We start from the raw sequence: 144,179 nt of genomic DNA on the forward strand, positions 1-144,179 counted from the left end.
GCTTTTCATATCATTCAGTTCTGATGTTGGGCTGCTGTAGGTTAAAATCGGTCCTTTTGTTTTTGTAACCCTGGCGTGTCCCTCGGAGCTGTATAGCTGCAGCGGAGAGCTATAGCTATTGTTTCAAGGAGAATATGTTTAGGAGCTGACTCATGATCCTTGTCTGGCAGCAAGTAGACTGAAGTATTAAGGAGAGGTGGGGGTGGAAGTGCCAGCTGCAAGTTGATCTTTAGTCTCCTCACAATTGCCTCTAGAGGCAGCTGCCCATTTGTCTTCCAGTCTCCAAGTGCGATACTGGTGGCCTGCGGTAGGTGGGGGAGGGGGAAGAAATGGCAGCGGGAAAGGAGATTTCTATTATGACTGATGTACCAACCTGAAGCTTGGTGAAACCTGGTACTGCATAGAGTCTAAAAAAAAAAAAAAAAAGGCATCCCACAGACCTTCACACTGCTGAAAGACATAAATCTCCCATCTGAAATTCAGAAATTCGGCCTTTTGAGGTGAATGCTGCTTGCCTTAAAAATGTAGCATTGCTTTTTGTCTCCTAGCTTAAGCCCGCTTCTTTTTTGTTGATTGTGAGATGGACAGACAGGTTTCTCTATCTCTCTCCTCCGGTCGTGTACAGACAGCTTTGTTCTTATGCAGAGGGTTTTGTCTAGCAGATCCAGCTGCGCTGGGGTTGTCCTGTGCTGTTGCCGTTGACACGGCATGCCTTATCTAGTTTAATCTTGCCAGTAGGCTTATGGGCAGGATGGTAATTGATACTTTCTGCACATACGTGTTGCTGTGCATTGTCATCAGACATGTCAACGTGCATCACGTTCACTTGAGAACTAGTGTCATTTAATAACGAGGCGCTCCTGTGCTCCTCCAACAGAAGCGGCAGAGGACACCCGGTTCAGATGGAATTGCCAGAGTTGGAACGTGGCCATGAAGCCAAGTCCAAAACTCCCACTGTGAAGCGAGCTGCAGGCCCCTGCATGACGGCTCATAAGAGCTGGAATCTGCTTGTATTGTCCAAAAGGCTGCACACTGGCACTCAGTGGTTCAGCACTGACTTATCGGGAGCATTACCACCTGCTGCAGGTGTTGGCAGTGCTGTACTTCCCACGGCACTTGAAACGTTAAGACCTTCTCAGAATATCATTAGCTTGACAGATTCATTTTGAGATGCCAAAAATAAAGCTTACACATAGTGTGTGTAGATGCCCTCAAATGCAATTAGCATGTACTGAAGTTAACCCTTCATCACATTGGATTGTTGCACAGAATTTTACGTGGTAATCAAATCGGCATGTGCAAAGTTTTGTTGTAGGACTGCAGCATTTGGACTGAATATCTAGTAGTCTTTATAGGATGCAAGGGAGACTTAGCTCAGTGCATGTAAGATGGATCAGCCTTGGCCCAACTCCTTACTTCTAGTTGCAACTCTTTTGTGCCAGTTCTGTACCTCTGCATAATTATCTTTTGCATTTCAGAGCAGTCTGAAAATACAGGATAGTTGAAAAATACACTTGAGTGTAATTTATAAAAGCATATGGCATCTAATAATTGCATAGCATCTGCTAGGAGTGTCTGCTACAAAAGCAGAGAAACTTTCATAATTTGGCCTCTGTGCTGAAGAGTGCAACCACTAAAGGCAGAGGCAGCCTAGTGAACCAAGAGCATCAAGGGAGATGGGGAGAAACAACACATTGCAATTCAGAGGGCTAAAAACAGAGTGAAGAGGAGCTGGAAGAAAATATAGAGCAAGAGCTCAGAAGCAGCTCCGAGCAGGGGAAATAAGAAGGTGAAGCAGGACTCAGAGTGCAGGCAGCTGGGATAGCTATAGGAAGAGCAGGTGGTGGAGAAAGTGGGATACAAGCATGAGGAGCAGGGGCATTTGGAGAGGAGAAAAAGCCTGGGATGGATTACAGGCGCTCACACTGTGCCCACTGGCTGCTTTTCTCCAAAATCTGGACCTGAGCCTCAGTGACCCATGTCTCTGTGTTACTATACCACAGAGAAAATGTTTCAAACCCATGGGGTGAGTGTAAGTTGCATGCGTGGCAACAGCCTGCTATTGCTATCCATTATTTTTGGTAGAGAGCTGGACTGCAGACATAAGGGGTTTAAATGCAGATGCTGGTGCATGTTTTAGCACTGATACAAATCCAGATGTTAGAAGACCTTTTTTTCAAAATATTTTGAAATAAGGGGGTACATTGTGAATCCAGACCGTAGGTATAAAATCAGGTCCTCAAAAGCGAAGCTCCAGTGCTGTGATTTGGAACTGCAGATTTAGTCCCGTCATGCATCTGCAATGTGACAGTCGTTACTTACATATCATCCTGTCTTCACTCGATCCTTGCCTTGTGCCCTGTGCAGATTTCTTCTCTGAATCAGTGTAGTGCAGTGAAACTCTTCTCCGTAGGGCTCCTGCTTCGTATAGCTGAGGAGAAAAGATGGCCTTATGTGGAAACTCCGGACAAGGCAGAGTGGAGCGCGGTACTCTCCCGGCTTGAAGCAGCTGGCCATGCCGGCTTTTTTGCAGGAGGTCACTTGTGCATTTCTGTCACTTGGTGCCCAGCATGAGTTGCCTGATTGGGATGTGCAGAAATGTTAATTGCTCTGGGACGTAGCTTAAGCAGTTAGGAGCTTTGCTTGTCTGATATACAATCAGGGCTCTGTGACACCAGGGGTCAGGTGCATGTGCTAAGCACCCAAAACTGCTGGAGCTCTTGTTTTCACCTTGTCAACCTGTTCTTAAACCTGTGATATATGTTGTTATCCCTGCATTACAGCAGGGTTGCAAAGATCAACTCTTTGAAATGCTGTGCTCATCTTTGTAGTTTGTCAGCAGCATCTCAGAAGCACTCAGCTGACAGAGGTATCACACATCTCAAAGGCATAGGGAAGTGCTCACTGTATTATGTCCAAGTTCACTATATGGTCACCAAAAAGAAGTACGATCCTAGGTTAGGGGCTTTGAATCTTTCTCTGCAGATCCACTGATTTTTTTTTTTTTTTTTTTTTTTGGTCAAGACTGTACTCACTTAACATTAGGGCACATACCTGCAGAGCTGCTTAATACTATTCTCCATATAAAAATTAGATTATGTGCCTTAAATAAGGCTTGGGACTACATGTAGAACGTGAAGGGGCAAAAAAATACTTCTGGTTGAACTGAAAGACACCGTGGTCCTGTGCAAAACAAAATAATGAGACTGTAACTAAAGACTGATTCAAAGGAGAGTCAAATTAAGGTATCATCGATATTTCTGAATGCTTGGCTAAGCAGACTTCATTATCCTTCTGGCATGGTTTTCCATGTGCTTAATGATCTTTTTGGCTTAGCTTTGTATGTTTAGAATATGTACTCACATGTGCATGCATGCAGTAAACTAAACTGAGGCATCAAAATGAAGCTGACCCTCTGAGGCTGTATGCCCTAAGGTGTGTTCTGCTGGGCTTCCACCTGTGTCCTCACTGTTTGTGTCACCAGGGTGGCATTTGCTGCTGCCCTGCTGCACCTGTGCTAATGCTGGCGGTTCAGCTGTTGTGGCTGATCCTTTCTCGTTAGGGCTGGACCGTGGGGGTTTATTAGTACATGTGCATGCTGCAAGTGTCACATGTTTGGCGGTAGGTCTAGCAAGAAAATCCCCTCAGAATACAAGGTTTCTTACCAGGATTGTTAGCATTGTGTGAGCTTTGCCTCCTGTATTTAAAGCAATGAAGGTATTAAATGGGGAGGGAGGGAGCGTCAGAGGGGCAGTTTCATCTCAGCAGCCTTGTCTGTGCCTTTGTCCCTGCTTTTCCAATGAAATGTGCTTCAACTGTTTTTAAATCTTTAAGCGATAAAACACTTGGTGCTTGTTTCCCTCAGACAGCAAAGAACCGCAGTGAGGGCAGCTTACTGAAGCCAGGTGTGGTTTTCAAGACAGCCTTAATCTTCCAAATGGCAGGAAGTGTTGTCTTGCCTGAGCTGCTCTTCAGAAGGCATTACAAGGGGCAAAAAGCAAGTTCTTTGGAGCAGACTTAAATCTGTCGACTGGCCTCCAGCTGCTCGGGAGGATGACTTCTAGGAAGAGCTCAGGTAGTTGTGACCTCCTGCCATAGTGCAGAGACCACTGCAAACTCGGTTGTGGTACAAGCCCTGAAGACCACCGTGGTGTTCAGCTCCATCCTAAGGAGCCGTGCTGTGTTGGAGCAGGCCTGGCACTGCAGAGGGATAAGGCTTCTGGATTCATATGTTGCGTCTCTAGGAGAAAAAGCCCTCCCATCCCACACCAGCCACTTTAGGTGTCATTATTACAGCACCTCGCACATCTTCGCGGAATTTATAACAGAGTCCAGCTCTAGTAGAAAAAGAAACAGACAAATTGGCTTCTCCAGGGCTAGTCCCGGTGATATTTCTGATTAACTGCAGCCTGTTTGTGTAAATATCCAAAAGAACATGCTAGTCAGGATCTGCCCTGTTGCTTGGGATAGCAACAAGTCTTGGCCACAGTGACACAGGGAAAGGGAGGGCAGTCCTGCCGTTCCTGCCCCACAACTTCATCTCGGTGTGCTTTTCCGAAGTCAATGGACAGCCGTGTGGTCAGAGGAGCAGGTTGATGCGTGATGGGATGTGCAGAAGATGTGCGTGGCCGTGGCAGATCTGGCTCTGCCTAGCGTTCGTGCTGGTGTCCCGTCAGGCTGCCACTTGGGTCTGCAGAGCTGTGATATTGGCTGAATTGTAATTTTTGCTGTGGTTGGAGCTGGTTTTTCAGGTCTTTTTCAGCTGAGGAAAAGAAGGGTGTGAGGAGACTGTCTGGAAAGAACAAGTGAACGCTGTCAGTTGTGTTCAGACACGGAGTAGTTGGACTGCTGATTTTCTTCCTCTCTTATGCTCAGCAGTCCAAGGAGTTTACGGAAGATGAGGCAACAAATTCTGCTCTATCTCTTCCTAAAGGCACCCCAGCTCCCCACAGCAACCTTGGAGAAGAGTCTGGGAGCAGCTTCCACAGGAGTGCAGAGCAGAAAGTATCTAACAGGCTCCTTCAAAAAAAGCAAAGATTGGCTCTTAAATTGCAGGAGTCTTAGCACAAATACAAAAGTGTGGCTGTTTTGGAAACAAATCAAAAGCAGACGTGAAGTGTCACACACACACCTTCAAACCATCCCTTTTCCTTTCCCTCTCCAAGCCCCAAATCTCATCAAATGTTTTGTCCAAATCTCAGCAACTTGGACGTGAAACCTGTTTGCACGTGAATTCTACTACCAAAAAGGTTTTTTTCATTGCTGTGTTATTTTACTGAGCGGAAGGACTGTGTTTTCATTAGGAGCACTAAAGCCTCTTGTCACGTAGTTAATGCTGAAGTGTGTTAAGAATCAACATGCGGCTGGTGACGGGCGTTTGCAGCTGTTAGGACCGTACAGGTTACTCCGCTTTCTCTTGGACTGAGCTGCCTCTCTCTAACAATGGCAAAATGAACAGTGCTATGGCTGCTTTGTGCTCTTAAGGGTAAAATTTTCCCTCCTTTTCCATTTTGAGGGGGTGTCCTCTCCCTTTCTTGCTATCCTTTATCCACCTAGATGAAGCCTGTTCTGGCAACTTTCCTCCTCGTGTGGCCAGGAAGGAGGAAGCAGGGTGGAAAGGGAGAAACAAACAGCTGTCCTTTAGGTTTCCAATCGATGCAGCTCCTTAGCAGGCTGGCGGTGTGAGCTCAGTCATTAGGAAAGCTGCTCTTTCGTTCGGGAGGCAGCCTGAGCCAAATCTCCCCTGGCCCAGGGCCAAAGAGGTAGGGAGTTTGGTCCTTTCCAGCTTGTAGGACCGTTGCAGCTGGCACAGGCTCCTGTTCCCGGTGTCTCATTCATGTAGTGCACTGGAGGACTACATCAGTGCTTTGGAGCTTAGCCTGTCTCAGAAAACTAGTGAAATATTGTGCTGTGCATGCTTAAATTCCCTCCCCTTCATGAAACCCACCTTCCTTGAGATTGGGAGTGGATGCAAGAAGGAGATCTGGATTTTCCAATGGAACCCTGCTTGGGTTAGACCTCTTGAGTTGAGCAGATTTTAATAAAATGAGATGGATGGGGTCAGCCCCTTGGGTGCTATTAGTCCTGTAGTCCCCCATGGCCTGCATGGGCCAGGGGTCCTGCATTCAGGGATAGGGATAGTTAATACCTGAAGCTCCAGGTGATTCCTGCAGGACTTGGAGGCCTTACCACAGTCCTGGCAAGAAAGACGGCATTTGCCTTTGCATTCCAAAATGTGTGCCGATCCTTTTGCAGGTTTTTTTGTGAACTGCATGTGGACCGTGGCTCTGCTGAACTGGTATGCTACGTGTTGGGTTGTCTAGTGTCGTTTATATGTGCTGGAAAATATACTGAACCCCCAGGAAAAAATAGACCAGAGTTGGACTGATGCACACGTAGACTAGACCCTAACTAGCACTGGTGAGATTTAGTGCTGCCCAGGCCAGCCTAATGGCACAGCAGCATTAGGGGGGGATAGTTCAGGACTTGCTCTCAAGCTGTTCCTGAGTGTTCTGATCTGTGAGGTGTGTTCTGATCTTGAGGAAGTGAGTGGGGAGGATCGCAGGTGAAATCTCTTTAGCAAATAGTAGGCCTTGTGTGCTGAAATCAGCCTTGCTGACATCTTGATCTTATTCTGCCAGTTCTGTCAGCACAGTTGAAAATTGATTCTTGTTTTGCAAGTGTGAACACAATGTCACTGCCCGTGTTTACAAGTGATGGTGGAAACAGCTGTGTGCAGCAGCAAAGTGGATTTTAGCGTGTTTGCAGGAGGAATTTTACGGATCTCCCAGTGTTGCTGCTATAGAAGTTCATTTTTTGAGTGAGACAGAAAGTGCTGTCTACAACTGTAGGTTTGGAAAAATAAACATGCCTGTAGTAAGGCATCAGATCTCATTTAACTGCAGAAAGGTTGGTTAGTGAAAAAACAACTTCTTTCTTAGGTGCTCTGTTGTTTTCCCCATGAATTTGGGTGTCTAATACCCTTTTGCCACCTGGCATATTGCTAAGTGGTCCCTAAATCAGAGTTCATGAAGTGATGGCATCGCTACTGGCAACAGACGAAAAACGAAGTAATGCTATGCTCTGCTCCCCCAAATTAAATATTTGTATCTTCAGAAGAATAGCCCTACTCTCTCAAAGAAAGCTTTCAAGATGCTTTTTGTGCTGCAAACAGGGACATATTTGCGGTGTGTTTGAACAGCACGATGCATGTGAGGAACTCTAGACCATACCTTAGCACATGCGTCCCCAAGGTAAAGCGGCAGGAGCAGCTGTACAGCTGTGGGATTGCATCACATTATATACGTGCATGTGATTTTTCTGGCCCTGCAAGCTTCCTGGTCTTCTGTGCTTGGGAAAGTTACATTGCGAGAAGATAAATATCAATAGTGCCATTAGCTCCAGGTATGCTTTCCTTGAATTTGCAGGGTTGTAAGTGAAGGTGAATTCTGCAGATGCTGAGGTTAGCAGGGTGGTTCTGATTGCAAGGAAGTCGTCTCAGCAGCTCTCCAGAAGTATGGGGTGGTTTTTTTAACAAAAAAAGAAAGAGAAAAAAGTGGGGGGGAAAAAAAGCCTATGCATTGCTCTGTGTGGGCTGCATTGGTTCTGCAGTGACAATGGTGTGACAGACAGAATACAGCAAAGATGCGGTAAGGGTTTCTCTCAGCCTACTTCCCTGCAGGAGCCTAGCGCTGACTTTCTTGAAACAGAATTATTAGGGTAAAGCTAAAGCATTGGGAGGCGGGGGAAGACTTTGATTTATGCACTAGTAGGGTCTGTTCGATCTTTGGTCTGCCTTGTTCTCTCATTTTCTGTCTGCGTTGCGTATTTTTGTCTCCCTGGGTACTTCTCCCAAGACTTCTTAGCTCATTTGTGTTTAATCTTCCCGATTTGTCTACAGCCTGGGTTGCTCTAATCTCTGCAGGTCACTGTGCAGTTTGCATGTTTGTTACTCTTTGGCTGTTTGCTGCGATCAGCACATTTGATCATGGTTGAATTTACATCAAAGAAACACCTGACAAAGAGGAAAGCCTGATAATGGGCTCTAGTTTCTTCTCAGCAACCCAAACAGGTAAAGGCAGATGAGGGAACGCTGGCAGGATCACAAGGGAGTTCATGCTCTACTTTCAACGCGGTTTGCTTTGCTCTCCTGCCTGGCAGAGCACTGCAGACCCCACTGCTGCTGTACGTTCCCCAAAAATAGAGCTGGAAAAGAGGAAAACAAGACAGCGGTAGGCCTTGCTCTTCTCCTGCAGAACAAACCCACACCTGGGAAATTCTAATTAACTAGACATGGGGAGGAAAAGGCTCTCCTGAAGTTGCCCTTGTGGCTGCAGAAGTGCAGCTTGTGAATTGCAGGTGCCCTTTCCCTGCAAGGAGAGTTGGGTCAAATGCCAGGGCCAAGAGAGATGCTGCAGTCACAGTGTGATTGTCACCTGCTTCTTCGAAGCTGGTCAAAGAGGCGGCTGATAAAATCAAGACTGGCTTCTCTAGCAAAACACTTCAACTTAAGTGTCGTAATAGGGATTTTGCATTTACTTTTGTTTGTGTAATTTATGCTGCCCAGACCGTTTACCATTTTCTGTTAGGAGCTGATTTTATATAATGATCATATATAGTTACATATGGTTATACACACACACCAATAGATACATAGATACGTGTGACATTTGGTGCAGTTGGGATTATTCTATGAGGTACTGGATGCAATTTAGGTTGGTGCCAGGGTCCGGAACAGAGATATCTCATGAGTGCCCTGCTCAGGGTTTTGCAGCACGTGGGAGAGGCTCATTTTCAGTGTCACAGCGGTGTTCGGGGTGCTTACAGAACCTCAGCCTCTCGTCCTCTGCTGACCTCAGCCTCTGGCCCCGCTGTGCCCTGTGCTCATAGCCAGCTGTCCGGGGATTAAAAGTGCTAGTTCAAAAATAATAATAATAACTCAAACCTGCCTGCAGTGTTACGAAGGGACTCCAGTATTCAGATGAACTCATGATAAATGGAGGTACTGGCTCATTAAATATTGCTTTGGAGTTTGTCCTTGCAAGGCTACAGTTTCATAGTGTAGTTGTGATTTGAGAGGCTCCAAGTTCTGTTTTGTTTTGTAGTGGTGTTTTTTTTTTTTTTTTTCCTTCCAAGGATTTCTCTGGGTTCAAAGCCGCTTTCAGCTGTGAGCTGTTAAAACAATTTCCAGCAAACCATCGCTGCCCATCCTTCTGTGTTTATGAAATGGAAAAAACACTTTTATTTTATTTTCTACTGTTTTAAAACCAGGCTTGGGTGTGACATTTGGAATATCCGCTCTTTGCTTTCTACCATTTCCAGTGAGGAGCATGGTGGGATGTCTGGAAGCTGTGAATTACGAAGGCAGGCAGTGCTGAAGCCCGGCTTAATTTAAAAATACAGCAGGTAGAAAAATGCATCGCCTCACTCCCACTCTTTCCCTGGCACGTGAAGCAATTGCATTCTGAATGAAAATGTGGAGAAATCTGGATAAACCCCATCTATTGCTTTGGTCCAATGTGAAGGGCACCACTCTTGTCCCAGCCAGCCAGCCTGTGTCCCCACCCGAGGCATCAGAGCCATCCAGCAACCTGGATTAAACTCCCAGAAAAAGACAAAACAGGAGGGAGTGAGGCCATCCTGCTTTCTGGGAGTGTGCATGGATGGATAGACGGACAGATGCTAGATGCCTTCTCCACCTCTGTATCCCAAGGGTTTAACTCCTGCCTGCCCTGGGTCCTGCTGCAGAGGTAGATGCCACTCCAGAGCAGAAATAAAGCAGAGGCTTCAAGTAAAACAAATCAGGGAAACGAAATTAGAATCTCACTGCAGCATGGCGTTAAATCTTTGAATTGTGTTAGTCTGAGTGGAAAGTCAGAAACCTGCATCCCAGCAATTAAAAATAACACCACCTTAATGAGAGCAGCAAGAATGCCTGTGATTTGTTGGTCTGCAGAAGAAAAGCAGAAACATGCTGAAAAATTGGCTCACAATAGCAGTTGCTGTATCATAATCTCCTGGTTCTGTTCTTGCCTTGCTAATAAGAAGTAAGACTAATTTAATTTTTACAACATCCCAAATCTGTGGCTATACGATTCAGAGACTTAATAAGATTCTCCTGCCGAGCCAAGAAAAGCTTAGTGGTTTTTAGCTTACTTTCTTCTTCTGGGTTTCAGTTTTGGGACATTTGTACAGTGGCTGAGGCCTTTTTTTTTTTTTTCTTTTAAACCTGTATTTCATCAGGATTACTAATGTCTCTGTTTAAGTTATTATAGGTGTAAATTGGTTTTGTGGGAGCTAGGTAAAATCTTGAGCAAAAAAGGCAAATTTTGACAAAATGAAAATATTTTATGAGTTGTTTTGATTTGCCAAACTTTTTTTCTGTAGAAAAGGGGGGAAAGAAACTATTTTGTTTCAGCGTTTTCCAAATGAAAGGCTTTGAGATTTTTCTCTTTGAAGCAACTTTTCATTTTGAATGATCTTCGGAGCTAACTTTTGTAAAAGGCTGAAGAGTCAAAATGAAACATTTGTTTCAGTCGACCCCAAATGATTTTTTTTTTTAACCTTTTTTTCAGGATTGCCAGCGAACCGAAAAATCAGTTATTCACCCAGCTTTATATACCATATACTGATAGAAACTTCAGAGCACCCCAGTGACTGTTTATGTAGTGCAGCTGCCGCTAAGCCCTCCATTTATACGTTGGTAAATTATTATGCTTCTCAGGGTTGCGTGAGATAGTAAACCATGAGTAAGCGCCTGTTCTTTCTCCCCAGGGTTAACAAGGAGGCGATGTTTTACAAAATACATTTCTAAATTTATTCCCATTGTGTGGCAGGTATTAACTTTGGCTGATGTACAGTTGCAGGACCTGTTTTATGCAGAAGACACAAGTTAACCTCTTTGGAGACTTGGCTGTGTTAGGAGAAGGCGTCACGTTAGGAACTGTTTTAAAGCAGCAGGAGTTGAGCTGGGCTTTGGGGATAGCTGTACTTCAAAAAGATGAGTATAATAACAAAAAAAAAAAAAATAATGTCCCTAATTTCAGGGTTAACCACAGTTAAAAACCACATTTAAAATGTGCTTGTCCTATGGTTACTCTGGGCAATAGATTATATATCAGATGAAGCTATTTATTTAAAACTGGTTGTTTTAACCGTTTTCAGCAGGATGCGTTCTCCCTGTATAAAGATTTATCTGCAGATGGCAGAGGGCATTCTGGAACAGCAGGGCCAAATTGCCAGTCTTACTGAAGCTGAAGGCAAAAAATTTTAGATTAATTCCTGCAGAACAGACACCGTAACCAGAAATCGTTGGTTCTTCTCCTCTGGTACGGATTGCAAGTCTGCTGGAGAGAGAGTCACAATGAATAGGTTTGTTCCTGCTGTTCCTCTTAAATCTTAATTTAAGCTTAAATCTTGATATTTCTCAGTTGAAGGCCTTTAGGATTTAGAGCGGTGCAAGGAAGCAGGCTCCGTGTGTTAACTGCTCCTGAGGCTGCAGGTTTTCCTTCGTGCCACTGTCCCACCGAGGACTTACCAGCCAGCCGGGGTGCATTCCAGCGCCCAGCCGTAAGGCATAAAGCCAGGCTTACCTAGGCGCAGGTGCTGGGCAGGCTGGAGCCGCCATGTACACTCTGAACCTGGCAAGTAGGGGCGGGAAGGCACCAGCTAGGCTGGGGTTAACTTGAGAGGGGCACTCTTTATTTTTAAATTTTTTTTTTTTTTTTAATCCCTGCCTTTGGAGAGCACTGATCCTGGCTCAAGGTCAAAGCATAAATGAAGTTAGTGGGAGCCGAGCAGATTCACTACCCCCCAGGACTAGCCCGTGGACTGCGGAAAGGTCAGTTCTTCTCCTTCTCTGGTCTCATTCACTTCATCCCCAGCGCCTCCACTCCTCCTGGAGACCTGGTTTTTGGGCTCCCGTTTGCTCTCCGGGTGCCAGCTCCTGCCTGGAGGCAGCGGCTGCGGCCGCCGTGCCGGGAGGAAGGTCGCGGCAGGAGCACGGAGCGTGGGAGGAGAGGCGGGAATAGGAGTTTCTGGCAGGAGGGAGCAAGCTGGGACTTGCTGAGCTCACCCTCAGGGCCAGGTCGGAGAGCCGTCCCTCCTGCCCGGCACGTTTCTCTCCCCATCTCTCCCACTCCTTTGCTGGGGATTACACAGTCCCGGGCTGTCTTTGCTTTTGGGTGTGGGACTTAGAACTGGTTGAACCGATTCGTAGTGGATGATTCACGGGATCCGTTTCAGCCCTCGCTTGGTTCCCGCAGTGTCTGTCAGCAGCTTGCAATTTTTGCAGACGTGCTGGATGTTGTTCTGTATCGCTGCTGGCCCGGGAGCCCCCGCCATGCACCAGGCGCTGCCCCATCACACAGCGGGGATGAGCAACTTGTAATCGTACTCCTTTCTGCAAGTAATTCTGTGTGTCCTGGTGAACCCTGACACATTAACTCAAGGCTTTTCGATAACAGAATTTGAGTGGCAGAGGTGATTAGGTGATTTTTTTCTTTTTTTTTTCCTTTTTGGTTGCATTAGGTTTATTCACTTAAACTGGACAAACGTAACTATCCAGAACTCAGTTTATAGTACTCCAGGGAGACTGGCAAGGCCACGCTGTGTTTGGGGAGTGATCTGTAGCACTGGAGGGATGGAGGTGGTATTTTGAACTCTGCTTAGAGCTGCTTCTGCTCTCTATATTTGAGCCTGTTGCCAAATGGTGGAGAGGGTCATCTAAACAGGGGTGGCCTCTCTGCAAGCATCGCTTCTGCCAGAGCTGTCGCCTGCATCTGAGACGTCAAAAAGAGCAAACTGCAAGCTCAGCTCTTCCCCAAGTCCCCTGCGCTGTTGCTTCCCTGAATCCTTTTTTTTTTCCACGGCGGGAGCAACCGGCTCCCAGAGCAGCAAAATCCAGTTTTCCCTCCCTGGCTAAGGCAGCTGTGAGTCAGTGCGCTCGCGAGGTTCGTCAGCAGGAGGAACTGGTCTGGAGGGACTGTGACCGTGACGCTGTTGGAGCACGGCCAGCTCGGGCCTGTGCCGATGGTGTACCCTGGGCTTTGCTTTCTCACAGCGTCAGAGAGCAGGAGGCAGAGCAGCTGCTGCTTGCGGAGGCCACTGGGATCCACAGGTAACCCCCAAAGGCTTTAGAGATCCTGGAGTTGAGTTTCTCCCATCCTGACCTCCAAGCCCCTCCTTGGACAAAAGCTCCACAGCTGGCATCAGGCCTTGCTGCTGGAGCTGGATTATCCCTGGGCTGGGCTGGCCAAGCTCCTCTGTGGTTTTTGGGTATTGCTGCTGCTTCCATTTGAATGTATTTCCTCCTGGGGAGATGATCTGGGTCCAGAGCCCACTCTTGCTTTCATCCAGTACAAGCTGAGGAGTTACATACAGGGCAGATGTTCCCCAAATTGAGAACAGGTGCTCCTCAGCCCTGGAATTAGATCATTAACTTGTCTGTCTTCTCTAGCTGGGTGCAGCCATCAGTGGCAGAATTGACCCTCAGTCCCGTTCAGGGTGGCAGAAGCACCTTCTTTACGTTTGCTGGAGGCGGGAGGTGTGAAAGCAGAGCGCTGTACTGAAAAATGGCTTCTTGAAATCAGTAGCCACTTGTGTCCATGTTCTGAGCCAGCTGCCTGGCCTCGCTTGGAAATGCTGCTGTCTACTAAAGCAGGCAGGGCTCCAAGCCCCCATCATCCACGGTCCCTGGATTTGTGGGCCCTAATGCTGAATTTCTCTGGCTTTTTCTCAGTGGAGTCTCCTGCTTCCCCACACCCATCCCTTAATTTAAGGTGATATTAGGCAGATCTCTTCAGCAAGCTTTCCCACCGAGCAGGGCAGGCAGCGGAAGAGATGCAGACCACTAAGAGGGACAGCGCTGAAGGATTTAGGACAGGGGTGTCAAACTCTTTTTCACCGGGGGCTACATCAGCCTCGCAGTTGCTTTCAAAGAGCCGAATGTAATTTTAGGACTGTATAATTTATATACGGTTTAGGAGGAAACCCTTGATTGAAGGAAGGTGCCCCCTTGGCTGCAATGGTATTAACCCCTGGCAGGCCTGAGGCAGGAAAAAGGCAGCGGTAAGCGATGACATTAGGGCAGAGGGAAGGGGGCTTCATCCCTCTGTGCCTCCCACCTCAGTGCAGACCCCCCAGCAGGCAGGAGCTGGCTGCCCACGTCAGCTCTGCCGAGGAATTGCAAGTGATGCAATAAACGCTGGTGGGAGCAGCCTGAAAATCCCTTCCCCACACAAGGCAGCATGCAAAGAAAGTGGGAGTGATGTTTCAGTATTGTCGTGTAGCAAACTCAGGGTTTTGTGGCTTTCCCCCCGCCACCCCCAGTAAGTGCAGAGCTTGGCTCAAGCGTAAAATCCATGTCGTTCCCACTCACACCAGGAAGGGAGAAGCAAAGGCAGCAAGTAACAAAGGCTGTAGGACAAACTGCACAAGGGAGAGAAAGCAAGGGGAGGAACAGGAGGAGGGGGAGGAAGCCCAGTGAATAGGGGGAAAAGGAGAGGAAACATGAGAGGAAATAGTCTGGGGAGAGTAGCATGAGGTGGGTAAGGCAGGACCAGAAGAATGGAAGGAAATCCTTGCAGAAACGAGCAATTTAAAACCTGTTCCTTCTTTGCCCCATGATGTGCCTTCCCTGGCAGATGCTCTAGATCGGGAGATGTTTGGGGAGGAACTGGCTGGGTTTGGGGTACATGTCAGTTGGAAATGGGAAATGGGAATCCCGAGAGGACTAGAAACTTCCCTGCCCACGAACCCAGAGCACCTGGTGTACCTGGAGCGTTGTCCCTTCCCGCTGCTGTGGTCTGTAGGGACGCTGGCTCCTGGTCTCACAGATTTTCCCCCCCGGCCATCTCGTTATTTGGAGGAGAGGGGGAGTGGGAGGAAAAACCCATGATCTTGCTGGCCTGCTGCCAGCTCCAGGGCAGTTTCTTCAAAAGGGAGAGGGGCTGCGGAAGGAGGGAGCTGCCTGGAGAGGTGGCAGATGATGCACACAGGGACCAGTCGCAGAGAGGAACCTGCAGCCACCAGTGATGGCGGCAGTTGGGACTGTGGGCTCAGCTGGAGTGCAGGTGGAGGAGCCCAGAGGAAAGGGGTGAAGTGGAAAGGGGCACGAGGGGTGATGAGAAACAGCTCTGCCGTGGAGCCAACATCCCTACGGACCTGTCTCAGCTGATCAATTAGCTGTGGTTCAGAACAGCTCCACAAAGCATTGCCTGTGGCTGGAGGCATTTTGTTGTTTTTTTCCCAATGGCTTTACCCCTCTGTGGTTTCTCTGGCGAGTATGAGATGGTCCAGGGAAGCCAGCTCTGCTGTGCAGGCTGGGCTGGGCTGGCAGGTCACTGCCGTTGCCAACAAGGGGAGGAACGCATGTCCCTTCTGCCTGGGTTCGACACCAGGTTGGAGGCAGGGAGTGTTGTCCCTCCCAGGCGAGGGCACCGGGAGCAAGTGCCTTTTGCTGTCCCCTCCTCGCCTCAGTGCTGCGTTCCAGTGTGTTTTTGTCCACGTGGCACGTGCTTGAGCAAGGTTTATGAAAGCTGGTGACTCTGCCTGGCTGCAACGCTCCAGTCTTAGTGGCCGTCATCAGCTGTGGAGTTGCTGCACTGGCTCGACGTGATACGGAGCAGCAGCAGAGCTGAATGCAGAGCTGGGGCAGCTCCAGGCCATCGCTCCCAGCAAGGAGCCGCTGCTCTGTGCTGGGGTGGCTCCTCTGCCTGGAGACCCGACTCCTGGGACACATCAGCAGACGCATCTTGGAGAGGGAGGGACTGTCCCTCAGTCCTGAGGGCACCCCAGACTTCTGTCACCCCAAGGAACAAGGTAAGCGTCGTTCTCCTCCGGTGTGGTGTCTGTGAGATACCTCAGGCCTGAACCTTGTCCACTGCAAGCCAGTGCTTGTGCTGAACCCCAAACCTGCTTTCTCCTGCCCCCGCGTAGGCGAGCTCAGAGCAGGGGCTGGTTGTGGAGAAGTGCCTGGCAGCAGCTGGGGAGCGTCCGGCACAGAGCAGGTACGAGAGGGAGGTGCGGCTCACCGGCTCCATGCACAGGTACCCCATTTAAAAAGCCCAGAGCAAGGGCTTGCCCTTGCTGAACTGGAAAGCTAGAAGGTCAGAGCAGGTGGGAAGTCACTCACTCAAGAAAGGGGTAAGCGGGGCTCTGCCTGCAGCCTTGGCCTTTGGGGCTGGAGGTGTTTCTTACTAACGAGTCCCAAGTGACAAAATGAGTTCTTAAAAGGTAGCAGCAAAACTGGAGCACCTTTAGGAACCCAACAGTGGCATCTCCACATGTCCTGTGTCAGGTTGATGCAGAGACAATTGGAAATGTCTGTCGGTTGGTGCAGGGTGAGCACCATTGTAGCCTCGGAAGGCACGGAGCTGCTGGGGAAAGTGTTCGCACCACAGTCCCGGTTGTGTTTCACCCCTTTCGGTTTGCTGAGCAGACAGAAATTCAATCCCTGGGCTGGCTTTAATTCTTGCACTTCTCCTTTCTTTGCGTTTCTTGTGCCTCACATCCCCGCAGCCATTTGTCCCCGAGCGGCAGCTGGTGCGCAGGGCCCTGTGCCGCGCCGGTAACATGAGCCAGTTCGCTGCAGCCGAGATGCTATGTGCGGCATGTCGGGACAGGGAAAACTTGCCGCTTTTCTGTCTGGTTTTTGGTTCGCCGTAAAGGCAAAATGGAGCAGTCGTGTTTCTATGGGTGTAGGAGGCTGGGTGAAGCGTGCACTGGGGGGGTGGGAGGGGGGTGACTCATTCACCGTGCACCACAGCTGGGGCCAGCCCAAACCGGGGCCAGCCCGAGCGGCTCTCCCTGGCTACGCTACGCTCGCTCGCTGCTCTATTGACACAAAAGGCTTGAGCCAAAGGCAGCGGTGAGATCTCCCTCCTGGCTGGCCCTGGAAGCAAACACCAGTCACCTGAGGTGGGAGGGAAGAGGGCAATGGTCAGTGCAGCAGCGGATTGAGGTATCAGGTGTTTCCTGCTGCGATTTAATGCCCTGAAGGACAGCGCGTTGTATCTATTAAAAGCGGAGGGATCCCGCTCCCGGCTGGCCCAGCGGCACCTGCTGAGCTGCGCACACAGCCCAGTGCAGTGTCCGCAGCATCCTCGCAGCCCAACAACAGCCACAGAAGGACGCGGCCACCGAGGGCATGTGTCAGTGTCAGGGACAAGAGCCTCACACCAAGAACAGGTCTCACGCAAGGTGACTTTTGTCTCGTTCTGTCCCCAGCTTGTCCCCTGTCACCTCCCTCACGTGCTGCTGACTCGTGGGGTCCATCTCTCCCTTACTGTCCTTTTGTGGAGGGAAAGAACAAGGCCACGTTTTATTTTTAATTGTTTATTGTATAATATAAAACTACAAAAGTAAGACTGCTCATTTCCATGTACATTTGTCCAATTGGTTTTTGATTACAGCCCATACCTACAAGTGAATACAGTAATCTGGTTTCAGATGTATATGTCTGTAATATTGCATAGAAAAGGCACAGCTCTAAGGTCTGTGGGAAGGGAGGGGAAATACAGCCTTTTTTCTTTTTTTTTTCTTTTTCTTCTTTTTTTTTCTTTTTTTTTTTTTTTTTTTAACAATAACAAGCCCTGTTCAAACAACCATGCACTGAACATGTCACACTATTTACACCTTTTCCAGAATTTGACCTTTACAGGCGCTAGTATGGATTACGCTCAGAACTAGATAGGAGTTGAGGTTGGGATTTTTATCTGCAACTTGTGTTTTCAAAGAGGTTCCAGAACTTACATTAGGCTTATTTTCAGGAAAATAAAAAGTGCTTATAAAAATAAGTAATTTATTCAAAAATGTTCAGTCTCATTAATTAATAGAAGCACTGAAAGCAACTTGCACAGAAGCAGGATACCGAAACCTGATGGAGGGAAAAAAAAACCAAACCAAACAACAAACCCTAAAACAAAACCAGAAGAAACCCTGTAACAAGAACAAAAAGTTCACAATATGCCAGACTGAATTAAACCGTTTGTCAGACAGGGTCCATTACGATTTACTCAATTTAATGGTGCTAAGAGTGTAAACTTTGGATTCAAAACATTGGTTTTAAACAACCCAGGTTATTACCACACAGCGTTGAGGAAAAACCAAATTACCTTACACAAGGTCCAAATTTATTCTTCCAGTGATTGCTTCAGAGGGTGGCTTTACTGCCTTGCTGCTCTAGCTGGCTCAAGGAAGGTGCCAGATGGATGCATCAGAACATGACGCTGCTCGAGGAGGTTCTCTTGAAGTTCCCTTTCCTTCGCACACAGGGCTGTGGGGTCCCATTGGGCTCTGGAAGGGACCTGTGGTGGCCAAGGACCAGGTGGAGGGACGCAGAGACCAAGGCAGGGAGTTGGAACCTGGGCAAGGAAACCCTCCGCAAAGTGTGGTCCTGACTTCTTGCCTGGCCTTACCTTCTGGTGATGAAGTCGTGTCAGCTCTGTCGTCGCAACTTCAGGGGCTGGAGGTAACATCCTGCAACCTTATTCAGCCCTCCAGCCCCAGGCTGGGCTTCCCGTGTGTGTTTAAAAAAAAAAAAAATTTTTTTAAAAAATCACCTTTTTCAAACATTTACCAGGCCGGCAGGATGGAGGCGGTTGGATTTGCTCCTGGCTCTGGTCACGGATTCCAGCAGAGTGCCAGGGGAGGCCCGTCTTGAGAAGCTGACAGGGTTAGGAGCCGGACTAGGACTAATTTTGAACATAAAACTGCCCCTTATCCATACCTTTTTTTGCATATTTCAAACAACCAGACCCATATTAGAAAAAGGGAGGGAGAGGAGGGAAGGTCATGTGAACCATGCATATCCTAACTGGAACTCAATTCATTTTTCTCTGAATCTGGCTCCCACACCCTTTTTCATACAGATTTACATTCCTACAAGAGAATACATTCCTACCATACATTCTGTACATGTTACAATCCAGATGTTGTTAGCTTCACAATAAAATAAATATATTTACAGAAGAAAAAAAAAAAAAAAGAATAAATAATTTATGAAAAACAGAACAAAAAAAATCACTTCAAATCCAAAGCTCTTATTCTGCTCCCATCTTGTCACTTCATTGCACATTTAATGTCAATCTCTACCCCTGGCGCAGGTCTCGGAGAAATGCCACGCGTGGCTGCTATTGGGACCATGGTGAAGGCCACGCTGGTGACAGCGCGGGGACAAAGCCACAGCTGAGCCCTTCTGCCGTGGTTCCAGACCAGCACCACTTGCTGTCATTTGTGTCCCGTGGGATTCCCATACGGACGCTGCCCCAGGACACCCGCCGCAGCACCGAGGACACACAGACATCATCTTCCCAGGGGTAAAGGGGATTTAGAGCTCGTCTCCTGTTCTGCAGATACAAAAACTTTGACTAATCCCACTTAATAGCGTAGCTCTCCAAAAATGGCATTGATGTGAACTTTTGCTTAGCGTATAGTATTTATTTAAATGCATAAGTAATTCCCTCCCCCCTCCCCCAAAAAAGGCAGAAATTAGTCTGCAAATTAGTTTTTAACCATGGTAAGGTGAGTGTTTACCAAGTTACCATGTGAAACCGATGTTACCGTGTGCCTGCAGGTTTGTGCGGACACACAACCATCTTCCCAGTTACAAGAGGTGCAGGACGCGGCGGGGCTGCTGGTTTTCCTACGAGGGCCGAGAGCTGCGGCTGAGCAATGTCCGGTCGCTGCCGGGGTGAGACGGAGCAGCCCCCCCCTGCTCCACACCCCCTTGCTTCTGATGGTCCCTAAAGCTACACTTGGTCAATGGTTTTCTGTTTGAAGCAATAACTTTTTTCTTTTTTTTATATATATTTTTTTTTAGTCTGTTTAAGGAAACAACTGCAAATCCATCAGCATCCTGCTGCTTCACTGAGTTCAGCTTGGAAAAAAAAAAGAAAAAATAAGCAAACCAACCCACTCCCTCAGCCAGTTCCCCCCTCCCTTCCCCAGCACCACGTCTCACCCTGGCAGATGAATTAGGAGCCAGAAGCACCTTTCGTAATCGTACACGATGCATTTCATTTCGATGAGGAGTTCCTTCATTGCAAAAGACATCTTTGCTTTTACACTGTGTCTGTGTGCATATCTATGTTACATCTCTCTATCTACATACTAATAAATATATATATATGGCCTGTTTTAAAGTGCCAATTTATAAAAAGCCGCCTCCTGAAAAGGCAGACAAGACCCAATTTCATCCATGACAAGAAGGGAGCAGAATTGACTGAATATTGCCAAATGACGTAAAACATAATTTAAAATTTCTTAAATAAATATAAAAGTTATTCCTAAAGAAGCCATAGGCATGTCAACAATACAGGTTGTAACCGGCGCTCAACAGCTAAAGTACCATTGAAAAAACTAAAATGCCACAGCGACTTCAGCAATAGGCATGATACATTGCAAACATTTTTTTTTTTTAAATTAAATGTACACCACAATGAACTTAAAAAATGCTATTGGTGCAGTAATGAGAAGACTTCTCAGGTGTTACGGGGAACGGGACCATGCATAGAAAGCTGTGTCTGTATATTCGTTGTAAAACAGGTCTATAAAGTGTAAAGCAGGTAACACAGTTGATACAAGAAACCAACCCTATACGAGATGCCAAGTGACGTAACACGACTAGCTCCAGTTTCCACAGCAATGGATATTAAAGCAAGTCCATCCAGTGCAGGTAAGAGATGAGCTTCACTGCAGTAATACTGAAGTTGCCATTTTTTCAGCACTTAGCACAGTGAGGTGGGGTGACGGCAGGAGAAATGCTCCAAGAAAGGGCGCGTGGACGCTGTCACGGTTTCTGCCCGCTCCACACACGCACCCACCGGGAGGGAAGGTTGACACGAGAGGTTGGTTCTGGGTGAGCGATGGGCACATCCCCTCTCAAAGCCCTTCCCAGGAGCTGGGGGTGAGAGGCGCTGATCCCCACCGCTCCACGTCACGCGGGATGGACGGGCCTGGGGACACCTGCCCGGCGCTGGGAGGCTGCAGCCGCGGTGGCACTTGGGACCTCTTGGGGTGAAGTTCCACAACTGTTTCCTGCCAACTGCTTCATGTAGGTGTTGGAAAAGGACATGGCTCTAAGTTTCAGGAATCACAGTAGTGTGCAGTGGGTACAGCAGGGAGCAAACACTTGTGAAACTCCTACAGAAGCAGCTCCCAGCCCTTTCTTAAAGCACTTTTTTTTTTGTTTTGTTTGTTTGCACTCAGGGAAACCGACTGCAGGCTTATTTGATCCAATTTTCTCTTTGCACCATACACATATAAAACATTACAACTCTGTATAAAAGTACAAGTGGTTCTTGTACATCTGAATTATGCAGGAACTATGTGAGCAAATCCTATCAAAATAGCTATTTTTTTGTGTGTATAAACAGCATTTGTTTTTTAGAAAAAACAATATCATAAACTGCAGAATCTGTACAAAAATATAAAATAAATTTGGGCAGCAGTTTCTAAACAGCCATGTAAATGCAACACTTAAAGAGGAGCAGGTTAATGCCTCCAAAAGGCTGAATTGCTAAGTCAACCTATACAGGGCTAAAATGGTATTGAGATTATCTAAATAATAAAATTTTTTACCTCTTGCAATAAAACTTATAGAAAAAATAGACAAATATGCACATGCAATTTACAGCTTTCCCCAACATAATCCTTGTGCTTAGCTTTTACATTGTTTTCTTTTTTTTTTCTTTTTTTGTAATAACATAACATTGTCTACAATACATATTCTTTCCTATACCAGGATATTCAGTCTTCCTTGAGGAACCACTTTAAAAAAAATACATTAGAAGTGGTCATACATGGATGAAGGCACTCCAACTCTGCTTGAAGCAAAAACTAGTGTGATCCTTTTCTTTTCAAAAAAGGCAAGCAAGGACGCATGCACAGTGCTGTGAATTGAGGGTGGGAGGGACTACGGAAATACTACCAAGTGTATACTACCAAGTACTGGTATTTAAAATTTAAAAAAAAAAAAAAAAGGTTGCTATATTTCTATATTTTAAGACCCAACAAGCACCTCCATGATGTGATCCAGTTCTGTAAGGTCCATTTTGAAAGGCTGATTTGGAGTTACTGGTTGACTGCTGTACGGAGCGAGAGTTTTTAGGAGCTCATCTGCTGAGACAGGAGCCATTTTTGAGGCAGCCCCCGTGGCAGACGTGCAGGGGTCAAAATCATACATGGACGTATCAATGTCAGCAAATAGGATATCATCCAGGGTCAAGTCTGTGAGGAAACCTGTGGAAGTTGTTATCTCAAAGTTGCCGGGTAGCGAGTCCATGAGTTTCGAGTCGGCCGTTCTGCTATCGGGGAGGCCCTCCGGCTTCTGAACACCGGACTCGCTGGGGTGGTCTTTAGAGTCGTCGGCTGCTGTTTCGGCTGCTACTGCCTCTGCGGAGGTAGGTGCTGGACAAAGCTCCTCGATTTCATCCAAGGCTGAGGAGAAGCTGTCCTTTACTGGTTGGAGAGCAGGAGGTGGTGGTTTCGTCGGACCATCGTGCTGGACAGTCGGGGAAGTGCAAAAAGTGTCGTCCTCGAGCAAAGAGGCCGGGGTGAGGCAGGACTCCAGGGGCGTAGTGCTTATGAAGTCGGCGGGGAGAAGGGGCTGGGGGGCGAGATGGCTGAACGCCGGCTGGGCCTCACGGAAGTTGTCGCTGAGAGGGTCGGCGGGCTGCGAAGCAGTCACGAACACGGGCCTCAAGCTGCCTTCTTGTTTGAGTTCTTCCTGGATTCGCCTCAGCATGTTGTTGATTAGAACTGTCTTTTGCAAGCTCGGCTCGGTTAATGGCCTGTGGTTATAGAGTTTCATAAGGGAAATGTTGAAGATAGTCTGACGCTGTAAGGTGTAAGACACCTTAGAGGGACCATCAGTGGGAGACACCACTTTGCCTTCCAACCCATCTTCATGCTCGTCAAACTTCCGCTTTCCTCCTTTCCCCAACATATATCTGAAAGGAAAGAGAAGAGGCCGATGAAGCCGGCAAAGCCTGGAACCTGTTCTTCCCACCTGCGTCAACACCCCCCGTCCACCATCTCCCGTGCACAGGCGCTGTGGACAGATTGGCCACTCTGTCCCCTCCTTGCTCACCCCAAACAGTCACGAGTGGAAATCTGTCCACGTAAGTAACTCACTCCAGGCCCACAGCAGCACGATGACGAGGCAGAAGCCGCCTTAACGCAGTGTTCTGGTCCATTGTGCTTAAGCACAGCTACACTGGTAAATCTCAAGCAGGAATTCATGTAAAACTCAAGCCCTTGCACCCTTGGTGGCAAATTTCACTGTTGCATATGTTAAGCGTATGGTTCCCAAATATCTGTGCATTAAGTGGACAAGCTACAGATACTATTTAAACGTTCCTTTAAATTTCCTGACTCACACAGTACTATGTCTGGCAATACAGATGTAATACACCAAAAGTTCTTACAACTAATCACCCTTTTTATTTGAAAGTGTGTTCACAGGGAGAAGGAGAGCAAGGCTCAAGCAACTGTATATGGAAAGAAAGCTGCATGAAGTCAGGAGATTCAACCCTTTGGCACACCAGCACATATGCATATCTGACCTCGTGGGTTTATTTAACTGATCACATAAGGACTAAACTACTAGAGCAGGAAATTCAATTATTACACTCAGAATTAGATAAATTACAGATGAAGAAGATCCGTCAGGTCTTTTAGTCTAATCTCCAAGACCATTCTCTGCACTGCGCTCTGCTGCTGCAGCCAGGGCCTTCGATCCTGACAGTGCTTGGCTCCGTGTCTGAGGACGGGGACATCTGCCTAGGAAAGCTCCAAAGGAGTTTGCTGTCTCCTGAAGCATTCAGCACACCCTGCTCCAGGAACCTGGCCCCCAGCAACATCCCCAGACCCACACCCTGAATCCACATGGGAGCAGGGGCCCTGCCTGTCGCTTGCACGGGGGGAGGATGTGCTGCATCTCCCCTGTGCTGCATCCCCCCTGCGCTGCATTTCCCTTGTGCTGCATCTCCCCTGTGCTGCATCCCCCCTGCGCTGCATTTCCCTTGTGCTGCATCTCCCCCTGCTCTTCTGGGTATGGGAAGTATTTCCACAAGGCAGTGTTTGAAATCCTCCACTTCTGCCTGGCTAAGGCAATGCCAGCAGCCTTTGCCGCCTCTGGTAACAGTTTCAGGAGCCTGCCAGCCACAGCAGAAAAGCTTTTGCACCAGAGCAAGGACGCATCACTCCAGATGCGCCGTTTGTATTCGCTTCTCCCCCATCAGAAATGTGTTCCTCACTCAGGACTACATCTATGTCAGGTTTCATTTGAGAATAAAAGAATGCCGTAGGGCTTTCTAAAGAACAAAAGTCGGCATAAATGCACGTGATTTTCTCCTGGTCAGATGGCAGATTTTGAAGAAAGAAACAAAGGGAATTTTATCAAACTTGCCCCATGTCATAAATCATTTTTGAGCTAAGAGTAAGTAGGGCAGTTCAATCCCTGGTGCTGTCTCTTCCAGGATGTTTGAGAGCATCTGGATATACTCCTCTACACAGCACAGTCCCAGCCTCATTTTGTCACCATTATTTCTGTAACATGAAGATCCCTCTAAACGCAAAGGAATGAAGGAATTGCTGTGCTGTGACAGAGGTGCAACCCAGCATTACGGGGAGGGCATTAAGGTCAGAAACCCTCTGCCCCACACTACCACCCGTCTTCGGTGAACAGGCAGGGTTTGGTTTGTTGAAATATCTGTGATTACTTGGGTGAGACAGCACGATCCCTGTGACAGGCACTTCTTCTGGTGCCTGTGAGATGGCAGGTCCCCTCTGACTCTCTCCCCTGCTACCTGCATGGACTGAGTTCACCAGACAGGGTGTTTCACCACATCTACATCTAAACCAAAAAAGAGCAGAGGCCGTCACTACACTTCACTTGCCTTTCCAATGGGCTGCATCAAATCAGATGAGGTAAAATCCTGCGGAGACGGAGGTAGGATTGCAGAGCAGCACCCCATGTGTCTTCCATGTCTTAGCGCTGCTTGGGTTTCCTCTCACATTTTCCCAGGTAGAGTGGTGAGGTGCTGGAGCACTAGTCCAGTCACTCTTTTAATAGGATCACAGGCAGCTCCCTGTTCATCCCTGCATCCCTCCCTCCTTTTAAGAAAACACTAATGAAATGGCATGAAGGAAAAAAAAAAAAAAAGTAGTAGATGCTTTCCAGCCCCATCTACCCAGAGAGAAGCTGCAACGGGCATATAGATTTTTAACCCCAAAGCTGACTCCTCTCATACAAGCTTTATCATGCAGCTATGGCCTACCTATTGCCTAGAAGACAAAACTCGCCTTTCTTATTTGAGTACAGTTCCCAGTTCTCTCAATGGGATCTGACCCTGCGAAATGACTGCACCAGGCAGGTCTAACACCAATTTGATCATCATACGCCAGTCTCCCAGTGGCTAAGAACTTGCAAACATGCCAAAGAATGCCTGACAAACATTTAAAAGCAAAGAGCCCTTGAGAAGCGGGAGAGGGGGCAAAAGAAGTCAAGATGTCAATGCAAAAGGAGCTTCAGAAAGCATTTGCTGGATGTTAAATCCAAAATCAGATTGGGTGAAGTGAGCCTCTTCTGGTTAAAAATAAGTCCCAAATCCAGATCATTTTCTAGCATATTATGCAATTAAAAAAAGAAAGGCGGTAGGGAGGGAGCAAGCTGAGCAGAGCTGAGGAACGGGTAGGCTGCCATCCAAGCTCCTTGGCCAGCTACCAGCAATCTCCGAGCCTGGAATCTCGGGCGAACAAAACCTCTGAAATTTAGCACTACTGCTGAAGTCTGGTTTTTCTCTGCTCCCTGGTGTCACTTCCACGGACCACTCCAGAGCTGTGCACGTGTGTTTGGGGTGCGAGGAGGGGGTTTGCTGTTTAAGTGTTCACGATGGACACGCTTCCTTCCACTTCGGACAGACAGAGCAAAAAAGGGAGGACCGAGCTGGCAAGAATCAAAACCCCTGCCCAAGTCCAGCAGGTTTTCACAGCAGCGACGGGTTAGGAGGAGAACTAGCAGCTTTCTGTCCCTTCCTACTATCTCCTACCCCTGAAAAAGGACAGACTCTGTCCTAAAGACATACCAATGCTCCTTCCGCAACGCTCTATTTAAAGAAGAAATTTTTAAATGGCTTGGGGACTAGGACAGTTTTGAAGTTTGTCAGGCTCCGCGAGGAATGTATAAAAATATTCACTGCACACAGAAAACCTCCTTCCCCGTGATAAAGAAAACAGCCCATTCGGGTGGCCACGCTCTGCTCCCTGCACTTGATTATTAATTGTCAGGGGACACCAGCAGGCATTTCGAATTAACCCAATTGAGCCCATTTGCATCCAAGATTGAGGTGCTGGTAGTTAAAACATTTTTTTAAGCTGATCGGTAAAAGCTACAGGATCATCATTAGTAAACACAACTCACTACGTCATTTTCCAGGAAGCTCAGAAATGATTCAAGGTTTCCTGTATGTATGACTGTCGAGCTTTCACATCTCACTTGATCTTCACGTAGTGTGGTTCAGAGCTTGTTCTTTTAAAAGATAAAATAGATCAGGCAACTTCCAATTTCACCTACTAGCTTTTCAGCGCAGCTTTCGGTTTCCTTTTCCCCAGAAATTCTCTCTGAAGCAAGTTTAACCATTAAAGTGGCAAACAAGGATGCTAGCCTAAGCAAGGGGATTTTCTTCCCCAATACAGGGGCTCAAGTGAGCACCTCTAGATTCTCAGCTTTACAGAGTTTTATTTTATTCCCTGCTCCCCTGGCACGCTAATTGGAATTGTAAAAACATTTTCCTCCAGTTTCCATAAATCACTTTGTTCATTTTAAGCAAAGCAGAGAGGCAGTATCTTTTTAGGCCAACTGATAGAGTTGGTAAAAACAAGATGGTCTTTCAAGCTTGCAAGCCTTTCTCTGGATCTTCATAAAGGTATTTTATAGTTTCTGACTGCCACAGCTTCAGACAACATTGCCTGATTGTTCTTTACAGCTCAAACCAAATCAACAGTTTCATGCCTACATTAAAGAGATCGATTTTGTACATCTTAAGATACTGAACAATATTTAAAAAAAAAAAAAAGGCGCTAGCTGTACAATGCCAACATTTGATCTGGTTCAGTTCTGTTCATCTCAAAAACTTTACCTCTAGCTTTTCCAGCCAAAGCTTCTGCTGGGAGAAGCTTAGAGATCGGGTTGGCCTAAGATCAGTACGAGATGAGATACGCTCATACCCTCCCAAGCATCAGAGGACAGAGCTGGCCAACCAAGTCATACGATACAGCCGTACCAGGGACAGCCAGACAACAGCAACCCACCAAAACACCAGACTGGACAGGACACGCCAAAGGATCACATCCATGGAGGGTCTTTTGTGCATCTATTTTGGTTGAGCAACAATCCCAGCCAGATGTATTTCTGCTGCAATTCTATCCGTCTGCCAGCAAACATCATTTTGGGGCCAAGTGCTAAGAGCTGAGATGGGATGTCACTTCGCTTTTGTTGTTGTTTCAATAAAGGGTGTTGCAGGGTTTTGATATGCAAGTGAGTTTTCAATGTTACTTAGGTACGTGGAACCAGAAAGCTGAAGAAAGGCAATGGAAAAACTGCATTTATCCAGGGACTGGGGTGGGGGGAGTTACTTGGAGATGTTCCCCAATTTTATCCACCAGTTGGCTCCAGCTCTGGAAGACCCAGACCCAAAAGCTGAACCATTGTTGCTCAGAAAGATTCTACTTGCTTTTTTGCCCATTTAGGGTGATTGCACGTGCCTCAGAGCCAGAGAAACCCCAGCATTGTCTGGGAGTTGGCTTCTCTTAATTGAAAAACAAAAGTAATATATATTTTTTTCATTTGCATGCCATTTAGCTTCCTTTTATTGGCTCTGCATGCTCTTCAGACAGAGCTGGAACGAAATGCAGTTGGGGCTCAGCAGAAGACATAATCAGCCTGGAGCGGGTGGTTCTCTGGAGTCAACCATCATCGATTAAACACAGAAAAGCTTGTGCAATGCCTGACTATGTCTCTGAGCCCACTCAGTGACGAATCCTTTGCTCTCCAGAGGACAGAGGTATGCACACATCGTGAGAGAAGTATTTATCGATTGTACTTAGGACGTTATACCTTGTCACTGCTGGACTGTTTCTGATGTCTTTAATAATTGGGAGTCTGGCATAGGGAAGCACCGGGTTTATAATAATAGAGGAAAATAAGTGATTTGTTATCTCACTAATAATAAAAATAACCCTTAATGTTAATTCTCAAAGGCTTTTAACAGTTTAGTTTAAAACATCTCTCAAGACTAAGGGCTCTTCTTGGAAATCAATTCCACAACCCACTAGTCCCTCCCCACTCATCAAGGCAGACAGGAGAGAAAAAAAAAAAGAGGAACCAAACACCAAGAGGGACAGCGGAAAGGGATCTTTAAGAAGTTAATTTTCACTCATGTATTTACGCCGCCATTTCAGTTGGTCATGGGATGAACAGCTTAATACAGTGAGGTTCACTTTTAGAACAAACACCACATTGCTCAAAAAGGTAAAAGCGTCAAACCCCAGAGTCCACAGGCAACAATTCCTCTCCACGCAGCCGAAAGCCAAAGGACACATGTGAGCTGTAGGGGCTTGTGCAAAAAGCGGAGTTTAAAGCAAGACCGGTCACTTTCTGATTTCTTGGGTAATTAAAACCACAGGGGGAAAAAAAGGAGAGAGAAAAAAAAGGCAACTTGGGGGAATTAAAATAAAACACTACTTCACACACATGTACAGAAAACAAAACAAAACAAACAAAAAACACCACATAAGCCCCCCAAAATAAGAGAGTACTCAATTCACACATTTCATGCCCAAAATAAAGTTTCCAAACCTCAGGTGTAAATGAACCTCACCAAGGCTTCTTGGAGACTCTATCCAGTACATTACGCAAGCGCTCTGTGTCACTTCTGGCACATGAAATATTATTTTCCTCTCCTCCATCCCTCGCTCCTCATCCGTGAGGGTTGCATTGGTTGTATCCCGGCCCAACGGTAGTCAATGAGTGTTTTGTTACTGACTTCAGCAGGATCAGGATTTGGCATAGATAGCTGCAGGACCAAAATAAAAAGGCCTTTTGTGCCAACTGGGTTCAAGTGGCAAGACAAGGGCTAGATCCTCTGAGCTAGGAGAGGCAGCTCGGGCTGCCGCGAGGCATTTCGGTGCTGTTGAGTCCAGCCTGAGGGACAACCTGAACTTGTAGCCAGGCCCCATGACTTCAAAGCATCCATCCCCTAGAGCTAGGGAGGCAAACAGGTAAGCAAGCGTCTCTCTCCCCATCTCTGTTTCCACATCCCTAAGGTCACAGCAGAGAGAATAGCGGTAGCATCTTAAGAAGACCCCTCGGGGCAGGACCATGGGCTCATGTGCCACAGAACATTGCTCCTTGTCCTGCAGGATCCCAGCAAAGCGAAGCAAACCTGCCCTGTTAACTGGGAGTCAGTCTGCCCTCAGAGCACAGGCAACCTCCTCTCATTCAAAGCTGGAAAGGAAGGGAAACAGATGAGGGGAACGCCAGTATAAATCTGGCACCCTCTCCCAGCCTCGCGATAAACAAGGAAGAAAGTCGAAGAGCCCAGGTGTCGAGGTTTAAACTCCAGGACTGGAACAAATAAGTAATGTGGACTTTCAGAGCCAACAGCCACCGTATGATGAAAATCATCCCTCTTTGAAGAGTTCACCCACTGACACTGGGGTTTTTAAATCCTGGCACGGCAGCATCCCTGGGAGCTAGTACAGCATGTACCACGCAGTAACACACAGCTACGTTCAATATGCTGCAGCTGGCTTGCAATTTATACGCTGACGGGTGGCATGGGGTGGTTTGTTTTGGTTTGCTTTTTTTCCTCTTGCAAGGCTGCTTCTTGGGCTCTGATGCAGATTTTACTTGTTCAAGGGTAATGCGCCCATGTCGCCCCACTAGAGAGGGCTCCTGACAACTGCTGCCTGCTAAGAGCTGGGTCTCACATCACACGAGTTAGAAAACAAAACCCCCAACCCTAGACAAGAGATACAGGGAACAGAGCAGTGTTGGGGTTTCTGTCCTCTCCAGACCCAGTGCTCAGACATTACCTATTTACGAGGTTTATTTTCCCTGACACTTACATTTTATACTAATTCTGGCTGCCTTTTTTTTTTTTTTTGAGTGAGGTTTAATAAGCACTTACAAAACTCTCCTTTAGAGCTGTATCAAAAAATTGGCCTCCTGGGTAGCTCTGTGCTTCCAGAGAGTACAGAGAATTGTTTTAATGTTTGCAAGCCTTCGCTGCAAGGCTGTTGGTGCCAGCAGTAACTCTGGCAGGTATTTTTCACATATACTTTAAAGGGCTCTACCTCTTCCCATTCTCCTGTGGTGGATGGGTGAACCTCGGCTCTTCCAGAAGAAGCAGAGAGGCAAGCAAAGCCACTCGGCACCCTGTTGGGAAGCACCCCACTCCCACATTTAACAAGAAAGGTGCCTCCCCTCACCCCAAAACGCAGCTTTAGGCACCCACAAGTGAAGATTGGGGGAGAGCAATTAGCAAGCTGAGTGACAGTGATCTTTTCTAGCCTCCAGTTAAAACTGAAATAAGAGGGGAAAGCATAGTGGGTGACTTTCAAAGGCTAATCTAAGCAACGAGGTAGCTACTGCATAAGGAAACCTCCCGACAAACAGGAGACAAGAAATCCAAGGAAACTCGCTCTCATTCGAGCAGCATCTGAAGTCACGCAGTTCTTGTGGGGTTTGACTTTGGTACTCAGAGCCTGGAGTCCCCAGGTCCCTGAAGAAGTGTCCATGTTAATCAGAAAGTAAGGTGAAGCCGTCCCTAGCAAATAAGCAATGCAATTATAAAGTCAGTCAATAGTGTAACGCCAGCCAACGTGTTCCAGCGATATTTTGAAACTGTAATCTGATCCTACTGTTTCCATCCTCGTGCCTTGCCTGCTCTCCCTTGTTGCATACTGTACTATTTGAGGCCCAGAGGGCAAAGCAAGCTCTTGCTGTTTGTTAATGATCAGAAACTGTGTTTCGAGCGAGAGCTCTACGTGCACCGCCCACGCTACTTTCTTGATAGTTTCTTAAAACTTGCAGCCCATTGAAGCCCTGCTAGAAGGCTCTCTGAAAAACAAAAGCAAGCAAAACAACCAAAAACACAGCTACAAACTCCACTTCTGCCTTCAGTTTCCAGCTCCTTTTTATCATGCTAAAAAAAGGCAAAGCCACAGTGCAAGGCAATCTCCGACTCTGTAGTGTGTTAAGTCTTGCAGGAAACATATGCTTCTATTAAATTGGAAACAGTTTCTAATGCTGTCAGTTTGCTAAATGTAACATGTTCTCTTGGAAGAAGTGGAACAGTTTTAATGTTTTTGACTAACTGCACACACCAAACAGGGTATGTCTGATAAAGCTGGAATGGACTCCTATAAATATAGCTTATGATAAATTACTGCCTCATTAACTAATTGTTTGGAAAAAAGAGAGCAGGTTTTCTAGATTATAGGTGTGTTATTAAGGGTGTTTATAATATTAGGAATTCTATCACGGTAGCAGAACATAATGCAAGTTTAAATCAGACGAGCACTTATTAGCTCGTTAAACCATTAAAGACTACCCTGGCAGAATTAGAAGGTGAACAAGACAAGACCGCACAGGTTCTGTGCGTGGAAACCTGGTTAGGCGGATTTCAAACTGCCTGCGAGACTGAAGTCAAGAGCAAAAGCTCTGAGCACCTCTGACTACTTCTTTTCAGTACAAAGCAAAGGAGGCAATATAGCTTTGTAACACACAGAGGCTAGAAAACATTTATTCAAAATAGGTTTTATTCATGTACAGGAAAGCAGTCATCTTTACTGGAAGAAAAAACAAACAAACCAACCAACCCAACAGGTTTGGATTGCCCAGCAGAAGTCATTTCTACCTCAAAAGGTCTCACACAGCCAAAATGTCAATTCTCACATGTTCTGCTTCAGACACAACTTCCCATCAGCATCCTTGCAACAGCACCCAGCAGATGCAAACAAGACCCCAGCCTGCTCCTTTCTGGCCTTGTTCTTAACTGGAAGCTTTACGAAACAAGCTTTCTACAATTGCCAATGTCACCTCAGCTCTTCGCAGGCCTGGTGCAGAAGTGGCCCTGCTGACCACCAACCCCAGCAGCAGCTGCTTTGAGCCAGACTAGGGTGTAGGATTCCCCTCTTCCCACTACCAGGAGCTGTCTTGAAGGGTTTAGCCACTGGGGGAGAGAGATTTTCAGCAAGATGGCAAAGCTGCCCTCTCCTCAGGTCACCTCTGTGCCGAATCCTCTTTCCAACCTTCCCCAGGATGGCCACACACCATCTACTCCCAACAGCGCCCGTGCCACTGCACAGGAGCCTCCTCGCTCGGGATCAGCTTGCCTGAGACTCTGGGCTTCAAAGAGCCACCCAGAAGAGCTGGGGCGAGGTTATTCCAAAATTTGGGTCTCCACGTGGCAGCACTAAGGAAGCAGCCAGGCCTGCCAAGCGTGAATCAAATTACACTGTGCTGTGTACACACAGGCTGAGCAACTCTGCTGCCAATCTCAAAAGCTCAAGGACCGGGAGCTGCGTTACACACCTGGGCATCTGTAGTAGGAAATCAGAGCTGCAGTAAATAAAACCAGGCACAGCACTAGGCCAGCTCCTTAGACTTTACTACGTGATTAGCTGATTATTCAGCAGACTCTGCTTGTTGTCACCTGAAAAATATGTGAGGGCTTCTACGCACAAGCTTCCCCAGGATCAGCCAAGAAGCTCCTCCTGCTCCACACCATGGTTTCGCTTCACAAGTCCAGCACTCCAGGCCTCCCTGGAGAGACGCAAGAGATGCCAGTGCTGCAAGCAGGACCACGGCATGATGAAATCTCCGCACCGGTGGGCAAGGAGCCCACTGCACACAGCTCCGCGCTAGGAGAACGAGGGATATCATCGCTTCAAGCCGGGGAGCAGCAGCAATTAAGACAGCTGTGTACCGCTCCAGGGCCCAGCTCAGCCAAGGGCTGACTGCTTCCATTTTTTCCCCGCTGCAGAGCCAGCAGACATCAGCACAGCAGAAGCAGTGGCTAAAACAGAGGCAACTTACTTGTAAATCTCAATTCAAAACAATCTGAAAAAGCTAGCGCGGCCACCAGAAAGTGATACAGGCTAGTGACCACAGTCTCCCTTTTCACTGCTAAAATGACACGCCTGCAATGACAAGATGCTGCTGGTCAGACTCTTAAGAGAGAATGATGAAATGGCAAGAGCGACTATACATCCCTCCTCCCCTCCAATGTCGCTCTGAACAATGGATTACAGCAACGTTGTGTTAGATTGTACAAGACATCTCTATTTGCACACACATGTCATGGTCTAGCTGATATTTTTAGCATACTTAGGGACTGACTACTGTAGACTCATCTTCACTGGATGTGTATAATTCCTACAAAGGTTAATGAGAATTGTGCACGCATCCAAGGGAGACGAGACCCCTTTGTGCATAATGAGAGAGTTTTTCTTGTGTATGTATAATTACTTGGATTGAATATTGGCTTTCAAGCGTATCATGGCATCTTTTCCCCAAAGATAACTTGTTTTTCCCCCTTGTCATCGACCCTTAATAAACACATAGGGAAAAATATACCCGTGCTACTGTGGAAAGAACTGAATGGTTTGCCAAAAAGTAGGTTATTGCTCTGAAAACAGTGTTGAATAAATTATCACAGTCAAACTGAAAAGCAGTAAATGGCAGCGGGAAGAAGAGAAGAGGGGAAAAAAAACCCCACAAACCAACATCTCTAAAGAAATGTATACTGCAAAATGTAACATACATCCCAGCAATAACAAGTCATTTTAGTTTCTGGCCTGCAGGTTTTATTTGCTAACCAGTTTAAAAAGGTGTTTCCCTGGCATTTATTCAAGCAGCTATACAGCATGAATAGTTTTCAGCTTTTTTGCTCAAATGAACTAAACACAGCCCTGTAAACATATCTATTCTGTGAAAAGCATCCACTCACCCCCAAGTTTCTCTTAAAGAGGTGAAAAAGCTGCTGGACATTTCTCCTCCAGCAGTAAAAACAAACAAAAGTAGTTAAAGTTTGACATGAAAAGTTTGCTAAGATGGTGTTAAGTGATGTTAGACGAGATGATAACTGTTGGCCTTTCCGTCCAGTGTACTAAAGCTCTTGCTTTGAAATACAGCATGTGTTTTCATGACAGAGCCTTCCGAAAACTGATAAAGGAACTTTGGCCAGCCTTGAACTATTCTCAACCTGTAACAGCTCTGAGTTCAAGACGAAAGAGATACCATTTTTCAGGGCACCTGCTTTATTTCACAATAAAAACTACTACACCAAAGTGATACCCTTTAAAACAGACACCATGGGATCCACATAACTTTTATATGTAGTAATTTAAGCATTCTCAAATAAATCATTTTAACTTATATGGAGATGCCCTTGTAATAGCGTATTTTAAGAACATGTGTATTAAGCCTGTATTTTGAAGCAGGCTTAGTACAGGGTCAATTAACATGGAACAAACACACTTAACCACAGACTAAGCCTTTGGAAATTGGGAGTGGAAAATACAGGAGAAGAGATCAGGAAACTGAAACTCAGTGTGTTAAACTTCATTTCATATTCAGTCAGACACAACCCACTCAGCTCACCCAAGATAGTATTACAATGATTTTCCCCACAATGTTAAAAAAAAAAAAGGCATTAGAGCACATATATATCACGTACATTCCACTGCCAGCCAGGGGAGGCACAGCAGCAACAGGAAGCTTTACACTGTATGTGACACACACAAAAAATATTCTCTCTCCTCTATTCATTCGCAAGTTGTTTCTGGAATACTTTAGTTAGGGGAGGAAAGGGTTGTTTAGAAAAGCCAATTTTGCCAAACAGATGGAGTAGGAGGGCAAAGGAGACTGTGAGCTCGATCACAGGAGGGTAACCTAAGCAGGTTACTGCACCCCTGGGACAGCCAGAAGGAAAGCAGTCCTGATCAAAATCCCCTTGTCTGCAGCACAGACTAATAAAGTGTACACCCCTCCTCCTATACAGGGACAGGCAAAGGCACAAGAACCAAGCGGCAACAAATCATGCTATACCAAAAAATGCTTAAATAGAGCAGCGTCTTACATGCACACACATACACACAGAGCAATAAGGAAAATGTTACCGCTGTTTAAAAAAAAAAAACAACACACTGTGGTTTGTGCATGAATGCCAGCCTCCTATCTTGATTAAATGTATACTTGAAAAATATGCAAATGATATGCATGCACGTGTACGTGTATCTATTAAACGCTTCTTCCAAGACTGAAGGACTGCCTGTGAAAACACGTGAAAAGTAAAGAGTTTGTACAGGCACCAGAAGATGATGATGTATTTCTGAATTAGGTTTTAAAACTTCACTTTGCAGCTACTTGAAGTTAAGACAAAGCTGCCTTTAGGCATCTCAAACTAGTCAGACCTGCTGTAGCAGTTGCACAGTCTGCTTCAAATATGCCCTCCACGCTTCTTTCAACCTCCACCCCAACATATATCCGCATAGTTTACCTCCAGTCACGGGTGGTTCTTTCTATAGCACAGTTCACTCAATCTTATTGCCTGCCTGGCACAACAGGAGTTTTTAACAGAATAAATGTTACAGGCTACTGTAAGAACCTGTAAGAAAACAGTCGATAATTGTCACATTTCCATTAAAGGTGAGCGTGGCTCAAACACCACAAGGGTTTCCTGCAGGGGATTGAAAATCTGGGATCAAGAACACACTTTTATTCACTAGAGATAATCAGAGTAAGTTTTAGGGTGGATTCAGATCTTTCCACCAACTCAGGCTTCCTTTGAAAAGGGAACTTCTTTCTTCTGCTAGTTCCATATAGCGCCCAGTTTTAAAAATAACATTAAACAACTCACGTTTGCACTTTTCTCTTTGTATTCTACTATATCAGTAATACAATTTTTATTCTAACTTCATGGAAACACAAGCTATCAAATGAAATTCAATACATCTTACTGGTGTGAAAGGAAAGTAAACAGGCTTTGGCTCCTAATAATTACACAGACTGAGACCCATGTCATTCAACACCACTTAAAACTCAATTCCAGAGCAATATTAATGAGAAATTCCTCTTTAAGCCCACTGCTCCTCAAGACACTGATCATGTTATATAGGTTGGGAACTTCAGATGTTGTATGGCAACAGCTACGGTTTTATGTACCAAGCAGAGTACTGAACCCAGCCCCTTATTTGGAAGAATAATGGTTTGAACTCACCTAACGCAGGACTCGAGTGTGGTTTTAGTATCACTGCAGCAGCCTGAATCCACAGTCACTCTGATGTGGTGGTGGCTGCTGTCTCACTTGAGCCAGCTGAGCCGTCACCCTCAAAGAAGGGACATATGAAAACCAAAAATTTGCTCTCCGGTGACTTGACAGGTTCTTTGGTCCTGTCAAGCCATCTTGCTCCTCACCGTGAGTTAAAGCCACCTCTGGAGACCCGTGAGGCTGTACTGCCAGCTGCCCCATGCCCCTGGAGATGGGTCCTACTCTCCCTTGGAAATGCCCCTCAAAGCAGCTCTTCCCCACCCAGGAATTCCCCTTTGCGTCGAAGGAATCTCGCAGCTGCAGGTCTCGTGCATCTTCACAGCTCCTGGCCACTTTGCAATGACACCGAACATCTGAGACATTCGCCTGGAGCCAGCAGCGAAGCAAACATCACCATGCACTTTCTATTCTACACAACAACACACCATTTAATACCCAAAACACCATTTAATACCCGTGCAGCCATGAGACAGAGGGCGGGGACCTGCTGTGATGGGTGCTGTACAGACTCAGAACATACAGGCCTCTTTCTTCCACAATATTTGTGCTGTCTTCCCAAAACCACATTTGCTTTGGACTCTGTTTTGCCCAAACCAAGAGCAAAGTGAGCACTGCATTTACAGGGCTTTACTTCCCTACTTGTGTTGAATAGTCAGCATTGCTATTTTTTGTTATCTAGTGTTTGCACTGGTAATGCCGAACAAACCTGAAGCCTCCACTACAGCAAACACAAAAATCGAGTTTGTTTATAAAAATGAAAGAACTAACACACGTTAAGGGTCCTTCTCCATTTACAGAGAACATGCACTTCTTCACGACAGCACAGTTTCTCTGATTGATCGAAGTTTAGAAATAAAACAAGTGGCAGAAAACATGTAATTATATCCCCATGAAGAAAAGGAGAGCTGTTCTCAGACTGACAAACTCCATCTTCTACTAACTATTAATTAGCAAGAGATTCATCTACACTAAAGATCTGTGCTTACTGCCAACCTGCTTACATTTAAGCTGGACCTTGCTCTCTCCTTTGGAACACTCCTGATCTTTGGACTTGTTAACTGAAAGCTGCCGCTTCTGGCACAGATTTGTGTGCGTGTAAAGGAACCATTGCAACTGGAGCTGTCTCATTATGAACGGGTTACACATACAAACCTGAGTTAAAAGAAGGTGTCTCTCTTGCTACTCAGCGCTTATAGAAAGTAGATCACCAGAAGACTACTTACACTTTCAAAGTACTGCATTCTCCTTGCTTGACAGATTACACTTTAAGATGTTACATAAAAGCAAAAATAGTCACAAGTATTTTGGATCACCTGTCTAGTGTTAGCACTGCTGGAGATGAACTGTGCCAGGAGTGTTTTACATCAGTGTGAAAAAAGTCAGAGTTCCTAAAAAAAGATCTTTTTCCCTATGAATTATTTATTGGAAAAATAAAAGCAGCTTGTTTAAATGATGGCAAAACCCTTCAAACTAGATATTGCATAAGATCTGTTGTACTTCATGGAAGCTAAAAAAAAAAAAAAAGGATTAAATGTGAGGTTTTCCTTGATATTAGGACATTCTCTCAAACTCCTTGATGCCACTCAGGTAGACAACTGGAGTGCTTGGAATATTTATATTATTATTTCTACCAAAACACTGAGAAACTGTCATTATTTCATCTTCCCCATTAAAAAGAGCAGGTGTATAAAGGAATACAATTACAATTCTTAACAACCAGCACCTACAGATGTATTTAATGCCTTTAAGACTGCTTCATCTACAGACAAAACCTGAAGTACCTATGGCTAGCAAGTTTGTTTGTTTTTAACCACCCTCAGAGAGAAAGAAATCAGCTTGACATGAAAATCAAAGCGGTGTTTTAATATGCACAAAGTTTGGCTTCCTTCGTTAGCAGTCCAATCCAGTTCCTGCAGAAAAGGAGTGGGTGGTTTTTGCTACCAACTTAAATGGAAGTAGGATCGGTCACAAAAGGAGGAAGAGCTAGAGCTGTTTCGTTAGATGCTGCAGTACTTGCCTGGACAATGGGAGTATTCCCTAGAACACGCTCTCAGATACCTGTCTGGCAGCACAAACTGCTAATCCTCCTCCTATCTCTACCACCACCACTAGCTCATTATGTTAAATCAGATTTCAAAGATACCGTCTTATGATGTAAAAATGTATGCATTTTAACTTCAGGCAGAAAGGGATACTCTCAATTTCTCCTGCTTAATCAACTGCTTAAGTTCTACAGCAATTTAAGTACATGAAGCAGCAATTTTTAGGAAAACACAATTCATTTCTACAGTTTGTTTTACCATATGAAAGCTTCCCGTCCACTTAGATAGAAACTGATGTGCCTGTGTCAATTTTGTACCCTGCGAGAAGCCTGTAAGACACAACCACCTTAATTTGGATTGAGTATTTATGCAGGTGAATCCCTAAAAATCAGAATAAAAAGGAAGCGTCATTTCAACTCTCACAAATAGAAACAGTTTACTCCATTTGAGAGGACAACAAGCAAAAAAGCGATGTTAGGGGGCAGCCAAGCCCTCTACCACCGTTTGAGCAATATCTACAGTGGCCAAATCCAGCACCCACTGACGGCAGCAAGAGTCACCCTGCTGACTTCACCGGGCACCAGCTGAAAAAGCCTGGACTTTCCTGATCCCGAGACTTGTCTGGACAGAGACTGCCACACGGAACAGCTCTGGCGTGTTGCGCTGAAGTTCGGCTAAAGGGGCTGACAGTCCCCCCAGATGGAGATGAAATGGGCACATTCGCTTTATTTTACACTAGCAGCTGACCCGTAGCTGTAAATCAACCACCAAGAATCCCAAGGGGACAGGACACAAATCCCTCTATAGATTTTCAACAAAAGTGGCCCTGGGTTTTCCAGCTGTGCTTCACCAAATGCAAGAAGTGACAGCGGGTAACTGCACTCCTATTTTTAAGCTTAAGGAGAACTTATCTTTCCAAGATCCTGACACACCAACATGACTGAAGTAGCAAACGCTCTAAGTGAAGCTAGCATCGCAAAATGAGTTTTTTCAAGCCTTCCCTCACCCTGAAGGAAATCCCAATAAACAGGGTTTTTTTGCCATGGCTTCCGAAAGATGAACCACCCTGCTCACAAAAGCCCCCCAAACGTCTGTTCCTGTGTGCTGGCGGTGCTCCCAAGGAAGACGCAAGTGTGCTACTGCTCAGGGAAAAGACCAGCTAATCCCCTGCCCTGCTGCCGCCCTAACACCAACCCCTGGAAAGGTCCAGCAGCGGGGCCAGCCGGGTCCTGCCCAGCCATATGTCAGCTTCGCTCCACCGGAGTGAAAGTCTCCCCCGGTCCCTTTGAGCTCTCCCGGCACCACCGCACGCACTTCTGGGGGTACCTTGAAGTCACCGCTCTGGCTGAGAAAACGGAGCAAGGCTGTAGCCTCCCGGTTTAAGGGCCCCCCCGGCGCACACGCTGACTTACGGAGGTGAAGCCGGTTTGAGTCGGATGGAGCGTGGCTCTTGAGAGCACAACCGCCCGCACCATCGGCACAGCAGCCCCGATAAAAAGTATTCCAACTACACGCACGCACCTGCTCCAGCCCGAGATCCCCGCGCATCGGCGTTGGGGTGGGGGAGGTATTTTAAGAGCAACTCCGCCGCTCTCCCTCCTCTGCTCATCTCAAGCACGATCTGCCCCCGGAGAGGGGGGAAGACACCCGCCCAGAGCTCCTCTGCCCAGGCACAAATTTAAAGGTAGAGATAAACCAAGCCCCGGCGACTCGCGAAGCCGAGGCGGGGAGAGTGGGTGCCGCGGCCCCCCCGCCCCCCCGGAGCGCCCGCCGCTGCCCCCCAGCCCCACTCACCACATGCAGCTCCACCTGAGAACTAACGCATGGAGGGGGGGGAGGTCGCAAACTCTCGCCCTAAAGCAGCTCCATATGTCGCTCTCTCGCCGCGCCGCTCCGGGGAGGGGCCGGGTAGGATGCGGAGGAGGAGGAGGAAGAGGTGGAGGAGGCAGGCGCAAGCGGCGTGAGGATTTAAGCCTCTACTGTGCCCCGGCAGCTGTGACCACGCAGCATTATACAATGGAGGAGGAGAGGGAGGAGGCACCAGCCCCGGCTCCCAGCACTTGCCGCCAGCACTGACGACAGGGGCGGCTCCGGCGAGCTCCTCGCCCTCCGGCCCGCGTCAAAGCTCCGCCTCACCCCGGCCTGCCTTCCTCCCCCGCCCCTCACCCCCGCTGCTCCTCCTCCTCCTCCTCTTCCTCCCCCAGCTCCGCAGCCGCCGGCTCGGCTCCCCTGGCTGCCCACGCCAGCCCGTGCCCCGGGCGGGCGGCGCGGCCCCCGCAGCGCGGCCGCCGCCGGGGGTTCCCTGGGGAGCGCCGGGCCCCGCGCCGGGACAAAGGCGGGTGCCAGCGCGCCCCGACCGCAAATATGACAAGTATCCCTGCTATCCGGCGGCGAGGACCCGGCCGGGGGACGAGGCTCGGCTGCCCCCCGCGGGCATGGCCCCCGGGTCACCCCGAACCCCCCACCCCGTCCCGGGTCAGCCCCCGGCTTGGCCAAGCAGAGCGGGTGTTGGGGGGCTGGAGAAAACCCGGGGCGCTGCCGGCCGCCCCCCGCCCCGGGAGCTCACCTGGGAGCCGAGGCAGGCGGCAGATCCCCCTCCGTGGGATCCTCGCTGCTAATTTGGGATGTGCAGATACCACCGAAGCACAAAAATGAGGCCAAACGGAGATGTTGGAGCACACGAAGACTCGGGGGAAGGGAGGGGAGAGCTGGGCACCAGGCGCTATCTAGAAAGAAGAGAATTATTTAAAATTACCTCAAATCCCTGTGTTTCGAAAGGGTCTGTAATCCCGGCCAGCGCTGTAAAAGGCGATTCAAACACCTTACAGTTTTGGCTGCAGCCCCAGGAGCATCTCGAATCATTCCAGCCTTTCATGTTCCACTAAACCGGTTGTACTTCGGGACAATAAAGCTTTAAGACCTAACATAAAGGCGATTATTAGTCATTAATACCGTGACTCGTTTAGGTATTATGCTCAAAATGGTCCGTAATGATTTGCGATCAATCAAGCCGATGGTCTTGTTAGAAATTAAGTTCCATTTTCAGCTAGAAAACAGAAAAGCAGGATACTTTTAGAGGGAAGATTTCTTTAACCTGGATATTGTATGTCCCCTCCAGAAAGGAGGGGAAAAAAAATAGGGGGGGAGGGGGGGAAGGTGAATCTGCCAAAACAGGAGATTAAAGTGATCATTTTTTTTTTATTCTTATACTTGAAAAGACCCCACCTAACTGGGGTTTAACACCAAGACTGGTATTTCAGGTGATACTCTGCTGAAGCCACTAAAACAGGAGGAATGAGCGTCAGACCTAAAAACTGGTGTTTGACTTGGCCAGTTCTGGAGGCCCCAGCACACCTTCCCCTGCCACCCACGCTACCAGAGCGAGTGTTGGATCTCCGAGGAGATCTCTGACGAGATCCAAACTCCTTCATCCTCTGTCTGCGGTATAGAGGTAGCCCCAAACCCGACCTGCAAAGCATTTCACAGCCGTTGACTGAATTTTGATGAGTGGCTTGTGAATTGCTCAGGAGCTGGCAAAAATTAAAACCAGAATTTCCCCTGGCTAGATACTTTCCAGCAGCCAGGCACTGAAATTTGGTCCTTCTACTCAGGAAAACAAGCCTCCTCTTGAAATTACAAGACTCTTTTTTTTTTTTTTTTTTTGCATGGCAGATCCACCAAATTTCAGGACCACATTCTGCCTTGCTTGACACCAGATTTCTAACGCAGCAGGATCTGGCCTTGCGTAATTGCGCTGTGGATGCACCCAGCTGAGCAGCGCCTGCCTTCCGGAGCTCAAAGTCCGCAGCAGGTTTACAGTCCCTGTGCCTGGGTGTGTGCACGCTATCGCCGGCACCATAGGCATAACCACAAACATTTGCTAAATAAGCAGCTGGGCTCCAGTCCGATATCCATGGCCCCAGTCTTGCCATGTTATACTCAGCAGTAAAAGGCTTGAGCCTATATCATCTGAGTTTTAAATGCTTCTGACTTTGTTAGGTTGCTCCAATTTTACACTAGCACAAGAGAAAACTCACTGCCACTCTGCTTCCTACTGTAACTCCCCTGGGCCTTTCTTGGCAGGAGTTTATAGTCACACTGTAACTCAGATTGTTCCTCTGAACACAACTAGTACAACCCGCATCCACACTCAGAAGCACTCTCAACTGAGCACAGGTCATGATACAAATTGATAAAAGTAGAGCTCCTTCCTATGCTTTGCGCACAGCAGAGGCTCCATCGTGGTGGGACGATGTTAGGCTGTGCAACACGAATAATCTGACTGCTTCTCACATTGCCTCGCACCTGATTTAACGAGACCTTTCTGGCCATAGAAACTCTGCTCTGCGGCCTCAGAGTAATCTGACCAGAAGATGTCTGCAAGGCCCAAATGCAGTTTGCCCAAACATGTTGGTAAGTGCAGAGAAACAGCCTGCAACTGAGCCACAAAACGCTGTACGAGGAAGTGGGTCGGCAGAGGCTTCCAGAGCCTGCAGGAGTGGGGGAGAAGTCCGTGTGTCTGCGAGAAGGAGCCACCCAAAGTGCATCCCATTTTGGAACAGTGCACACAAGGACTTCCTGAGGAGCAGTAGTGCACATGTAATTGTGCAGTCAGAGCCTGGACAGAGGCCCTCAAACTGCTCACACATCACAACAACGTGCTAAAAATGAAGGAACCGAACTGCATTTTTCTACAGTGGTACTGACCTGACGTGGGCCACAGGCATAGCCTGAGTGCAGCCTTCTCTTTGAGCAAGGATGGTCAAAGCTTGCCTGATTAAGGCCAGGTCTCCCATAGATCATTCAAAAACCCTCCTGTATTAAAGATGAATAAATGAACAAACAAAAATCAAAGACTGGGACAGGGGAAACAGACACCAGACTTCATAGGGCAATTGCCTGTCAACACGTGTGCTAATTAGAAAAGAGATGCAACATTTAGTGTGCTAGAACATTGGCATCCCTCATGTTTTTCAAAAAAAGAGGCAGTGAACTGCTTCCTATGTTTCTAATTGCATCCTTAGCCTTTTTCTTTCTAATTGCAGTACAGGTTAATACTGTGAGATTTCATCAGGTAATTGTACAACACATCTCCATTTTCTCCCTGAATGTTTTTGCTTCAGTGCATGCAGGAGCTTGTAGGCAAATATCTAATACTGCCCCCAGAGCAGACACATTTTTCCAAAGAAAGACTCCATCAGCATCAATAACTTGGCAAAAAGCTAAAGGAAGGGCCAAAGGTGCTAATTCTGCTAGAGCAGCACCCCCCACCAAGCAACCTGGGTCTCATGGGTAGGAAGTAAGCATGCTACAAGCAAAGGCATGATTAAACACTGCTAAGACCTCGTGCCATCTCCATTCACGCCACCTCAGGGACCAATACTGACCTTCCAGTGCGAGGCCCTTCTCACGTGAGGCTCAGCTGCAAATAAAAGCAAGCCCTTCAAAAAAAAAAACTGGAGTGCTGCGTTACCGTAGTCTGCACCTGTACCTTAGCAGGGAGGGAGCTGCACCTGTGAGCTGGGCTCCTTTCCTTGAGATTTCAATTGCTTTTTCCCTTCTTTTGCTGGTGCAACTCTTCACTGTAACGAGGCTGCCACACACATCCCAAGGCACAGAGGAATTGGTGAAAACCGAAGGAAGGAATGCTCCCTCCCTTCTCGCTCCAATTTTAGCTTTTTTTTTTTTCTTCCTTCATTTTCTGCTTTAGTTCATGTTTTTCTCCTTTAATGTTTTTGTGGCAGTAGGAGAAACACTGTTCCCTAGAATGCATAATATGCTTAATTATCATTCTCTGTTAGTTCTCTAGGAAAAAAAAAAACCTACAGGAGAAATCAGTTTAATTAATGAGTATGACCAAATGCAGCCTTAGTTCTAATGCAGTATCATATATTATATGTCCAGTAGGGCAGTTGTTCTTACTTGGGTAAAATGAACAGAGAGGCAAAAAACCATGGAGCTCATGAATCAATATTCTGAGTGCAACTATCCCCTTTTGTATAGTTATTCTAAGCCTTCCTACAGATTTCGATGCCAACGTCTGTTCCCAAATAACTGCTTTTGGCTTCAGTAATGCAGGATCAGGCCCATACAGTCTAGTAATAGAAAGCTGTTGCTTGGCAGTACCAAGGGTTGTGCCACATGGTAAATTCATTAAGTAATTAAGAAAAAAAAAAACAACCTTAACACCAAGATTGTACTCAAACAGTCGTGCCCGTTAAAAATCCCCAGCGTGTGTCAAGGACAAGGGTGGCAAGATTTCATCTGAAAGTCAGACTTGGTGATTTAGATGCTACTCTTCACATACTAAATTATTAAGGAAATATTATGGAACAGGATTATCAGGAAAGAAAAAAAACACAGCGTGCATTAGCTGGCTTAGTCAGAGGAGGTTTTGCTGCATTCCTCCCTCATGCACGGAGATGATTCCCTCCCTCTGTAATTCCCTGTGCACTCCCAGTCCTCTGGAGACTGCTGGTGTGCATCATCCTCGCTCCAGCTGAAACACTCTGTCCTAAAGCAGACGTTTGGGCTGCCTACCATTGTTGAAGATCTTCTCAGATCTTTTTTGCCTTTTTGTAAACATCCATGTTCTTTCCCAAATCCCATTCAGGCTGTATCACCTCCAAGATGTGCTTCATTTTTGACCCAGGCCAGGCTGTTCACACTGACAGTCTGTACAGCACTCAGGCTCCTAAAACAGTCTCTCCTCTCCACTCTTGCTTGAGACGCAGTGGATTGTACCTTGCATTGAGCCGAGTTTTAAACAATTTTATGCTGCTTTTCTTTCCCTTTCAGTGCTCCCTCTGCAGTCTCTATCAAAAGCACAAGTGATTCTTTTCTGGAACATTTGGTTACTTTTTTGAAGAGAGGCTATGCTGGTGTCCTGATATTCATCTCATCCTGGGGCCAGTGGATTACGAAAGAAAAAAATCTGCAGATAAAACCAAAGGCTCTGTTTTACAACCAAGGAGGGAATACTTTTCTTAAAGAAAAAAGCACAGGAACAGTGGGGAAAAACACAGAGAGATGGTCAGTCTTCAGGCCTAATTAACCACTGGTGTAAACAGATGTCACCACAATCAAGCCAGAAGACTTCGGCCACCCACTAGTCTTGCGCACAAACCCAACATGAGCCTGAAAATTGTAACAACATGGGGCAGTCAAACATACCAGCCACACAGGCGCTTCAGTACAAAGGTCGTCACCATCTCCCTTACGCGGACGGACTACCTGCTCATGGTTCTCCAGGGGAGAGCGGCTCTGCTGATGTGGCTTACCATGTGCACTGCACGTATTACAGCCCTTTTCTGAAGCAAAGCTGCTCTAACAGAGCTCTCCGTGAAGCCATACGCTTCTGGAGCGCAGATGCCCCCACCACACTCTTCTTAAACACTCTTGAAACCTGGAAGAGGCCTGGCTGCATAGGCAAGTTGGAGTATGTTCAGCACTGCTCAACCCTGCTGAGATGCCAAAGGGCTTGATAGACCAAACGGGGCCACCAGCAGGGTTTTCTAGAAGTGGATGTTCCTCCTCAGATTTGTTGCATTAAAACATTGTACAGCAGTAGCAATGTGTTCGAAGCTGTGAGGGCAAAACCAAAATGGTGTTGTGGCTATCGTGTTGATACAGGGAGTTATGTAGCACTGCAATATGTTATATAGCACTTAAAACCATGTAACTAGAGTTTAATGCGCTCATGCGCAGATCCATTAAAGGGGGGCGGTGGGGAACACAACAACCCCCCCACACACACACCACTATTTCAATCCTTGTTTACACAAAAACATGAGTTAATACGTTGACATCCAAATGAATGCACCCACCTCTAGCACTTCTGCTGGCTGGAATACAACCTGTAGAGCGTATTAATGCTTCTACTCCTTTTGGGGGGCTTGGGTATTTTGTTTAAAACTAGTTTCTGCAGCTGCTTAGAACCACTAGATTCAAGCAATGTTTACCAAGTAAGATAGAGACTTTTTCAAGGTAATTCAAAGTTGCAGTGATAAATGCTTCCTCTGACTGTCCCAGGTGCAAAATTCCTTACAGACAAGGTTTATCTGTACTTCTTTCAGAGAGAGAGAGGTTTCTGAGGATCTAATTTTAAGTAAACAGTGAGTGACCTACACAACTTCTTTTCAAAAAAAAAAAAAAAACAACACAACACCAAAACCCACACAATAAAGCAGAAGTTGAATCTGCAGGGCCAAATTTAGAAGAAGGGGAAAAAAATTGAGCTGGCAAAAAACCTCACACAAGAACATCAAATGTAACATAAACTCCCACTGCCATTCTGTTCCACTACAAATAAATGAAGATCATCTAGAACTGAACTCATTGAGTCGATGCAGTGAATGCACAAGTCTTTCTGTTTTAACCCTTCAGAAAATGTGTGATTTCTTAGATTATGTGCCGAGATTAAAAAAAAAAAAAAAAAAATTGAATGAGTACATCAGATGCTTTTCCTGACTGCGCCTGTGGTGATGATTCATTTTGCCTCTCTACGTTCCCTCGTGCTAGCACAGCTAAGAGTCAGCAAATGCTCATACTGTACATGCAGGTAAACAGACTGTGGGTGAAGTCTGTATTTGTTAACTTTACCTGAAACCACCCCTGTAACGGTCAGAAATGCATTTTAGCTTTCTGAAGAAAAAGGGAACTGTACAAGTTAATTTAAGTTCCCTCCTCATCTTTTTTATGCTCTTGTACTTTAAAGGAAGCTGTTCTTTCATACTAACCATTAACCAAAGGCTAAAAGAGGTTTACACCTAATTAGTGTTCCCAAGCAAAAATGAAACACTAAGGCACTGCAAACCCACCCGGTATTTAGGATCTACCATCAGGACAAAGAAAAAGCTGAGAATCCACCACTCATCATCACAGTCCATATCTTTGCCTTCCTTTCACACCTCTTATGCTCTCTTTCTTCCTCCACGGTGGCTTTGGGGTGCTAATGTCCTTGAAATCTGGGAGGGGTTCTCCTTGTACCACAGCATGTGTGGAGGGGGAAAAGAAAAGACATGTTGTGAGCACAAGCAGGACAGCACTGAGCTAGGGAAGCAGATCCCACATGTGGGCATACTGCTCCCTAAAGCCAGCAGTGGCTTTCTGAGATAGCCATAAGTACCTCAAACAGTAATAATCCTCCCTTTTAAAAATTTTAGCCTTGGTGAGAGAGCAAAACAGAGATATGATAGAAGTACAGAGGGGAAAGGGTGGAGGGAAATGAGTAGACCCAAGAAACATGGGGGAAGAGCTGCATCCCCATTGATGGTGCTGCTACCGAGTCCGAGGCATCCTCTGGTTTCATCTCTGGACAGCAGCAGAAGAAAACACCAGGAGGAATATCACTGAGGCTCCCCCTGCTTCTTCTCCTAGCCACGGACTTTCCCAGCGCAGAGGGATGGGCAGAGGTCTCCCAAATTCCTCTTTCTTTTACAAAGAGTGCCTTTTTTTCCTGCAGAGATCCAGCTTTACAAAGCAGCTTCTATCAGTTTGATTTGTGGAAGGAAAGATGTGAGTGGCTGTCCTGACCCATAACTCTTGTCCCACAACCTTCCCAGGTGCTCACAGAAAGGCAGCAGCCTGTTTGGTATAGCTGGGCAGGAACAGGCACCCTCTGCAAGAGGCTCACACCCAGCCAGGGGCCAGCCCAATCAAGGAGGGATGATTGTCCATCTGCTGTACCTCATGCCCCAGGGCATTTTCTAATACTCCACATGCAGAGGACATTCCTAGTGTGATTCCTGCTAAGCAAAAAAGGCATAATAAACCCCGGTTACTTTGTTTGCTTACCTACGCCTATAGTCCAGTATATTTCCTTTTTTTTTTTCCTACACAACCTGGTCTTCTGCTAACTTTCATTAACTCTTAACAGGATGTTCAGCCCCTGTCATGAGAGCAAAAGTTGTTAAGCAGATGTTAAAGTGCTGATAATTTGACTATACACACACACAAACACTATTCCCATGCAGGTCAGCAGACAGAACCCCCTTTTTGCTGGTTGTGCTCTTCAAAGGAAATTCTCTCTCATCTGAACAGCTGGGAAAGTGCAAGTGCCCACTCCTACTCTAGTAGTGGGGTTCTTAGAAAGAGCTGCCCCCCAAGAACACCGGTGCGTTACTCTTACCAGCAAGAAGGGAGGCTTGGCATTTGATGGGTTTGTTTTGGTTTCAAAACCAGACCCACCTAAAACAAACCACCTCTGCTAAAGAAACATTGTCTTCCATGAGTTGTTCAGGTGAAAGACCGCAGACTCCCAACATATTTTTGCTACCTGTCACAGCTGATGTGGGTGAAATCATGAGAAGGAAATGCATTTGTTGTTTTGAACTTTTTTCTTTCATTTAGCAAAGATTACCCTTAAATAAATGGAAGCAGGGAGATCTTGAAATAAGCCTTAGCAAGTTTTAATCACACTTTTTCTTCTTGCAAGCGAGCCGTCATTCAGTAGCTAAGGTGGTTCTAAATAAAGAACTCTCGTCAACAACAGGAAATAACTCCCACAGAAAAAAAAGGGCAGAATACAAACTCTCAGCAACTCTCATACATAGCTCACAACGGCCTTTTGTTCCATGCACATTAAGTCTAAAATCTTTACTTTTCTGAACATGTTCTTGGTCTAAGTAATTAAAACTTTTTGTTTGTCACAAATACGGATACCTTCCTCGCCTTTCTCCCAAAACAGTCACATGTAAGAACTGGAAAATCACAAGCTATTCCCATTTCATTTAATAAATAAGGACATTCTAGGAACACCGCATGACCAGGATATTCAAAAGTTATTGATTGGTTTGGGCTATTTTCTTTTTACCTTTTTTTTTGGGGGGGGGGGCAGGGGGGAGGTGCACCATTGTGTCCTCAGCTGCGAACCGCTTACATCCTTCTTAACGTTCAGAAACCACTTCGTGTTCAGAAAGTAAAGAGCACCTGGTCTGTGGGGAGGGGGATAAAGGAGAAACCACGTTATCTCTAGCCACTTTTTTTAAAAAAAGGAAGCTAGTGTCTATAATCATCAGCTTTGAAATGATACAAGCCTCACAGGCAAACATTACCAGCAAAGACCACCTGTCTTCTCCTGCATAGTCTTCCCAAATTCAGCAGAACAGTTGGGCACCAGGATCTGACCCAGCCGTAAGACGAGTGCCACACATGGGAAGCACCAGCTGTATCACAGAATCACAGAATCACAGAATGTTAGGGATTGGAAGGGACCTTTGGTACTTTGTGGTACTTTGTGGAGGAAACATTTTCAACCACAACCTCAGGATTTCTGGAGTTTTGACAGTTCAGATTAACTCTGCTGGGCTGACAGGCCACTTTTGCCTTCACTGTATGGGGTAGGCAGATAGGACCACAGCATCCCCACTGATCCCACTCCTCAATTCTCTCCCTCCTCCCAGCCTGCGGTTCATCCTCTCAGTAGGAACAGTCCTAGTGCCCAGCTATGTGAGAGAGCTGAGGTGTTAGCAAAGCTGCTTGGAGCTGAATGTCTTCAGCCTCTTCAGGCAGGAGAGTGTGAGAAGATGCACCTTGTTCTGCTCAAGAGAAGGTGCTCTGACATGGTCCAGGAGGAAATCCTGTCTAGTGTGGATTCAGGCAGAAGGGTGAGCAGGGTAAAAGCCTATTCAGGGGACAAAGCAGCACAGACCACCCTGGAACAGTATATAAACCTCTAGTTAAAAGAAAGTTAGCTATACCAGTACTGGATGGATGAGAAACTAAGGGAATATAAAACAGGAGGAAAAACAAACAAACAAACAAAACCCAGACACAACAAAACACAAGAGTTTGGTCTGGTTAAACCTCAGGCTGTGAAATAGCATCTAAAGCTGCTTTCACAGGAGCCCATGGTGCCCACAATAGCTACACAAACAGCTCTGTATTCTTGTAATGGGGCTTTGAGGAAAACCAGCATGAACAATCTGTTGGTTTTGTCGTTGTTTTGCTTTCTAATTTCTTAAAGTTTTCACTTGTAGTCTGGTGGTGTCAACAAGCAAGCTCTCCCTTAAGTGTCATTTGGGAACACACTTCAGTCTTATCATAGCTTGCAGTTTATGCTGAACAAAGATGATCCCAGGCTTCAAGAAAGGGTAAATCCCCCTTTTTCACCCTCAAAGAAACGTAAATGCAATCCCTTTAAGAGAGGTAAGATTGCCCTCTCGCTGGAGAAGTACAACTCCAAAACATGCATATTGCAGACTCAGGCCAGATTCTCTCATCTGTCAGGACGCAAACACACCTTCGTTTATAAGAAATGGGAGGAGACTATCACTATACAAAACTGTCAGTATTGGATCAGAAGACAGAAGCACCAGGCAGTGTGATTGATATTCCACAAATGGGCCTCTTTGCTTTACTGGAGAAGTAGCAGAGTTAGGGCTTGTGAAAGAAAACGCAGATTGCAGGACTGAGCAAAACATACAAAAACACACAACCAAAATTCTCAAAGAATACACCAGTTGAGTCCATCTGGCTTTGAAAAAGTGTGGGTCTGGTGTGCTAGGGTAGGGATTTTTCAGGTAGGTGCTGCTTGTTAGCTGCCACGGTTAGGTCTCTGCAGAAGGAGGGAGAGCTTCTTTAGGAATGTTGCAATCATTTGTGGTGTCTTCTGGAGTACAAACATGTATACAGCAGATTTTAGTGGTCAGCTGTTTCCAGCATCTCTCCATCAAATCACCTGATACAGCTCTGCCACATTACAACCTGTGAAACCAATTTCCATTTTAGAAATAAGCCATGTTTCAATAATACAGCTGCAAGAATCAAGGTTACAGATCCAGACTAGATTTTTGTGGCTCCAATATGTTAACTAGCTTGATGTGCACGTGGGTATGCCTGTGCGTTCCTGTGCGTGTGCACCTTCAAAAGTTTACAGGAAGAGTAAATCAAGTTTGCTTCCCAATGCAAAATGAACACGCAGGCTGAAGCAAGTCCACATTCAAATCTAGCCCAGAATAAGTCTTGGTGGTTGTATTATAAAGTCCTTGAAAGTGGGTTCAAACCTGAACTTGCCATTATAGCCTTTTCTGGTTTAGAAAATAGATGTCAATGCTGAGAGGTCCAGACTCGGCTTGAACTTTCAGAAAGGAAGAAAAATCAACATAGCAAAGTATTCTACAGCAGCTGTCTCACCATTTCCCAGCTCTCACCTATTAGGTTAAATACTACAATTTCAGTGGGACCAGCACACTTTAAAAGATATAGTCGCTCTGTCTTTTTCTCTCTCTCACTGAATGATATTTCTGCCCACATGCACTGACACATACAGTGTCTAACAAGGCTGTGATTCATTTTCAGTTCTAGTCATGCTCACAAGTGATGTAGCACACTCGCTGTGCCTTCAGGATCTGCGTAATTTAGCTTCATTTTCTCTGCCCCCACCCTGCATTAAGTGAAGTTCCAACAAAGCCAAGTCATCTCCCACCAACTCACCCTCCCACCTGCTTGGGGGATGTGTACAGCGGGAGTCTGAATAATAATAATAATGAAATTAAATTAATTTTTTTTTTAAAGAGAGAGAAGGGGATGAGAGCTTAAGGGATACTGCGAATTGTTAGAAAGCTTTCTAACATCTACAGGGAGTGAATAATAATAATAATGAGATGTATACTACCAGATCACTGAAGAAGCTGTTTCAATCCTGAATCATCTCCCCTAATGTGTTAAAAGCAGCAATGTGTCTTGCATGGTGAATATCATGCATGTTCATGCTAAAAAATGATTGGCATTAAGTCTGAATCCCTGATTTGTAAAGGCAAACACCTCCTCAGCCTCTCCCACAGTAACCTTGTAGTGACCATTCACTTCTCCTCTATCTTGTGGCAGCAACTTGGACCAAGCACAAATGTCAGTGAATGCCATTAGCACGTCCTAACTGCAAACCTCTCATATCCACTGGCTACCATCCATCATGAGTTACACACGGTGGTTTTGTGATACAAATTACAAACAGCTTCTGAGCTAAACTGCATGTATTTGAGGCATGAGACCAAGCTTGAACAAAGTGAAAGACAGGCTTTTTATTTGATAAATCTCATTATCTCGCTGGCATTCAAAATTCATCTCAGACACAGAAATGTATCACGAAGTAGTTCTCTAGTTACTTGGAAGAGCCAAGATGCTTTAACATGCAAGTTGAAAGGTGTTTACACCCCCATCACACTAACATTTCTAGCTCTCCCCCACCTTCAACCTGGAACTATGTCTTGATGGAACTGAAATCTTGATTTGAAAAGAAAGACAAGTCAACTGCATTTCTTCAGCAAACGTCCCCAGACAAAAGTAAGTCACTGCAGACTCCTTCAAGCAGATCTTAGTGATCTGCAATATTTCCTTAATCCCTAACCAACAACATGGGGAAAGAAGAATTAGCCCCGAAAGCTAGAAGGTACTTCGACATTACGGATAAAATACTAAGAGGGTTGCTGTCACCACAGAGCTACAGCAAACTCAGAGGACACATACAGTCTTTCTCCTTTTACATGAAACATGTGTACAAGGCTCCCCACCACGTAAGACACACACACCCCGCCCAGCTAAGCAGCCTATCCTGTTGTTGACTTCCATTCATGACCAACATAAGCAAGTCGGAGCAGAGATTAGATTCCCTACCTGCTGAAGGGATCCATTGCTTCCTCCTCACTAAATGCTTACTCAGTCTGGCTGCACTGTTGGTCACCCCACTTACTTACATGTCCCCAGTTGGGCACACTTAACCATCCTGCAAAGGCAGAGGCAAGAGGACATCAGAGGTTTGGGCCACCCCACATCTGTTCAAACCTAACGGCTGGTGAAGCTGGAGTTCCTCTCTCTGCCTTCCCACCAACCTCCTCTTTTCCACCAGGACAAGCCTAGGCTAATCAGGAGTTGAAGAATTACACTGAATTTTCTTCACAGTCCTTCACAGTTCCTGATCTCTTCTCCCCCTCAGAAGCTCTCAACTCTATCAAAGAAATGGAGGAGTGACCACAGCCAGGAAGGGGTTGAGGTACATTTCTAATGTATACCACATATGACTGGGAAGGAACTGGATCATCCCACTGGGCTGATGTTACGAAGGGCTCTGGGAGCTCTGAAACATTTGGAAGAGGGTATTTCCTGGGGCTGGATACTCGTTGGGAGTAACGGGTCAGGCAAAGAAATCAGCGGACTGTCATTTCAGACGACGGACTACTGCCTCATTTTGCAAATTGAAGAAATGAAGCACAGGGAAACTACGGGATGGCCTATTGTAGAAATGAAAGACAAGCCCATGCGTTTTGATTTCCAGAGCACTCAAGACAAGTCCAGCCTTCCTGATCTGCAAAGTCACATTATAAATATCCTCAGGGCAGGGCCTGCACCTCTCATTTGCTTCATGTCTGTGGCTTCCAGTCCTTCCTCATTTGCAGATCCCTTCACGCTTTCCAACAGAGCTGTGCGTTTAAACCTGCTGACAACGGGCTTGCTTTCCCTGGCTTTCCTGCACATCTTACACGTAGCCTGTGGATCTCCAGGAGCCTAAAACCACAATCCATTCTCCGTGTGTGCCACAGTCAGATTCCTGTGTGCCTCTCTCTGCCCGCTGATCCCCGTACACTGCAAGAGTCAGCAGCAGGCATTTGCAAAGTAGCCCTAACTCGGTCCAGTTGCCCTAATTCAAGACGAAAGCGCAGAGCTTCCCTGTCATTTCAGTGTTTCCCATCTCAAGGTATGGGAGCTGTTGATCTCCCACATGAAAATGCATTATGCTGTCAGCCCAGCCTAAGGGCTGTTATTTAATTTACTTGAGGAGGTAAGTGAAAGCCCCTTCATGCAAATGCTTACAATGCGATCTGGAAAACAGCAGGCGTAATTAGATAAAATGGCAGCAAAGCCCACCAGGGAAATAATGTTAATTCATGAGGATTTTCCTCTCCACCTCCCTCTCAGCAAGATTTGAAGCCAAGGGGGCGGGGGGGGGGGGTGGGGCAGAAATCAGAATGCTCCTCAATGATCTATCTCTTGGTGAAGCAGAAAAACAGGACAGCAATGAGTGGGGTCTGGCAGGATTGGTAGCCCATGCTCCTGAGTGATGAAGCACTGAAAGCAAAAATTGCTCTGTCACTGTCATAAGTTAATCCAAGTAGAGACACAACGAGCCAACATCCTTAAACTTCACACCATCTCCTGACCAAGGCGATGGAGATTTGTCACATGATAGTGTCCTGCAAACCCCTACCCCCAGTGATAATAAAAGCATTGCCCTTTCGCAAGTCTTGAGAGCAGATCTGGCAGTTCCAACCCACTCACAAATTCTTTCCCTTTTCCAGGAAAGGGTTTTGACCAAACCCTCTCACAGCATCATCAGCAAAGGAAAGGGCAGCGATGCTCTCGCGGTAGCCTTGGGAAGCCGTAGCTCTTTGGTTCAGTTTCTGCTGGCTTCTCCCTCCTGCCTAGAAGCCAGCCAGGAAAGCCACCTCCTGATTGCTGACCTGCCACCACCAAAATGGATTCAAATTAGCCAACTCACTCACAGCTATTAGGAAAGAGAAACATTTTTTGTTGTTGAGTAATTACTCCTCATGAAATGGCTTACATCCCTAGTTGATTAGGTCACAATGCACTGTGAACAAACTGATGTAACAGAGATATCTTTAACCTGCTAAATTAAGGCATAGTTTCTTGATATAGAAAGCTTAATTGAAGCTGCATGGGGTACTTACCAAAGGCATCTAGATACAGAATTGAAACATTCACAAACAAACAACAGTTGAGACTGAAAGACAACATCCAACTTGCATATTAATTAGAAAAAAAAAAAAAGCTGGTTTGTTTGCTTACTGTGCAAATGACTCAAAGTGAACAGAGTAGTTTGGCATCAGCAGTTAAGTAAGTAAGGGCAATATTCAGGTGGCATATATGGAAGAAAAGAGACTTTTTTGTTTGTTTCCCTATGTACTTTTCCTCGACTAACAGAGAAAACGTCTTCCTCTAATCAGGGATTCACTTGTTAAAACAATCAGAAATACACAAAGTTATTTTTAATACGAAGCCCAAATAACCACATAGTAAGTGTGCCACTGCGAGTGTTCCAAAAATAGAGTCCACAAAGCACCCCAGAAGAATCTTTAACTACAGTCAGCCTGGGCTGTATTGCAAATAAGTTTTATTACATTTTTTTCTCCCTCCACAAAATCCAAACCTTTAGTGTCCCTTCACAAGGGACAGAACAAGAACAGCAGCTTCACCGCCATTTCTATTAAGTCATCCACTGTAGTACACTGGTTTACTTAAAACCAAACCCAATGCCCCAAGCCTGTAAATATCAATGACTTCCTTATTTTGGGGACTTGCCTATCCATTAAAAAGGAAGCTGTTCGCTTTACAGACTGTGGCTCTAATCTTTCAAACAGGCCTGTGCTTAGCAGAAGCACATGAGCACTTCAGTCCAATATAAGCATTTGTCAAAGCAAGGCCAATATTTCCTGTTGCAGTTAAAAACACATTATACCGTTAGGATGGAAAAATATGACTGCGACAAAAAAATCAACCCTTCTCTTCCCATTTCAGGGTGGGGGGGGTTCAAGGAAGCACTCACAATGTAAATGTATGTGACAAGGGCCTGGATAGAGTGAGTGCCATGAACAGCTTTATACCCTGTTGGCTTCCTAAGTAGGGAAACCGACTGGGTGTCATTTAATCTCCTAGATTAAAATCACTTAGCGAATATTGTATTGTTTCACTGTTCTCGCTGTCGTTTCAGCGTTTGGGGCCTCGCCGGAGCTCTGCTGCTGGCTAACTCGCCGCTAATGAAACTTCACGCAGGAGCAGCTGCCGGAATCTGTGTCAAACTGCATCTGGCACCCATCTATCTTCCAGCCATCTAAATTCACCTCTGAAATCATACAAAAGCAGCCGCAGAGCTCCCTGCAGCCACTCCAACACACCAGTCTTTGTCTCATCAAGCCTGTTAAGCAATTTAAAGCAATTTATTTTTCTAATTCGCCTTGTATTTTACAGTGGCAGCTTTTTCAAAAGAAGCAACGAAGTTAAGAAAAAACAGGGGGTGGAGGGGAGAAGGGAAAAAAAGTGCCTTTTTTTTTTCTCTTTTTCTTTTTTTTTTTTAAGCCTGTCAAGCTCTCAGTAGACTATCATTAAACCAGTTTTGGCTGAAACTGTATGTTTAGGGGTTTTCCAATGGAGACACTCTGGTGCCTGCAACACTCAGACAGGGAGGGGAGGCTGCTATACAATTGTTGAATTGTTGTCATGGCTATTAAATATGCTGTAGCACAAATACCCAACAGGGCTGAAGGTTTGCAGTGTATTGGCTCTGGAGAGGTATCAAAAATACTGGTATTAACTAGCAGATAATCTTTTATTCAGTGTTTGTATAACTCAGTTAAGTCAAAAGTTGTAAAAGGTTTATTAACTTCACTCCAATCCCTTCCCCCCTTCCTCCTCTTGCCACCCACTTGGGGCTTAAAGTACCCTGTAAATTAAAAATATTTGACATTTACTGTACAATTAATTTGACTGAGCCTCCTCTAACGTTTGGGGTAAAACTGCTTCTTCGCTCTTTGCATTTTCTGCAGAGGACAGGAGTTTTGCTCCACCATCTCGTTTGGCTTACAAGCAGCAGTTTGAGGGTGGCACAGTAAAGCCATGACTTGCTGACTAAAACAGGTTAATGAAAAACAGGCTACTGACTGAAATTGAAACTTCTCATTTCTCTCAAGAAAAGGGTGTATTGTCAAGATAGAGTCTAGCATGTCTATTAAGTAGAGAAGTACTGCTCAAAGCGCCAGAGGAGGGGACATAGCCCCAACCCCAGCGCCCGGCCAGGCCCCATCGGCAGAGACGCCATCCCCTCTGTGCCAAACCAGCCAGCGCCGGGAAGCAGCGTTAAAGAACACGACGTGTGGAGGGCATGGGACGTGCTGGGCTGCTCTCCCAGAGTGAATTTGTCCATCCAGCCAAACAGGCCACCCGCTGGGTCTTGGTGACAGCCAGCCGTGCGGCACGGAGGACCACGGGTGCATGTGCCAGGCCTTCTGTAAGGGCACCGGTGGGCAAATTCAGGAGGTGTTTCCTAGACCAAACACTGCTAACTGTGGAAGGAGCAGGAGAAACGGTATCTGTCAACCCATATAATTAAGGGGCATTTTCCCCATGCAGACTCACACACGTCTCTCCAGGTTATAGGGCCCTCATTTCTTGCCTCAACTCAAAACAGACTGAACGTATTTTGCATTTCTATGACAATTTGTTCTCAGCACTTCTCAGGAAGGAGAAGCACAGTGTATATGTCTTAGGACATATTTCTTAGGAAAATGTTTGCACACTCGCAGACACCTCCATCTCTGCTGCCAGTTGTGTTGCATCCATCCCCTTTGCAACTAATTTGTTCCAGCAACTGGCCCTGTCACTCCACGTGAACCCCACTTGAAAAGACCTGAAAGCGTGCTCCTCTCCTGCGAGCTTCCCACAGTAACCACGCAGACGAGAAATTGCATTCTTGCACAAAGGCTGCAAGTCCAAGCTGTGGGCGTTGCTGCTCTTCTACCTGCTAAGTAAAAAGATTTGTTTATGTCCTCCATAGGGTCACATTGTAAAGATGCCTGAAATGAAATCACCAGTATGGAGAGGCTGAGTGGTTGTCCTGGGTGGCCCCCTCCAGCCCCGAGTTGAGCTCTGCAGTAGGACTGACGACAGCCCCAGTACCGTGGCCGCTCGGGAAAGCAACATAGATCAACAACTCATTTTTTACAGGCCAACGGGCCGACCTCTGGGCAGCATTGGAACGAGTCAGCATAAAGGTGACAAAGCTCTGTATACCACTATAAATCATCCAAACCAGCCAGCAGAAAATCTGTGTGCTGATGGAGTTAGCTTACACATTTTTCTTCTTTTTTTTTCCTTTCCCTTTAGTAAAGGGAGTTCTCTCCCGTCATCAACGCCCATATGGCAAGTATCACGAGGGGCGTTCTCTCCGAGAAGGCTGGTCCTGCAAACGGAGTGCTCGCACAGCACGCTCTGCGTCTCGGCGGACGTCACACCAACAGATGACGCAAGCAACGTCTCTTGTCCAGGTGCTGGTGTGTGACCTATTTCTGGGCTACAGAAGTTTGGTTTGAGAGGAATGTGGGATGTCTAGTGACACGAAGGAGGGGAACAGGAGTGAATCATTGTTAAGAAAGTCAGGAATGAATCCTAAATCCTGTGTGCTGGCTCTGTGTTGTCAGGGGGAAGGTAGGAGGTCAAACCGAAGGCACAGTGTCACTGCCTTGGGATCTCACTGTCAATCTGGAGTGGAAGTAAGGAGGAGAAAGCATCCCCACTGTGGGAAGCAGAAGCTTTTGCTGCCTACAGCACTCATGTCCCCAAATAGCTGATTTCCTTAACAGCACGTGGCATCACAAAGGCAAAATATAACACTTTAAAGACATTGGAAATTCCCTTCTCCCCAGCCTTCCAGTGAGCCAGTTCATTAAAAAACTATCTGCTTCTCCACCTGACCATAAACAGACAGTACCTGCCCAGCACCACTACCAGATGTCCCAGGTTTTATGCATGTATAAGCTGTCCTGTAACTGGGGCAGATGTATTCTCTGTTCATTTACCAGGTGGAGTATTTCTTCCATCACTCCTCTCTGATGTGATATGCACAACTAGATGAGCTCTGTAGCAACAGGGTAAATTTTCACAGCTAACTCCCCCTTTTGCAGGATTTTCTTTTTTTTGGCATGGGCTGAAGCATGGTTGGTTTTCTTGTCACTTGACAATTTTGCCGTATTTTAGAGCAGCTCCTCCAACCCAAAAGGACACCAGCACTGTCCTACACATACAAACAATATTTACAGATTTACTCTCTTGACCTCAAGTTGCAATCCAGAGGGCATCCCACAGAGGTTGTGAAGAAAAGGGGAGCAAAAGATGTTGATTTGCACAGGGCATAGCGCTCCTTTAAATAAAGGAGACTGTTGCTTGGTCTGCGTGTACTTTCTTGAAATCTTTGGGGCCTTCCAGCCCTCTCAACCTGCTGTTATCTTCAGCCACAGGGAAGTCTCTGCAGATCCCTGTAGATAAGCTGTCCTGGCGCTTCGGTCTGTGCACACAACCCCTACAGAGCTGTCGTTGGTTTGTACTATGTCGCACATGCACGCTGCCTATCCAGAAAAACATAATACAACAAACAAAAAAGCTGGCTCCAAAATACCCTATTCCTTCTATTGATTATGGAAATCTCCCCATTTCTAGTTTCCAGGAACTCCTGGAAAAGCAGACAAGCCTTTGTCCCTACATCTCTTGCAGTATAATTTGAGGGAGACTATTGTTTAAATAATAAATGGAAGCTTCTTTTGATGGGGAAAACTAGAAAACTGAATAGGCCTGGTTTTGTATCAGGTGCTGTATTCATTTCATGAGTTTTTCTGCAGTGTAATCATTGTCAGAATGGGGCAGCCAAGAATTCCCTTCTTCAGTTATCTATAAATCAGGGCTGGAGAGAGAAGAAACAGTCCCAGAGTGTGGTATGCATCAGTCTGAGCAATCACTCTAGCAAGTCACGCAGGTAAACAGCTACATAGCCCCAATTAGCAAAGAAAGGGTTATCTACAAATCGAGCACAGAAAAAAAAGCTTACAACTCTGCCAACCATCCACGCTTATCTGTTTAAACAGGGGGAAAAGGCAGCTACCCTCCAGTAGACGCTGCTCAAGACAAGCAGAGAGGCCAGGTTCGACCGTATGAGTTTCAATCACAGAAGGAGCCCCAGACACAGGGACAAAAAACATTTAGCAAGGCAGTCGTCATGTCCTGACCGCGCTCTTCCATGAGCTGTGTGAATGCTCTGGCCTAGAGGCAGAGGGGCAGTCGCAGGGCCAGTACCTTCATGGTATGCTTGAGCCATACCTCAAGTGGTAGGGGTCACCAGAAGAAGGCACAAAGATCAGAGCACAGAGCAGTATGGATAGAGCAAGGGAGGAAAGTACCTGAATAGAAGTAAGACCTAAAAGCTGGGGAGGGGGCTTGCAGGCAAATATCCAATCAAATAAAAATACATATACACAGCTGCAAACTGACTCAGGAAGAGCTCCAAAGCAAGGAGGTGAGGAGGGAAAGGCAAAGGGAAGTGCAGGATCTAGACCTAACTATGAAAGAATGAAGCAGGTTTGGTGCTTCCCCCCCCACATTCATTTGGATAAAAATAATGACTGACGTGTGAGTCCAAGAGGCCAAGGGTGGGAAAATTTTCTAAATTAGAAGCAAAAAATGACCCAGTTTGGACGAGAGGTTTAAGCAGAGGGAAATCAAGAGGAGAGAAGGAAGTTTGAAAACTTGTGTAGAGAAGATAACAGCAGGATTTAGCAGCCATCAGGAATGGGAGGGGGGATGGGTAAGGAGAAGGGAGTTAAAAACAACAGAGTTGCAAGCTAGGTTTCATGGCACTAATTCAGCAACGAAAGAGCCTCAAATTGATGTAAACAATGGACTATTCATTAGGGGTTTCATTCCCTGCAACCCAGCAAACTATTGTCTACAAGTTTTAAATACTCCCTTCACACACACACATTAAATTACAGAAAATGTGAAACATCAGATAATCTCAACAACTTGCCTCACAATCACTGCCCTCAAGCATGCACCATGCTCGGCAGGCTCTTCTTCCGACCATCTGCCAACACGTGTAGGAAAATAAATGATTCGGACTCCAACGCAGCAGTTCTGTAGGGGTCCGAAAGCAAAAACCACTCAGCAAACATCTGAACAATGCACATAATGTTTGCGAAGCTTAAAACGCAATCCTGTTATTGCCCGCTCACGACCATCTCTCCTTCATTTTTAAAGTAGGTGGCTGTTCCATGTATCCTGTCCCATGGCCACACCACCACCAGAAATCTTTGCAGGGCCAGAGCTTGTTGGCCTCCCGCAGCTGTGCCCTACCTGCCCTCACACCATCTCCAGCCCAGCTAACTGCTTTCCTAAGTGCCCTATTTTGCATTCACACTACCTGACACACTGGTGGCAATGGGGAGCAAAACCTGGCCTGCAAAGCCTGCAAGCCAGGCTCAGGCCTAGGGAAAGACACTGCTGTGCTTAGGTTGCTTATAGCCACTGATACTTCACAAAAGTAGTTAGGATCAGGATTTTAGTTGGTAAGCCAAGTACTGTTGGTGCAGAAATCATCAAGAGGTAGCACAGAGGAAATCTGATGGTGTTATTTCCACTTGGCCGTTAGAACGGTAAACTTTGTGAATCTGGGGTCAGGGTGTGAGCTACAGCAGCCAGCCTGAAACTCATGCACAGCTTCGCATGAATAAAGGACGGGCAGTGACTAACAGCACAGGTAAATGAGCTCTGCAGAGCCTTCTTAAACTGTCTCACCTCAAGCGTCCTTTCCACGTCGCAACAGGAACCTCCCACGCTGACAGAAGACAACACGTGCTTGTATCTCTCACTATCCATCTGACACAAGGGCTAAACCAGCAATTTGAAGTTTGGGGCTACGTTTTCAGTTACAGAAGGTACAGATGCACATTTCCTTCTGATACCTCTGTTATGGTAAGGGGCAGCATGGATAACTAGAGAATATGTTTGACATCTCTATTTGCTCATCTGAGCTTTGTCTGTTACAGGTTTCTAGTAACATCCCTTCTTGAGCACCACGGTGCATGATGGGGCATGCCAGTATCAGCTGCATATCCTCCTCTCGTTCTCAAAGGTGACTTGGCTCTTCGGGCTGTCCTAGTGCAAGCACTCACTGCCCCCAGTCTACAGCCCCCTGAAGGGATGGGTCTTGTGCTTCCCGGTAACGGGCTAGCAACTGTGGGAGGCATTTGTAGGGCAAGACAGAAGAAGGGGCAGGTTATTTAGGCTTCCTTTTTCCTCACCCATATCAAGGCACCTGCATAACGGACGTTTCACAGTGCGTCCTTCCTGTATTCACGGGCAAAGGCTCAAAGGACCTATCTAGTCTGCAGGCCTGCAGAGCATAGGCTGTACGGCCTCACTCTGTGTCTTTCATGTCTGGCAGGATATGACCTGTCTATCAGGAATACAGCCAGCCTGCCCAGAGGACTGCAGGGAAAAGCTCCTGACAAGAGGTTGTCTCACAGCATTTCTTCCTCTTGCCCAGGTCCAAAGTTAGGCAAGCACAGTGCCTCTGCTCAGTCTTACATCGCATCACTCCCACCGTGACTTACACAGACATAAGAAGAACTCAGACTCCCTTGAGTCAACTTCTTCAAACTCTGGCTCCTTGTGCTGAAGGTCTGTGGAGAGGAGGAAGGGAAGAGACAACAAGTCTTTTCTTATCCTTAGTCTTGGGCGCATGCGTAACAACAAAGCACCTAATTCTGTTTTGTCTGTTATCCAGAAGCACTGCATGTTTCATTGAGCTCTGGAAGCACGCAAGCAACAACACATAGCCCACACAGGAAAAAAAAATGGTTTGGAAAAGTGGCAAGAGAAGGAGAAGAGCTGGACAGTTTTAATTTCTGTCTTTAATATTGCATGGACACTCTTTGTTCATGTTATGCAGCACACAAACAGCACACACACAACAAATCACTGTCCGCTACACTGGGAAAAATAAAGACAGATAAGATGAAAATATGCAGATTCATTTACGTTTCTCCTCTCATCTCAGCATGCTTTTACATATTTAGTTCACATTTAGGGTTCACGTAGTTCACAAAGTATCTCAATACAGCAATCACACACTGACAACTGCTATGGTTTAGGGGCACCTTCATGACTGCCAACATAAGCAGCAGGAAGCAAAATGCTTGTGTACAACACTGAAAGTCTCCTTTTCGGCTCTCTGAAGAGCCCCTGAGTTGAGTATAAGGTGGCCTTTGGGGTTGTAGATGTGTCCCAGGACTCCTGCAGCTCTGTACGTGTTTTAATTTTAACCTAAGCTTGAAGTGTGACAGAGAACATAATTACTACCTCTTTTCATGGTGAAGATAGCCACCAAAATGCGAACTGAAGGTTAGGCAGAAAAACTGAAGAAACACAGAGTGGGCATCGTAAGTCACATGTGGTCTCCAGCATATGGGTAACAGTCACATTTAAACAAGGAAATCAAATGTCAGTCCACTACTACCCTTTCCAAAATGAATCCCAACTGACTCCCAAGAACATCCAGCTTCAAAGGCTGAGTGCCTGCTCACAGGAACAGGCAGACAGTAGAAAACAGAGAGAAATAACTTGAGCTTGCTCTGCTCCTCTCTTAGCCAAAGTCCTTTTTGTTAAGCATTTTTTCACTTAGCTCTGCAAGAAAGAGAAGCAGGAGAGGAAGGCAGCAGTGGGAGGAGGGAAGGGGGAAATATGGCATTTCCCATCAGCTCTACTGGAGGAAAGGTACAGTAGGGAAACGGTACAGGAGTTGGCTGCAGATCTCTTCCAGCCAGACAAGTGCAACTGAGGAACGAAAAGGAGTAACACATGGAGATCAGGGAAAGGAAAACCAGCACTCAGAGGAAAGACCAAGAAAATATATAGGAAAGGAAAAGAAGGCAAGGAGGCTCTGTCTTTTGGTGGGATCCACTACTAAGGAAACAGCCAAATACATATACCAGTTTAAGAATCAAAGAGAAGCAGCTGAAGGTTTGAAGAAAGCATCCAAACACAGAAGAAAATAGGCTCTGTCTGAGGAAAGACCATGGTCTGGAAAGCACCAATGAGGAAACAAATGCTAGCAAGGAGGTGGAAAACAGTAATGAGAAAGGAAAAAACCAGAATACAGGCGTTTAGTTTTCTTTCGAAATCTTCGCTCATGTCTAACTTCGAGAAGAGAGTCTCATATCTCAGTTTCAGCAGAAGAGATCCAAGCCTGAATTGGTTGGCCCATAACACAGGGGTGTCAAACTCATTTTTGCCAGGGGCCACATCAGCCTCGCAGTTGCATTCAAAGGGCCGAACGTAATTTTAGGACTATAGAAATGTAACTACTCCCAGTGAAAATGAGTTTGACACCCCTGCCATAAAGGATATTTTGCCACCACCTCTAATCTGCCTTCTATGACAACCAAGGACATGCCAAATAACTGAAGTAGACTCAGTTTAAAGCTAAAACAGTACCAGTAATAGTAACAATTCCTGGCTGAGTCACATTTTCATTTCAAACTACACACATAAGCCATTCAAAGGATTTAATTTGAAAATTGTTATTGTTGAAACTTTTTTTTTAGTAGCTTTGATGAGTAGGAACAACATTTCCTGTACTATGGATGAGATGCTTTTTTGAACATTACAGGGTTTTTCCTTCCTCCTCTTCCCAGCCTTCACACACCTCTATTGGTAAGAACTTGCCTTGCAGACACTGTCCTTCCCAAGGACAGACTTGGAGAAAAGATGATTTCCCTTACACAGTTTTAACACTGACTTGGGGGCTGATGAAAATGGTCGCTTGGGTGTACTGTGTGAGCCGGTGAAGCTGCAACCAAATGTCTTCACTCTTTCTCTTGTAATTTGATACCTGGCTTTAGTGATCCCTCCAGCTCTTGAATTAGGAACGGAAAATATGAGAGCTCTGTTTCACAGCAAAGGGTTAGAGACAAGGGGAAAAAAAGAGAAGACACACACAAAGAAAAAAGAAGACACACAAAAAAAAGACACATCTTGGGGCTACTTGTAATGGTATTTGCTTTACACTGGACTTTAACACCTGACAGGAGCAACCCATGCAGGCTCTGTGTACCCACACATCATACCCATGTCAGTGCTACACAGCACTGCTCAGCCCTGTCAGAGCTGGTGGTTTGAAGCCTGAAGCCTGATTTCTAAAGCCATCCCCCTTCATTTTAAACCTCTCGGTTCCAACTGCTGTGGGTGCAAATAATGACATTTAAAAGCAAACAGCTACCACTAGCTGCTGAGGGAATGAGACATTAAAAATGCCAATAGCTGCTTTCTGCATAACTGCAGTTTGTCGCAAGAGTAAAACAGGATGCCAGGCTGAAGGCTTTATAAAAATGTTGTCCCTAATCGCCATGCTCATCTTTCCAAGTCCTTTGAAAAGACACTTTTAAAGCATCTCTCTAGTTATATGTCATTACACGCTCTCAGCCACACAAGCGGCAAATTTCAAATCCCAAACCAGAATACAAGCAATGCCACACAAACGCAGCACTCCCGGCAGTTTGCAGCATATCCGGCGTTCCCAGCCTGCCCTCCTGCACCATGGGAGAGTATCGTGCATTCGCAGACTCACATGGCAAAACCTCCTCCCTGAGCATTGTGGCTCAGCCATTCCAGTGACACAATTACAGCATTTGCCAAGTAGCTTGCATCATGTAACACGCTGTGAGGCTTTTCACGGCAACACGACTCACAAGCTTCTCTTCGGGGGCCCATCCCCAAAAGCCCTACTGCAAAGCGCTGCAACTCCCAGCACCTGGGAGCTTCCCCCATTTCTGTGCCAACAGTAGCAGGAATCCTGCACCTCTCGTGCTCCTTTTTGTAGGAGGGCCAGCCTTGCTGAGCTCAGTTTAATGCTGGCTCCCAGTGTTTACAGGCAAATATAACTGTCACCTTTCAGAACGTCACCAGAGTCGTCTTCACAAGAAGGTTTTGATGTGAATCAGGTGGGAAAGCGACAGCAAACCAGCAAAATACTTTTGCTGCATGCTCAGGAATATGACTTTGTGGTACCACTGGTTGTTTTGACAGGGGTCAGATTTTAGTTAATGAAGGATTAAATCCTGTCCTTAGAGCCATACGATAACACTGATAGGTAACGTTGAAGATCCAGGCAGAAACAAAGTTTAAATTTGCTTTCTTCCATTGTAGCACATGAGCACTCAGTTTTACAGACTGGCCACAAGACTTCTAAAAAAAATGAGCCATAGCTATGAGATTACATGTATCAATAATGCTATGGCTTTGTCGGGATGCTGAGAAACAAGAAGTGTGCAGTGCAAACTAAATAGTACAAAAATACAGTGAATTAAGCAGTTGGTTCCTGAGCTGAGGTTTGTAGAGATCTGGTGAGCTGCAGGATATTGGCTCTCCATCTTGCTTCCAGCTGCTTATACAGATGTCTGGGCTCCTCATTGCCAAGAAGAGCTAGGAGGCTGGTGAAAGCAGCTGGAGGAGAAGGAGGTGGAGGAGGAGTCGGGCTTGCTGCCGCTGGGGAGGGCACAAAGAGGAGGAGAGGGAAGCGGGCACTGCCCACACGTGCTCCATAACTTTGGCTGAAGCTGCTGACCACTAGGAAAACAAATAATGTCTAGGGAGAGGGGAATGAGACACTGGACACTTCAGAGGTTTTTTTTTTTTCCATTTTCCCCCTCTTTTTTCTTTTTTTTCCTTTTTTTTTAAAGGGAGCTACAGGAGAGAATCAGGTCACTGGGTAGCATCTCTGCAAGAAGCTGGCAGCAAAGAAGGCAGAGGCTCAAGAAAGAATCAAGGAGAGGGAGAGAGACAGAGAAATAAAGTGATCAAATATTAGTGGTGTATGCAAGAGCAGGGGAATCACTGAGCAGATGGGAGGAGGGAAGAAGAAATGATTAATAGAGTGTGAGGCCCTTCCCCCTCCCTCAAGCAAGACTAATCACGCAGAAGACAGCTAAAATGTTACTTCCTAATATTGCTCTGCTGCGGTAGCTGCCACATGATGGAGGAGAGTGAGCCTGTCCCCAAGACAAAAATCTCCCTAAAAGATGGGAACAAACCCCTCACAACAATGCAACCACCATCTTTTGACTGCTGGTGCTAAAGGGTCATCTACCAGGACACGTCTGTCATAATCTGAGAGCTTGTAGCCATGTGCTCTTAGCACCACGTCCTGCAGCAAGCCTAAAGCAGCACTCTTGCTTTCCCCCGGTCACCTCCCCTGCCTTCAGCCTCCTGGAGAAAAAGGACTGGCCTTGTGCAAGCCAAACTTCCCTGCATTAGGAGCCAAAAATCTTGCTGCCTGATGTCAGAGCATACCTCTGACCAAGCATTTGTGGAGCCACACCTGGATACTAATCCACTGCCTTCTCAGCACGGAGTGAGCTTTGCCATGGCACGTTATCGATCAGAGGCGCAGGTCAGCGGCTCTCCCACCACGGGAAGCACAGGATCCCTTTGCACCACATGTTCCTGACCACCACACAACGGGGGAGGAGAAGGGACATTGCCACAGAAACACAGACCCAGAGAAATACGTTTGGTAAAAGAGAAAGAGGCTTCTCTGGATTTCTGGTGACAGCCTGTCAGCAGGACTGCTCTGCACAAAGTTTCCCCGAGACACAAGAATACACTCCTGTTCCCAGCAGCTGTGCTGAACAGTTTATTCCTTCCTACATTTTACAGGTGCTATCATGCCCATCCCTCCCCTCGGTTTTTTTCTTCCATGGACTGAACCACCCCAATGCCTTCCTTTTCTCCTCAGAGGTCATGTCTGCTGAATCACTCATTCATGCTGTTTTCCTCTAGATTTTTTTTTTTGGCCCAGTTTTGAGTTGTATTGCTGTTTTTGACGGCTGTGAGCAGAAAATTGGTTCAAGACTCGGGCTGAGACCTCACTGAGCTCAGTTGAGTAAAAGGTTCGTTGCACCTTCTTGCTTATAAACCCCACCTTGCCTTTTTCACAAGTGTAGGAGCCTGGTGACTCATGGTCAGCCTGGAATCCACCACCAACTCCAGCCCCTTTCTGCAGGGCTGCTGCTCAGCCATCTCCCATTCTGTATCTGGGCAGCCCCTTATTCTCACCCAAGTTTACAACTTTGTGCTCATCCTTTTCTGAATCACCTCTTATTTTTTCCAGGTGATTTCTCCACTTGGTCAACATTTTGAATCCTAAACCTGTTCTCTAGAAAGCTCAAAGGTCCTCCCATGTCAGTATCATTTGCAAGTGTTAATTAGCATCCACAGCAGAAAAATCCCCACTGTGTGTCACTTCTGGGGAGGACACGCAGGAATTGATCACCTTGGACACAGACTGATCCTGGTGTGTTCATGACATTGCTCCCCACAACAGCCAGTCCCCAGAATTTCCCCTGCAAGTAACCCGAGAGCCGCAATAAAACATGGAAGATGAGGGTGTCAAGGGTGTCACGCAAATATGTTCTGCTCACAATTGACCACTGTCTTCTGACATAGGACATAATAAAAATAAATTCAGATCAAGTGTCACGCTGCTATTCAACCCAGTGTGAGAGAGATAACTACAGCCGATTAAAAAAAAAAAAAATCTAAATCCTCAGCAACACAAAACTTAAAAGGAGCATTTGCCTGATCGCAATGGTGGAACGTCCAGAACTGTGACATCCCCTGCCAAGAAACAGTCAGGGTCCCCTAAAAAATTCACCAGCAACCATCACTCCTTCTGCAGTATTCAAAGCCATTTAAATCCACACAAGACGTCTTTTCCGCCAGGCACTGTTTCTCTCCAGGGCTTTGACACTGCACTACCAGGGCAGGTATCTTCAGACAGATAGAAAATGAGCAAAAATTGAACTGTGGCTAAAGGAGGCAAAGGTAGGCAGAAGGGGTAGCTATGTTTGCATCAGAGAACTGATCTGGAAGAAGTGACCTGAGGGCATTTCACACACAAATTACCCCCTTCAGCCTTCCTCTCCTCCCTGTGAAAGAGCAGCAAACATGCCCTGGGCTGCAGGAGTGTCTGGTCAGCATTCATAGCTCATGGGCAATATGGTAGAAGGGCACTTTGATCCCATGCAGTGTTTCAGGGCAGCAAATTGCAGGTGTCCTACGGGACACTGCTTATTAATCTTGTATACATAGTGCTGGGCTATAAATTCCATCAATTGCCCACTGTTTAAATAAATTAGTTTTCTTAAGAACAAGTGCATGCTGGGACCAGTTATAAACACACATGACTCAAATCCATCTGATCGCTCCCCCAGTTACACAGCTAGAAAGACTTTGACTTTACACTGGGGAAAAATGATGTTCAAAATTTGACAAGTCCTTTTACTCCCAGTGTCCATGCTTAACAGAAAAGCAAAGAGCAAAATCCAATCTGTGTCTATTTTTATGATTTGAATCAGCAGGCACATGGGACAAGCCCAAATGCCAGCAAAGCAAGGAAATCCTGGATCTTACAGACCTCCAGCAGAAAAGTAGCTGGTCGTAATGCCAGTGCGGGCTCCAACATTTTCCTTATGAATAAAAAGCCTCCGTTAGCATGGTATATGGCAGTTAAATTGCCAAGAGATTATCATAATCAGCAGCACTGCAAACCTTTGCTTTGGACTGTTTGCAGAATGACCTCTGAGGCCAGACGGTGTAACCACTGGCAAACTAAACACTGCCCATGGCATTTCATAAGATGACAATGACAGTCTAGAAAGGCACTGTGAGTGGACCATTTAAAGCAATGAGAATGTATTTATTCCTTTGTGCCAGATCATTTAAGAATTGCTGCAGGAGATTGCAGTAGAGATAAACTTAGATTTTTGTTTGTTTCTACTTAGGGTAGAGCAGCCTCACCAAATGAAGTTTACACAGTACGGGAAGGAAAAAAAGAAAAAAAAATTAAAAATTAAAAAAAAAAAGTTCAATACTCTTCGTTTTATTAGGATTTCTTTCCTAAGTTTGACAAAGCTTTGTAGTTTTTCTAGCTCAGTACACCACATGAGTCTCCCGATCTGCAAGATTTACTACATTCGGAAGTCCTGGGTGGAGTGCTCCAGCACAACTGGACCACTGCTACAGAAGGATTTATAATAAAAGTGATGTCAGGAAATGGGTGGGGGCAGGGAAGGGGAGCATAGCAAATGACATAGCCCACGATCAGGAAACTCACTTGGCAAGATTTGTGGAAAACCGGAGGCATACAGGAGTAAAGCTCCATAAAGCAGTGCTCCGGCTGCTCCCACCGCTAATCTGTTCCCGTTATCGGAGCTCAAAGAAAAGAGGACAGTTGCCAGCTCTGGAGAATTGGGAACGGTGCCAGCTGACGACAGGCTGTGATCTGCAGCCGCTTGGGTCTGGGTGAGGCCTGCAATCATGTGATGTGCGCTTGATAGCGAGGGAACAGCAGAGGAAAGCACCAGCCACAGAAAGCACCTACTCCCTGGTTACTGAATAAAGGTAAGAAGGATGCAGCAGGAAAACAAGAAGGCATCCTGCAGCTGTACACAGCACATTACTACTACAAAGGTCATCTTCCCAGAGATGGCAAAGGCCAGGAGGCTTCACAGTAGCAGGCAGATTAGGCAATGCCACCCTGAGCCAGATGCAGCTGCAGTGCTCCAACGCTTCCAGAGGGAAATCTGTTGAGATAGAAGTGAAGTAGCAAAGCCTTTTAATATCTGCAGACAGGCCAGCAAATCCCCTAAACCTCACCAGAAAAAGGGTGACAGCGAAGTCACCCTGATGGGTCTGGTTAATGGAGTTTGGGGCTCCCGGATAACCAGCGCTGTGCCTCCTCAGACCGCGTGTGTAATAGAGGCCGAAGTGATCACGAAGCTTCAGGGAAGGAGATGACTGGATGTGGCAGGATGCTCCTGTACTGCGTCCAGCTCTGGAGCCCTCAGCACAGGACAGACATGGACCCGTTGGAGAGGGGCCAGAGGAGGCCACCGAGATGATCAGAGGCTGGAACAGCTCTGCTGGGAGGACAGGCTGAGAGATTTGGGGTTGTTCAGCCTGGAGAAGAAAAGGCTCTGAGGAAACCTTATTGCAGCCTTTCTGTACTTAAAAGGGGCCTGTAAGAAAGGTGGGGACAGAATTTTTAGAAGGGCCTGTTATGACAGGACAAGGGGTAATGGCTTTAAACTAAAAGAGGGGAAGATTAAGACTAGACATAAGGAAGAAATTTTTTACACTGAGGGTGGTGAGACCCTGTCTCCGGTTGCCCAGAGAGGTGGTGGGTGCCCCATCCCTGGAGACATCCCAGGCCAGGCTGGACAGGGCTCTGAGCAACCTGAGCTGGGTGAAGATGTCCCTGCTCATGGCAGGGGTTGGACTAGATGAGCTTTGAAGGTCCCTTCCAACCCAAACTATTCTATGATTCTATGGTTGTATGTGCTGCAGCAACTTGCAGAGTGTGTTTTTCTTGCTCTTACACTGAGGAGTTACCTAGAGACAAGCAACGTCAAATACAAGAGCTCCCAAGGTGGGAATATAATCACAGCAGCTGCAGGATGGTAACGCAGTCACTGCTGTCCTCTCCCTGAGCTGGGAGATTCACTGGGGTCCTGCTCTGCACATACATCCATGCCTGGACACACAATTCTGTGCCACACATCTCAGAAGCTAAACAGATATGTCAGACGGATGGGAAAAGGAAATACAATCATCAGGAATTAAACACAGCAAAGGGAATAGCAAATGCAATAGAGCAAAGGGAATGTTTAAGGGCTGGGCACTGAATGCAGGTCTTCTGAGTTGCCCTCCTGTCCTGCACACCTCCTGCTCTCCTCTCGTGTATTCCAGTCCACTGGGAGACACTTGTTTTGGGGGAATTTTTAAAAAATTATTCTGCAAAGCATCTACGTTATTTGGTAGGTTCAGTATTAACCAAAAAAAATCTCCCCTCTAAAGAAACTGTGAAACCCAAATGAAAAAAACAACACAAGCCAGCTTTGAAAGCCAAAAAAGGTATTCACATTGCCTAATTGTGACAAATTCGAGGCAGCAAAGATGGAAGTACGTGTAACAGGTGAGAGTTAAAGCAAACACATCTGTAAAGAGATTAATTCAAAGGGATTGAAGTCTCTGAAGTCATCAATATTCTCACAACAGTTTGTAGTCATAAAACATTAGGTACCAAACAATAAAAATTAGGTGTTTCATTTAAGAGCACCTCAGCCTGGAAAGACACTTCTCTTGGCACCAGCTGGTTTTTGATTGAGGAACAGGAGTGCAAGATGCACAAACAACACTTTGCTGCAGGCAGAGACTCAAAGCTACAAGTTAGCAGATCTAAGAGCTCATCCAGGTTAGATACAAGAGGATCACAGATGGAAGTTTTACCTATAGTACATCTGGCTTTTCACCAAGGACCATATTTAAAAAAAAAAAAAAAAAAGGCACTAAGGCTATGCATCCCTTGGAGCACCCTACGCAGTTATGCCAAGGTTTTATATTTCACATGCACAGTACCCGTCAAAATGGAATGCTTTTCGTGACTTCATTTCACTACCCAGTAGTTATTCACTGTAAACACAGGGCTGAGCCTCCTAAGGTTATTCTGCTAAGCAAAATACATTTTGCTGCTTCCTTCTTCCATTATACTCACACAGAGAATTGGAAGCTTTACTTTCCATAGCTGTTTTTTCTCATACACTAACACAGACATGCACATCTAAAAAGTGAGGGCGCAATTAACACTTCGGTGCAGGCACTTGTTGATAAGACCCAGAAATTTCCCCTTCTAAGCCAGTCATCCCAGGCAGCCATCCAGCGTGCTCACAGGACAACCCAGTCCTGCACGTTCACGACAGATATCACTTCTGGTTTGGCAATCCAAAGTCAGGCAGGCAGATGATTTAATACCACATTATCTGACTTTCCAAGAGACAGAAAATACTTGGATATGCTTAGTAAAAACGCAGCTAATGCTGGGATTGTATTCTTTTTGCGACTGTTTAATTAGGCCATGAGTCACACATGATAGAACTTGCAATGCAGCTTGGAGAGAACCAGGCTTTACTCGCGATTGCAAGATAGTGGGGTTTGGTCCCTTGGCCTAGAGGAATCTGTTTTTCCCACTGATCAAAAGAAGTCAAAATTAGAGGTACAAAATCAATCAATTGTGGCTGTCTGAGCGGTACTTCGAAGGCTATTGCTAGCACTATAACCTAATGCTCCCTGTGTACAGTGTCTCTCATGCAAAACCAGTACAGTCACTACCTGAACCAGTTTGGTTTAATTTTTTTATGTCTACTTACTGGTAAGCCTCTTTCTCTTTAGGTGTCTGTGCTCCTGCTAAATTACTCCAAGTCTCTGCCCCTGGGCAGTGGCAACTCTTACAGTCACACACCCATATCTACTCTCTTTACACACAGAGTCCAAACCCTTTAAAAAAGGTCGGCAAGCGACACTGACTCCATTACAGGCAGTAGCAGCTGACTTTCCAGGGCCCAAGCTTCATACCAACTGTTCACCTGACTTCCAAAAACATTATCATCTCTTTGGAGTAACCAGCATGTTTTAATGGCTGGTGGCTTCAAAAGCTGCGCTAACTTCAGCAGCATTAGAAGTACCAGACTTTCTTTTTGCTTTGTGTTGCAATTTGAGTTTTCTTCAGTTCTGAACACAAAGCTGCTCAGTTTTGCTTGGTTTAACTTTGAAATCATGCACAAATACTGAATTTTATGATATTTATGCTTAACTTCTATGCCAGCCTCATTGAAATCCCTGCTGAAATTTGCCCCAGTTCACCCCAGAAAATGTTAAGGTAAGGGAAAATTTATGAAAAAAAAAAAAATCTGAAGTCAAACAAATCTTTGACCAGTCAGTTTCTGCAACAGAAAGAGGGAAAACAGAAGAGAAAGCATTTTTGGTCTATACAACCAAACAAAACCAATGCTTTAAGAAGAGTATGTACTTCAAGTGGGAACACGCGTCACTAAAAATATTTCTGTTCTCATGTATACCTGAACACAAAGGACCACATTATACCTTGAGTTATACTCCAAAAGCAGCCCTACTAAACCCCTCAGCACTGTCTGATCATAACTAAGGAAAAATCTGACCTGTTATGCAAAATCAAATCAACTGAAAAAAGGCTGAAATGTGAACTCACTGTCAGAGAGTGGCAGCTCAAGGGACTAGACTGAAACTACACACCAAAGCCCAAGCTGAAATAACCAAAATCCAAAGACATTCTCTTCTCCTTTGAACCTACACACACATGGCTTCCCTTTGGTGAATTCAGAGGTAATTCTTGTCACTGCAAGCTCTTTGGTACATCACCCACCAAAAGCCTTGCTAACACCATAAACATCATCAGTGGCCACAGCAAGAAAAAAAAATCAGAGCCTGGGCTCCTTGCATCCCTCCAGAATGAGGTCACTTCAGTTTAAGGCTGAATGATCCTGTCAGAAAATCATGAGGGTATTCCGCCCTTATTCATGCCCATCCTGAATAAGGAGAACGCTTTGGAAACGGTTTAATTGAGGGGGTTTGGCCTTTTTTTAAAAAAAAAAAAAACCATGTAGTTTTCAGACAACTGTTAAATATGCTGTACTGATAACAGATAAAAAGAGAAATGCATTCATGTTTTGGCTTCGGTGTTCACTAACAACACATAGAGCAGTATAAGGCTTCCTGCTCATTGATACAATCAGTGTCAGACCCTATGCTTTCATGCCTACAGCCATACCACCTTTAGCTGTGATCTAGGCAGTTCCTGCAAGGCAAGCAGGGTCAGGTTGGGTCAACACGCAATGGAGAGGCCCCCAGGGAAAAATTCAAGTGCTGCAGATACTAGAGCTGGTGGTGATGCAGGGGCACTGCTCTTCTCTCTCATGGATTGCCTACCCCCAGGGAAGCTGCTTTACTGTGTATCTACAGCATGGGATCTTACAGCCTAACAGCTCTCTGTGTAGATACCGAAGGAGGCTTAAGATGCCCTTACGCAACATGGATAACTGCACTTTCAAAGCAGATACCATGCTATCCAAATAGGAAGGGATAAGGCAGAACACCTTGCGCATCACCTTGCATAGCCCATACCTTGGCTCACTAACTGCCCTGTAACCAAGCTTGGAGTAAGTAAAGTTGAACCAGAAAATGAGCAGGTTTTCATACCTCAGGGAAAAAAACAAAACAAACCAAAACAACAGTATGCACTTTGCAGAGAAATGAAATTTCTCAATCAGCCAACTGTTAAATCCTCATGTCCTGATCGGCTTCCAATTTTGGGTTACCTTAAATTCTTCATAGTTTCTACAGGCCACAGTGGAGTTCTCCTGCTTCTCGTCCCAATGCCGCATCTGCTGTCGCGCTGTCAAACAGCTGCTGCGTTCCACCCCACGCCAGGCTGTGTCAGAGGGGAGAGGAAGAGTTCCCATGTTCAAGTATATATTGTTTGCAAAGTGCATTAGGATCTTCTGTAAATCAATTAGAAGTATGCACTGTTATTTTTGTTAGCGTTATTAATGCAACAAGGGGAAAAAGGTGTCCAAAAAGCACAGAAACTCTTCTTCAGCGTTTATTTGTGAACAAGTTGGAAAAAGTTTACAGGAACCTTTAGGATCAGTTAATAACCTGATTGGGTTTATATGCCTAGACTACACGTAGTAATTCCTGCCACCCCTGTCAATTAGCCTTAGCTGGAGATAATATAAACTCTGAGGGACAAGTTTTGCAAGTAACTATGCAATCATTGCAATGAAGACCACAGAAAGGAAGCTGTAAGGGTGAGATGAGGAAAATCCCCAGAACTCTCAAATATCTACGCCTCACAGTCAAGGTGATTTCATAGTCACGTAGCTTTAATAATGGGACTTCCTCAGGGACACAGTACTGAACATTTAGAGGAAGCATTTGGAGAAAAACTGTATTATCAACTTGATTTCTAATCTTGTCACTTTCAGCTACTTAGAGGCCGTTCAGGGTTACTCCTAAATTATGCAAAGTGACTACGCTCGGCATTTTGCGGGGGGAAGACACACTCAGTGTCTCCTCTCATTAATATTTCCTATAGATGAAGTTCAGATTTTCATTTCTATCGATTGACATTTTTAATTTCTCAGTCCACTGAGTTGTTTTTAATATTAAGAACAGTGCCTTTGATAGAGCGCTGTATGAAAACCAAAAGAATTAACAAAACAAGCCCCAAAACACAGTTTCACTTTCCACTGATCTTGCAGTAAATAGTCCATCAGAAACTCAGCCTTCTGAAAAACGTATATGAAAATGGAGGGAACAGGAAGAGAAAGCAAAGGCAAACCAAGCAAGTTCTTTTGTGTTGCAGCTGCCTGCAGACTCAAGGATCATCACTGCACGCACTTGGTGTGTGCTCAAGAAGGAAGAAACAACTGGATTATTGTATAAGGCTGATTTGCGTGAAGTATAGGATAGTACAACTTCAGGCTGCATCTTGCTGTTAGAAGAAAGTCTCCAGATAAATCATTACAAGAGTCTTGAAAACTTCTCACCATCAGGAAATTGCACATAAAATAATGTCGGGAAATCCTCTCCTTCCCCCCCCAAAAATGGATCTGAAGCACAGCACTGCATTACTGTTTTTCCTCTGTATATCACAGACACTGTACAACCCAAAAGCGAGCAGTAAGATCACTACTTGTTAGCAGTTGACAAGTCTGAGGTAAATTTGACTCTGAGGTGCAGGGGTTTTTTTTCCATTGTTTTCACACGTGACATAAAATAGACAAAATCTCCACATATTCCTTTAGGGTTTTGGTTGTGGTTTTTGTTTGTTTTAAATGAAAAAAATTAAAATGAACCAAACAACCAGTCTTAGGAGGCAGCAGAGAAATCTATGCCTTACTTCAAAAAAGCAAAGCAAACCAAAATACTTTTTGTCCCATTCTTCCAAAGGGAAACCCAGCCAACTCTGGAGCAAACAAATACAAAATCAATAAATCAGGGCCTGCATCTGTCTTTACAGTCTGCTTATTTTCTTGTGACTTTACAGATGCCATGTCCCTGTTAAAATATATAGAGATATACTTCCCCTCCCAGTTGCTCTGGAAAATACTGCCACCATCAAGGAAACTTGACAGAGCAAAGACAGAAAACTAGTCACTCACAAAACATTGTTGAAAGGCAGAAACAAGTTCAAGAATGGATTGTGAAAGAAGTGTGTTCTCTGTAATATCTGTCATTTATAGTAACTCTAAGTCGAAGCTAACAAAATGTTTTCAGATTCAGATGTTGATCTGTTTAGCCCTCTTGGCTATTTTGCTTAAAATAACATTCATTATCCAAAAGAAAAGAAGAAAAAAAAAAATCTGCTGCTTCTGAGAGTTGGGGCCTAATAAACTACCACGAGATAAGCAGTGCCCTGCCAGTCGTGCCAAGCCAGCGCTGCTGCTATGGCAGACAAGGTTCTGCTGAAGGCTTTGGTTGGTGAAGCTACCCTGGGCACTTGGCACAGGGTGTCCAGGGCTCCTGGCCCCTCCACGCAGCCCTGCCCGAGAGCAGAGCTGCAGAAGGAGGCAAGCTCAGGCCAGCAGATGTTACTGACACTTACGCCTGTCACCAACAGAAGGGACAAGAAAAAAACTCTTGAAGAGGCAGCAACTTGCTTTCTTCATCAAGATTTGGGAGATGGGGCACCCCTCAGGATTACTACTCATTCAAAGCTGTCTTTGTCAGAGTGCCATTGCTTGACTGCTATTGCTACCAAAAAGAGAAATAAGATCAGTATTATAATTAAAGTCTTCAGTCATTTTAATTCAACGCATTATTGTAGAACTAATAAAATTAAGCTTTTAGTGGCAGAAATAGGCATTTTGGCTGCCAGACCTTTTTTGGGTTGGTTGGGGTTTTTTTTTTTTGCTTGCTTGGGTTTTTTTTTTAAAACCATACTGTGTTATTCAGGGCATTTCACAGGTAAAACTGGGGAGGCCTCAACAGGGAGCAACAGTACCATCGAGCTGAACAGAGGAATGTGTACTTTACCTGACTGTCCAAATAACACACAAATCCCTGTTTTGCTCTGTGTAGATCCATAAAAGTCAGATTCTGCCTGCTCACCAGTTTACCTCACCGTCTGCTCTGGTTTTCTTGACGTATTCTTCCCTGTTGGGCTTTCATGACATTGCCAACAAGAAGAAATCAGTAAGTTTTATGTACTTAATACTGCCCTTATAAAGACCAATAAGGAATAGAATCTTTCCAGTCTGAGAAAAAGGCTGTGGGGAGCTTTGGCATCCCTCTGGGTGGGACAAGAAAACCCCAAATCTCCAACATCTACTGGGGACTGACCTTCACCTTAGTAAACTCACTGATGTGGGTGCTGGACTAGACATGGGACAGGCCAAGGAACAGCTCTGGCCTTATAAAGCAGCAAAGCTCCAGCGGTAAATGCTGGTAAGAACCCTCCCTCAGTCTTGCCCAGAGCTGTTTGTGCAGTCTGCTCCCATCTCATATCGCAATCAAGCATGGGGAGAGGCCATCCCTACGATGATTCTTCACTATTCAGAAAAGTTGTAACCATTAGAGAAGCACAGAAGGGGCAAAGGCAGGAGCGTGCAGTGTTGCCAAGTACTGAGAAGTGATTAAATAAGAACTTCACTCTTTGTCTTTTGTTTTTCAGTCCTTTAGATTACACAAAATCTTGAAAATATAAATCTGCAAGGATCAAAAAAATAACCTGAAAACAAAAAAGTACTCAGCATCATTTCTTTGGAAGCCTTGCAACATTACTCTGAAGGGGCTGACCACAAGATTTTTCTGAATCTTTCTGGAAGGATAATTCCTTTTAAGATGCATGACAAAATTGTACCGAAATTACACCTTGATAGCAGACCAGCCTATTTGGGAGCCTTTTTAGGACTATCTCCATAAAACCAAAAGGAAATTCAAGATTTTTTGCAACTGGTTAAAATTCTATTTTATTGGATCCCTGGCCACATTAAAGGTAAACTTAATGCTCTGCTCAGTACAAAGTGAACCATAACCTCAACCACCATCCAGTAACTTTTGCTACATGAAGAAAAGGGCCAAGCAGGGCTAGCTATCCAAAATGCCATTCTGCAGGTTCCCAGCAAGTGGAAACATGCTGCAACACATCTCTGACTCGTAGTTTAGCTCAAGGTCAGTGCAAGCAGCTCTGGGTAACTCTTACCACTGGCAGCAAATGCAAATGTTACCCACTTCGACAGAGAGGCAAAGTGGACAGGTCTTTCTCACCAGCTCATCGCCTTGCTTAGAGCAGTAGCAGGCTGGTTGGGCAAGATGAGAGAAGGTAAAGGAAAAAAAAAAAAGGAACTTTCCTACTGCACGTCTGCTCCCATTCATGGCATTACAGACCTTCAGTGAGGCTGCAGCTGAGAGATTAACTGCCTTTGCGAGTTGCTGGTATGGTTTTTGGAAGGGGAAGTTCTGCTGGGGGTTGTGACAAGCCCTGTGCAACACACAATACTGCTGAAGTGACCTGGGATGAGATCCTTGCTCGGCTAAGTCCACTGTAAGAGTTTCACAGTCCTACAAATCACAGTTTCACCCTGCCCAGGCACAAGGGAGACCCCAGAAAATGCAACAGCCTCACAGCTGAGCAGCCTGACTTCAGACCACAGAGAAGGAAAAAGATAATAAACAGACCTAAGGCAACCTGCTCCAAACTTTGTGCACAGGTAACACTGTCCTGGCTGTGTCACACCTGCCTGGGAAGGACAACTGAAGAGGCCTTTCTCCTACACACTGGCAAGTTCGCGTTTGCATGGGGCTCAAGCTGTGATGCTGGAGTTGCCCATGGGCCCTGAAGTGTAAGAAGTCTGCAGCTGGGTGAAGGTCACCTCCCCACCCACCTGAAACATCTCCTGCCCTGCAGCAGAGCTCCAATGCTGTCCAGTCAGTTGTCAGCTCACCTACGGCCAGTCCGGCTACTTAGCCTGAGATTTTGGAAAGTTTTGCTCTAGCCAGTTCCTCTTGAACAAGTTCCTTACCTGAGCTGTTAACTCTTGTGCTACTGCAAGCTCTCAAGCATACACTTTTCAACGGCTTGGCTTCTGGTCTCTTGTCATAAATCACGAACAGTCAGGCCCTGCCACATGCCAGCCCCTCTGGGGAGCAGGATGCTAAGCAGCCACGCAAATCTCCAAGGACAGTCAGACTCACAGAAAGTCAGGACTTTTCCTGGTTTTGAAAGAGCTGCTGTTCACCCTTTCCTTCCCCTCTGCAAGATCAGCAATCCCAGTTGTATCGTTCTCTTAATGAGATGCACAGATCTATCCTGCATTTGCTTTTGATCTCAATGAATTCATTAAGAAGTACGGGCTCAGACGGATCCTCACCTTGTTGCCCACTTTCATAGAAGCTGTGAATCTTGGGGACTTGTGCATCTCCATCAGGCTTGGTCAAAAGGCTAAAAAGCTACTAACAGGACGGACACCATCCTAGAAAAAGTCCAATTTTTCTTTGCCTCTTGGATTCTTCTTCCTCCCCACTAAAACAGATTTTATGATTAACCTAATCTGAATATACCCCAAAAACAGATGTAAAAATCTGTACATTAGAAAATGTTAATATTGGCAGTTATTCGCATTCCCTTCCAGGACTTCACGAAACTGTAAATCCCTCGTGACAGGACCTACATGGAATATGAACTTTTTGCTATCTTTGCAGCAGTACAAGAAACAAAGCAGAAGTCGATGCACTATTCTTTATATCCTTGAAATATTTGCTGAGAAGTATCATTGATTCAAGAATAGCCCATCAAATAGTTATTCTGGTAGATTTATCAACTTCTTTTACTTTACTATTCTGATTTTCTGTCACACAACACAATGATTTTTGTGTTTGTTTTGTCCTGTTACCAGAGCAAACCATTCATTTTTAACTGTTGGTTTTGGCATAAGAATACTGTAAGTTCATAATGGAAATGTGTTTTCAGCGGTAGTACTGAACAATAGAAAAGTCTCTTTCAACTGTTGGGTTATGAGGAGAACCATCTGTTATTAAATTTAAGTCACAGTGGCTCTGTTTCAGAAATGCAATGGAGGTTTCACTAACTTTGCAGTCAAGGCACTTGGACCATTGCAGGAAAACGGTCACTTTTCTAAAAGCCTGACACCAACACCACAAAATGGTACCTTTATTCTAGCCTAAGCTGATAATGATGAATAACCGAGTATTTTTGAAGTAAACTTTTTCTGAGCGTTGTCATTGCAATTTAGGGCCTCAAAAACTTACATACTTATATGCCAGTAACAAAAATCGAATATACAGAAACTAGTAAAAATCTTAGCATTGCCAGGCTCAGTTCTTTGAACTATATCTACAGCTGAATAAAGCAAACATCAGGAATTAAAATCATAATGAAAGTGCTTAATTCAACATAATAGAAAAGTCAAATTTCATCATCTGCTTGATTGACTGTTATACGGTACTTTAATTGTTCTCCGACTTCCAACATAGAACGAATGTGAATTATACAGAGCAGTTAGGATTTCAGAACCTGGAATAACACTGGAGAGAACAACTACAGCTGACAAGGTGGGAATCAAAACACCCTTTGGTGTAACACTTAAAAAAATCACCTCTCGCTCCACATGAAGTTATCAGGAATTGCTCTATTATTTCTGTCACTAACTGACCATTCCTCCCCCCACCTTTGCACCGATTCCTCTCAAGTGCAGCCAGAGATTATCAAACCCAGTGATAGCCTTTCAACAGCTTGGCCAGTTGAAAAAAAAAAAAATCTCAAGTTTTCCTGCTATCGCCACTGCGTGAGCTGACGTCAGGCCGTTGTTTACTGGAGATGGGATGGTGCCAAGTTCCACGGAGCCGAAGACAGCCGTGTCCGGCCTCTTCTGGCTACGCACAGGCAAGACGAAACTCCTTCTGTGTGCTCGCATGCATGCACGCATGTGGGAGAGAAAAAGACTCCGCAAGTGTGCCTATTTGTGGGCACACAAAAATGTGGGGGAAAAGTGACTTGCCTTTTTCTTTTTTTTTTTTTTTCCCCACTGCAATATCAGAAGTAAAAACAACAACAAGCAACATACCGTCTTCTCAGAAACTGCAAAGGAGAGAAAGGGAAGCACTGACAGTTTTATTGCAAGAACTATCAGAGTATGGATGAAAATAATCATGAAAACATAATGGAGTAAAAGAAAGCTTGGGATACCACTAAGATCCCTACAAAGAAGCTCACACAGTTAAATAATTAAAAAAACAATGCCTGTCCATCAATAAAAGGACTGAGGTGAAAACTTGAATACTCGACAGCATAGAAGAAATAGCTAAGTTTTACTAGGACTATGTAAGTTTTCAGAGTAACTGCATTGCCTTCCTCTTCTAAGATCTGGAAAGCCCCCAGTCACTGTAGAGTAACATTACTTAATTTAAATTTGCTGTATGAAAATATGCTAAAATATATTAAGAGTCCAGGGGGAGGGAGGGAATAAAATCAGCCAAGTCTGACTTTTTCACACCTTTTGTTCATTTATGTTATTCCCGGTAAAAGGGCAGACTTCAGTTGTGAGTGAATGTGTGCAGATGGGAAGGGACAGAAGATACATGACAGCATTAAGTCCTGTTTTCAGGCACAACTTCTACACATTAAAAATATTATTATCTTGGTGGCTGTAAGGACCCCTTTGAAGCTTAAAGTGCTACACTATGATTTTTACCTGGAAAAACACTCCAGCATATTTGAATTTGAGGAATACAAAATGCAATTATTTGCACCTCAAGTAAAATTTCCAGTATTTGCATCCAAGCATGGACCGCCACTATCATCTGAGTGAAAGAAGTAACTGCACTGAAGATTTTTGGTTCCACTTAATGGCTTCTTCCCCTCAGCATCTAAACACACACTCCTCTGCCTTCTTACTTCCCACAAATGCATCACAAGAGGATCTTCATATGCACAGCAACTCGCCCTCCTGATGATTTTAACTCCGTCTTATCCTGTCTTCTCATGGAGCTTCTCTTACAAATTTAAATAGTTTCTCAAAACTTTCTATTGAGTCAACTATCCGAAGAGGTTTTACATACCATTAATACTACTGCGTAGGTTAACCACAAACAACATAAATAATTGTTTTCCTCCTCATTTAAGAGAATTGCTAAGTTTGAGATTCCCCTCTCCCCAACATCAGTGGCACAGTACAAACAGAAAATATGCAAAACTGGGGGAACTTAATTTGAACTACTGGAAACAGTGACTATAACTCCTTAGGTTCAATATCCTGTATTTACATTTATCAAGTCACCTATTTAAAAAAAAAAAAAAAAAAAAGCTGGGAATCAGCATATCCATCCCAACCCCAAAGAAAGCTAAAACATTAAAGAAGCCAAAATATTATGAAGCAGGCACATTGGCTACAGCATGCAAGTTAGTCAAGACCTTGCAGACCACCTTCGCGAGAACATTTTCCATCACTGCTGGCTAGTGGTATTAAATCAATACACACTGCTTTTCTAGTCTGTGACAAATTTTGAGGGCTGGTGACAATTTTCAATATGAAAGTTGGGGAACTTTTACTCTGAAATGATACATGGCATCTTCTTATGTTACTGTTTCCTCCTCTTGGTCAATTATTTCTCCTCCATACAGGCTCAAAGATACCAGACAGGATATCACCACCTCAAACAAAAATGAGAACTGGCATTTTGAAGTCTAGACACTATTTCCTCTTTTGGAAGTCTTCTCATCTCTCTACCTTCCTCATGTAACCACACTGGGGTAAAGGGTTCTCAAGGTGGCCTCATTTAAGCCTTCTGTACACAGATAACAGTTCAAAATAGCATTTATTTCTTTAAACCAGAACCATATGCTAATAAATTGATTGATAACTACATTCAATCAGCAACACCTATTTGTAACACTTTCACCTTTTGCTTCATGTCTCAAGGACAAGGGGGATGCAGTATGGATCATATACACTGTTGGGATGCAAGGACTTCTATCAGTATCTCACACAACTTCCTTAATCCACTCTTTCTTGAAATGCCTTTTGTATTCTTTGAAAACACTCCTCAGTGCATAAATTTATAAAAACATGTTTGCAGAGTATTTCCAATCAGGCTCATGAGACTTTCTGTTCCATAACAAAGCACTTCTGAATACTATCAAACTTTATACAGACCTGCCAACACAGGCTTTGCCACATGGGCTGACCTTGTGCCCAGCAGGTCAATCTGAGGGGGCTTATTTTTTCACTTTTGTAAGGCTGGCACAAATCCTTTCTGCATTCATGCCTTTGAAATTTCACTGGACCTAGCTCCAGCATCTATCTGGAAATACACTTTCTGTGAATTTGCTTGCTTGTGTATCGTAGAACCTTAAAGGGTTGCTTTAAACAAAGTGACCCCCAAGGAACACAGTTTCTGTGGTGATCTTGGTATTATGTTCTCCAGCTACATCTTTTTGAACTCCTATGTGCATTCTGTGCTCTGCAATTTGTTCTGATGACAGGCTTTCAGAACGTATGATTGCATATATTATCTACATATATATGTATTATCTATGCATGGTAATATTCCTTGGGCTGGCCACCTTCATTTTATGCTGCACTCTCTGTATGTATTGCAAATAGGTTTAGCCTCTGTCTGCATTCAGTCTAACATGATTTGACCTTTGTTTAACTGTACTCTTCAGCTCTTTTACTGCTTTTTCATTAGGGAATAATTTTCACTTGCCTTCCACATGCATACTGCTCTTTGGGAAACAAACAAACCAACCAACCAACCCACCCCCTCTATTTCTCACTGTGACTGACTTTCAGTTTTATCTGTCTTTTATGCTGGGAAGTTTTTCGGTCTGGGGAACTATTTCAAGGATGTGCACAGCACTCTCCAAATAAGGGAGCTAAACAGTTGTGATTACACTCCCTCGATACAGGAGATATCCAAGTTGCTAATGTAGTGAGTAGCTGGGAGGACAGCAGCTCCCTTTCCCTCTGCAGGTGAATCTGTCCCATGTGATGTTCAGCAAAATGTGGATTCAGGAACATGAAATAAATTTTAATTCGATGAATGGCCCTTAAGATTACCATTTCTCTAAAACTAGAAAACGGTTTTTAATCATTTACTCTTTAACCTGAAGAATTTTAGGCAATCCAAAATATTTGGTTTTAGGATTATCCAAAATCTTAATTTTTCATGCTAGCAAAAGAATTTTTTCGTCCTTCAGTTCAAACCACTCCATATTTTTGGTTCAGCCACAAAATCAAAAGCAACACAGTTAATCACGGCTCTAATCACTTCTATCACTACTCCCTAATTTGCTAACTATTCAAAAATAAAAATCCCATGACTGAGTTTTACGCTACTATGAAATGCTAGAGCAAATGCTCTCAGCTGATCCCTAGTTCCCTCTAAAGGAGGAGGAATATCTCTTTCCCAAGTGGTATTCCTCACATAAGTACACACAGCATCCAAACGACATTCTGGGAGTTTGCTGTCCTCTCCATTTCTCCCACTCGCTCCCACTGGAGCCTACAGTAAATCCCGATTATGACATGTGCCAGGTTCAGAACCAACACAGAGGATTTCAGCCTCTCCAGCTCCCCGACACAACATCACTCAAGCCAGAATGATGTGCAATGCTGCAGCCAGCATCTCCTCTGCCAGGTGGTTCCACACACTCACCGACTCCAGCAGCTTCATTTACTCTCTTTATTTTTTTCCTCGTGTAAGACACAGTTTACTCCCTACTTTGGTTATTGAAAATCAGTCCCTTACATGCACATGTAGGAGATGTTTTCCTGCCTCTGGCCACCTGACAGGCTATTCCCTCCCCTTTGTGTATATGTAAGACTAAAAAGCAAGCCAGCAGCAAACAAAAAACCCATCCCAGTACAATGTGTGAACATTACAGCAGATCACAGCCAATTACTGCAAGACTTTCGATCATAAGCTCAAGCCAATTCAGTTACAGGTTTCCAGCATATTTGTTTTTTTCTTTCACCAATTAAACCAACTTGTATTTCTTTCTTTACTTTCCCCGTCCCTCCTTTCTGTTGGTCACAGGTTGGCAACCTTTAGCAGAAGGAGAGAAATCCAGCCCCTGATCTCCAGAGTCTCAGGAGACATGGATCACTGCTGTGATCTTTTGTGTCAGAGGGTCTTGGTGCTGCCAAAGATACAATTTCCCTACTTGGTCTTCTTCGAGATTCCAAGTTTTTGAGATTCACAGGTTTTATTTTGTCTGGCAGAACATACTTAAGAATGGCTTCTAGCAATATCAAAGTAACGAAACACTTTTGGTAGGTGAGCATACCAGCTGCATCCACTGATACACAGGCAGCATCCAAAAGCATGGAGCCCTTAGTGATGGTGAGAATTCAGTACATCAAAATCTATACCACTGCCCCATGCAGAGCTATATAAAAATGGATAGCAAGGTGATCCAGAGGAGGAGGCAGGCCTGAGACCTCAGCTACAGACCTCCGGATTCCACCAGGAGATCCCATGAAAGGTTAGGGTCTACTTTGATACCAAAGAAATCTCTTTCAAAAGACCCAAGGCATGAAGACTGCTGGCTTCATTCTCCAGCCTGCACACAGCCTTGGCATCGTTCTAGGTCAAGAAAGCTGACTTTCTTTTTGTCAGAGTCAGCAACACAAGATAGAAAATGACTCCCACTGCCGACCTCTCTTTCCACAGGCATCAAAACACCAAAGGGACTCTGCGGACTTGTTGACTGTTTAGCCAGAAGCTTGTCAGGACTTCCTGGAAGAGGGAGGACATGGAGGGGCTTTGCGCCTTCAGTGGTTCGTGGTTAAGTCAGAAACACAGATCATGAGCCCACTGCAGTGGAGTTACACAAATTAAATGTTGTACTGAGCACCCAGTCTCCTTCTCCATCCTGTGCTTCCTCTTACACGTACATGCAGTGGGAAAATCCACTCCAACCAGTTCCAGAGATCCCTCAGTAACCCAAATGCTTGGTCCTCCGTTAAAAAGGAAAGGCTTTTATTTGTGCTACACCCTAGTATCTTGAGGGGCAAGAGGCTCAAGGTCATTGAAGGCCTCAACTCAGAAGAACAGCACAACTTATCTTTCCATGGGCTGTCCCGCTTCATGCGCTGTGGCCACCTTGGAAGGAGACAAGTGGAGCAGGCCTGTCAGCAGCAGCAGGCTCAGCACAGACGTGACACTGGCCCCACACGCAGCTTCTGCTGCCTGGGCTTGTAAAGGTGCCAGGGCTGGATACAATTAAATACCCCAGGGTGAGGGGAAAGCCCCAGTGGTTTTCAAGCCACAGCTGCTACACCATTTGTACAGTGGAGAAAAGCCTTAGTAGGTAGAGAGGCACAGAAGGAGCTGGCAAAGGATTATAAGTTTTCCTTTGCTGTCCTTTTTCTAGGCAATGGCAGATGATTTTGCTGTGGAGTCTCAGGTGTTCTGAACAATAGCTGTGGAGCCAGTCCCTATTTTGGTGGTAGAAAAGAAACTGGCTTTCTGGGGAGAGACAGAGACGAGTCAGGCCAGTTCCAGACTGTCATTTTTCCGACTGGCTCATTCTGCTCAAATCACAAGCTGGAAAAACTGGAAAGGTAAGCAGTCCAAATTAATGTGAACATCAAGTGAGCTGGTTTGTTTATGTATTGGTTTAACTGGAACGGGAAGCATAATTCCAGTTTTGGGCACTAGCTTTGTAGACATTCCCTTAGCTTACCTTCTCCCATGTGCAGGCCTGATTTATTCCTGGTCTGTGCTCAAAACACATCCCAGTCTCTTAAAGCTTCATGCTTGCATGGCACCCATGACCACAATTCTTATAATGGGATGGCAGCATTCATATCCTACCAGCTCATTCTTCCAACTCCATGTAATTACGAAGGGGGGAAAAAAAAAATAAGAAACAATGCAGAGCAGGAAGCTGTCTTTTTCCTCACACCTCTCCTCATGCACTATTGCTGCCACATCTTACCCATGGCATAGCATTTGCCCAAACTGATATTTTTCTTATAGAAGGAGAAAAAGCAAGTTTTAGGAGTCCTACAACTGGTAGGAAATAATCAATTTAAGCCTAATGATTAAAAAATCCTCATGTATAAATTTATAGTTAACTTCTACCATAGCAAACTTTCCCAGATGCTCAATTGCATTTCATCCTTAAGAGCAAACAAGGGCTCCTGCAGATCAGACCTTTCCAGCAGAGCTGTTGCAGATGGGCCAGTGGCGATGTCCCGCTAACTACAACTGAGACCACAGTGGTACAATGATTCTACTTTCTAAAAGCAATAAGTTAAAGCAAGCACCACAAATTCTTTATAAACTGCAGGATGGACTCATTCTGCAGACAGGGAAATTCAAGTATAGTGGCTTTGTTACAAAGCCCAGTGAAAGAGCGAGTGCCTAATAGCCCTGTACACCAGGGCTAGTTATCCCAACCTCCAACCTGTATGATCAGCAAGCCCAGAAGCCAGCTTCTTCTGTGTGAACATTAAAGACCTGAATAAGAACATAAACAAGTCAAGCTGCCTCGCACAGTTTAAAACTACAGCATGACATAACTGCAAGTCATTGCCATTAAAAGTTAAAAAAAGTCAACACCTGCCAAATACAGCTCCATTGTCCACTGTTGAGTTCTAACGACAACTGCTGCATCTTGGAAAGCTGTTCAATAATAACATACTACATTTCCCCTCCAGGAGCAGCAATCAGGTACTGTCACTTATCTACATAGAAGGCACACATGGGAAAATATCCCACAGCCATGTGGCTCACACAGCAATCAAAAATCTTAGATACCCTCTGCACATATAAATTTGCTCTTATTGCAATATATTCCAGTTGGTTAGCATGCTAAAAATCTCCATTCGAGATTTCTGGCTTTTCCAATTAAGCTTACAGACAAAAAGTCTTTTTTCCTTTAATGACATTGTCATTTACTGCAAAGCTATGATGAGTTCTTATCTCATTGTGGTGCCCCATGATAACTCATTATTCACTGAACTTCACTTTTTGATGTATGAGGAACAGCAACATATACTTAAATAGCTCTATTTAAACTGGCCCTATAGTTGAAACAAATCATTCCAAGAACAGCACTACATTACAGTCAGAACTGCTCAAAAGCTTAGGATACGATATTCTTCAGTATTCACAGAGCTTAATATCTTCAAACAGAAATTACTCAAGCTGATGTATCTCTCATTATTATTAAGTCAAAGTTCTTCCAAATGAGAAGAGGATGATTGATAGTCAGAGATTACCAGGGCCAACATAGTGAGAGATCACACTCTTTATGGCTACAAGTAAGCCTGAGAGGGCTCAGTTCCCCCACAGCCAAGCATGCTGGAAATGCTGCAAAGCACTCTCAGCGCCCCATGTCTGAGAGCCCAAGCGCCTCCCTCATTCAACACCAGATCTATCTGGTGCTGCCAGGTAACAGCCTTTTCTAGTCCTTCTAGGCCACAGGTGCAATGCAAACATTCGAACTTTATAAGAGGGAAAAAGAACGCACAAAAACCACCACCACCTCCCCCAGAGCCAGAATACAACACATGCACCAGCACAGCTCCAGGCCTCTCCCCCAGCCCTCTAGTTACCCTTCAGAAGGTAAATGCTGTGAGATGTCCGGATCTTCCCAGGAATAAGCAACACTGCTTGGATGGGGTTCTTTGCTCTGTCTAACACTGATGGCATTGGCTTAAGAATTCAAATTGGACCTGGGTTACAGGTGGAGAGTCCAGCTTGGTATGTCTAGAAACACTTTTAAAAGTGAAGATAGAGTCATTGGCCTGGCCTGTTCACGACAAGCTTCCTACATCAGATGCTTATGGTACACTGGTATCACAGGAGAGGAGCCATATTCACATGCCCTAAATTGCACGTACGTCTCTGTATCCTTATTTCCTTCCATCTGACTCCTGGCCTTTAAGCACAGAGCGTAAGGTGGAATTTAGGCCATGGGAACCTGGTTTTCAGCCTCTCAGCAAGTAGAAATAGCCTCAGCAGACTCAAGCTGGAGAACATACACCCGCTGAGCATACACATACAAACACACATGCAAACACAACCATTCCGCCTCAGGGGTCCCCAGACTTCGAACTCCAACCTGTCACGAATTTATATACACGGAGCGTGTTGCAAGTGGACACCGCAGGTGAAGTGTGCAATGTGAACAACCTCCAACGGCCAACCATGCTCTGCAAGATCCAGAAGACAGTTTGCAAGGCAAGACACTGCATGTCACCCCTCATCCCTATTACCGCTGTACTGCTTACCCAAGTCAAGCTACTGAAATGTTTCCAAGAGCATAAGGAGTGTTACCTCCTTTCCATAGCTGTTATGTATCAGGAAAGATTGCAAGCAGATAATATCTCAGGCACAGGTAGGAAAGATGGCAGAGTTAATGTATCCAAATCTTTTTCACACATAAGCACACACCTTGAAATAAGGCAGACATGGTAATTGTGTTTATTACACTATAGCATAAACATCAATCATGAAGCTAAATAAAGTAACAAAACATCCCTACCTGAAGGGTCTTCTCCAGGCTATTATGCATCAAGGAAAGATAAAAGCAGAAGCTTGAGTCATAGCAAAAGAAAAGCTCTCCCCAGATACAAAGTTCACGACTGAGCCCCAATATGCAGGAGTATTTCACTCTCCAGGGAAGAGAGGCTTTCTACGACACCATTTTACACCCCAGCCCCTGAGTGTCCTCCCAAAAGCACTTTGGGAGGGAGCAGATAGTCTATCTCACACAGCATCCAGCTTCAGAACAGCAGGAGGGTTTCGCAGTCCCTGCCTGCTGCCACAACAGCTCCGAAGGACAGGGCACAGCTGTTCTCACCCAGAACAGGAACTCCGCTGCAGAAAGCCTACAGGCCACATCGGCCATCTCCCTCTCATCCAAATGCAAAGTACACTAGGGAACAACAGGCCAGTACTTCGCACTCCTGAGATCAGCATATCGCTGTCTAGAGTCAGCTAATAAGAGACATTAAGAACTGGGCTGCATCTTAAACCCACCCATTACAAAGAAGTAGAAAAGAGATTACTCCATTCGTGCACTAAGACAAGAACCTGTCCTTCAAAAAGCCGAAGTTCCTCACTTCATATACAAGACAGCAGCAGGAGTAGCCACAAGTCTGTAACCTCCGTGCAGCAGAGCAGGATTTAGCTCCTTCAGGTGAGGCAGGCTGATGATTTCCTCCCTGCCATTCCCACCTCGACCTAAGTTGGCTGAGGTCTTGCAAAGAACAGTGCCCTAAACGTCCAGACTATCTGGTGGGCAATGGAGAGATGACTCTCAGCTCCTGCAGCAGGAATAAGCCTGCCTTGCAGAACAGACACTGGTTAAAATGCAGAGCAAGGAAGGGGAGCAGAGAGGCTCTTACTGTTCGCACAGGCACTCCCCAGGGAGAAAGAGCCACTGGTCCCAGCTCTATGAACAATTGGTGCAAACACCAGCTCATTAAATGCACCAAAGGCCCTGGGGGCAGGCAGCACATCCTGGACTGTCCCCTACCTCATCACCAACTGTCCTTCAAAAGAAGGAAGCAACAAAGACATGTCCAATCCCATGGGCATACATTTGGTGAGTTTCAAGAGTGCCTCAAGAGGCTTCAGCAGAAGAACATCCAGCTTCTATGTGTAGATTTGAACTGCATATTGAGTTCATCACTGGTGCAAGATGAGGAGATGTCAAGGTATGCTCAGCAACAGAGAAAGGTAAAAAAATTTGTTAAAGCAGAGTATTAAGGGGGTCTTCTTTCTACTGCCCATTCCGACACCATGTTAAACACCCCTCTACAAAATCCCAGGCAATAAAATTATTTCTTGACATCACAGGAACGTTTGAGACTAAGTTAATTGAATTAGGGCCTTTGCCTTCTTGCAAATCAAGTGAAGGACAGAAAATATATATATATATATATATATAAAAAAGGTAGTCAGTTTACATGAATAACATATGACATTTAAAAAAACCAACCAAACAAACTTTTTTTCCTTGTGCACTCAATGCTACTAAATTTTGTCTCGTCCTGTGCAAAGCATACAAGGCTAGAAGCAAAACAGGGTCTTGTGCCACACTTGATGTTACACTGGCAGTGCTAGATGCCTTGCTGCTCATCTTCCCACACCTGAGGATGTCCTACAAGTACCCCACTGTTACCATTCACTCCATGTCACATTCTAATAGTAAAACAGTTCATCGCTGTTACTCCCGCTTCTTAGTTCTGGGGTCACCAAGGAGGCACCATAAACAAAAGCGAACAACATGCAACTGCTCTGTTTGTGTGTCCCGAGGACTGGCTCTGCATGCTGGTGCCTGAAGAACAAGCACATTGCAAAAGCATTATGTTTCCAGTGGCAAGATGGATGGGAAAAGTGCCAGCCACTAGCTGTAACCTTTTTGTCATGCCAATTGCTGGCTGCTATGAGGATGTACGTTAGATACCTCCTTAGAAGAGCTCTGCATCTCATCCTTCCAGATGGAGGAGGAATGATTCATACACACATAAACAATGCTAGAATGATGGATGGAGAGAAAACATTTTCTTTTTGTTTTCTGTTTTGTATTACAGACATGCTCAGTGGCCTTAATTGCAGCAAAAACTGAATCGAAGACGATGACACTTTGTGCCCCAAGGAACGCATGTGCAAAACCCCAGCACTGGCCTTGTCAAGCCTCATGTCGCACGCGCACACCTCATGTGCCTTATTCTCCCATTTTCTCATTTTCACAGCATTTCTCTGCACAGAACATGACAGAATAACTCCACTTACACAGCCATCACATCGCACAATGACAAATACAGGGGAAAGCGTCCAAGAGACAGATCAGGTGTCAGGGGCTCTAAACTGACCAAGGACTGACTTGTAATGCAGAAGGAAAGCAAAGGATCTCTTTTCTTTCCAGGCACACCAGGGACCAAAATGCACACATTTACTAGGCCTAGATGGCTGATAAATGCAGAACAGACAGAAGGCTCAGCAGTCAGAGCACTTGTCTGCATGGTGCCCATTTCTTTTGGGGAGGGCACCACATGTATACTCCTCCCCATCTCACCTGCACGGCTCCTTTGCCGCACACTCACACTCCTCTCAAGGGCCCCACATCCTATGAATCTCATTCTGTTTCTCAGTACTAACACCTGTAAATTCCCACCTATTTACTCTCCCCTGGCCTTTCTCAGATTTGTGAAGTCTTTGGAGCAGAGATTATCCATAAGCACTGGGAAACTGCCTGGAATATCCCGAGTCCTACTGCAAGTAAATAAACAAACAGCAATGCCTAAGCACGCAATCTGTATTAATGTTTTAAGCCAAGCATACAGCAGTCATCTCTGACAACAAAAGTGACGGCAGTCGCTTCTTCCTACAGACAGTAGTAGAAAATCTGCACGTTGGGGTACATCCACTGACCAGGAAAACCTTCAGATTTGCATCCCCTGGCACTCACTTCCCTTCTTCCCCCATCACATTATCCATTTCTGAAATCCACTTTTTAATATAAATCATTCTAATCAGTTTTGTGGCATGACAGCAATCCAGCCTAACCTTCAGAAATATGCATGCATGCACTGGCGATAGAACTTCTTCATTTCACAGGAGTCTTTCACAACAGCCTGATGCAGAGTTTGGGAGGATTTGGCAACCTTTCTTAACAGCACTCCTGTGGTAGCGACCCTTTCCTAAAGGGTGCTAAATGCATTCACCTACACTACTTCTCTTTCTAAAAGAAAGATTTTTCCTTAATCTCTCATTAAAGCCAGGGAAAAGTGTTCAAGAAGGATTTTTTCCTCTGCTGTTTTGCAGGTTAAAGAAATGTGACCTGTGGGTGGCAAAAGAGAGAATACCTGCAGTCCAATGCAGACCTTCTTTCTCATCCTACTCTTTTCTGAATGGAAAGATACAAGACAAGCTGGATAATTGCTCCTGCTCCTCTAGAATCACAGTTCAAGTGGCAAAGAAAAGGAAAGAAAAAACCAACACAAACCAACAAACACCACAAAAACCCCAGAAAAGCCCCAGAGTTAATAACAATTCTTAACTTTTCTTGGGTAAGGAGCACAGGCTACTTTCATAGCTCTTCAAAAAACCTCTATGCAGTTTGCCCACTCATGCTGCAACAGCTTCTGAAGGAATATGGATCCGTGGCTTTCCCATAAAACCAATAAGGTCTGAACCCCACATTGGGAAAGGAGAATTAAAACAAACAAACAAAAACCATAAGAAGCAGCAATTTAAACACAGTGCACTACCATCCTGTTAAATAACACGTTGAGAACTCATCTGCAAGTCTGTCTTGGCCAATGAGGGACATAAATCAGGAAGATATAGTAATACTCACTAGCATGCAATTAGTCACTGCTGTAAGCACTTTAAGTCTGGATTTCTTGGATTATAAAATTTCAAACAATGTTGTTTTACAGGAGTGATATGATAGCTGTCCAAGTGCCACAATCAAATTATGCTACCAGGACATTCGGGCAATGGATTATCACAGTAAAGGAAATGGATTATCACAGCTTTTATTCAGAACAAGGGAAGACTATTTCATCTTGAACATGGCAGGGGGGAGAGTAGAAGATGATACCTGAGATTTGAACCCCCTCCCCTTTGGACTTTCCAAGATAGCAATGCCACAAAAATCTGCCAATCTGAAAGGACAGAAACTGCCTGTCCCTAGAATCTGCACTGAAATATCTGAAAAGAGGGAATAAATTAAAAATATTCCAAATCAAAGGGCAGTTAAAACAGCCTCCTTGCGTTGGCTGGATGCTGGAAGGATGCCCTGTTCCTGGGCATTTTCCCATTGCATATCTGGTTGCTACATCTTTCACTTGATATCAGGCAACAACCAGCACCAGGCCTAGAGACTCCAGCTCTGTTTAGAAACTTTACTGTCCCATATGTTCCCTATCACAAGAACTAAGGCCACTTACCTTCCAAAACGTTCAAATTAGCAGGTTCAGCAAAGGATTGATGTGTTCCTTAAAAAGATTTAATAGCTTAAAGGTTCTCTTAAAAAGGCTGCACCTTTTACCTTTACATCACCACAGAAAACCTATCGCATTTTATATGTTGGTTCTCACATTGCATCACAAACAGCGCATTAGCTTTTTAATGTCACAATTTATTTTTTTAAGAGTATTTTGATACCTTTAACACATACATAGGTACTTTTTGGCACATGGTACTTAAGAGGCCCGATTCTGACCTCGATTTCTTTGGCAACGGCCAAATATTCCAGCACAGGATGAGGGAAAACCCACTAAATCTTAATCACATCCCTGTGCTGCAGTCTGAGAGATCACTACTAGCCATGACATATTAAAGACAAAAAAAAGACTAAAACAGAGAGACAGCCAAATAAATAGAAGCAGAAGGATGAAAAAAAAATTATAGAAACGAGCTCCACAAACCATAGAAGAAGTAAAAAACTTTCTTTGTTACAGCCCAGGGCACGTGTCTGAAGCTGATGACACCTGGGTATTATTCCTGGCTGTGGTCCTGACTCCTCCTGGGTGACTGCACCAGCTCATGTCACACCTCCAACAGGCTCTCCCTTCACATTTTCCTTTTGGACTAAGGGTCAGCGTTGGTGAACCGTTTCCTTGCCAAGAGCAGAGGACACTAAATATTACTGGCATCCCATACCCCAACACATGCCTTAGCACTGCACGACAGCGGCACAACCACTCTCCATACCAAAACCAAGAAGTGTGGGCCACGAAAAACAGGAGTTGGATGTCAGTCCCCCAGATTTCACATTCCCACTGTAAGCTTTTTAAGGAAGGATTGGTTGCTATTTATTTGTACCCTACATAGAGCAGTGTTATTCGGAGCTGTTAATGTGATTCTGTAAGAAAGCAGAAACACCAGTAGTTGATTAAGACTAGAAAGAACAACAACGAATGGGAAAAAAATGGCTGGAAAGAAGCAGAGGGAATTAAAAACAATGACAGAAAAGGAATTCAGGAGGAAAGAAAGAAAAGTGGGCAATGAAAAGATAGTCAGAAGAGAGGAAATAAACAAACAAAAAACCCAAATGTGAAAAAGGCATCCACAGGAATATGTGACTTCATTTCAACAAAAAAGAGGGTGCATGCTTTTCTCTTAATAAGAACATTAAATTTGCATAACCAAACAAGCAGTATTTTATTCTACTCCATGGAAAATATATAAATGTAGACTTCTAAATTTTGAACAGGAAGAATCCAAGCTATCAACGCACTTGTTCTCAGAACTAATGCTTTAACCACATTAGTAACAGCTTACAAAAAAGACAGCAAAGTGACTACAATTCTTTTCTCTATCTAGAAGCTACTTTTTCAGAGTCACCATCGCTACTGTAATTTTACAGTTACAAAAGACTTTATCCTTGTTATTTCTTGGGACCTTCCGCCCTATTTTACACGGTAGGAGCTAAAAAGGTTCTGTTCAGGTTCAACTGAGTTCTCTTCATCCCTGTTTTTTTGGTTTTGCTTTGTTTGTTTTTCCATTTCTGTGTTCTTAAACTGCCCTTAACTGGACACCCATGGTAATACCAGAGATATGAAGTACTGTGGATCGCTACAACTACAGGTAAATATTTTAGCAAATCAGGAGTTTACTTGCATGCTACGTTACTCCAACTCCCCTGACCTTCCTGGGACTTCACCTGCTCATAATCACTACAAAGCAGAGTGCCATTTCTAAGCTGTAGTCAAGCACTAAAAGCACCATGCTGGCCCTCACTAGCTCTATTTAATTAGAGATTAGCAGAAACAATAAAGCACAGGGAGAATATAAACATGATGTTGCCAGTTTCTCCGTAAAAAGGTTTGGGTTACCAAAGAGATAAGAAAGCGGCTGCCTATTTATTTGTGCTGCCGGACCAACAAGCTTACACACCCCCATCAGAATTCCCTCTAAAATGTCAACATGAACCATATTATTAATTTTCCAAGTTGCTGACCTTTACTGTTGCCTGCATCATAAACCCAGCATTTTGAACTGTTTCTATTCATACAAGAACATGCTCCGCACGCCTCACAATATCTGAACTCTCTACACACGCTGCTTACATGTCACAAAACAGATGCTCGTTGCCACATCCCTGAAGAAGCTGCCAAGTTGCACCTTCAGAGTTCCATAATGTCCCCCAGATCACCATCAGTTCTGCTATCCACCAGCCAAGTTTCCCATGTTCCCCTAAACGCCTTAGCGTATCTTCGCTTTAATAAAACGTTTCGGAGTATTTTATCAAGGGTCATAGCATACAGATTTTTAAATATAAAATAATTTGAACATGCACTTAAGTTTAATTTCAATCAGGAAGAATAAAAAAAAACCCAACAAGGTCCTTGGATTAGAAGACAGCCGTTCCCATTTACTGTTCCTCTCAATTAAAGTGTTTTCTATAGATCATCAGAACTTAATGTATCATACGCGTTACACAGTGCTCAACACAAGGCTGTCGATCTGTCATTTCTCTATAAGCGCTTAATGTGATGAATGATCTGGTTACTTGTCTTTCTGGTATAAAAGCAGGAGAAGATTTGAGACAAAGAAATAAAGGCCAATGCATATTACAGATTTCGCAGTGATTAATATCAGCCCTCCTGACTCATATCTCTGAAAACCGTTACGGTCACTATTTCTCTTTTATTTTTAGCGTGGATTTCAGTACATCTCATCAGAACCCTCCAAACACTTGAGATACTTTAATCTAAAGCAGAAACAGGAATGTCAGGAACATACAGCATTTGGTCTACAACAAACAACGCCACACCAGCACGTCATAAGAAAAAGAAGTGACCTTCACTCTTGCCTCTGCTGACAAACAGACACACTTGAAGCCACTTGCAGGCCAGGATGTTAGTGTGATTTCTGGAAGACAATCTAATAAATAAAGATTTAAAAGAGTTAAAAAAAAATCTGACTATTTATTGTCTGAACTGAAAAACCTGCCTTTCCAAATCAACTAATGGTTTGGCATGTCTACATGAAAGGCAGATGAACAAATAGCATCTTCCTTTTAACATGGAATCTGCAGTAAGAAATCAGCATTTTATTGATTTCCATAATACCATCTCTACAGCTTAACAAACTCACTCAGCTGCTAATGCTAATTCACTGATGCTATGGAGCCTTCCCATATAATTATACACTCTCCACTTCGCTGAGCCCCAGGGCGCTGTTTCTAACTTTCCAGAGGACCACTGAACCAAAAGTAGAAACAAAAAACGTCTCTTTCATTACCCAAAGCAAACTGCGAACCAAATTCTGCTTATTTAAATGGGAAATTAGAGAGACTTAATTTTTAAGGCAGGGAATTATCTGCTAGTCTGCATAGATTTTCAGATATCGTGACAACAAATTCTCATTTAAACTCTTCTCCCTATCCCTATTTGCTTTTTCTTCCTTAAGAGTACACAACTATACAACATATAAATATTGCAACAACTACAGTTTCTAGGGAGAGATTCTGAAGTCCTCCTCAGCTCAGAAGTGTTTCAAGAGGGTGATTCGGAATCACAGAGACTTTTGTGAATGTCACTATAATTAACATTATAAAAAAATTGTACAATGTTACCATTGCTATAGGGAATATTTTATAAGCGAATGTATATTTCAAAGATATTTTTAATAAGTTTTTCTTTAAAAAAAAACCTGAAACACCTTCTAAACCAAATTAAAGGAAGATATCTTCTCTGAGTCTAAAATCCAAAACGTCCTAAATAATTAATGAAGTAAACTCTGCCATTTTTCTCCATTTCTCAAACAAATCCAGCAGTCCACAACCAAGCAGACAGCTCCAGGATACTTCAGTAAGAGTTTTGCTGAATTAGGAACTGCAGAATCTGGCCCAATTAATCTAGTACTGTCTATCTGGAAAGAATGTGGTGAAACTCTGCAGTGTAAACCTCCCCAAATGGCTGTACCCAAGTCCTTTTTCTTGCTCCCTCCCCGTTTACCCTGCCTTGATGTTTCAGATCCAGCCGTACTGTATTCAGCACCTCCATCAACATTCAATATGCAGTTTGAGGAAAAACAGCTTAATTTTGCTGTGGTTTCCCATGCATGTATTGATTTGGAACCAGTTCATCTATTTCCTCTGAGAATGGTGAAATGTGTGGATTTTTGTTCAAACAAACAAATAAGTTGACAGTATCAATCCAGAGTTGGAGAGCCTCTAAAAACAATCTAGTTTGCATAATTAATGTTAATTACAATAACATCTCAATCAGTGACACAAAAGCTTAGCAATGAACACAGTCATACAAGGAAGTGAAAACATGAAACAAACACGAAAGAATTGTGTCTTGTTCTGAAACAGTATCAGGTAAACTTTCAAGAGAGTTATAAATAAGAACATAAAAACAGAAGACAGTTCTGCTTTATTAGACGTATTTTCTTTACAAGCTGCTTAGTAGGGAGCTTTCTTCTGAGACTCTAAGACAGTGGATCTGAGCTGTGGACACACCAGATAATATTATCTTTCTACAACATCATGTCCAAGCCATTATCAACTGCTTTAAAGAAAAACAACTGAGGGCCTGATCCTGCTGCCAGTGATTTTGATAACAAACCTTTAAACAATGTGCTGTGAATGTTTAGGGGGGTTCTGGAGAACGAGAGGAAGGAAAAAAAAAAAAACAACCCTAACTTGAACACCACATGTAGGTATGGGTTCCCTCAGGCACAGAGGAATTTCAGGACAAGACAATGAACTTCTCAACAATCTTTTTCCTACTTCCCACAGCAACGAGGGAAAGCTAAACACACAGGAAACTTACCTGCCTGTTTCACTGGTAGCACAGATCTTGGGGTTCTTTGTACAGTCACTTAACAGAGCAGCTTTACATTTAATCCTCAGTTTTCTTCACAATCCAAGAAAAATAGTTATCCAATAAGGTCTTATTTCAGGGGAAGGGTAAAAAATAGTTATAAAAAATAAGCGCCATTACCTCACCCAGATTGGTACTGTAGTACACAAGTAGTCATACAAGCATCGCAGGGAGCTCTTGCGCAGTAAAGTACCACTCAGTGTGAGTAAGGGTGGCGTAATTGGGTCTGATGAGAGAATGAATCAGAGCTTGTCACGTCACTACTATAGGGGCCTTTCTGAAAACATGGGTTTCTCGATTACTTTTCACATCAATGCAAATCTGGTCCATTAAGGTTAACGAAGTTACACTGGTGCTAAAAGTGGTACCAGAGGAGAAGCAAGTCCTCTTCATATTGACTTAACAGGCCACAGCTCAAGGACCCTCCATAAAGGCGAAATAACAGACGTTTAGGAAGTTTTTGGGTTACGTTGGGCAAGTTACTCCTTGGGATAAGGCCTGATTTTCTGTTTGGTAAAAATCTCAGGGCTGATATTTTTTGTTTCCCTCCCTCTCTTTATAGATAGAAGCAAGACAAGATTTGTTAAAGATTTCATTTCCTCTAGAAATTTATTGATCTTAAGCATACTTAAAACTACAATTAAGTAGTCACTAACTAAAGCCATACTTTTCTACTTCTCATTTACAAGAGCGCTTGCCTTTCATCTTAACAAAAGTTCAGTAGATTTATTTTTCAGATGTCTGAGAAAGATGATTTTGGAGTGCTGTGAGGTTTGGTAAACCTTCAATTCAGCAATTAGTTTCCATATGATATGAATTACAAAGACCAAGCAATTAATATTAATAACTAAACCCAGCAAAGTACTAAGGGTTCAGACGCCCTGTGTATGGAAATGCTGCCGTGCTTGCTGGGGTTCTCCACGTATCTGTTTTATTTTAGCTACTCTGAATGTACAGCACATGAGAACATACACCACATTCACATTTCTGAAAATACATTAAGAAGGGGGAAAAAAAATCAATAGCAATGAAACAGAAAAAAACCCATTTTACATTAAGTGCTCCCGATATCAATCCAAGCCACCAAAACTTCCTACTGTGGACCACGGCTTCACCCTATGGTACACGCATTGTCCTGCCCAGCCAAGTCAAGCCCAGGTAATAGCTGATGAGGTGGGGAGGAGAATAGTGCACCTGGAAATAAAAAAGGTGGGTTTCCCTGGTCTTCAGAGCGGGACAGTGGCCCAGACCGGAGAGCATCTTTCGGGAGCCCCTTGCCCCTCACATCAACCTTCATCACAGCCTCAACCGTGCTTTCAACCAGGGGAAAAATAACATAAAAATTACAATCACATGTGTCACCGGCAGCATGACACGCATTTGTAGCTGGCAACGACGCCAGGTGGTTTTTTTTTTTTTCTTTTATTATTTTTTTTTCTTCCCCCCCCTTTTTTTCCAGTCCGAAGAGGGAAAGTATCGCCCCGGCCGGTGCCAGGCTGCGCTGCGACGCGAATGCCCCCAACTTTCCAGCAGTTGGCAGCGAACAGAAACACCCGGACCCGCCGCCGCGCTCCCCCCCGCGCCCCGCCGGCTCCCTGGACAACCGGCGGCTGCCCCGGCCCATCGCCCACCCCTCACCCCCCCACACCACGCACCCGGCAGGCAGAAAGGAGCGAGCCCGGGAAGGCCGTGCCCGGCACTCACCCGCTCCGGGGGGCTCCGCGGCGAGGGCCGTTGAGAACCGCTGAGAGAAGCGCTGAGGGGAGCGGGGGGCGGCCGAGCGGGGGGCGGGAAAAAGAGTCAACGGAGAGGGGACGCTGGGGGGGGGGGATGAGGAGGCAGTTGAGGTGGGGGACAGGGGTGAGGAATTTAAACCGGGTGAATTGATTTAAAATGAGCGTGCGGCGAGGCGCCGGGCTGCGCGGCGGAGGAGGCGGCGGCCGGGCGCTGAGGCGGCCGTGCTCTATCCCATGCCGCTGCGGTGGCCCCGGGCAGCGGTTGCAGCCGAGCTGAGGGGGAAGTTGGGGCCGCAGCCGGCGGGGAGGATGTGACACCGGGACAAGTACGGCCCGCCAGCCATGTACCGGGGGAGGAGGCGGGGGAGGCGGCGGCCCGCGCGCAGGGGGCCGGGGCAGCCCAGGCAGCGCCGCCCGCCCGCACACGGCATTTAACGGCGCTGACGGGCCGCGCCGTGACTCACACACGGGAGTTAGTCACAGGGTGGGACCGGAGGGGGGGGGGAGGCCGCCCCGCCCCGCCCCCCGGGAGACCCGCCAGCCTACGGGGCGCCGCGGCCCGGCGGATTGGCGTGGCGGCTGGCCAATGGGCGCACGGATCTGCCGCCAGCGCTGGAGCGGCCCCTTCGGCCCAACGAGTCTTCTGAGGACACTGCCGCGAAGTGTTGGGGAGGGCTGGAGGGACCCCCGCGGGGCGGGAGCTGCGCCTTGGCCTGCCGCCGCGGCCAACCAGCATGGAGGATTGGGTTGATGGGCGGCCCGGTCCGGCCCAATCAAACTGTGCAGGGGAAGCGGAGGGAGGGGGGAGAAGCATTTCCTCCCGCCCCCTCCGCGGGAGTTGGTCACGCAGAGAGCGGAGGGCGGGGGAGGGAGCGTGACTGGAGCCAGCCAGCGGGCGGGCGGCCCGACCCGGGGGAGGGGCGCGGGCATCCAGCCGGCCCTGAGGGCAGTGGGTGGGGGCGCCGAGTCGGCTCCGGTGTGAGGGCGTGGGCGGGGGCTACCTCAGCGAGCGGTGGGGGCGGGCATCGAGCTGTTACCTCAGCGAGCGGACGGGGGGTGGTACCGAGCCGCTGGTTACCTCAGCGAGCCGGGACACGGAGCTGGCTGAGCTGGGGGTTACCTCAGTGCGGGGGGGCACCGAGCTCGGCGAGGCGGGAGTTACCTCAGTGAACAGGGACACGGAACCGGCCAGGGCGGGGGCTACCTCAGCGAGGGGGCACAGCGAGCTGGCTGAGCCGGGGGTTACCTCAGCGAGGGGGGACAGCGAGCTGGCTGAGCCGGGGGTTACCTCAGCGAGGGGGGACAGCGAGCTGGCTGAGCCGGGGGTTACCTCAGCGAGGGGGGACAGCGAGCTGGCTGAGCCGGGGGTTACCTCAGCGAGGGGGGACAGCGAGCTGGCTGAGCCGGGGGTTACCTCAGCGAACGGCGGCACCGAGCCCGCCGAGGCGGGAGTTGCCTCAGCGAGCGAGGCGGAGTCGGGCGGGGCGGAGGGAGCGGGCGCGGCTCCTCCGCGACCCCGGGGTGGGGAATGGCTCCCCCCAGGGCTGCCTGCGGAGCGGGGCCGGCGGCCGGGAGGTGTCCGGGGCGGAGTGCGCTCGCCCCGGGGCAGCGCGGCGGTGCCAAGGTCATTTCCCGCGGGAGGAAGGAGATCGGGGCTGGGGCCTGCGCCAGGGGAAGGCGGTGCGGCCCCGCCGGCACCGGGCGGGGAAGGGCCAGCCGGGCGCCGGGTGTGGGGTAAAAAGCCTGAGGGGGAGGCTGACTGTAGCCAGCTCGGCTGTGACAGCCTCGGCTTCCCCCAGCCCCAAAGAACCCCGGCGTTTGGAAGTAGGAAGTTGGGGTTTGCTTGTGTTTGACAGGTGTCACAGCTCAAGGTCTGAGTATTTCCACCTCCCTCCCCCACCTTTTTTTTTTTTTTTTTCTGACAGAACAAAGCACATCTCAGGTTCCGGCGTGATGTCAAAATTTGACCAGATGAATGAAAAAGTAAAAGTAATAGCACTGACAGCTGCATTACAAAGAGCAATTCCTCTTGTGCTGCGGGGGGGAATTGACAGAGAGGAGCAGTATCAGTGGTGTAAGAAAGCAACGCTGTTTTCACAAATGATTAAGATTGGAAGAATTTATTTCAAGTGAGGAAAAAATGCCTGCTAGGAGTTTCCAACAAATACTGGAGCCTTACCAAAAATATAATGCTGGTGAAGGAAATGAGATAATTGAATTGTGTTTCATCTCTACATACAAACTTTTACACTAAGACCTGTTTTTGCACTAAAAGCATAAAATAACTGATAGACTTCTGTAACATAATGAGATAATGCTATAGGAATAGGGGACTACACCGGTGTTCTTCCAGGCTGCAAAAATGCACTATTTTGTTTGCTTTACATCTTATTTCTTGGACAGAGTGCCGTAGATAGAGATTTTTTTTTTTCTTATTTTGGCATCCACAGTACTTGAAGAGCTGAAAAACTATAACCTGCAATAATTTGTTCTTGTTTTTCAGTTTAGAAATAGTGGGATTAATTACAAGTTTTTCCTGCTTGCTTTTATCAAGATCCAGGGAGATGGAGTGAAGATTTCACAGTTCCTCATTTGAAACAGGAATGTTAAATCACACGCCGAAAAAAATGCCCTTCTGAGTTGTCTCTGAGCATCTAAGGCACGATCCTGCCAGCTGTCCTGTAGTCCACAGTGTCTTGCAAGAAATCCCAGATGGATGGTAGTCAAATTGCCCTAGTATGAACAGGAAAGAAAAACAAGACCAGTAAGGCCATCATGTCGGGGCGGGGGGGGGGGGGGCAGGAGGGGAAGGAAAAAAAAGAAAAAAGTGGTAGCTTACAGATGTAGTTGGTTTTGAATGTGGGTTTTTCGTTTTGTGTTTTTTTTTTTTTAAATTTCATCAAGGAATGATCAGAAGTGGAGTCTTATGCCTTTCCGAGCATCTAGTGCTGGCACACAGTGAATTTTAAGAAATCAGCTATAATTTTTGGTGCTCTAAGTTTGCCCCCAAACACTATGAAACATACCTGATTTTATGCTTTAGGGTGTTGCTTGCTAACACTTTCTCAATCATGCTGAGGGTCCAGGGAGTTTCTTACATGTAGAATTCCTTGGGCAGTGGTGCTGCTCTGCTCATTGGCTGCATAATGCCATAAACATTTCAATTCTAAGATAATATTGGGAAAATAATAACTACCCTATCTTCCCTGTTTCTTCACTCCACTTCGAAAGCATCTGAAGGCTTCTCCACCCTGACTGGCACGTTCATAAAACTTTGAGGATTTGTTGACTAATATTTCCTTTTCTGTTGGAATCTGCTGAGCTCTGCTATTGTAAATGCTCTTGCTTTAACTGCTCTTGGATTAGAGTAAACTGAATCCTCCCTATTGTTATTTTATTGCATTTTATTTTATGCATACTGCATTTTGCTCTTCTTTGGAGCGATTTGCTGTTTGCATTAAAACTTATGAATAAGAACATGCATTTTGTTCACCACAAATTTCCATTGAAACCTTGGTGTAAGGGATCCATTTCAGCTAATCATTTGGAATAGCAAAGGATTTCCATAAGTGATGCCCTTATTTTAATAGCAAAAGCAGAGAGTTTAAGATCTGTTGTCTTTTTTTTCCTGTCTTTTTTTCCTGCCATAGTAAGAGGTTAAAACACTTGCAAGGTTCTGCAACCTTCAGCAATGCTCACGCACTGATTGGCACTTAGTGACTTGTGAATACTGCACAAAAGAGGGCTTTGCATCAGATTCCATGCAATTTGGCAAATAAAATGAAGAACAGAATATTTATCTTTCAATTATATATATACACACCCCCCCCCCTTCAAAGAACCGAAAGGGATGGGACTTTCTGGGTAGATTGCCTTTTTTTGTATTAATAGTTGTATCTTCTTTAACAGCAATATTCTAACAGAACTGAGAGAGAAATTCAGCTGGTGGAATTTAGGCATGATTGCTTCTGGAGGGTGGAAGTCTATAAGCAATCATCCTGCTCTGCTGCTACAACCTACTACAAGGGCTTCGTGCGTGCGCGCTCCTGGAGACATCAGCCGAGGTAATATTTCATATCATTGCAGTGCTGCAGTTTTCTCAATGTACAGCAGTTTTTCTTCAGGGCCGGTGCTGGGGAGGAGGCAATTATAAGAAGATCTTGGCTTTTACTTTTAAAATCTCAATTTCACAGTTACAGAGAAAAGTTTGGAAGTGTGACCCACTGCCACAAGGCAATTTCTGTTTGAAGTGCTTTATTTTGGGTTTTTTTGTGGGATTTTTTTTGTTGTTTTTTTGTTTTTTGGGGTTTTTTTTGCGAGTTTGGTTGTGTAGGTTCAGTTGTTTAGGGAGCTTGTTTGCTTCAGCTGAGCTGAGCCAAGCTACTCTTCAGTTAAGACTGGGTTTAGAAGTTATAGCATTTCTACCAAACTGCTTCAAAACTGCTTATGGTTAAACTAGTGCCACTTAGGCAAGGATCAGCTCAGCAGGGGTAGTTGCCATCCCTGGCTTGGAAATTCAGTAGCTCTCCCTCCACAATTTGTGTGTGGTGCAAAACTCTGGAGGAATGTCACGTGTCTTGGGTTTGGCTCCAGCTTTACCTGTAGGTTTCCACAGCTGCTGCTGCAGAAGTTGTTAAAGAAACAAACCACAAAACCAGAAGTAAAAGGAGCTGAGGCAACCAGGTCTGCTTGAGGTGTGCAGTGTGCCTGGAGCTGGGGTAGGTCCCAGGAGCTTGATGCAGCTCTCCCACCCTTGTGAATAGGGAGGAATTCCCCTGAAGCCCATGGATTTGAGGTTTCAAAGCCAAAATCACAGTCTGGCAAGAGGGGCCTGATCTCTCCATTTGCATCCATGCACATCTTGAGCAGTCAGAAATCTTTGATCCCCGTGCAGGTGCCTTGGTGACATAAACTTCATGTTCAGCTGCATCTTCCAGGGAGCATCAGAAGGTGTGTATTGTGTTCAGGAGAATACTTGCTAAAAATATTTCTTGAGTGTAACTGAGATTATTTGGTAGATAGTTTGAAGCAAAGACCTCGGAGCCTGGCTGTTTTACTGCACCATAGTTGTTTACAAAATAAGGTGGTTTAGTTAGTTATTGACCTCAGGGAATACCTTTAAAATCTGCACATACTCACTTATATGTGAATAAAAGCAGCGAATTTCCTTCAGCTGTGTTTGCTTTTTGAAAACATTCCAGTCAATTAGATTAGCAGCTAGAAATGTTTATGGAAAGAATTTTAAGCCCATTTTGGAGGGTATTCATGGAAAGCAAAATTTTATCTCAAGAATGCAGTCATCTTACTGGGTGTTACTTTATGTTCGTCAACTCAGGGAACGCAAACCAGTAGTATATGTATGATTTGTTCAGGTCGTGTATCTCTCCTGTTCATCCAGTCTTGTCTGTTTTTCTGCTGCGCCAGGGATGGAAAATGTAACATTTTATTTCTTCGCTTCACACCTTCCGCATTTCCCTCTGCACAGAGGGCTCCTTTCTTGAGCAACAGTGAAAGTAAACTGCTATCACAAAGCAAACTTGGGGCCCTGCAATATAAAACCGCTCCCTGCAGTATTTAAATTCCTTTGAAAACCATCCTCTGCCATATGTCTGTAAACACTGTCCAGCTGCAACGAGCTTATAGATTCTTGGAGACCATCTGAATTTAGCAAAAAAATAACAGTACTGAGTGCTGAGATGGAGTCAATTGCCATTTTGATAATTTCATGTAGATCTTCAGATATTTTTTTATTCTTTCTCTGTTCACAATTGTTAGGTAGAACTGGAAACAAAGGTATACCAGTGTAACATACTTACTTTTCTTAAATCAGGTTCATGTTTCTAAATAGTTATATGAAAATTACTATGTTTATTACAGGACATACGGTATAATTGTGCAGTTTAAAAGACTGAGATTTAAGTTTAATGTCATTACTCCCATCACATAATCAGGCTAATGTGCATGCTCCCGCAGTTTAGCATCACATTCCTGATCCCTTTGCTTAGCAAATGCCCAAGTGAGAAGATCCAGAGCTCTTGTTGCAAGAAAACAGACCCTCCTTTACCTAAAAAGAAAAATATCTGTAGTGGTTTTTATCCCTAAAGCATGCCATTTACACACGTGTTTGTAAGCTGCTCATACACCTCACACTGTGCTGCTTCTGTTGGTTAACAGTTTTGGCTGTCCAGTGTCACTGTGTCCCCAGACAGCACTGTCAAACACCAACTTTTTATGTAACTTTAAAACCCAAATTATTTCACTAGTATCTTGTAAGTACTTCTGCTCAAACAGCTTTATTGCCTAGTTCACAAACATTTCTGATCTAATACATGAAAGTATACTGTGCTGAGTTACTTGTATTATTACCAGAAACCACATGACACTTTTCATATTAAAATACAATATTGGACACTTCACTCTTAAGTCCAAAGTCTGAACCACAGTTTAAATATTTTCTTTTATTTTTTTCCCCAACATTTATCATGAAAACTAGCACAATTTTTACAAAGGCTTCTTAAATGCTTGAAGGGTATTTGTTTGCAAACTTCCACAGCCAAATGTGCCAGAAGGTTTAAAATTACCTGCAGCACCTCAGAGCCTCCAGTTGTCATCTGACTGCAGCCCGTTCAGGGCAGGAGCCATATGGTTTGTCCTGCTTAGGAATGGAGTGGCAGAACTGGAACAACGACAAAAATGCAATAAATAATAGTGATGAACCAACCGCACTTCCTCTGCCAAACACCAAGTGTTAAGTACTTGTGGCAGGGATGCTTTTGCATGGTCCATAATAACAAGATTTAGTTGTAGGAAATACCTATTGAGAAAATATCAAACACAAAAGTTTGAGAAAATTCAGCTGCCTGTGGACAAGCACACTGAATTCAAGAGGAAATTATATCCTATGAGGTGTTTGTCCAGCTTGAATTACAAGTTCATCAAAATCAGGGTTTTATTTTAGGACAGCTATCAGTTGTTGTAAGCCACAACCACCAATTCCTTACCCGTTGGTTCTGGCAGAAAGTGGGGTATAAATGAAAGGAACAATTTTAGTCATATGGCAATTTGGCAAAGTGCTTTCACATTTTAATTATGCTGCGGAAAAGTCAAGGCTAGATCTGTGTCAGTGGAGGGATAATTTGCTGTTACGGTTTATGACTGTGCCTCTCCAAAATTGAAGAACCAAGAACTGGAGAACAAAACCAAATTTTCCTGTTTAGGCTGTCGGTTCTGATCTCCTTTTAAAACAGCCTTCGGGAGTCATCCTGACATTTTACTGGCTCATCCCACACTTGTAGGGTGACAATGGAGTTCTCAAGGCAGGACTGGAGCATCTCCAGGTTGAGAAGGATGCAAAAGGCAAGTGTCCTGGCTGCCAGTCATGGCACAGCGTTCAACATTCTGAGAGGAATCCGTACATGCTGACCTGGCTCTGTAAAAGGGTCTGTAGGCTTTCAGCTCTGCAGTGGAGTGGTGTGAGGAGGGCGGACCATGGGTTACGTGGCTTTTCAGTATCACACTGTGTGCCCTCCAGCGTGGTCAGATGAGAAGGACTGCTTTCCCTATGCCAGGGTACTTCCCATCCCCTTCCCATCAACTTGTTTTTAAACAGTTGCAGTCTGCTCACCTTAGCAGGGAGAGCAAGCACAATTTTGTGAGACCTCTAAAGGAGCTGCATAGTGGTAAAAATAATTTTATTTCTCTTACTCAGTTTTCAGACCCATAGCCCCAGTCATGACAGAGCTCCCAGTAAGATGTCTTTAGCAAGAGCCTCATGCACATTGAGGTTTTAAAACATGATCAGAAAGCTTTTCTAAAAAATAAAAAGAATTTTAAAAGCATAATTCATTAGCTTTGGGACTAGCTATTTGCAGTTGGGTATGCGGTTCCTCTCCAAGGAGAAAGGCCCAGACACGGTTGTTTGCCAGCATCACTACAAGCCTCAGCCCCACCGGGGGATGTGGCCGGGTTTGGTGCTGCACATCCCTCCCCAGCAGCAGGAGGCAGCCCCAGAGCCTGCAAGTCTGCGCAGATAAGCATGGAGCTGGGTGCCATACAAAACCAGAGAGGTAAAGTGATTTACTTAAAGATAAGGCTGGTCTTTCCTGAGAAGACACTACTGCCCTTTGATTGCTTTATCTCTGCAATGCTGATGGAGCTGCAAGGAACCGAGTCTCCCAGGCAGCGCAATGGTTAATTCAACATGAAAGCAGAAGGAAAACGTTTTGCTACAGATTTAATTCCCACAGTTGTCCTCCCTTACCTCTGTTGTAAACCTGAGGGCCTGCATGCAGGCAGCAGCATTTCTGTTAGAAATGCTTCTGACAATAAATATTGTGAAAATCAGTGTTGTTTTGTTAAAAAAAAATGGATGTGCACCTCCAGTGACCTCTATTTTGCACTTCACTGAAGTGATTATAAATGGCTTTACTTCTCCATCAACGCCTTCACTTTGGACACTATTCATTGTTTTTACCTTGCTGCCCATATCCAGGTGTACTGAATTTTTTACTCACATTTCCACATGCTGCCTTTGCCCCATACTGAGGCAGACTGTGCTTCTGCAACAGTGACTCAAAACTTACTGCTGTGGTTATCCATGCTGAAGGAGCACCCAGGATCAATGCACGGATACCATTTCAACCCATGGTTCAGCTTGGTCCTCATCGACTTGACCACCATCGTGAGAACAGGGCAGGGGCTGGAAAGACGCATGGGTGACAAGGGTATTGGACCGGTGGGTCTGTCCTTCAGAGGGCTGTGGCCTGGCCCTGTGGTCAGGAGAGCATCAGGAGATGTCACAGGCCAAAATAAGGGTGAAGGCTCAGCCTTGGAGATGGGAAGAGACACGGGGGGGGATGTGCTTGGCAGGAACTGGGGAAATTTGCTGAGCTCAATAGAGAGATCTCCCGCTCTCTGGGCTTTATCCAGCCCTGCCGAGGAATAGCCGAGCCAATGCCAGGAACAGGAACGTGAAACTGTGCAAAGACAGAGTGGGGGGGAAAAAAAAAAGGCAGAAAAGACAAATCCAAGCTGAAAAGCTGCGAGGGAAGAACACCAGAGCAAAAAGCCCGGTGTGCTGGAAATAATTTGTTCAGACTGAATCTGCCAAGTGATTTTGATAACGGAGGGACAGAAACCTCGCAGTGCTTGGGAATGTTGCGCTTGGACCCACTGGTTTATTTACAGCGTTTCTTTTGCTCCCTCTCCTCTGCTGAGCTAAAGCCACTGAGCGAGATGGAAGGAGGGAGGGAGAAAAAGAGAGGCCGAGAGCCTTCTGCGGTCGTCGGGGGCCTATAAATAGCTGGTGAAGTCTTCTAATACCAATAGAGTGCGTCATTATGGCCCTCCCCGGCTCCTCTCGGCAGCAGCCACGCCAGCGGGAGCAGGAGCTGCGGCAGCACCCAGAGCCGAGCAGCTGGGCTTGGCAGGGACGGAGCTGGGAGCAGGGGGCCGGGAGGTGCAAGGGGGGTTGCACGCTGTCTGCTGCAGTCTGTCTCAGGAAGAACATGGGGGGAAAGATGAGCCATACATCCTTACAAGCTCCCTCACCTGGGTGTTGCAAAGCGTATTCTGATTCTTTCTGCGTTGGCTGCCCAGTGAGCACCAGGGAAATACCTCTTCCTGGAATAAATGGGCATCCAGGGTCTGTGTCTCTGCCTGACTTGAATGTTGGGGGGATTTCTGAAGTCTTGCCTTGCTGTTTGCTCTCCTGCCTTGCTCCTCCTCAGCCCATGCTAAGGTCAGAGGAGGAAGAAGAGGTGATAGAGTAAGCTCAGCAAGATGGGCAGGCTGGTTCAGTGCCACCAGCCAGTGATGCCTTCTCTGCAGGTTTAAATGTTGCTCTCAAAGGTGACTAAAGGCAAAAGTCTGAGGGATGCTAGAGGGGATTCCTAGCCCAAATTTCCCCGCTTCGTCACCACCTCCCCACACCACTGGAGATAACCTGCTTGTAAATAAGGCTGCTCTTCCTACCTGGTCTTTTTAAACGGTTGCTGTCTAATCCAGATGTCAAAGCTGGGGTGTTAGAAGACCTGTTGCCTTCATTTTCTGAGCTCCCACTATCAGCCCCTCAGATACAGCAAGCTATGGTAAAGCACTTCTTGCAAAGATCTCCCATTTAAGATGGTATAAAATGCTTGCATAAATATGGGGAGAACTTTTTTTAAATGAGGCTCTGGTAATTTTCCCTTTTTTTTTTTTTTTTGCAACACTGCCATGTTTTTTGAGCATCCTGACCTGCTTTATTTCAGTCCCTTCTCTTCTCCGCCTGCTTTGTACTGCTTCATTGTTCCCTGGTACGTTTTGCAAACTCAGATGCAATTTGGTGTGTGTTTCCTTATCAGACACCAGTTTCAGTGACTTACGATGCCACTGATAAAAGGATGAGAATGGACTGTCCAAATCTCACTGGTTTCAACCATCTCCTAAAAGAAATTTTTCATTACAGAGCAGTGTGGATATTGTTTGTGTCAATCCAACAGAAAGATGTGGAGTAACCCACTGGCGAGTCCTATCTATCTGGATCTACTTGCTCAAAAATCAACCTGTTAAACAAAAAGATGCCAGGCTGAGAGCGGCACATCTCTCTACCAAGCCAATGCCATGAGATACGCCCCTTTTCAAGGAAGATGGTAAATTCTCCCAGATTTGAGGCTTTCTGTGGGATCCACCAACATTGTATCAATGTCCAGTGCAGGAACCATCTCTCCGTGAAATCACACTGCATCCAGCAACTGAAGAACCCTCCAGGGATCCTTATTTCCTAAATTTCCTGGAGATGTTGATGGCCCAGCGCAGCTTGAAGTTGGCTAAGAGCAGTTCTTTGTGGATGTTTGAACACCCTGTGGGTTTATCAGTGCAAAACCCAGCAGAGGGAGAGGGGGTGAGGTTAATCTGTTTGGGTATCGATGGAGATCACCAGCACTTAAAGAGCAGCACATGGTGGGTTCTGCCATGTCAGGAGGGACTGAAGTACTTGCAGCAGGTGATAAAATGCCACTGAGAGAGAGAGGGACCATCCCCATGGAGGAATAACCCACTCCCAAGCTGAGCATTTGACTCCAAGCATCACTGTTTTCCTAATGTCCAAAAAGTTTAAGCTTTGAAACACTTTGTTTTGTGAGAATTTTCAAAGGATGAGTGCAGAAGGAACTGGTGATCCCAGCTCCCTCTCCAAAAAAAACTGCCCTAAAATCCAGTGAGTAAAGTTCCTGATGTAAAACTTCTGCCTGGGCTGACTTTTAAGAGGACACAGTGGATTTGGGAATAAAGTGTGTGCCCCTAGGCACAGCTCAAGCTCCAAGTGCGGGAGGCAGGCTCACCCTTGGATGTGCTCCTTCCCACCCACATCAAGCTCTCTGCGGGTTGCAAGAGGCTGGAGTGGAGCCGGTTGTGCCCTGCTCTATATTTTCCACAGTAGGAAAGCCCCATTTCCAAGGATGTGGTATTTTGGGTGCCCATGTTCTGCTGGGTGCTTGCATTCTGCCATTGTGCTGGAAATGTCTCCATCACACTGATTTGGTCCCCAAAATGCAAAATGCAATCAGGGCAAGTGCAGCCTCCCCAGGCAGACCTGTTCAGCCCCAAGGAAACTTCAAACCCCATTTCCTCATCTCACAGCAGCCTCCTCCATGTCCTTCTTAATCCAGAGAAATTTGGTTATGTATGTCTTTTCAAGGTTGAAAACGAAACATGTGACTTAAAAAATAGATATTTTTTTTTTCTAACAGTGAGGTCCATGCTGGCAACACACGTCGTACAAGCTGGGTTCTACCTTTCTGAATTTAAATGATGAGGATTACTCACATGTTTAAAAATAAGACCATGTTGAAATTCTCTTGTGAGATTAAGACCTAAGACCTGCAATTGTCACTTTTCCCACCAGAGGAAAGTGCCAGTGGCTTAACTAAATATACCGTCCGCATCGTGGCTTGCCATTTTGGATTGTTTCTCTTTCCCTTTTTACTGGAACTCCTCCACGTTTCTGTAAGTTTATTTTACTTTTTGGCTGGTTTGCCTTTTTTTTTTTTTTTTTCTTTTCACCAATTCATCACCTGTCCTGCAATGTCCCTTTCCCTGAGCCGTACATGATCTCTCATCCTGTCCTTTCCATTTCTTCCCCATGTTTCTCTGCCCGTTTGCCACCAATTTGTTCAAACTTAGGAGAAACTACCCAACTATAAATGGTGGAAAAAATAAAGCCGAATTCACCCTGGATTTGTGTCTCTTCCATGTCTAATGATATGCAAGAGCTGACAGAAGTTTTTTCCAGGGTTGGGGCAATTTGCTGACAGGGATTCTCTGATGTCTAATAAGAGTCTGTGCTGACATTAAGCCATTTCCAGGTGCTACACAGTCTTTGGGATGACTCTGATGACAAAGGTGGACTCATGATTTTGTCACATGTGGAGAAGAAACTAACAGCAAGAACAAGGAAAACACAGGGATTTCATGCGAGTCCAGTGTTTTACTCTGTGCTTATTTTGCCTTGAAACGAAAAATATCCATGACCGGCTTTTTAAGCATTTTGGTTTCTGTTTGTTCACCTGGTTTTGCCTCTCTCTCCCTCTGTCTTTTCCTTGCTGGAAAAGAAAATATGTTGAATTTAAAATAAATGAAAACAAATCAACAAACAAACAAACAAAAAGGAAGGAAAACTGATTACTTTTGAGAAAAGCTTCATAGAACACCTGAATAATTCCATTAAATCAGAAGTGTAGCCTGGACCAGCACCCCTGCTTCCAGTATAGTGCTGACTCTCCATTTAGATGTCGTTTCCAGGCACGAGCTGAATTCCCCCATTGTGTGCTCTGCCCATGGGCTGGCTCAGGGACTTGGCCGGACCCAGCTACTTGTCCTGGCCCTCACCATCCGTGGGCAGTGCTCAATCAGGTGCCGCCCTGAAGGCGGCTTTCACCCCGGTTGCTGGCCAGCCCGCAGCTTGCCAGCTGGATTTCGAGGGGCTTGGGGAGCTCCCGTGGATGCTGCTGCGCTGGTTGAGCCAAGGTTGCCCACACACCCGCAGCTCCTGGTCGCAGCTTGCTTGGGTTTCGATCATGCTAGAAATGCAGCAATAGAAGTGGGCAGCATTTTGCTGATCACCTAAACTACGCCACAGGAAAAAGTCCAGCTGTACCCGAGTTACTCTCAATGCAGGCAATACCATGACTCTGTGGGACTCCCCTAGGAGACAAGAAGATGTTGGCTCATTAGCTTTTCCCTCATCGGGGCTCTTCTACCCAAAACCTTGGGGAAAAGCCTTTTCTGTGCATTCATCTTATATATTGCTAAAGAAGAGAGCCTGAGAGCAGCCTCCAGCCCCAAAGCCAAATACCAGGCTGGCTGCATGTTCCCTGTGCAGCACTCCATGTAGTGCAAAGCCATTCTATTTTTCATTTGGTTTTTTTTGGTTATTAAAATAGTGTGAGTTCTCTGTTGTCACCTGCCAACAAGGGGTTTTCATGGCATGACCAGGCGGGGGGTGTTGCAAACCTCCGGCGGGGAGCATGAGGGTGTTCAAGGTGCAAAACCTTACTGTGACAACATGGGAGGTTGGGGGCCAGTGGTTCCAGAGCTGACCCTGGCTCTGTCCTCTGTCCATCCCATCTGGGCCAGGGAACCAGCTCACAGCCCCGCAGTGCTGCCAGTCAGGCATCCTACTGCTGGTCTGCTTCTGTCTCATGGCATAGACATAGCCTTTGAGTGCCTTCTTTATCTGCTGAATTTGGTTTCTGCTGGGGACATGGGACAGAGGGGGATGTCAGGAGAGAGACGTGCACTTAAGGACCTTTGGCTTTCTGTAGGAAAACTTCCTGTAAAGCTCAAATGGCTAAAAAAATCCAAGAGGATAACTTTGTGGTTGACCCCAAAGGTGGCTTGCAGTGTTTCACTTGAATTCACGCCTGATTTTACAAGGCATATTCTTCCTTTACACATTCACCCACAGCCCCATCTCTAAAGGAACACCTTAGCGGTACCAAAACCAATCTGTTTACTTACTTACTGAAACTGGCTCGCTTATCACTAGCAACGTTATGCTTCTTCTTAGCTCCCAAAACTGACCAGCAGCAGCAGCTCCCCGGCCCGTCCCTCTCCACGTGCAGTATTTCAGCCCAGGAAGGAGCAGGGCACAGCCCAGGGCTCACACACCCCTCAGACATACCAACTGTACAGGAACCAGATCCATCCTGCACCATGAACCCTGATTTTTATGCATGTCAGGTCATGATGTTAATTCCAAGACACCTTCCCTCCACTGCTATTTATTTTTGCCAAAACCAAGAGGTCACAGCCATGCCTGGCAACTCCCTGAGAACTCACGCTCTCAGCCCCCGAAAATTAGCTTTCTGTAAAGCAAGGAGGTCTTTGTGTTTTGATAGCTCAGTCAATATTTTGGTAGCTTTAGGCAGCACCTATCAATTTTAATGAGCATGCTGATGTGATAGACCCCTCTCATTAGCTGCTGAGAGCCAGCTAGTAAAATGAGATGGATGTTCATTCTTCTTTTCTGAATATCTCTTTCCTCAGCCTGCTTGCAAGGGCTTCATTTTTCTATCATTGCAGCCCAGTTGGCCACTGAGACACGATAGCGATGACCGTGATTTAATTGCTTCTACAGCTCTGCAATGGCAGCTCTGTTAGGCACCTGGAGTTTAACAGCATGTGGGGTACTTACCCTCATGAAAGAAGAACATTAAATGCTCTTGAGGAGGGATTGAGTCTATGGACAGCTTGCCTGGGTGCAAACTCACCAGTTACAGTCTTGGATAGGAAAAATTAGGACACAAACATTATTGCTCGTAACGCACCCTAAGCTACCACCATCCATGTTTACAATAAATACCCCTCTGTTGTCAGAAGGAAATAATTTTCCCTCTCTGAGCTGCTTTTTTTCTTTTTCTCAGAGCCTTCCTAACGGCTGCATTGATCAGTGTTTCAAAGAGGTCTTAATTTGAGTAGTTTCCTAATGCACAATGTGTGCAAGATTAAGCTTTTTTCAAGAATTTGCTGGTACAAAAGAAACGTATTTCACAATGAGGAGAACGATTGCCATTATAAATATCAAAGAGGGGTGATACCCACTTTGTAGTTATGTTCCAAAGGACAATTTTAATTCAAATTCCCTCTTTTCAGGAGCTTCCCCTTCTGAAATTTCTTGCTGTTGTTAAGTAGCCCAAAGGGGGATTTTTTTGTGTATGTGTGTGCATGGAAAGTATGGCATAATTCATTCAGGATATTGTGGTAATGGGGTTATTCTAAGCATGAAACAAGATAATTTTCATGCCTTTTGGAAGCCATTCTCCTGTTTGCCCAATTTCAAATCGTTTCCTTTTTGGTGGGTTACTCCTGTATGTTGTGGCTGATGTGACACCGTGTGTCCTGGACACCAGGGCAGCACATCTGATCCTGGCATGGGCGCCAGGCTCTTCTCCATCACCCGGGATAAGTCCCCTCAGTGTGAGCAGGAGCTGTGGATGTGACCGAGGGGAAACTGCAGCCTCTGGTCTCCTTGCTCACTCCTCCCAGCAAGCCTGCTCCACCACCCGGGGGTCTGATGGTACCCCCTGAAATATACAGGCCTGTCCTGCAAATTTGGGAAGGGCTGGCAGTAATCTTTCTGGGCTTGCTCTCTTGCTGGGCTGGATGAGCTGTGATTTTAGGGAGTGCACTCAGATCCTTGTCTCCTTGCCAAAAAGAGGAGGCAAGCAGCCAGTGTCTGCTCTTACACATCCTCCGCTCCATCTCATCCTGCTCACGTTACCTTTTGTTAACCACGGGTTAGAAGGTTCAAGGGTCTTTAGGGGCCTGGAAATGCAAATAGATGCTTAAAATCCCAGTGACAGCACGGGGAGTTAGATGCCAAACTGGCTCAGATGGTTTTGGAACTTCCCACCCCAAAGCAAACTTCTGACAAGCTCCTTGCTGTGTCTTTAGGGATGAAGTAGCCTTGGGAGTTTGACCCAGGAGCACACACACCATGTCTATGTGCTTTGCTGAACTGGAACCTGGGAGTGTAAGCCTCTGAAATGCTTTCACTCAATTTGGGAAGACAAGGATTAGCAACTGATTTTTTTGCCATACCCCAGTCCTGCTCACTATTATCCGGGAAGTATAACAGCAGTACGTATGATACTTATGATGATGATTTATGATACTTATAAACACGGCTACTATTACAGCTAAGCCCTCTGTCACCCCCAGCACATGTGATGCTGTTATCATGGATGTATAAAACACACGTGGCAAGCGAGACTCAGCAATTTCAGGAGTCCAGACCCACCACGCTCTGGTGTGGCGGCGCTGCCTGTTGTGCCAGGCGGAGGAGGGAGGAAGTCTTGCCAATGAAGGCTTTGTATCACCTCAGGGCTGCCCCCATGCTGTGGCTGGCAGGGGACCAGCAAGGCTCTTGGCACCCTTTCTCGCCATCTCAGGGTGGCTCTGATTTATGCCTGGCTCCAGTGGCCCTCCAAGGGCTGTCCCAGCCAGGGCACCTGGCGCTTCCCTTATCTCCTGGCCATGTCCCATGGATTCCGCCCCAAGCCTGGTTTGGGGCAGTTAAGCAAGGATTGCTACGCTTATGCTTGGTGTATCTTGATCTCCCAGCTAAGCAGGAGGCTATAACCCTTATGGCAAAAAAAAATATTTGTTTGGAACACAAATTAATCAATGAAAACACATTTTAGTGATTGAACTGTGCATGTATTTCTCTGCCACAAGAGAAGGGGACATTCCCAGACACCAAAACTTACACAATATAATAAAGTACCACTGAAATTTTAATGCTGAACTGTGAAATTACAACCAGAAGAAAGGCTTTTGTTTTCCATCTCCTTTTTTCTTGAACTGAACAGTACCTAACTGTTTAACTTGTGGCTAAGGATTATTTGTGTAGGGCTCTTGTGTAGGTAAAGCGCCATGTCCTTGGCCCTCTGCCCACGTAGCACAGTGCAGGATCTCTCATTACAAATTGCAGCTGTATAACATAACAGGAAACGTGGGGCTTTAAGTTATTCCACTGGAAAGATTAATTATTTGGAAAATAGTTATGCAGCAGCTTTGTGTATTTTTGGAGCAAAGGTGACCAGCACCATCTTAAATTTAAAGAGAGAAAGTCGCTGGGAAGAAAGAAAAAGAGGTGCTTTAGAGAGTGGAAGTGCTGTGGGACCTTTTTTTTTTTTTTTTTTTTTTTAAATTTTAGTAATAATGTTTGAATCCTCTGCTGTCGTGGAAGGAGCAAAGCCAAGCTCCATAAAGGGCAGCCCCGGCAGGGTGAGAGTGACAGAGGAACGGGAGCTGCTCGATTCAACTGGACCTTTACCCTTCCCATCAAAAATCCCATCCACCTGCTTGAGGGGAAGATGCAGGAGTCCTGCTGATGAGAGAGGCAGATGAGGAACAAGCTTGGAGGCACAGGCTTAGTGTTTCGGGTTGTGGTCCTCTCAAAGTATGCTGTGGACAGCCCACAGGAAGACACCAGATCCCTGGGAGCCTCTTCCCTCCAGGTAAAGACTCTTGAAAAGGTAAACTCAGTGTCTGGAGGGGCCTTTTCATCACAGAATTATAGAATGTCCTGAGTTGGAAGGGACCCACGAGGATCATTGGGTCCAACTCCTGTCCCTGCACAGGACAACCCCACAGTTCACACCATGTGTCTGAGGCTGTTGTCCAGTCTCTTCTTGAACACTGTCAGACCTGGGGCTGGGACACCTCCTTGGGGAGCCTGTGGACTACTCTCTGGGTGAAGAACCTTTTCCTAGTACCTAACCTTAACCTCCCCTGGCACATCTTCCTGACATTCCTTTGGGTTCTATCAATGGTCACCAGAGAGAAGAGCTCAGCGCCTGCCCTTCCTCCTCCCTTTGTGAAGAAGCTGTAGACCACAATGAGGTCTCCCTGCAGTCTCCTCCAGGCCGAACAAACCAAGTGACTTAACCTCCCCTCATACAGCTTCTCCTGCAAACCCTTCACCAACTTTGTGGCCCTTTTCTGGACACTCTCCAGTAGCTTTATATCCTTTTTATCCTGTGGTGCCCAGAACTGCACACAGTATTCCCATGGGGCAGATGATGGGGTGACAAGTGGTGCCTCCTGCTTGTCTGAGTCCATCCAGCTTTGTCCATCTAGCTGTGAGCTTCTTTATATAGCACAGTTCATGGGATTTTAATTTGCTCCTCTGCATGCGAGCAATCACCCCAATTAAAGGAAACCACTATAACAGCAAACTCGCGGCTGCAGTGCGTAGGCATGGGTGACGGCCAAGTTCTTCCATTGCCTCTGCCGATGCTTCCCAATGACTTCAGAGAGGTCTGCGGCCAAAGCAAAATGTCTCACTGATTAGGATTCCTCTTAGCATCCAAATGTGCTTAAATACTGGAGCTCTCTGGAGGGATGTGGTTTGGATAACAGAGCGGTAGTTATTTTTAGGCAGCACAATGCACCTCTTAGTAAAGTTTTTCCACTCAGACACTTAACCCGTGGCCATTTCACGAGAGCAGCTGTCCCACACCTAGTTTTTCACTAGCCTGGTCTCCTGGGGCTTTTGCCTATGGCTGTGATAGGGACCTGGTAGTCTCACTCGGTTTGTTCAGCTAGAGCTGCTGAAACAAAAGCCCTGAGGTAGAAACCCTCCTGCACCTCGATGGGTTTTGGGAGGAACCTGCTGAAGAAGACCATGACTTCTGGCCTGTCAGTCACAGTGCTGGATTTCTCCCCTGCAAGCAGGAAGAACAGGCAGGAGGTGCCCCAGGAACAACCAGATGAGGATCCCAGCAAAGGGTGTCCAGCATCCCTCTTTCTATCAATGCGCAGGGGAAGTCTGTTTTCAAAACAGCCTGGTTTTCCCAATCTGTACTGGGAAAAGGTTGGTTAATAATAGATTAATAATGGCAATAGGCTACATTCAACATGTAAAAGCCTCATAACTGATGCAAGACAGTCCATTATTGTTAATTTTTACATTCTAGGTCCTGGCAAAGAACAACATCAGATCAAGGAGTGGTGTAAAGAAAGTTTCTTATAAAATCAAGAATGCTTGCTCTGTAAGTAGCAAACCAGAGAGAGAAGTCTCTTAACTTTCAAAGTTTTTTATTTCTACCTCATTCGCTGCTACCTCAGACTAACCAATGCTCCATGTTTGTCTAATATAAAACAACTATTTTTGCAAAACTCTTCAAGCCACAGTAGTTGAGTTCTACTACAATAATTCACCACTCTACTTTAGCAAATGTTAACATATGAAAAACCTCCTGGGTATTTAAAAAAAAAAAAAAAAAAAAAAAAAAAGAAAAAGAGGAGGAAATTATTTAATGTAATGCCTCTACATCTCAGTGCATTTGATAGAAGACAGAAAGCGTGTTTTTCATCAGCCAAAAAATAACGTTAGTAGAAGGCTACTTTCTTTGCCACGTCATACCTCATACGGCTGTTGGCTCTCAAGCTGAGCCAAGCTGAGTTGAGTTTTATACCCATAGTGCTTCCCCAGAGCAGACATCCATAGAGTCCTTCTGGTTTGGAACCTGAGGAATCCCACCCTACCCCATAGCTCCTAGTGGCTAACATTTTGCATACGTGTGTGATGCCTGGCTGAGGTCTGGTCAAAGCACCCGTGGTGTCATCTCATCACCAGGCTGCCCAAGTTAGGGCCATGGTCATTCAAGGCCGTATCTAGAGCCAGTGGAAAGAGACCCTATAGAGGACAATCCTGCCTAACTATAGGTCCTGTTGGGAGAAATGTCTCTTGCATCTTCTGGGCCACTGACTATAGGGACACCCCAGGATGATAAAACGCCTTATTTAGGTTTTTTAGAGAACTGCTTGAAATTGAGTGAGACAAACACAAGGCAAATGTGAGGTATATGGGGAAAAGCTCTGTAAATGTTGGTGTCGTACATAATATAAACCTTTTACAATTAAAGAAGAGGCTGCTGTAAATAGCAGAAGAGTGGTTAGGTTTAAAGCTAGCAAAAAAGTTCAGCTGAGAAATAAAGACAACATAGATAAGCTGAGAAGCTTTCAAGAAACCACGTCGTTCGAGTGAAGCAACAGATCTACATGCAAAAGTCACCTGAAGACAGAAGGTGCCTGGAAGAGCTTGATTTTACTGCCAGCTCGCATACAACCTCATTGTACAACCAAAAGTGATGCTGGAGAGGTTGTTTGGTGCAATGGTCTTTTGAGTTTGCCAAGAGCCAGATGTTCCTTGCCATGGGGAAATTATCTTCCATACCTTGGCATCTGGTTCCTGTAGCTGGCAGTAAAAGAACAGGACAGGCACAGTGTGTGGAGGGGCAGGTGGCACATTGCAACAGCTTTTTCAAATAATTATCAAGAAGAAGTATTACGACAATTTTTGGCTGAAGTGATACAGATAAACGCTGTGAACGAGCTCTGTGAATGTGGTTCAGGGAATCGCTGAAATTAGCATTTATTGCTTGATATTTCAGAGTGCCATGGCAGAGGATTTAAAGAATGAAGGATTATTTGGCAATGAAACCCTATTCCTAGTGCTACGTGCATCAAGGAGCAGATCCCTAAGTGAGCAGCCAGGCAGGCTATGAGTTATTGTGTGCCTGCGCACACCGGCTTGTAGTCTAAGGTGTGAACACCAAGTCCTTGCTAACCTTCCTGCAGGGCTGGGTATTTCAGAAATTAACCTAAGAGCAAGCAAAGGGTTTGAAAAATAGGGCAGAAAACCAGAAATTCTCTTTATACTCCATCTGAGGAATAAATGAAATGCTTTAGAGGCTTTTGCAAATCTGGCATCTCAATTATCTGCCGGGGCCAGGCTATTGCCTTCATAAAGCTTCTGTGAGGTCCTTCCCTCAAAGAGTGTGTTTTCCTGGTGAGCAAAGCAGTATGAGCACAAGAACAACAGCAAATCCTCTGCTCATGGGAGAGGGTTATCCATTGCAGATCCCCACAGGGCAGAAGTCACACCAGCCTCAGTACTCCCTATCCTTGTGATGGAGGGGCTCCAGCCAGTCTCTCTTGCCTTTCCCTGGCTGCCCATCTACCACCGCAACACTTTGGCCCTTGCCAATATCCATGGGGCTAAAAAAAAGGTAGTGGGAAGGTCTTAAGAAGAGAAGTCTGGAAAAATCAGGAATGCTTCCTAAAACTCTTGGCTTGTGTCACATCCATCTGCTCAGAGCACACATTAGCGGATTGTTTCTTCTAAATTAAAAGCTGTGATAAACTCAGCTGCTCTCAGCTCCTTCATCGTCATCGTCTTTATCCTTTGGAGTTAATTTGCTGAGGTGAAAGGGGCTATTCTCACCTCCTAGGTAACTACTAGCCTGAGCAGCCTGCACACTGGGGCCCACCTCTACATCCCACCCTAACGGAACGCGGGTCTTTTTGATTTTCCCAGAGCTGCCAATGGAGCAGGGTGGGGACGCAAGTGGCAGCCGGGAATCCTCAGGATGCAGCTCTGACAACACATGCTGGACCTGCCAGGCTCCCGAGCATCGTCACCATAATCATGACGGAGCCTGGTAGACATCTGAGCCACCGACACTAGCAATTAAGTGCAATTATCTAAGTGGGGGGGTGTGTTATATGGAAACACAGCCCTGCCATGAGTGCTTGTTCAGAAGTAAACACGTAGCTGAGCAGAGAAAGAAAACTTGACTCTATCTGAATTTTTTTTTTTTTTTACAGACCTACTCACTGTTCCAGAGCTGAGTCTTATGGTTGTTTGGTTGCGGTTGTTTGTTTTGGTTTTTTTTTCACAGAAATCCTGTTTAAATGGATGATGGACACCCTACTCTCCCCCAAAGTGCCACAGAGGGGTGAGGATCTGGCCACATCCTCTATGCAGAATTACCCCAGCAAATCCTACCCACTGGAGAACTGGTGACACATCACCATGAGGGACGTGAGTAACCTCGCAAGATCTCGATGTGGTGGGAAATAGAATGGAGAAGGTGAGGTGGGCATCCAAAGGATGGGTGAAGACAGACCTTGCAAACTGGGAGCTGCTGGTATTATGGTTTATATATGGTTTTGGGTTACCTTGAGAATGGCTGAGCAGGAAAGGTAAAACAATGACTCACATAACAGTCCTGGCGAAAACAAAGGAGCTGTGGGGAAGAGTTTACCCTTCTCAAGCTTAAATCTGAGATCAAAAGGAAGCTCTCAAACATTAGAGGACCCCAGGACCCAGCCAAGGCTTGAAGAGGAGGGGTATGGAGAGGCTACTGAGCCAAGCCTGCTGCCGGTGGCTGAGGAGAGCGGCCACGTTTTTGAAATAAGCAAAAATGGCTTTACTTGGATGGGGCTAGATTGATGTTCCGACCAGCCAGCTGGCCAGGCTTACCTGCCTCCAGATGAAAGGGGCCACCAGGCATGGCAGCCCACACAGATGTGCTGTAGCCACCCAAGAAGTCTGTCCCTCTGTCTTGAGGGACCACCTCACTATGGCTTTCGTCTGCTTGCCAACATGCATCACCTCAAAGAGATGCTAACTCCTCCCCTACCTGGAAAAAAAAAAAAAAAAAAAGATAAAATATTGCAAGGAAAAGCCAACTTTGTAGAACATATTTCTTTGGGCTAAGGAACTTTGAGTGGTATCAGGCAAGATTTTCAAAAGTGGCTTATAATTATAAAACAAGAAGCCATGGGTTTGTGCCAAAGTCTCCTGAAGACACCAGGGAGATGACCTTGAATCTGGCCCAATGGGAATCGAAGAAGATAGTACATTATATCCCCTCAACTTTAAATTACAAATGCCTCAGGACAGCAGGGTTTACATATCAGGCAGAAAACTTGGTGAGAAGCTTTGAGGTGGGAATGGTAGCCGTTTATTTTTCTGAGCATTCCAGAAATGTACCAAGGCCGTAGGGAATGTTAATATATTTTATTGGACAAGCTACTAGAGCTAGAAGCAGTTTGCCAGCTGTTGAGCACGCGAACGCTTCCAGAATAAAAACAAAAAAACCTTAAAAGCTTTAAAAAAGTGCCCAGAAATACTTCGTTCATGCCAACAACACCTTAAATAAACCATCAAAAGTAGCCAGACAAAAACCAGAAATATCCCCAGAAACCAAAGAAGTTCTGCAACTGTGGATCAGCTTTGGGCAAATTATGGCCCTTTCACTTGAAAGGCAAAATTTTTCCTTACAAAATTTTCCTAGAGAATGTGCTCAGTCCTCCTTTATTTTGTATCAAAACTTGAAAATTCAATGAAAAGGTTGATTGAAAAACAGAGAGGCATACATGGGTGGAATGCTGAACTAAGCAGTTTTTATTTGATTGAAAACTCTCAATTTTTTCTAAAAATAGCGCTATAGGAAATCCCTGTGGATTGACAGGGTATTCTTGTGGTTGCTGGGAGAGCCTGAGCAACCCAGGCATCTTGAATGAACAAGACCTGATGGCAGGAGATATCAATATTATGAATGAATCCAAACTGGAGAATTCCAGCTCTGGAGCCTCATGCCATTTTCTGTTTGATCCTATTCAGTGTCCAAGACCAGACAGCTTATGAGTCTGAAGCTCTCCCAGTCACTGGAGTAGTTCGAGATCTGGATTTCTAAGAAATACAATTTAAAAGGCAAGAAAAAAGTAAAGGCAAAATAGAGTATTTCTCATTCCCTATATTTTTTCATGCTTCTTGTTTTCTGCGTTTTTTTGTGGTATGAGTCATAAGGAAGATCAGATGATTTGCAGTGAACCTGTGCAGCTAGACTCATTCAGTCACTTATTACCCAGGCACTTGCTACCTGCTTTGCCCATCTCAAAAGCATTTTAAAAATAAATAAATGAACGAATAAATAAATAAATAAACAAACAGTTTTGCTCAGCTGAGAGCCTGGATATTGCTCTGACATTACTTATTCATATTCAGAATTTGCCTAACATCATGTTGAGTCAAGCTGTGGAGTTTATCCCTGCATCCCCTCTCACTCCAAGCACTTCTTCATCCGAAGAAAGGGGAGAATGTTACAAGCAAGTCCACAGGGCGTGTTTCTTCTATTGCTATGCAAAAGGCTCTTCAAGTGAGTTTGACATCAAAGTGCTATCGTAAGCACCAAGCATAATAAGCGCCAAGGAAGGGTTGCCATGATTCATACATCAGGAGAGAAACAGACACTGCAGAACAGCGTTTCCCTCTCTTTGGTCTCCTTATTGTGGTGAGATTCTTGTCAAAGGCACAAAAAACCCAGCCCTTTGGAATATCAGACGTTTGTTTAAGTCATGGTGGCTGCCAGCAGATAATAGCCATCAGTGTAAAATTACAAATCATTCTGCATAATGCTGTGCTCATTACCATGAAAGCAATAGCAGTATTTGAATTTTACTCTTTTTTTTTTTTTCCCCTGTCTTTGTTGCCATGCTTAGCTGAAGAGCTCAACGTGGCAGCCTCTCTAAAGCAGTGTTTTGTACTCAGATCTGTGTGGCTGGCCCAATGTTGCTTATGAATCACTCTTTTGGCAAAAAGGTTCAGCAGGTACCTTAAGTCAGGTGGACGATTCTACAGCATAGCATCCTTGCAGAAAGCCTTCGCAGGTTCCTCCTTGGGTCCCCATCAGCAGCAGCACCACATCGCTCTCCTGTGATGGGGGAAGTGATTTTCACCTTCATTTCACGTATGAAGAAGGGAAACACAAAAACCTGAAGTTGCACACCTACATTCACACCTGTACGTCTGCAGTCACGAGGAACAATGTACCCACTCTCTTGCCCAGGCATCCTTCGGGTGCCTTTAGCAGCATCGATACTGATACGCTGCCGTTAAACAGAGCTCAGCTAAGATTTCCCCCCCACCATCACCCTGAGTACTTCTCTGTAGTTGTGGCTATGCTTCCCGCAAAACTTGAGCTAGGTTGTTCAAGATGAGCTCAGGTTAAACCACGAGATCAGTGTTATGATGCTGTTGCAGTGCGGTGGTCCTGGAAATCTTGACCAGGGAGATAATTAATGAGGGATGATTGGGAAGGTGCTATTTTGTGATGAGCCATTATCCAAAGGGAGTCCTCTGCTGAGAGAGGAGAATGTTTTGTAGCCATGACAAAAGCTGGAACTTAATTCTACATGAAGTGAAGAAAAAAATATCATCACCTCTGTGCTACAGGACAAGAGACTGCTTGAGTCAAGGATGCTGCTGTGGAGAGTCAACTGGATTAAAAAAATAATTAAAGGAGATGTAGGAATGAAGTATGACAAGGCAGATAATTATGAAACAATGAGCAGAAGAAGGGCTGATGTTTTCACCTCAGTAATCAGGAAACCTGGTCAGGACAGCTATTCAATCACAAATGAAATTTATTTCCATACCTTTCCTTGCCTGGACAGCCGGGCGTCCTGCGGACATTCTTCTGCAAAGCACATCCATACGGGCAAAAAGCAAGAGAGCAACATATCTGGGGCATTTGGGGTAATGTTTGGACAGCCAGATGTGCCTGTCGGCTTCATGCGCCGTGGAGCAGGTGGTGCTGTGCTCGCCCACCACCAGCGGCTGGGTTTACTGGTGGCATGTCATCCTGTGGGACATGCAGAGCCCTAGTTTCACACAGCCAGCCTCTAATCCAAATTAATAATTCATGTGCTGTACTTAATAAATATATGTGTGTCCTTCCTTTTATCTTGTAGCAATTTAACTGGTGAAACTGTAATTCATGCGGTGTGTCCTCAAGTCTCTGGCTCTGCTTCACCCAGTGCTGCTCAGGCAGGGCTGTGTCTGAAGGGGGAGAGTATAGATGGGGTTTAGGGTGATGCTCAGATGCTTTCCTGACCCCCACTCCCACCATTTCTTCTCAAAGGAGTCTGAAGGGCTTTTGTGAAGAGCCTGAAGATGGGATTTTTAGACTGTGGGAGGGGTTATGGGTCACAAAAGCATCTGGAAAATATGCCAGGCCCTCTAAAGCATGGGATCCTGCATTAAAAAAAAAAAAAAAAGGCACAATACCCTCGAAGGAAGCGACGTGTCTCCTGCTCGTGCAGGAGCCTGCTCCGCGTAAAGCTGAATCCACCTTCAGTGCACAGCCAGGCTTTCCAAAGCCCAAGAATTCACTCCAAATGAGGCTTTCCATGTCTTAACCCACCCCTGGAAATGCTATTTCCCCTCTTCCTGGCATCACAAAGTTGCCAGCAGTGCTATTTCAGAGAGCAGAGAGGAGCCGTTCATCTTCTTTAACACCCTCAGTTTTTGCTTAGGTCAAGACGTGCTCATCTACCATTTTCTGGTGATTCACAAGCCAGAAAAAGATCCTGGCTGCTTCAGAGGAGAGATGCACGAAGCCCCCGTGAGTCACTTCTCTGCCAAATGTTAGTTTTGCATCAGAAGCAGGTTTTACTTGGATTTTGAAAAGACTCTTTTTTTTTTTTCCCCTTCTCTTTTCTTCTCAGTTCTGTCATTTGAGGACACACTCTGCCTGGGAGCTGATGAGCACCCAAAAATCCGGTGAAACATGTGAGTGCCAGAGCTGCTTCTGTGGGATTTCGGAGCAGATCCTCCTGGGGTGCAAATCAGTGTAGACCTCCTGATTTTTAAGGACCAACTTACTCAAGTTTGTAATCAGTATGATGGTATAAGCAAGATGTCAAAAAAAAATCATGACGGTGAAACTTCACATAGGCTTCTGCAAGGAGGAGGATTTCTTAGGGGGTCATTGAAAGCATATATTTTTCTTTCCTTCTTCGATCTGTTCGCTGCCATCTACCATTGTACTTTAAAAACATAATTCCCCAGTGGCAGCAATAAGGAAGTCTGATAGGTTTTGGGGCATTTCAGGACTTTTCCTCTCTGATGATCTGTATGCTTGATCTTTAGCTGTGTTCTTCTCCCTTTCCTTAATTTTAGCAAGATAAACCCTGATTATTAGCTGCCATAGTAAACACGTGTCGCCAATTCTGAGTTAAGACAAAATAGAGCAGTTGGTACCATTGCAAGCTTTCCTTCTCCTTGTAGATAAAACTTGGTAGGTCTCATCGGATCCACACATGCTGTCATGTTTAAATGATTAAACACTGGCTCTCGATGGCCAAAGCTTCAGTATTGTACAGCGAAGATGAAGCCTGCAGAGGACATCCCTCCTCAGTAACGGAGACAGGGAGGATCCAAGAGGTTTAAGTCTCTCTTCCCCAGCAAACATGGTACAACCTGTGCCACAAGCAACCCACGTGGAAGTTTATCTTCTTTCTTTGTTTTCCATCTAACTGAAGATTGGAGGTTGCCACCAAATCAAAGGTCAGGGAGGAGGCTACCCCCACAAAGCCAGACTGTGAGATGTCCTTGTTTGGCAGGGTAACCCAGAGTAGCTCCACTGGGAAACAGAAACTGGAGCCAAGTTGGAAAGGGAGGCAGGCAAGAAAAAGAAGAAAGAAAGGAAGCAGAAGCCAGAAAATTCTTCTTCAGCTCCACTCCCCCCCTGTGTGCGATCACTGTACACTCCCCTGGACATTAAATGCCAGTGAAACAGCCTGAAACACCAAACAAAACACAGTCTGTAGCCCCAGAGGTGGCTGAACATTATACCTTCTCTAGGAGATGTGGGGCATAAACCAGCACAGGAAAACCCTGCATCTTGCATGAAATATGCCCAAGCAACATCTTCAGCGCTTGGTCCCCAAATTAGGGCTTCTAATTATGTATTTACAGCTGTGGTTGTTTCTGCCTGAAGCTTATGTACCTGTATGTGCTGTTGAAGCTTGCTAGTGAGGGATAGGAAAGCCCTGTTAAATCATTAAGCCTCTCCCCTGAAGTGTGAGCTGCATGCTCTCCATCTGATAGAAACCGATACTGCAGTTTATCTCTGCCAGAAACACTGCGAACACTTAGCGTCTGTCTCTTAATCTCATAGTTTTCTTAAAATATCACGTCCTTGGGCTCTGCTGTTATTTCAGCAGAAAAAGGGAAATGCGAAGGGGAGCTCGTGCTTACCTAACCTGATCACCTTCTGCCGTGAGGTGAGTGGGTGGATGCAGGGGGAGCAGTGTATGCTGTTTACCTCGACTTCAGGAAGGCTTTGGACACTGTCTTCCCTAACACCCTCATAAGCAAGATGAAAACGTCTGGGTTAGATGAGTGGATGGTTGAGGTGGAATGAAAACCAGCTGAGCGGCTCAGTCCAGAAGGTTGCAGACAGTGTTGCAGGCAAAGTGGTGCACCCCAGGGCTTGAAACTGGGGCCAGCGGTGTTCAACGTCTTCATTAAAGATTTCGACAATGGGACAGGGTGTATCTGCAGTGAATTCACAGACAACACAAAGCTGGGAAGAATGGCTGGAACACCAGATCATTGTGCTGCTGTCCAGAGGGACCTCAACAAGCTAGAGAACTGAGCTGTCATTAAGTTCATCAAGGGGAAATGCAAAGTGCTGCCCCTGGGGAGGAATAACCTCAGGCACCAGTACACACTGGAGGCTCACTGGCTGGAAGGCACCTCTGCAGAGAAGAACCTGGGGGTCCTGGTAGACACCAAGGTGCATGTGAGCCAGCAATGCATCTTTGTGCTGAAGAAGGCCAAGAGATTGGGCTGGATGAGGTGATCATCAGGACTGTTGCCAGGACGTGGAGGTAGGTGGTTCTTCCCCTCTGCTCAGCACTGATGAGTCCACACTTGCAGTGCTGGGTCCAGCTATGGGGTCCTCAGTGTGAGAGAGACACGGACACACTGGAGAGAGTCCGTCAAAGGGCCAATAAGATGATGAAGGGACTGGAGCACTTTTCACACGAGGAAAGGCTGGGAGAGCGGGGAGCGTGCAGCCTGGAGAAAAGAACACGTGCAGGGGATCTCATCAGTGTATATAAATACTTGAAGGGAGGGTGTAAAGAAGACAGAGCCAGGCTCTTCTCAGTGGTGCCCTGTGACAGGACAAGAGTATAAAGTGTATACTTTATACAGGACAAGAGTATAAAGACAAGAGTATAAAGTGAAACACGGGAGGTTCTTCCTGAGCGTCAGGAAATGCTTTTTCACTGTGAGGGTGACTGAGCACTGGCACAGGTAGCCTGGGGAAGTTGTGGAGTCTCCATCTTTGGAGATATTCAAAAGCTGTCTGGACATGGTCCTGGGCAACTGGGTCTAGGTGGCCCTGCTTGAGCAGGTGGGTAGGACAAGATGACCTCCAGAGGTCCCTGCCCACCTTAACCCTTCTACGACTCTCTGATTCCCTTTCAGTCTTCTTTTTTTTTTTCCCCAACTGAGGAAGCCTTCTCTGCCTCACATTGCCTATATTTTTCTAGGCATCATCAGCCAAGATATTTTGAATCATCAGTCAAGATTTCCAATATGGGGAAACTGAATCCTATTCCTGAGGCTTCAGAGACAGATATTCAGCAACAAGATATTCAGCAACAAGCACTACATTTCATCAGATATTTCACCTCTCTTCTCTAAAGGGACGTATCATAATCATAATCTTCAGTGGGTGTCAGCAACTGCGGAATTTTTTAATCCAGTAAACCGATGCTGTGTTATAGCACCGTGATATTAGCAGGGTCTTCCTCTGTTAGATCTTTCCTGTAAGTTATATTTCAATAGAGGAAACCATTCGTACCTTGCCATCTCCTGAGTTTGCCAAACATTCACAATCCTATTGCTAATCTGCTTTCTCTAATGAAAGCATCAATTCCTAGCAGTGATAGTTGTCATTAAATCAATAAGACACATAACCCATTCTTCTGCTACCTCACACAAACACTTGAGCAGCTTGTTAACAAGGTTTGCTAACACTGAGGTCCCACAGTCCAGATGGCTGTGCCACAGCCACTGATGCCACAAAACATAATAGTATTTGGCTTATGGAAGAACTTCCCCAGTTTACTTTGTTCTTCTAAACATTTTAACCCTGTTTTCCCTCTGATTTTTCAGCATTTGAAACCGGAGCAACTGTGCTCAGGTGGAGGTAGTTCAGGCTTGAACGAAGCACTGACAGCAAATGTTGGGCCTTGTTTTCTGCAGGTAATCAAACAGTGTCCTGGAGACAGTTCTTGGTTTGCCCAGCAACTTATTTTCACGCCAGGGAAGCACTAAAGTAATTCCTAGTCGTCCCTAACAGGTTTCCTTCTTTCCCTGGAATCTATTTCTGGCGGATTTTTTAATCACTTGAAAGTTAAACTGTGGCCTCTCATAGCCCTCCAACACTTTTCTGGCCAGTAAAAACACCGTTCCTGGAAATCTGGAAGCTGGCTGATGTTTAAGGATGAGGAGATGAACCCAAGCTTCACATATCAGCAGAGATGCTTAACAAAAACCACAGGAGAACTGTTAGGGAATGGAGTGTCTTAGTTTATTGAATTATTTGGTGTACTGCTTCTTATATAACTTGTCTAGAAACTGCTATATAGAAGTCACTTACCATAAGTAAGTTTGCTTAGCATAACTTCTGCAAGCTGTGAACCTTTGAACTTTTTGCTTCGTTAAGTAAAAAAGGCCACAGAGTCTTCAAGCTAGAAGATAAGGAGAGCTTCGTCCTTGGAGATAAGTAAAGGAACAGAATGGCATCTAAAAGAATCTATTTGCTGTTTTGGCTGTTACCAAGAACTTATTTTCTTCAGTTGCAGCTACAAAATAGCACCTGGAGGTCAGAACTTTAATTGACAGCCTGCCAGACAAAAATGAGGAGATCCAATGAAGAACGGGGAGACCCCAGACTCTAATTTTGCAGTTGGCTCAGACTGACATATTGGGGGGGGGGCTTGGATTGTGGGGGTATAACGGTCTAAGTTTTTTTCTGCAGAGGGTCTCTCTTCAGGAGGCACCCAGCTTGAGCTGTTCTACGCTGTGCCTTGTGAATAAAGTATTTATTTTAGAAGAATTTCTGGAATCCATGCCTGAGTCTCTGCTACGGGAATTCTAGAGAAAAGGAACTTCTCTAACACTGATATTAAAGTGCAACCGATGTGGCTTTTCTCTCGAGCAGCAAGAGCAACCTGTGCTGAAAATAAGGTGCTTCTACAGTGTGAACTAGCCTTTCTTACTGGTTTTAAATGTTTGTGGTGGCTGGGTCTGACCATCTCCCCAAAAGATCTTCATCCTTTCTCCGTGCACTTCGATGTGTGCATCGACATAGTGGGATCAAGGACTGCAAAAATAAGGATCATACTGCTGGCCTGTTGGCTCGTAGACTGTAATTAGTTTATGTCTGGAAAGCATGGCAAGAGTGAAATGTTTTGTGTCTGTTCAGAGGGACAAGCAGGGAGGTAAGGAGCGTGATGATGCTGGAGGAAGAAGAAAAGAAATACAAAAGGAGCAAACGACCTGGCAAAGAGGAGAACGCCAGAGGTGCTTAAGGACGGAGACACAAGAAGTCAAGCTGATTATGGAAAAGAAGAGGCTGTGCTTCAAAACATAAAGGGGAGCAGCATGGAGAGATGTGAAAGAGCAGTAATGACAGGGAAACAGATTGGACGGCAAGCCATGGATTGAAGGCAAAGGCACAAAAGGGCAAGGACTGATACATACAGCTTTGCAATTAGTGGCTGTGATTTATGTTTGCTTCTTTGTTGTATCATCCTCCTCTGGCAGATGTCCTGCAAGAAGCAGCAGTGAGGGGGGTATTTGGGGAGGGAGGAGAGGGGGTTATAAATAGCCAGACTAACCCTGAGGTATGGAAGGGACTTTCTAGTAGTACAACCTACCTATGCAATTCTCCTTAGAAATATATTCTATATTAAGTAGTAGCTGCCCTTTTAAAACAATTTAAAGAGATCCCTTCTCCCTTTATCCCAGTATTTGTGCTTCTCATGGTGTGCTTCTGTTCCCTCAGACAGAGCCTGAGTGCTCAAAGCTGGTTTGGGTTTCAGCTGGTGAATGGAGAAGAGCTGGGAGGAGGGAAGCAGGAATGAAGGTGATGCAAGGGAAAAACCTTCTTCCTTGGGACAAACCTGCTGCACTGCTCCTCAACCCTGTCTCCTCACCCTAGCCATCCCCTTTCTTCTGTACACACACACAGACACACACACAGAGGCACACACACAAGTCTCTATCCCATCCGTTAGTGCCAAAGCTCAAAGCAACGTGATTGCGTGGCCAGCAATTGATCAGCTGGTGAGGCTGTGAGGCTAGCGGAGAAGTCTGAAACCAGGGAGGAGGCTTACATATTTAATTTTTCTTTATTTTCCATGAGCTTTTTCCACCTCTGCTCGCACAGCAAGGTTAATGCCATAAGTAAGGAGCAATGGACTAATTTTAACCCAGGGATGGCCCCGAGGGAGCTCAATCACCTCCACTCCCTGCCACAGAGGAGGCAGCACCTGAAGGAGGAACCGGGACTGCGTGGGAGGAGAAGCAGGAGGCAAATGGGGTGAATTTGGGAAAGGAGGGGTGCGCTCCCTTGGGAGCAGAGGTCGGAGAGGCTCGGCTCTTCCGAGGGGGCCAGCTGCAGCCACAGCAAAGGCGGGTGGTGGGGCAGGAGGGATGTGCGGGTGACCGCGGTCTCCTCTGCCGGGTGTCCCTCGGGGAGTGAGTCAGGACTTGTGGGCTCACCCTTTCCTATAATAGTCAGGGCCGAGGGTGTTTACCCTGTCTGTTTGGGCAGCCCGAGCACAGGCACCCTTTGTAGCCCTCCCGCCCCTGCAGGAACCTGCCAGCAGCACCAGGCTGACAGGCTTTGTGTCCGAGGCACCTCAGGACTCATGTACCTTTCAGCAGAATCAAGAAATAAAGCTTCTGGGATTGACCGTGTTAATAATGACACTGTAGACACACATCTAAATGCATCTGCGTGAATACATTCATTTCACTTCTCTGTTCAATAGCTCCAGGAAAGCTTTCATTTGGAGTGAGTACACCTTGCTAAATCACTCCCAAACACCTAATTTGTTGCCCTGGCAGGGCTCACACCATGACAGCCTGGAAATGAGACTGTAAGTGCTTTTTTTTTCTCCCTTATTCTTCTTCTGGAATTTCTTCTGCTGTTTTTCTCTTATCCACAGGTCCTTTGGGTGAATACCTGGTACCTGCTTGCCCAGCTTGGCTGCTTTTTCTTGATATGCCAGCCTCTTCCCGGTCTTCCTTGGAGGCTGTAGCATCTCCCCTGTGCTTAGAGGAGCTCAGGAGGAGCCTTGCCAGGGAAACGGGGATTTGCTGCCTCATAGGCCAACCAAGGGCACACACTCATGGTAGTAAAGCATTACATGTCCTCTGGCATTATGTGTAAGAGATGCAAAACCTTGGTTTTCTACGTAGTCTGGGGAATGCGCATCCCTGGTTTTCCTCTAAGGGAATCTGTGAACAGTGACGAGAAAAGCAAGCCAGGTAAAATACAGGGATCCCCATTTCCACGGACAGCTTTTAAGGGAGCCTGTATACCCTAAAAATCTGGAAACAGCTGCAGGGGACAGTGTCCTCAGCTTGCTCCTCTATGTGGAGGTGACTTACCCTCCCAGCTGTCTCCTGCTTCCCCCTGGAGCCAAGAGCCTGCACCAGGCTCTTGCAAAAGATGCCTTGTTAAAGGTGGCTCAGTTGAGCATCTGTGGATCTCAAATTACAAAATAAAAGGAAAAGTGGAATCCTTTAAAAAGTGAATCCATTTTTACCTTGGAAAGCAAAGGTTACTGGCCCAGCCTTGCTTGGTGGGTGCTTCAGGCTCTCTGGAGGAGAACTGGGGGTTGCCCTTTCCTTGGTCGAAGCAGCTTTGACAAGTTTGGGAGGGAAGGAAGCATTGGGAAAGGATGGGAATTAATAAAGCCAGGAGAGAGAGAACTTCCTTATATTAGTATTCACTACCCAGTTTCCCCAGGGGGGAAAAAGATGCTTGGACATTTTTTGTACTTCCAAAACCCCATTGAAGTTAAAGTGCATAAATTATTTTAAAAAACCAACATGCCTTAAATGTTATTTACCAGCCAACACTGAAGGGGGTGGGGGTAGGAAAAGAAGACATCAGTTGGAGGGAGAGTGGAAAGTATTTTGAGTGAAAAATGTCAACAAGCTCTCCTGGAAGCAAAAACAAGCAGCAGTGATTGTGTTTGTACAAAACAAGCCTTTCTTCCCTACATAGAATATAGGTTTTATTTTTCCACTTTCAGATCACCTACCTTTCCCACAAGAAAGACAAATAAACTCCCCTAGACATTCTAACTTCCCCTATTGAACTCTTCAGAAAACTTTGGGTAACAGAGAGGAGAAAAGAAGGAAAAAACCTCAGAAACAAAACGTGACAGCAAGGTCAGTCCAGATCCTCAAATACCTAAAAATAGCTCTGAGGACTGGACTCTGAGTTGGCAATGACATGTTGATGGAGAAGATCTTCCTGCACATCCTGGGTCCCAGCTCAAACCTGGGCACAGAAAGGGATTTTCCAGGTGTTTGGTCTGTTGCAGGTTTAGTGGCTTGCCAATGACTTCTAGGTTTTTTCATTCCCTAATCCTACGTGAGTGTTGTAGGCTGAGAGAGACATAATCCAAGCTCCTTGAATGAGTCTCGCAGAATTTTTTTCTTAGACAGAAAATGAATTAGGTTAAGCAGGGATTAGAGGAGACACACCACATGCCTGCTTGGCCCTGTGCAATCACCATTGTTTGTGTGTGAGCTTGGAAAAAAAATGGTTTGGGATAAACAGTCACAAAAATAAACGCGTTTTCCAAAGCAAACAAAAGTCATGATTAAAAGGAACCTGAGGGGTTGGCAAGACTTTATCAAAATCGCAATCCCATGGCACTGGACAGCCTTGGAGGTCGAGGGAAAATATGTCTAGGATGGAATCTGCATGTGTGGAAAGATGGAGATTCAATGGCTGTGGGTGCACCTGAGAATAGCCAGACAAAGTTCTGCTGAGCAAAGAAGGGCTGATAGAGAGAGGGTACCTTTAGACAGCAAAGATCATGAAGATTTGGGTGATGTTTTAAAAATTGTGGTTGCAGCGGATGGGCTGTGATGGCCCACAGGTTGCCACTCTTAGCCCTGGCATTTCTCTGGCCCCCAGAAGCCAGATCCTGCTGTGCCAGAGCCAGGCTTGCTGAGCACGGAGCGCGATGCCCGCTTTCTGGATTTTCTATTTTAAGCAGCTTCCGTCAGAGGTGAGGAGTTGAAAGTTGCCATGCCGACAGGGAAATTTCAAGCCCTAAAATAGTCAGAACTTGCTCCTGCATCATGCGAGTGTGTGTATGCTTCCTGCGAGGGAGGCGAGGACCAGGCTAGGGAGGCTGTAAGGATTCTTCCTATGCGGAGGGGGAAAAACCTTGAGAAAGCATCTATAGGATGCTTTCAGACTCCTTCCCTATAGGTATCTGGGTAAATTAAGCAGCAACAGGCAACAGACAGCAGCAGCAATGAGGAGATCACAATGATCACAGCACTAAAATAACCTGATTATTCCTGGTTTTGCTATTATTGTCACTGCTAGAGATCTTAGCTTCCCAACCCTGATAAGGAATCTAGTCCTCAGTGTGAGACATGGAGAGCAGAGGAAAGCAGGTGGTTTAGGAGGGAATATGCATTTCTCACGGGGGTCTCACACTATGCTCGTGGTGATATAGTGGTCCATCACGATGTAAAAGATTTGCAGCTAGATGCTGGAGATACCCGAGGGCTGTTCCAAGCACCCAGCTTGTGTCCTGCAAATCACGGACCCGAAGCCTCCCATTGTGCAGGACTAAATGGGCTTGGCTTTGCATTCTCCCCCGTTGTTCAATGCAATTTGACTACAGATCCCAAAATGTGGGTTTCAGGGTTTTTTTTAGTTCTCTAAAACTGGGGTAGCCCCTGCAGAGATGCCCAAACAACTCAATGGGATGGTTTTGCCTCTTGCACAAGCTCGGGTGAGGTTATTCTCCAGCCTCACAGAAGCACAAATGCAAAAGCTGTTTAGCCATCCCTGAGTGAGAATAAAATCAATTCACTTCACATGCTCAGAGCCAGCCGTGCTCCCAACCCCTATAGGAGCTGGAGCATCTCTGCAGCCACCAGAAGTGAACCCCAGCAGAGCCCAGGAGGCTCCTCACCTTGGGGAGACTCAATGTGCTTTTCTGCAGATGGAAATCACAGCTTACCTTTCATTTCCTGGGTTCTGGCTTTTTTAATTAGTTTCCTCACTCCTACTGTTTTTCCCCACTTGCCCCTCCAGCCAGTTGTCAGTCTGCAGTCCGTGCTCACAAATGTAATTTCTTCCAATGCATTAATATTTCACAAGTGCTCCCCCGCGGGGACAGTGCCTGCCAAGGAGAAGGCAGCCTCTGCAAGGCTGGAAATGGTAGCAAGTGACAATCTTAATGAAAGATCTCTTCTCTGAGGGCATCTCTGCAGAAGAGTACACCATCCTACAAGAGCTCCCAGCTCATGAGCGTACGCCCTGCCATCCAACTGCTTGACTTGCCCTTGGCCATGGGTGGTGGATGTATGGAGAAATACAACTGGGTGTTCCTCCAGGATACTCTGCTTCATAGGTTTGGAGATGTGTTGGGATGCTCTGATCTGAGCTCTTCGTCAGACTGCTGGACTGTTAATGTACAATGGCATAGTCCAGACAACGGCATGATGCTTTCGGTGAAATTTTTCCACCTGATGTCCAGACAGAGGAAATTCTTCACATAATTCCTTTTGTCCCAACACACATAATCACAGAATGTTAGGGATTGGAAGGGACCTCAAAAGATCATCCAGTCCAATCCCCCTGCCGGAGCAGGAACACCCAGATGAGGTTACACAGGAATGTGTCCAGGCGGGTTTTGAATGTCTCCAGAGAAGGAGACTCCACAACCTCCCTGGGCAGCCTGTTCCAGTGTTTTGTCACCCTCACTGAGAAGAAGTTTCTTCTCATATTTAAGTGAAACATCCTGTGTTCCAGTTTGTACCTGATAATCAAAGTGCATATAAAATCCAAACAACAAACTAAGCATCTTCACCAAAGAAATGTGCACATAAGCCCATGTTTGCCGATACCTCAATCTCTCCATCCCTTTCCAGTCTCCTTGCCCATCAATTCTATGTCTGTGGGCCACCAAGAGGGGCTGGTACCCAAGCGACACGTTTTCTCAGCCCCTTGCAAACCCTAGACCCACCCAAAGCTTTTTCCAGTGAGGCCTGTGCGGGACCTCTTGCTTCACACTGGCGTTCTCTGCCCCATCCAGACCCAGGACAGTCGTTTGAATAAATATGCACATCTGCCTGGCCCCAGCAGCATGTAGATAGCCGTGTGTATATAGCCCACTGTATGTAGAAAGCTGCCTTATAGATATCCTATCTATCTTAGATATCTGAATGATATGTCTTAGATACATCATAGTTATTTATCTGAGCAGCAAGCGCAGCCCATGCCTGAGCAGCGGCCACAGTGTTGTCTGTCTCTCCGACAGCGGGTGGCACTATGCAATCAAAATAGCTTTGCTTCCCCTTTACTCCACTATTTTCATTTTTCAGTCTGGTGGGATTTGAGCCATGCGGTTTCAGAGGGGCAGGGAGCATGGGTTTCACACCAACAGCGTCTCAAAGAGGTGGATTGGAGGGGAACTCGTATAGCAAACTGTGGGCTGCCCGGTAGGAAAATCAGAAATGGCAAAGTTACTCTGAAGGCTGAGCCTGGTTTGAGTCGTGCTCTTCATATTTTTTTTTAATTATTATTTTAAAATTTTATTTAAGGAGCAAGAAGTGTCTATTAATAAAAACTGAGTATGGTTGATGCTTTTTTCCCCTTTTTTCTTGTAAAACACAGAGAATAATTGCTGGTCCGCCTTTTCAGGATGGTATTGATTTGTGACACTCTCTCCTACAAATAGCTTTAAAATACTGCGACTCAGTCTTGTGACTCAATCTTGATAAAGATTGATGCGGAACTTGATTTGCACCTGTTTCAATAATTTTATTTTGCGTTTCTCTTCTGTTAGCAATGCGATGGAGATATTCGTGTCTGGCTTTTGTCTGCTCTAGGACTTCCTCACCAGCAGGCTTTCCGTAATTAGCTCTCATCGCAAAACTTTTGCTAAATTGAACTGACTGCAAGCAAATGACAGCAAGATGGTGTGGTCCATGTGTAACAGTGTGTTTTCATACATGTGATGGTTCATCACTCGGGGAAAGGACACAGAAACATTTGCCCAGATTGCTGGGCTTGGCAGAGCACTCAAACCCATGTGAAACCCACCTTCTCAAATTAATAAAGTTCCTGTGATATTAGCAAACACTGGGCTGAATGGCAAACGGTATTTAAAAGCTGAATGGTGTTTTTTACCTAATACACACCTTTGGCAGGGAAACAGTGGGATGCTACAGAAATAATGAGAAAACCACCATGTATTCATGACAAATATGCAGAATGTCCTGATGTCTCAAAGGATGACCCAGTCTCAAGGTGGCCCACACACCAGAGCAAAATCCAGTGTGTGGTGCTGGGTATATCCCAAACCAGAGTTTCTCAAGTGATGGCTGGTGAATCATTTCCAAGTGATCACTTGTACCAGGAGGTGTCAGTGTCTCCTGCCTTTGCTCTGGGAGCTTGCGAGGGGCTTAAGGAAGGAGCTGCTCAGAGTTTGCAACTGGGACTCGTGCTGCTGCTAAGAGGTATTTGATGGAAAGTTGCCCCTGCTCTAAGCAGAGGAATGGGACCAGCTAAAGATGTATAGATGAAGTTCTTTGGGACACAGTTTAGTGCTAGAGTTAGGTTATGGTTGGACTTGATCTTAAGGGTCTCTTCCAACTGAAACGATTTTATGATTCTATGGTCCACGGAGCAAAGCAGCAATGTTTAAAGAGCTCAGTAGGGGATTTACAACTTCTGTTTGGCTCTTCAAATAGGACAAGGGTATATCCACACTTGCGAAAGCTCTGGTTTTGCCCTAAATGGAAATGACCCTAAATAGGATGTTAGGAGCAAAACACTGTGCTCACATTTTACTCAGGGAGCCCAAGTAATGTGGTACCCATCAGAGTGATGGAGGGTTTGTAAAACAACAATACATTGCCTCCCTGGAGGGTATTTTATCCAAGGGTCCTCCACTCTCCGTCACATTTTGGCCAGTTCAACTTCCCTGAGGCAGATGAAGATTCAAGTGAGGAAACTGGAACACAGACATCTTAAAGAGCCAAAAACATTGTGTGACTCTGGGAGCTGCTGGTTGTGCCCACAGCACCTCCGGCTCAGTTTAGAGGACAGGCTGTGCCCAGCCTGGCACTCTGTGTGGACACATCCATCAGCAAGGATATAAGTCATGCCTGGGAAATAAAATGCAAACAGAGCCTGTGAGCTGGAAATACTCAGTCTCAAATGATGGGGCCTGGGCTGGCACTGGCAATGAGGAGGGCTTGGGGTGACCCTGCTTATGGTGCTCTCTCCACAGAGAGCATCTCCAAGACCCCAGGCAGCTATAGATTGCCTTGGAGTTGTGCAAGAGCTAACCCTTCATTCTCTTAGATGTTTGGAGGAAGTTTTGGGGAGAATAATCATGCTTCTTTTGCAGGACCAGACTAGAGAAAAGGAGTCTTTCACAGCACTCACAAACGGGGTCCCTACACATAGGGGGAGCAGCGATGGACATCAGATCCCCCTGAAGTGCAGTGGGAGGCTGGGCAAGCACACACAGGGTTCATGCAACCTGGTGGACACTCACTGCAGATCCCAAAAGATCTACACCAGCAAAGTACACAGCCACGCTAGGATAATACTTATTTTTCCACTTCCAGAGGAGACATCTTTGGCAATTACAAAGCAGACTCCACTTTTGCAGACCAGAGCAGGTGACGGGTGCCTCCAGTTACCACTACGTTCACCTCAAGGGATGACAGCTCCTACAACTCCAGTCCATGATCAATCTCGACCACCTTGTGCTTACAGTGTGTGTCTGTGTGTGTCTCCTTTCACGCTGTGTCACTGTCATACCCTGCGCTTCTTAATTTTAAAGCAAATGACTCCATGGACTTTACATCAGCACTTCATACTTTCTACATCAGCCTAGCTTCAGAGACCGGTGGGTTTACATTAGCTCATGCTAGTTAGGGGCTGTCTCAGCCTGCTTGCTGACAGCAGTGCCATATGTTTTAGTGCAGCTCATCTTATTGGGACCAGCTGGGAAAACAAGGGGTTCTTGTCCCAGGGGAGATGTCTGGGTGTGAGAAAACAGCAGTTTCCCTGCAGCAAGCTGCCCTTGTGCACCTCAGCATCCAAACTAGCAAAGATCTCAACACAACATCAGCCTCCCTACTCCCTTTTACAGAGCCCCTCGGGCTCAGGGGCATGAGCAACATGGGCCAGACCTTCAGCCTCTCCTTCACAGCATCTGCTCTGTTTGCATGGACAGTGCTCAATAGCAGGAGAGCACCACGTGACAACATCTGCTTCTGCGGGAGTTGATGTTGATGTGGTTTTTCTATTTGCTGGTAGAAAAGACAAACTCTGCCCTCACAGTGAAACCTGTGAGGCTTTATGGAAAATCAGGCAAGGCAACCATGGTCTTGTCATCTATGCCAGAGCCTGAGGGGCCAGTTCCTCCTAAGATCAGCCCCACCAGTTCCCCATCTTTCTTATGGGGAAAGGCTGAGGGAGATGGGTCTCTTTAGTTTGGAGAAGAGACTGAGGGGTGACCTCATTAATGTTTATAAATATATAAAGGGGAGTGTCACGAGGGTGGAGCCAGGCTCTTCTTGGTGACAACTAATGATAAGACAAGGAGTAATGGGTGCAAACTGGAACACAAGAGGTTCCACTTAAATTTGAGAAGAAACTTCTTCTCAGTGAGGGTGACAGAGCACCAGAACAGGCTGGCCAGGGGGGTTGTAGAGTCTCCTTCTTTGGAGACATTCAAAATCCACCTGGACGCATTCCTGAGTAACCTCACCTAGGTGTTCCTGCTCCGGTGGGGGGATTGGACTGGATGAGCTTTCGAGGTCCTTCCAATCCCTGACATTCTGTGATTCTGCGATTCTTCCTCCAACAGGAGCAGAAGCTCATTGCCCAAGGGCTGTCCCCACCATTCCCCTCCCATGCAGCATATGCCCTAGTTCCTCATCCTTTTGGTGGCAAAACTAAATTCTGCCTATGCAGCTGAGAAATGTCAAGCTTCGCCCAGACTTGTGCCTATCTAGTGCCCACACAGGCTGCAACACTCGGAAAGCCCCAAGGCTGAAGCCCTTGGCTCAGGCCTGTCCACCCAGCTTTGCTCTCCATTGCTCCTCTTCATGCCGAGTATGGACATTATGGTTAATGCAGAGGATTCATAGCCCTGGCTCGAAGGACTTACCATCAACAAGATTCCCTTTATGAAACAATTTCTGCCAGGATCATTTAATGAGAAGTGTTTTGCGATGTTTAATCTCAGTCAGCTGCCTCGGTGGGACTGGTGGGAGGTTTGCTCCAACAGGGCCAGAGTCTTGCCCATGAGCCAGAGGCTCTTAGAAGTGGCTTTGGCTTTTCTCAAATTAGGCTTCTTGTGACTCACAAACTTGTGTCTCGCTTTCAGATGAGACAGGGAGATAGAGGAAAGATGGGTAAACAGGCAGACTGGTGCAGGTTTCATCCCAGGCTCTGCAAATTGCTTTAGCTAAATCAGAGATGTTGCTGGTGGGCTTTTGACACGCAATTCCTGCCTGCTCCTTGGTTAACCCTTCCCTGGGAGCAGAAAATGAGGAGATTTAATTTCCTTGCCAGGACCAAAGCACAGTGCTAGGAAAGAGAAATGACCCCTCCTGCTTGTGTGCTGTGGGGCCCTGACAAGCAGCACGACCATGCGATATGTCCAAGGCTCTATCACGGCTCTCCACGTGGCTGGTGGACCTCCAGGTTTGTCCAGAATCTTCACCAGAATCTGTAACCTTTCCCACCAGCCTTCCCATCTGCCTGAGGTGGAAACTCTGCGTACAGTAACCAGCCTCAGGGAGGGCTGAGGGAGGAACCGTCAATAAGAGGTTGGGTAAAACCGTCCCATGTGCCCTTCATGCTGGATGTCTGCTTCACAAATGGTGGGCTATAAGATCCCAGGAAATTATTTTTGAATATGCATGAGGCTAAAGGGGAATTGCTGTCTTCCTGCTGGTTACAAGAGAGGTGAGAGTACAGTTACATACCTGGACGCAACAGTTTAATTATTAGAAATTTGAATGTCACCAGTCGTATTCAGAAATAAAAGCTATATTTGCCAGTGAGGCTTCTGATACAATGACAAGAGAAGCCTCTAAGATATTTGTGAGTTTTTCACTTTTGGAATTGGTTTATCTGGTGTTAATGAAAATCTAAGCATAAATTTAGGAGTTTTCCCACTGCCAGTTGGAATTGCTTTGCATAGAGCCCAGGTCCTGGAGAAGGGCTCAAGGTCCTGAATATAATATTTCCCTGTTTGAGTCAGAGCTGTGTACCCTACATGTGTGCGTGTAATCTCACACAAACTAACACATCCCTTCTTATTTATCCAGTTCAGCCTCTTGTGAAATACTTCCACCGGATTCTGCGTGCACCAATTGCTCTGAATGTAATTACCCAATCTTGATAAAACTGTTTAAATGTGATTAGATAATGCAATCATCCAACAGTAGAGCTGGTCCAAAAAAATCAAAAGCAGCTGAAAGAAAAAGAGGGTATGGAAAAAAGAAAATGGAGGCATGTGAAATAGGGTTTTTTTGATTGCTTTTTCTATTTGACAGTATGGAGGGAACAGCCCTCTGAAGCTATACAAAGATTGGTTTCACGGTAGAAAAAAACAACTCTGCCTTATCATCAGAATTCATTCCTTGAAAACAGTTTTCTGTCTGAAAATGCGGACCCAGGGAAGACTTTTTCCTGTCTTCCCCACGGTCCTCTTTATTTGCCTGAAGGCACATGAGAGATGGTATCATCTTGTTCCACATATGAAGAAAAATGTGTTCAGAACCTGCTGGAGCTATCT

At 45.6% G+C, this 144,179-nt stretch overlaps 1 protein-coding gene across 4 annotated transcripts; it reads right to left on the bottom strand.

The window, feature by feature from the left end:
• Positions 1–19,184: 19,184 nt before the first annotated feature.
• SERTAD2 (SERTA domain containing 2) lies at positions 19,185–101,846 on the bottom strand. 4 transcript variants are annotated; one of them, XM_065632500.1, is made up of 3 exons: positions 101,401–101,552; positions 40,947–41,106; positions 19,185–22,949 (listed from the first exon to the last, which is right to left on the bottom strand). In XM_065632500.1, the coding sequence occupies exon 3, from the start codon at positions 22,943–22,945 to the stop codon at positions 22,001–22,003; it is 945 nt and encodes a 314-aa protein (XP_065488572.1). In that variant the 5' UTR covers positions 22,946–22,949; positions 40,947–41,106; positions 101,401–101,552; the 3' UTR covers positions 19,185–22,000. The 4 variants fall into 4 exon arrangements, with proteins under 4 accessions (XP_065488572.1, XP_065488569.1, XP_065488571.1 ...); XM_065632497.1 differs by lacking the exon at positions 40,947–41,106 and adding an exon at positions 75,181–75,293 and having other exon boundaries at positions 101,401–101,471; XM_065632499.1 differs by lacking the exon at positions 40,947–41,106 and having other exon boundaries at positions 101,401–101,846.
• Between the last annotated feature and the right edge of the window lie 42,333 nt (positions 101,847–144,179).

Source organism: Caloenas nicobarica, chromosome 3, assembly GCF_036013445.1.
Source record: "Caloenas nicobarica isolate bCalNic1 chromosome 3, bCalNic1.hap1, whole genome shotgun sequence".
In the NCBI taxonomy this organism is placed as follows: domain Eukaryota; kingdom Metazoa; phylum Chordata; class Aves; order Columbiformes; family Columbidae; genus Caloenas; species Caloenas nicobarica.